The 121,896-nt window shown below is 45.1% G+C and overlaps 1 protein-coding gene and 2 long non-coding RNA genes across 4 annotated transcripts; 1 reads left to right on the forward strand and 2 right to left on the reverse strand.

The window, feature by feature from the left end:
* Positions 1 to 3,166: 3,166 nt before the first annotated feature.
* On the forward strand, positions 3,167 to 121,201 carry RTN1 (reticulon 1). Of its 2 annotated transcripts, XM_032690268.1 has the most exons (9): positions 3,167 to 3,797; positions 67,599 to 68,336; positions 72,894 to 73,676; positions 116,170 to 116,377; positions 117,207 to 117,345; positions 118,226 to 118,295; positions 118,680 to 118,726; positions 118,817 to 118,875; positions 120,369 to 121,201. In XM_032690268.1, the coding sequence occupies exons 1-9, from the start codon at positions 3,608 to 3,610 to the stop codon at positions 120,409 to 120,411; spliced, it is 2,277 nt and encodes a 758-aa protein (XP_032546159.1). In that variant the 5' UTR covers positions 3,167 to 3,607; the 3' UTR covers positions 120,412 to 121,201. The 2 variants fall into 2 exon arrangements, with proteins under 2 accessions (XP_032546159.1, XP_032546160.1); XM_032690269.1 differs by lacking the exons at positions 3,167 to 3,797; positions 67,599 to 68,336; positions 72,894 to 73,676 and adding an exon at positions 103,814 to 104,229.
* Positions 18,591 to 30,563, reverse strand: LOC116788021. Its single transcript, XR_004357523.1, has 3 exons — positions 30,552 to 30,563; positions 21,735 to 21,740; positions 18,591 to 18,729 (listed from the first exon to the last, which is right to left on the reverse strand). It is a non-coding gene; the product is annotated as an uncharacterized LOC116788021 (long non-coding RNA).
* Positions 101,316 to 104,956, reverse strand: LOC116788020. The gene is made up of 3 exons (XR_004357522.1): positions 104,840 to 104,956; positions 104,579 to 104,705; positions 101,316 to 101,445 (listed from the first exon to the last, which is right to left on the reverse strand). It is a non-coding gene; the product is annotated as an uncharacterized LOC116788020 (long non-coding RNA).
* Positions 121,202 to 121,896: the final 695 nt, after the last annotated feature.

Here is a 121,896-nt window from a genome sequence, read left to right on the forward strand (position 1 = left end):
AGCTGATCGTATTGTGTGAGACTGTCCCAGGTCACCTGAGGACTGTACAGGAACCGGTAAAATAAAGTCCTGGGTTGAGATACAATGTAGATCCCTAAAGCAAAAAGTTTTCTTTACTTTCTTTATTTACTTACAACCATAGAATCATTAAGGTTGGAAAAGACCTCCAAGATTTTTAAGCCCAACCTTTGACTGATCACCACCCTGTCAACCAGACCACAGCACTAAGTGCCACGTCCAGTCTTTCCTTAAACACCTCCAGGAGTGCTGACTCCACCCCTCCCTGGGCAGCCCATTCCAACCCTTTCTGTGAAGAAATTCTTCCTGATGTCCAGCCTGAACCTACCCTGACACAGCTTGAGGCCATTTCCTCTTGTCCTGTCCCTTGTTCCCTGGGAGCAGAGCCTGATCCCCACCTGGTTCCATCCTCCTCTCAGGGAGTTGTAAAGTGAGAAGGTCCACCCAAGCCGCCTTTTTTCCAAGCTGGACACCACCAGCTTCTTCAGTTGCTCCTCACATGTCTCACTCTCCAGACCCTTCCCCAGCTCCATTGCTCTTCTCTGGACAAACTCCAGCACCTCCATGTCTCTCCTGTTATGAGGGGCCCAAAACTGAACCAAGGACTTGAGGTGCAGCCTCACCACTGCCAAGTACAGAGGGACAATCGCTTCCCTGGTCCTGCTGGCCACACTATTGTTGATAAAGGGCAGGATGCCACTGGCCTTCTTGGCCACATGGGCACACTGCTGGCTCCTGCTTGTCCACATTTCTATTCAATAAGCAGAGCATACAGTCCACACTCTTTCTTCTTTTACTGTAGTAACACTGTCTGTGTTAGTGCCAGCAGCCCTCAGACAACGATAACCTTTCTGGTCTGCAGAAATGAATCATTCCTAGCTGGTGTGCACACATTCTGATGATGCTGCATTATCAGAAGACCTTTGTGATCACATACTGCTCACACAAGCAAAGCTGTCAGGGGCTCAATGCTCTTACAGGCCTTCTCCTGAGCACTTCAGTCCATTGCCCACTCGCACAAATTGTATCACAGCGAGCCTCAGAGAGGGATGGACACAAAAGAAAACTAGAAAATCTGACCAAGGATGTGTATTCAGATCTATAGGAAGACATATTTTTGAAAAAATACTGTATTGTATATTATTAACATAATTAATAGGAATTTTGAAGTCATCAGAATCTTTCCAGAATCATCATCAGATGCATGACATGGTACGTGTCAAAGGAGGAACCGTGAATTAGGAAAATTAATCTCTTTTGCTCATGAGGTGAGCCCTAGGTATGGGATTTGGCAATACAAACATGATGACTGAAACCATTGCTACTGATCTGCAGCAAATATGTCCTACCTTGAAATAAAGAAAATCCAATGAGCCTGGGCATATTCTTCATTTTGAGGGTGGTGAGGCCCTGGCACACATTGCCCAGAGAAGCTGGGGCTGTCCCACCCCTGGAAGTGTTCAAGGCCAGGTTGGACAGGGCTTGCAGCAACCTGGTCTAGTGGAAGGTGCTCGTGCTCATGGCAGGGGGTTAGAACTAAGTGATCTTTATGGTCCCTTCCAACCCAAACCATTCTATGTTGAGCGTTCACAGTGTTCATTTCACTTCTAATGTGGTTTGGCTAATCTGGAGCATGTTGCTCCACTTGCACCTTTGGCTGCAGACCTCCAGAAGGACATTCCCATCCCTAGTACCCTCTCTGGGTTGAGGAACCCACATTGGAAGGGCCCTGGTGAGTTGGACTGAACAGCATGGACTAAAATGTTGAGAGAATTGGGATTGTTCATCCTGGAGAGGAGAAAGCTTTGGGGTGACCTAATTGTGGCCTTCCAGCACCTGAAGGGAACCCACAGGAAAGATGGACTTTTTACAAGGTCATGGAGTGATAGAACAAGGGGGGATGTTCTTAAACTGAGAGTAGTTTTATTGGATTTTAGGATGAAATTCTTTACTATGAGGGTGGTAAGGCACTGGCACAGGTTGTCCAGAGAAGTCATGGATGCCCCATCCCTGGAAGTGTTCAAGGCCAGGCTGGATAGGGCTTTGAGCAACCTGGTCTAGCAGAAGGTGTCCTTTCCCATGGCAAGGGGGTTGGAACTAAATGGTCTCTTATGTCCCTTCCAATCCAAATCATTCTATGATCCTGTAATTCTATGACTCAGGCAGCAGCAGGACAGCTCCCAAAAATAGATTCTGGACTGGAGTGAGGACAAGGATGACAATTCCCTGCGAAGATAACACAAATGCAAATGCTCAGGGCTTCTTCTGAGGCTTTTCACCTTGCATTGTGGGCTTACTCTGGATTTCCTCCCCTCTTGCCTGGAAGAAGTGGAAACATATTAAGTTTTCAAACCCAGGCACAAGCTTGCTGGAGCTGTAGAGGGTCTGACACCTGCCTATGGACACTGTGACATAAAGATCACAGCTAGAGATCTGCTGCTGCAACGAGCAGCTGGGAACGAAGTCTGGCTGGGGCAATTACTGTCCTCTTTGTAGCTTAACCTGTCACATGGCATGAGAGAGGTCCTTCCACAAGGCAGAGTTAGTTTCTTTGACCTGTCAGTGCCAGAGCTCTGTGCAATGCAGGAATGATCCCACACCATTTACCTGAGTCCGTTTTCCCGTGTGTAAAAGGATGTCAAGGAAACCTGTCTCTAGTTCACCTCAGAAGTGGCACAGATCCTGCCCTGTGCTTTCACCTTCCCTGTATCTCATGCTGCTGCTGCTTTCACTAACAGCCAGGATCCCTGACATTTCCCATTGCCTTGGTGAGCACGCATTTCCTCCGTGAGAGAGTAAGCAAATACAATGGCACAACAGAAAGACAAGGCAAGGGGGGGAAAAAAAGGCACACAGGCACCTGCTGTGAGTTTATTTTGACAAGTGTCATTTAGATGCAATAAGCTGTGATCATGTCTCCGGCGGGGCTGCAAACAGAGAGGAGCCAACAAGGTAAACAAACCCAGGAGCAGAGCGCGGCTTCTCTCGCTGGGGCAGGGGCTGGCCGAGACGGGCAGGAATGGGGTGATTGTAGGGTGCGCTTCGCTGAGGGCTGTGTGCCCTCTCCGCCGAGCCCGGCGGTGCAGGAGGAGCCGGCGGCTCTCCCGGCGGGCGCGTTGCCGTGCCCGGCTGCGGCGCCTGCGGGATGCTCTGGAGCGGAGGGATGCGGAGGAGGGGGATGCGCGCCGAGAGGGGGGCGGCAGGAGAGGAGAGGGAGGCGTGTGCCCGCCTGGAAGGGGAGCATTTCTTCCCTTATCCACACAAGCCGATGCCTACCCTGCCGAAGCAGTTAAACGGGGGAGAGCAGCAGCCCGGCTGGCAGATTCCTGCCCTGTGATATGCCAGCCACAGGGTGACGCAAGGGCTGGAAGGCTCCAACTAACAAGCCATTTTCACCTGCGTAATAAGCGCTAGTGGAGATACAGCAACAGCAACAGCAGCAGCAGCAGCAGCGGCGGCTCCCGGTCCCCGCAGCCGGCCACACTCCAGCGCGGCCGCAGCACCGTCGAGCCCGGCCGCCACCGCAGCTCCTTCGGTGGCTCCCGCTGCATCCCGAGAGCCGGAGATCAGCGGCCGCCTTGCAGGCAGCATGTCAGCCCCGCCGGACCCCCAGGACCTGCTGCTGGCGGGCACTGGCGGGCACTGGGCTGCGGACGGGGCGGACCAGTATGCAACTGGGGCTCCGCTGCGGGATGGCGACGGGGCTCAGCAGCGGGAACAGCTGGTTTTTGGCTCCGCCAGGGAACACCCGCCCGTTACCATGGCGACTGCATCCCCAGGTAAAAGGCGAGGGGTACCCAGAGATGCTCAACAAAGGGGCCCTGGCAACAGCATCTCTTGGTTGTCTCGTTTCTGTCCCTTCCTATGTTCTCCTCCCAGCCTGGCTGCTTGGAAACATTACTAAGGAGTTAGTGAGAGCATGTAGGAAAACAGAAAATAATGAGGAATTGCGGCCTTTGCAAATAGTTATTTTTTGCTGATGTGGGGGAGGGGGGATGCGGGAGCCAGCCAAGTTCCCTAAAGCTCTTTGCAGTTTGTTAGGCACGGGACACCCAGATTTCAGTCAAATGTTGGAGGCCACTTGATTTCACTCGACTTGATGTGGCTCTGTCCTCGTTTGTCGTACACCTGTTCGCACCTGGAGTGACAGATCTCAGCGGAGTTACTTCAGCCATTCCCCATGCACCTGGAATTCCTGCGTGGCCTCTTATGTTATTTCAGCATGCAGTTTTTAATGGAGTGCCCATTCTGAAGTGTTTGTACATTTTCTGCATGCTTTTGAGACTTGTTCATTTAATTGTGGACTTTTTGGTTGCTGTGTTTTCCTCCTTTTGGCTTTTGAGGTGTGTTTGGATTCAGTCGCATTTAGTTGAGGGTCTGCAGGTTCACTGATTTTCAGTTTACTTTTGGGAAGTGTTCGATTTCCCTTGGTTTAGGGTTCCTTTCTTTAGTGGTTGTATTGGTAGCAGGTATACCTCTATTAATGAACCCAAGAGGGCTTCAGCTTCCTGTATCTCCTGGTAGAAATGCTTGGGGGAAAATGACTCTCTTTCCTTCTTGGTGCCACTTTCTTACTTTCTTTTCCATTGCTGCCTGTCAGAGAACCCAAACAGCCAAATAACCCAGCCCTGAGGGAGCTGATGCATCCCATCTAGATTCCTCTTCACTGGGAAGTAGATGTTTCCATTATAAAGCCTGAAGCATTAAACTTGTCTTGAGTAAGTTGAGGGTCAGGGCTTGGGACAGGAATCGATCTCTGTTATGCAATAGCTGCAGGAGCATTAGGAACTGCGTTTTTGGGCTGAGTCCCTTCTAATCCCCTCAGTCAATCAGCACGAAGAGTAGCTGGCCAGAAACAGCACAGCCTGAGTGTCTACATGTGCCATTCTGCTGATGCCCATACGTGTGGCTTTCCAGGGTCTGAGTGTGCATCGGTGCATGTGTGTGCTCTCAACATGGATGTTTCCCTGGTGCTTTTCTGTCTGCTTGATGCGACTGAGTCGAGTAGTAAAATGGGATCTAACGCCCATCAGCTGATGTGGGAAATGTTTTGCTGTTTTGTAGCTTTGGGCAGGCAGCTAATCTGCTGATGTGCTGCTCATTCGCTGAGCTGAGTGTTAGGTTGTGAAACGTGACTTTCTACTGGAGATGGCTGGCAATGTGAGGCTGTTTGAGAGTGTGCAGAGAGAGGCACGACTGGGGGCTCCAGGTAGGGTTGCCTCAACAGCATAATGACACAAAGAAGGGGGAAAAGAATCTTGTGAGATTTTTTTGTTCACCGATGGATGAAAATATGGCCATGCTGAATCTTAGCATACAGAACAAAGAGGGGTGGTCTCTTAAATTGTGTAGATCCCCATTAAATGGAATCACTGTAATGAAGGCTTCTTCAGGCTTAACCTGATCTGTAGATCAACACTTATAAAATGCAGATTGGACAGGCAGAAAGAAAGAGAAGAAAAAGGAAAAGGAAAAAGAAAGAAAGAAGAAAGAAAGAAGAAAGAAAAGAGAAAGAGAAGCAAAGAAAATTTCTAGCTTTTGCAATCCTCTACAAAGGGGGTTTAGACACGTTTGCATGTGTCAAACTGTGTCAAGGTGGAGGTAAAGTGAGCGATACAGACCTTTATTGGTGTTTGCTGGCCGTGGGTTGTCAGAGTGTCAAATTAGCGATATCATAAGAGTAGTAATGTGCTTTAAACATTTCCCATTTTGTTCTCCCTGTTCAATAAAGGACTGTTGTGTGGCTGTGTGCATGTCTAGCCAACCATGGCAGACAGAGCAGCATCCCCACCAGTGCAGTCCTGTGCACGCAGTCTCTGTATCTGTCTGTGGCTGCAGCATCTGTATTTCTGTTCCACACCACCCAGAGACCTACAGCTCCTGCTTCCTTCAACCAGGGAAGTAAATAATTTCTCTGTTCTCTCTGTGTGACTAAGTATTCATAGGTTTCCGGATAAGAAGACTGTAATATTGCTGAACATCTAAAACGGTCAAGTTTTTCAGAAAACTCTCTAATTCTCCTGCTTGGAAAGGGATTCCTGCCTGTTCCTATGCTGTAGGAATGGACCCAGCAGGAGATACCCAGCTCCAGCTTTTTATGACACTGACACAGGCTGCCATAAACTCGAGCACTCCTTGTACAATGGGCCATCTGGGGACACTTGAGACAACGAGCAATCCATCCAAACAAGAGCGAGCTGGACAGAATGTTTTTCAGGTAGCTTCCCAGCACATCCCATATCTTCCTCCATACCTATCAGACCAGTCTTATTTCGTGAAAAATATGGTTATGCTTTCTGAGGCAAGAGCAGGGTTTGGAGCCTTGAGAGATTCTCCCAGCATGAAAATAACTGAAAGTAAATGGTGGGAATTTATCACAGGTTGTACAGAAATTTTCTTATACAACCTAAAAATTTGCAAACTTTCCCTGATCTTGGCTTTTGTTTTAAGCTTGAAAACCAGCCAGGGATTGTTGAAAGGTTCAGGAATATTTTCAAGCTGGCTGTGGGCCCAGCTTTGAGCCAAGCTGGCTTTGTGTCAAAACCTTGTGAGTGGTTTCTGAATGATGAAAAGCAGTGGATTTCACTCCCCATTCTCTGGATCAACCAAAATCGGCAATGATTGAGACTGCAGGAAAAAATTCTCACGAAGAGTGGAAAGCTCAGAGGTTTCTCAAGCAAAGTCAGGGCAATGAGAAGTTGCAGACCCCACACTGGCTTCTCCTCCTGCAGAGATCCAATGAAGATAATTCCAGTAGCTTCTGGGCAGGGACAAAGCTGTTTCTCTTGCCCTTATACTTGGCCCCTGGATTTTGCTGAAAATGTTTCTCTTCCTCAAATGTGGAGTTTTTCTCCTTCCCAAAAATTAATTTGGTTCAGGATTGAGAGGAGATTGCAGGGAGCTCTTGCAAGGACTGGTGAGTGAAGTGGTCCTGAAAGGCTGGTGAGCAGTTGCATGTTGGTGAAGAGAGCCCCATGCCACCCAACACACCATCTGGTCATAGATTCTGTTATTTCATTTTTATACATCAACAGTGATTAAAATCCCTTGACAAGAATTATTTTCAAAAATATTACACAGGCTACCAGGCATTCCCCAGGATAAATACATATGGTTTCCTCTGGAGAAGTGGCAAAATGTAAGAACAGACTGCACCTCCGTGGTGCAAGGTGTGCTTAGGGGAAAAAAGAGTGGGAAAAGGGCAGAAAGTCATAAAAATGATGATTCCTGTGGAAGGATCTGGGAAGCTGTGGGCAACATTGTGCATTGATGGGGTTCTGTAAGGTGATTTAGGCAGTGGTGTTATGCCCCTATGTTCATGCAGGTGAGATTGAGATTGCTGCCAGTGAACCCTGCCTGTTGATACTCACTCCAGGATGCTCTTTGCCATCAGACAGGCCGTAGCAGTCAGGACATCCCTGACAATCCTGGCTCGTTTCCAGCTGCCTCCAAAGAGACCTCATGTGTGGAATCCAGCTGCCCAAAGGAGAGGTGGCCAGTGTCACAGGGGATGGCATTAATAACTGGGACACTTCTACAGGGACACAATGGAATGGCAAATATGGCCCATGGGAACCCTTCTGGAACAGCAGCCAGGTCCTCTGGGGTGTCTCAGTGGCACAAAAGTCCTGTGCTTATGGGACTGAACAGCACCCATGTGGTATGTGCCAGTGAGGAGAGGTGGAAAGGAGGGACTAGAAGCTGCTTGGATGAGGAAGATGAGTTGAGGAACAGCCCCTGCCTGCTGAGGAGCAGTGAGATACCAGATCCCCAGAGTGTTTCATTCCCTGATGGATGTAAATACAGCACCCAAGACCATGTGCAAACTTGGCTCTTGCTGATCCATGTCAAGGACAGACTCTCCAGGCTCAGTGCTTTTAGTAAAGACATCTAAAAAGCATCTTTATAACTCACATTATTTGTAGAAGGTGAGTTTGAAGGCATGTGCTGTGTAGCTGCATGCTCTCACCATGAGCTAACCCACCAACCCCCTGCCCACACGGGACCGCACTGAGGTGCTCCTGGCAAAAGACTGTGTTTGTACTGATAACACAATCACCTGTAAATATCAGTTTATTGTTTCTCTCCTGTTACTGGAGAGGGTGAGTTACTGACACCTTTATACTACAGCATAAAAGAAGTTTTTGATGGTTTTGAGGCAGATGAGAGTTCAATGGTTCATCTGGGTGGAGAGAAGGGGGTATGAACATGCATGTCTGCACTACTTGGGTTTGGCACTGACACTTTTTGGGGTGTCAGATCATGAACAAACAGCAGGTTCCCCAAGGCAACTGGCTCTTTGTGGCCTTCCCATCCCTTTCCCTTTCCAGGTACTGTGCTTTGTCAAGAGCTCCACTCCCTGAGCATCCATGGCAATGTACTGCTCAAGGCCACGTGCACTGTAAAGGCCACAGTCCAAACCCTGATTTTTTCATGTTGCTGTAGAATGTCTAGATCTGGTGGATTCACTAACCTAAGCATGTCAGCAGATGTTTGGAAATATATCCTCAGCTGCTAGGCAATCTTGCTCAGATTTAGCCAACTGAGGCCAGATTCAGTCTCACTTTGGAAGAGTATCTATTCAAGCCAATTCTATTATTGACATTTTAGTCCTTTCTGATTTAGGGAATTGAATTTATTTTTTCTCTGCTCCCTGGATTAGTCACTCAGAACTTCTGATATACTTGTTTTGAGTGAAGGTGGCAGAGATTGTTTGATGGAGGCTCTTTGCATTCCCCAGGGCTTTGTAACTGCAAGCAGATTTTGCAGAGAGGGACAGGAACACAGCGGATTTTTCTTGGAACTTTCTGTTTTTGTAATCCTCATGAAGCTTGACAAGATGGCCAAAGCCCACAGTCAGCCATCAAAAAAAAAAAATTCCTATTGAAATACCATCCTCTATTCCATTAAAAAAAAAAAATTCCTATTGAAATGCCATCTTCTATTCTCAGTTGAGTAAAGTAGGAGCAACAGCTCCTGTTGGGCTCCTTCAGCAAGTGCTCTGCATCTGAGGGTGCACTCAGAGGTGCATAAAAACTCCTGGTTTAAAATCTGCAGCAATGTAGTTTTCAACTCCATACAGATCAAAATGCAGCTGGTTTTGCCCTGTTCCCAACAGGAATGCAGGTAGCTCCATCCCTGCTTTGGCTTTCACACTGATGAGTTCTCTTCAGCCTTCAGGGCTGCAAATAGGTTGAGGATGATGATGAGGCAGATGAAAGAGCAAAGTAGTACCAGGGAGGGTGACTCACCTGCCTTATTTTAATCTTCATCACTCAGTAATGAAATGTTTTATTTATAGGCAAGAAACTGAGGAGGACAGGTTGGGGAGGAGGAGGAGAACGACTTGGAGGGGAGAGGCTTTGGATGTCCCAGTTGCAGCAAGCATTGGGTTTGGCATGTTGCGGTATTTTCTGGGCTGTGAATCTCCCCTGGGCTCAGTGGTTCATTATATCTCACTGGTCTGAGGGTCCTGGGAGGCACATCTGCCTCCTTTTTTCTGCTGCTCTGGAAATGCCGTTCAATGACATGTTTTATGCCTTATTTTTCCCCCCAAAGCTGCAGTGTGCAGTACGTGTACAGTCGGCACGTGCTCTCTATCTGTCTGCAGATGGTGATTCCAGCAAATGTGTGTTGCCTCTGTCTCAGCCCTCCTGGAAAAGTTTGGGCAGATCCCACAGGTCTGTTTATCATGTCCTCAGAGACTGTCCCACAAAACAGTGACGGCCCAGTTGTGTGGCCTGGATTGGCCCGTGATGCTCAGGACTAGTGTTAGGCTCTGCTTTAAGCCCTGAGACCTGATTTGGCCCCAAGACCTAATTATTTTGTTTGCCTGTGTTTTAGCTCAAAATTCCTGAAATACTCAAGGAGTTGTGCCACAGATCCACATCATCAACAGGGAATGGAGACTTTTAAATGGGTGACTTCTTAGGAAATTGCTTCACTTTCCCTCCTGAGTAGTCAGTACCTCTAAAATGGGCCAAGTACATACTAAGCTTTTTCATTTTTAATATAGCAGTTATGTCCTTGTGTCTGTTTTTCATGTTTTATTCTCTTACTGCCGGATCAGGACTGCTTAAAAAATTCTGAGTGTTCTTGTTGTTGGGCTGTTGTTGTCTTTTGCAAAAGAAAAGGCAGCCCTCACATAGCAAACCACGTTTCAAGTACTGAAGCATTATTTGTTATTAGTTTTCTAATTTAGGAAAAGTAAATGTACATGCTTCTCTAGACTTGGCATGATTCAGCACTCAGGAACACACCCCACATTTAGTGTTCTTGTTCTTTTAAGACACTTCTGATTTAGGATTAGTCTATTCCTCCACGAATCCTCGTATCTCCAACAAACAGTGAGAGTAAATTCTTGGCACTCACTTGCAAAACAAGATTCGAAATAGAAGGGACCTTAATCACCTTTTTCAGTCCTCCTTGTTTCAATCAAGTATTTAAGATCCTAATTATATGGAACATAAGCACATTTTTAACCGCTATTAAAAATTAGGATGGTCTTAAGCATATGCATAAAGGTGAGCATGTGTTTTGCTGAATTTAGGGGTAAATGAATTAGAAGATATATCATGGATAAATTGGCTTTATTACCCATTAGACTAAACTGCTTCAGGTCACTTGTGTGTAAAATGAAGGCACCAGCACTTACCTACCTCATTACAGCACCGTAAAAAATAACATTTAAATACATTGAAAACTTAGAGTGAAAGTCTTTTTAATGTTGCTGTTGTTTATTTTGATCCATTGTGTGTGTCCCGGTGAGAATAAAAATTGTTGGGAATGATTACAGCCTTCATAAGCCTGTCTCTTTCAAATATTGAGGTGCTATCTCAATATTTGTCTTTATAATTTAATATTCCTAAAGAGTGGGCTTTTCCATCTTTATTTAAATAACAGCTGATACAAGAGGTATTTGAATCTTTCTTTCACTGCTGTAATGAGTCGCCTGCCCTTGATACAGCCTGTAACAGTCATGAGATCTTGTGTTGGAAAAGGTGGCTGGTTCTTCAGAGATTATTTCAACACAATTGCCACTACCAGCTGCAGCATTCCCAACATGTCCTTTGAACAGGGTGACTCCCATCCTGGATGCAGTGCTGCAGTGGGGTGTTTGCCTGGGTACAGGTGAGGATGGAGCAGGGGAGGACGCTCATCAAAGGATGGTTTCTGCACCGGGGTGACTCTGCAGACCCTCGGAGTTATGTCATCTTGAGGCTTCATTCATTCAGGATGTGAATTATGGCTTACTTTTTCAGCAGTGCTGGATTTATTAACTGCAGCTGATTTATTGTTTATAAAAAGACATAGAAGGGCTTGTTAACTGCAGCCAGTAAAAAGCAAATGTATGGGTCAGCCTTGTCAGGCTGGAAATCTTCCTGCTGCCAGCCCCTGGCGATCTTGTGCTTGTCTCTGAGGTCTTTTTTCTGTGCAAATATCAGTCCATGTCTCGGGTGCACATGTGGGTGCCCCTGGGTGAGCCCCGTGGCTGAGGAGGAGGAAACACAACACAGCACCAGGGCACAGTGTCTGGCCACTGCTTTGTATCCCAAACACAGCCCGGGGTGCAGTCCCTCACCCCATGGAGCACATTCCAAAGCCACAAATGCAGAAGTTACAGATCTGAACGACATCCCCAGCTTCGCCTGCACTGCGCTAGTCACTGGCTGCACGACCAAACAGCCTGAAAATCCTCACCCCTTAAAATCCTCACCCCAGGCAGTCTCTGCAGCACAGCTGTCTGGAGAAGGGCTGCAGACAGCCCGAGCCATCAGAGTTTGTGCTGATGTTCTTCAGCTGAGCCTGATCCCCTCCATACTGCTCCCAAGAGCACTCAGAGGTATCTGTAAAAGCACTGCTGGAGAGACAGGCTGCATTTATGGGTTGTGATCAGCAAGGGAGTTCTGCCATTTACAGGCCTAATCCCATCCCCTAAGTAGGAGGTGGCAAGGCTGGTGCAGGGAGGATGCCCATGCACACCACAAACAGCATTTTGTATGTTAGGGGGGTGGGGAGTCCCTCACCCCGTGTAGGTCCTGATGCACACATAACCAGCAGAGCAGCTTTGCTTGGAAATTATTTATCCTTGGCAGGGCAGAGGGCTGGATCCAGAGCACAGCCTAAAAGTTGCCCTAAATCTGCCACCACTGTGGAAGTGTTCACCCATATTCAGGTCAGATGTATCCTTCTCCCTGTGTGAAGAACATGCACCAAGGCCACGTCCAGAGTGGGAGGTGAAAACCTGCAACCAGCAGACCTGGGGAGCAGGGTCTCATCTCATCTCCTGAGCAGCATTCCATGTGCTTTGTTGGGAGGGGGCAATGAGGTTTCACAGGCACCATATCTCCGCTGACTACTGGAGCATGGAGGGGTCTGAATTCCAATCAGTCTTAATTAGGTCTTTCCCTTGTTGTCCTTAATGTGGAGGCTAAATGGATGCACTTGCTGCTCGTGTGCGTAGGAAATGTTTTGCATTGCAGGATATTTTCATTCCTGTAGACTTCAGCAGTGAAGCACGATGCAACACGCTGGAAATTAAATGTGCACTTCAGCTGAACTGGAAGCTGAACTGCTCCGTGCAGGTGTAGCTGTGTGATAGGAGCAGCAATCATTTGTTATTTGCCTACTGTAGTAAAAAGTGAAATGTCTCCTGCTGCCCCTGAGAAAAGTTATAAAAATGTGTATCACAATTTTTTAATCTTCTGGCTAGCGCTCATCTCTGTCTTAGGATGTACCATGTTTGCTATTTTGATGGGTTGGGGTATTTTTCCCTTTTTATTGCAAAGGTTTATAGCTTTGGTAAACATCATTGACCAAATGCTCTAAACTGCAGTACTGCTGTGCACTAAACTTTAATTGAGGCAGTTGCCTTTGATGTAGGGCTGACCTAAAGCTGAGGCTGATTCCTCTCTTTTGCAGCTTTTGCAGTTCTTTATAAAGAGACATAATGCAGTATTTACATAGTTGCTGATTTCTCTACTGCTCTAGCAAATGATCACTGGGGTTGAACGTAGAATTGATTTCTCAGAACTTCGTGGTTATCCTGAAAGTCTGTATTTATAATCTGCAATTCTCAGACTGTAATTAGTTTGCAGGAAAGGTGTTGGGCCCAAAGGTGAAGCTCCAAGATGATGTGTGAGAGTGAGAAGTCCCAGAGGAGTCATCTCCTCTGAACATATTGTTTATGAAAAAAGAAGGGAGGGTTGGATCCTCTGGGCAGTAACTCTGCTTATGAATTTAATTAAATCCTTATAGCAAAATGGCTGTAAGTGGCATCTTTGTTTCTGGTAAGATAGGATTTCTGGAGATCCTTAGTAGTTAGTATCTAATTCTCTATGTAAAAAGTTTCATGTGTGTTTAATGTGTGTACATTTCACACAGAACTAAAAAGTCAAGCAAACAATTAATTGATCACATGTGGAGTCACTGGGTAAAACCTGGCTTATTTTTTCATAGGAACCCTGCTTTTGAAAATGCATACTTACTTCTGCTCCTGCCAGGAGAAAGGACCAAATTTTCTGAAATTCAAATTTTTTTAGAAACTTGTCATCAGACAAAAAAAATCTTTCTGCAAGAGATACACAGATTAAAACAATATTAATAAAAATATATTTTCAAATTATTCTGAAATCAACTCATATGTTTCACCTCATTTGGCTGGCACCAGCGTTTAGAAATGTATCTTGCCTACATTTGCTTGTATAGCAGGACATTCATTCCAAATACACATAAATTCCATTTTAAAAGCACTAATTCTGGCCTGCGAGGTCCTTTATTCTATTTTAGAATTGCCATGTCATGTACATTTTTTTGGTTGTTGGGTTTTTTTTTTCCTAGCCTAAAAAATACTGCTGGAGATTATGGCGGATTATCTGAGCAGTTATCACAGTAAAAGCCAGTTGCCATTTTGGGAGTCCTTTTTTTCTTGAAAGTCCTTTTGACATTAGCCTTTATAATCCAGTGTCTGTGTAGTAGAAGTTCAGGTCAGAGCTAAGGAGACAGGCCTGGGGATTTATGCTCTGTGAAATATATGCAATCTCCTTCCACTTTGAACGTGCTAAACAGACCATGTATAATCCCTGGAATATTTGGTAGATTTGCCAGGCCTGGAAGATGGCATTTGTAATATTTGTCTAACTACATGTATTTTTACATGGTTGTCCATCCCTATGCCATTCAAACTCTATTCAAAAGTAATGTGAGGAGAAGGGGGCTGAACAAAGAGCGAGAAGAAAATGTATCATTCCCAGCAGGAGATTTTAGAGTTTGGATTTCTTTTTTTTCCCCCTCCTTTCTGCTGTTGCTTTTTAATGAATCGTTCTTCTAACCTACTTTAAAATGAGCTTCTAGCATGCTGGATGTTTTGCAGATGAATCATACTGTGCAATGCACTTATGCATATCTGCTGTGCAAGTACATTGTCAGCTTTTATTTGATAACCTACCAGCAAGCAGGACTTTTTTTTTTTTTTATGGAAGCATGGGATACTAGCATCGTTCTCCAAGTGAGAATAATGCAACCACTGTTAATAAATCAGCCTGGGTCCAAGGATGTCTCACCACTTTTGCTGCATCCTTGATTAGCATTATCCTCAGAGGTATAAATTAAAGAGGAAAATATATAATCTGGGAAGCTTTCCAGCATCATCTTTTGAAAATGAGAGCTCAGTGCTTTGCTGAGATTTCTTTGGTGGAGGAATGCTAATAGCAATGCTGAAGATGTACTCTGATTGCACCCTAAAGAGTAGGAAGACGCACAGAACAGCTTCATTTTTTTTCCTTTGTCATCAAGATAATTTCTGATGTGATCTGCACTGGATGAACTGTTTCTACACTGCTCTGTGAATTGATCCCAGAAGTGCAGCTTCAGTCACTCCTTCTTCTACTACTTGTTCCCTTAGTCTGACATCTGCGTAAAATCTGGTGCCTGTTTTCCCACCTCAGCCTGCAGATAACTGACTGCAGCTGTCAGTAGTGTGGACACAGTCCCTCTGAGATACTGGCCAGAGCCTGAGCTTCAGCAACGAGGATTTTAGGAATTTCTTCTGACTGTTCCTATGAGGTGTCATCCCAGCCGGATGGTAACTCCCGACACCTCCCTCCCCACAAGGGAAGAAAAATGTGCTGCAGATTGTGCTGATTTGCAAAAAATATTTCACAGAGAGGGTTTGATTTTAGCAATGTTCCAGCTGTGCTAAATGAGCAGAAAAGGGATTTTTCAGCACATAAGCAATGTGCTGGAAATGGAAATGCCACATCTTCCAGCACTTTCTTAGTCCTCAGTTTTCCCCTTCCCTGCCCATAACCCACTTGGGTCTTTGGCATTTACTGGAACTAGTAGTTTGTTGTACTTGGAGTCTTGCTTCATAATGTCTGTGTGTTTCTATTTTCTTTTTCTTGGCCAGCTCTCTGCCAACATCTCCCTCTGCTTTCCAAGAGTCAGTGAAAAGCGCAGAATGCAAGACTAAACTCTTGTTCCTCAGGTTGCATTTTGGGGAGGTGTAAGAAACCTTTATTACTGCTTTGTTGATGGGACAACTAGTCCACAGTGCAGTGAAGAGTCTTACAAACAGTCCCCAAAAGCTGCATTTGAACTAGGTCTGGTTCTGCTGAGGCCCAGGCAGTGCCAGGCTGCTCCAAAGGGGTCTCAGCTTCATCATCAGTGACTCAGTTTGTGGGGCCTCTCAGGCTGAGACTCCAACAAGTCATTCCTCTCTCCTGAAAAAATGTAGGGCAGCTATTTTTATTTAGGTTCCTGAAGATAGTTAATTTTTTTCTGCATGTTTTCACTTTTAAATTATTATTAAGAATCCTTAGGTATGTTTTGCAAAGGCATTCACCCTTCCAGCTCAACAACACAGAGGGAATACCACATGTCATTTGCCATCTTTACTGACATTGCTAAATTTGCTGCAGCAACGTGTTTCAGCATTTCCAAATGTTTTTCCTGTGGAGCTTTCTCTTCCATAGAAAGGTTTTCTGTTTCCCCCTGATTTGAGATGAAAAGAAAATTGAAAATAATATGAAATTTTCCCACAGAACAGAATTTTTTTTTGCAATAGCTCCACTTCCAGCTAATGGCAGGAAAAACACAAACCACTGCAATCAGTAGGCTTAATTTCAACCCTACATTTATGACTTATTCTTTGACATTGCTGTCTGAAGAGTAACATAAATACTCCTAGCTTGAAAATGCCCTTTCAAACTGAGAGCTAGTGCACCAACAAGTAGGATTCGTGGGCACCTATTTAATGCAGTCAACAGGAGTGTAACCTTGGTTCTCTGTCACTGGTGAAAATTAAATTGCCCCCTGGTCCAGCCCATCTAATGGCTGCTGAACTATAACACCAACATAATTGTTCTTAAAAATGCTTTTGAATGCATTTTAGTTTTTCAATTATTTTTTTTACTCGGCCAGAAGGGCATGAAATCCCCATTCTTCAAGGCAGAGATAAATCTGTTCAACCTTTCACCATGTGAGTAGTACCTGGAGGAGTTCTGTGCCACAGCAGGACCTGGTGTGCTGGCTTCACTTTCCAGACCCTTGGAGATTGGCTGACCTCTCCCAAGTTTCTGCATCTAGCACTGGGAAACTACAAGGAATACCATGAAAAATCAGAATGATCTTGGCCACCTGTATAAATATTCTGAATAAATAGGAAGAGGTTATGCAGGGACAGGGAATTTCAGCAGAAAGAGCAATTTCAAAATCACATGATGGGAAACCCCAGACGAATCCATCAGAGAAGGACTGGGGTTTTGAGGGACACAAGTCAAATTCAAGCCACCATGGGCTGCAGATTTTGTGCTGTTTTGCTGTTGGTAAACAGCAGGTGCCACACTGAGATATGGTGATGTGTGTTTTGTGTGCATGACGCAGCAAATGGTCTGGGGAGGAGCGTGGTGTCCAGTCTGGAGCACAGTGCCTCAGGAGCAATGCAGAAAGCCCAAAGGAGAGTGACCACAGCGATCAGATGTCTGGGAAATACGATCTAAGGGGGAAGATTGAAAGAACTGGGCTTGTTTAAGCTAAAAGAGAGAATGGCTGAGGCAGAGCAGTCTGTTAAGCCCGTTAAGTACATGAAAGCCCAAGCAAAGAGCCTGAGTTAATGTGATGTCCAGGAACGGGTGTGGCTTCAGTTGCAACATAAGAGATCCAAATTGATCATTTGGAAAAAACTTTGAGAGAATGTGGACGTGTAGGACAGAGAAACACAGGTTGCTGGGGGGTAGGCGGCTGCAGCTCCTTTGCTGGAGTGGCCAGTGCAGAGAGGCATCACTGAGATGCCACAGGAAGTGATGCTGCTGCCTGGGGCCAGCAATGGAACCAGGTGACGTCTTTCAGGCCTTTCTGGCCCTGTTTTTGGTGAGTCTATAAGTTGGGAGGAAGGATGGCAGCAGGAAATACGCTGATACCTTCTTTTCTCGTCTTCGTTTGGTTCAAACCAGCATCTTCATCTGTTACCCTTTGAAAGTGCACATCAACCATGAGTCACAGAAAAGTAGTAATGGCTGATAGTTTTGTGTTTCAGTGTCTTTTGGTGGTAATTTTTTTAAAAGAAAAATAGGTTTTTTGTTTGTTTTGCAGGAAAAGCCCTGCTTTCCTTGGGAGGGATTGAATTGCCTCCTGCAGACAAACATAAACACAGCATTCAGTGGCTAAAGTTGGACAAACAGAGCAATTTTCGGCTCTAAGATAAATGGCTAATAATGAGGATTTTTAAAGAAATGCAGGCTTGGCAGGGAGAAATTATAAAAGATGAAGTGTGCAGTGATACTTGGAGATTAAGAGCATAGTGCCTGTGTCCAAGTAAGGAGGAAAGGGGAAAAGATACAGCAAGTGTAGGCTTATTAAATTGATTTAATTAATATTGTTAAGAACATTAAGGTGAAAGGAAAATGGGAAAAGTGCATCACTGATTTATAAATGTGCACTGTGAAGACAAACATGATACTTTACTTCAGTAAGAACTGAAATGTTAGGTACTAGACATTTGGTTTCGATGTTTTTGATTTGCTTTGAAACAGTTTTTAATTCAATAAAAAGCAAAAAAGAAAAAAAGTCCAGTTTTATCGAAATTACTTTTTCCAGATAATTCTCTTAAGTAAAATTTTCCATGCTCCTCAAAGGGTAAAGAAATAACTAATGAACCTTGTTTTGAGAAATGTAGCACCTCTTCCCAGCTGTGTTAATATCAGTGAGCAAACAGCACTTCCTCAGACTAGCTCATGAGCCAAATTTGGAAATGATTCCCTTTATATTTGGGATCCATGGACTGCTCATGAATATTTGAAATGTGAGCTGTACTGCTTCATTGTAGCTTCTTATATGAGTCACATGGTTATTTAATGAGGATCCTTGATTGGAGGCATGAGCAAACACATCTTTTATACATACTTGACTGTGCCAATTTCAGGGCTTATTTTCTCTTGATGCTGATACATACACGTTTGTCATTGGCCCTGGCAAACCTTTTTTTGCCAAAAAACAATTTCTCAAGTATCGACGAAAAATCATACATGGATTTAACAAATATAAAAAAACATTTAAATGTGTAATAGAGCCATAGAATCACAGAAATGTTTAGGTTGGAAAAGCCCTCTAAGATCATTGAATCCAACCTTTAACCTGGCACTTCCAAGCCCACTGCTAAAGCATGTCCCCAAGTGCCACATCCACATGGTTTTTAAATCCCTGCAGGAATGGTGCCTCGACCACTTCCCTATCATCCCCTCTGTACCAAAATTAAGAACATAACACTGAGATTCACTTGTGAGAAACATTTGGGTGGCAGCAGTGTATGTGTCCACCTGTGGGAACTTTATTAGGTGAAGTCAGAACCCTCTTCAGGAACATCTGATTCATTTGCTTTCTTACCTCTGTAAGTTGGGAGCTTGGGTTTTTTTGCAATTCTTGTGTATTTAGGTTTCTCCTGGGCATTAGGGTGGCTGTAATTCTCTCCTCAGAACAAGAGTGGGTGTTGCAGCTCCAGTATAGCTGCTCCAAGGCCATGTCTCCTGCTGATCTCTGGGTCTCATCCTATGTGCAGCATTAACGGGGAATGAAAAGATCCACAAAAGGTCCCCATAGAATCACAGAAAGGCTTGAGCTGGAAGGGATCTCAAAGGTCATCTAGTTCCAACCCTCCTGTGAGGAGTCAGGTAGCTTTGCCACTTGCAACACACTGCTTGTGCAACAATTTTTCATGGAAGTTTGTTTATTAAGTTTGGGAAAAGAGAAGACTTTATCTTTCCTGAAGATCTCATTACAGCATTCAGCTACAACAGACTCCAGAAGAGCCTTCCCTGAAGTACCTTTTCATGAATATAAAACATGACATATGTGATCTTCCCTCTGCCTAGCAGCAAAGGCTGCTGCTGATGCAAGACAGTCAGTGAACTGCCTGGATTGAAAAATAATCTTCATTTTTTAAACTGTAAAGGTCAGTACAGCTGCACCAGTCCACGATACCTGACCTACTTGATTGCAGAAGTTATAGGGGGTTTTTTTCATATGGTACAAAAAGGAGAGATTATCTGTTTGGAAAGTGAATCCAGAGGTACAATACACTCATTTTTTGTTCCAGCAATGAATCCACCACTCCAAACATTGATGATTACTTCCCAGTTCAAGTGAATGTTGTAAATTCATCTTGGTGGCATGGTTATTTCCAAAATTCCTCGGTCTATGGTCCTTGGTGTTGGGTTAAACTATTAACAAACTGTCCTTTCAAACACAGCTGCCAAGTCAGCCACAATCCCTTGAACCCACAAACATAACAAAAAAGCAAATTCTTTCCAAAAACAGAGTAGTGTTTGTTGAATAGATTCTGCTCATTGACTGAAGGAATGACAGATTAAGTAAGAAGAAAAGCGAAAGAAATAACAGGCTTGGAAATCTGAAGCTGGGCATGGATAAACAAGAGGGGACCATGGCAGTTCTTTGAGTATGCAGAAAACATGCATTTGGGAAGGAAAAATGGAGAATGGTTAGGAAAACATCTGGAAGGAGTGGTGCCAGATGGTTGTTTCCTTTTTGATTGGACTAGTATTTTTCTCATAAAATATGAAGACCCAATTTTCATGTTTTTCAATATTTACAGATCTCAGTCTGTATGTAAGAAGGAAAATAAGGTCACAAATAGAACTCTTTGCATGCTTAAAATAATCTTGATATTCTGTGCTTTGCTGACTCAACCTAAATGGACTGAGATTTTGAAGTGCTGGGAACATCTAAAATCCCTTTCCAGTTCCTGGCATCTGAGAATGCTACACCCCTATTACAGAAAGGATTTTATTTAGAGAGGCAAACTGAGGGCACCCATGATTAGAAAATTTTAGCTTATGTCCCTGCCACAATAAAATCTTGCTGAGCTGGTATCAGGGTGGCATTGACTGGAATCAGCTTGGTGGTGGTGGGGCAGTTGTTACTTGAGAGATTTAGGACCCTCAAAGATGTTTTCAACTGCAAACATACACTTTCCCCCATCAACCACCATGAAAAGCCAAGGACAAAATCCATTTTTTAAATAGATCCCTAGATTTTTGTTATGTGGCTTTGAGGCAACATTGCTTTCCACACTTAGAAGGGAACATATCCATTTTACATAACCTTGGATAGCTACAATAAACAATGATTATCTTTTCTACAGAATGTTTCAGTTTTCTTTCACAAATCAATGGTCTTAAACTTATAAGTCATGCTGTTGAAGTGGCGTAGAACTGTGAGTATTTTTTCATTTCATTGTATGCAAGACTGAGAAGAACATCCACTCAGTTTGAAATTCAAATGCTGGGATTTGAGTGGGGTTAATAGTTAGCATCATTATACCATGGAGAAAAAAATCACGATTTTTGAGGAATTTAGAGAAGTTATTGTGTGATTTTCCACCTGGGACCTTTCACTGGGGATTTCTCAAAGATATCCTGAGGATGCTCCAACTGAGCATCACCATGTTATGTTCCCAGCCAGATGGACATCACCTTTGGAAATCGAGATGCTACCACATCTCAGGGACCCCCAAGTGCAACACCACCTGCTGAGAGCCTCATATTTTGGGGAGCTGAGGAGAGGATGTGGCACAGTTGTGGGTGTGTTACATCTGGGCAGGCTCCAGGTCCTGTTTCAGCCCTGAGTCCCCCTCCTGTCACATACCTTGTCCTGCTCTGTGGCATGTCCCTGGTGCCATGGGGGTCACTGAAAGAAGGCCAAAAATCTGTCTTATGGGCCATTGAAAACAAATAGCACCCTGTTCAAGCAGTGAATAGTATTAAAAACTTTTAAGGTCTTTCTCAGGGTTTTATTGGACTTTATTAATTTAAAATTCATTAGAACTTTGTTAGCATGATCTGAATAAAGCATTTATTCCTGCAGACCCACATGGGTACTTTGCAAACACATGGTGCAATTGATTTGCCAGGTTAATGTGCAAAGGTTCTGGTGATCAGTAAGTTGAACTGGAGTGAGCAGTGTGGACTCAGCAAGAGCCAGGGATCTGAAAGAAGAGATTATTCCCTCTGTTCAGCCAAAGGTGGATAGAAGGAAAAAAATTGGGCAACCTAAGCTAGCTTTGAAAAACCTCTGCTTTGAGCAGAGGTTGGACTGGAGACCTCCAGAGGTCCCCTCCAGACTGATTTTTCCTGTGATTCTGACATTTAAGACTCAGTTATATCATTGTTTTCTCTGCTGTGCTTCTACCTACTTTTCCCAATCACTTCCACCTGTTTTCCCATTATAAATATAAAGGTAATCAGGGCTATTTTAAAAGTTAGCTGCTGGCCCTTGAGGCAAGTGTCTTGAGGCAAGTGTCTTGAGGCAAGTGTCTTGAGGCAATTCTGCACCAACAAAGGGCTTGGGTTGCTTCTCAAACCCAGCTGTGTGTCTTGTTGCTCTGCTAAGTAAGGCTCTTCTCTCTTTCTGGTTCACAGGCTGAATAACGAAATAAAAATATATGTATTTCTGCAGGTCTGCCTGAGACAAGGAATTTTCATTTTCCCCAGAAAAAACAAACAAACAAAAAAAAAAAAAAAACAAAAAAGTTGCTTTTATTAAATCCCAGGTGTTCAATTTTCCCCCTGCCAATTCCTTTCACTTTGCTTTGGAAACTACTTATTATTTCTGTGAGAAGTCAGCTTGGGCAAAAGGCACTGCACATAAATTACAGTGCAGTCTGCCACAACCACTGTGCAGCAAATTCTTTTTCCTTAGCTAAAATTACTGTCTGAATTTGGCAGAAAATTCTAAACATTGGGGTCGATCAAGTGTGAACTTTCCACCAAATGACTTATCAAGCCCTCAGATCCCACCCATCTTCAATTCTGGCAGTGCAGCAGGGAAATCCTGTATCCCTTAGTTGTGCTACAAACTCCATTTTTAACAGGGTAAAGCAGAGATTTGCCCTGGTGAAGCTGCTGCTGGCTTCAAGGAGGAACAAGCTGGTATGGAGTGTTTTTTCTTGTTTTATAGCAGTGAAAGGTTGGACTGAAGCTAAGGAAAAAGGTGAAAGTGCAGTGGTGAGTTTGCTGTGAGGTGATCTGACTGGGCAACTGGAATGGGGACAGGCACCCCTTCTGTGCATGTCTTTTTTCCTGTCCTTCTCCCTCTTTTCCTCATCCTCAGAGGTGAGGAATGGTTTCCTCTTGGAACTGGCACTCTTTGCCAGCAGCATTTTGAGCGGATGGGTGGTGATAACAGAATAAGGGCAAGGTAGTGACAAAAGTGCTGATGTTTGCTCATGTGCTGTGCTATCAGCTCACAGGTGGAAAGCTCCATTAACACCTGAGAAGTCTTGATTCCTCCAGAGGAAAAAGTGTTTGGCCATGAATCTGCCCTCTCTGAATGTTACTCCATTTGCCTTGTTGTGGGATCCAGCTCACACCAGCTGGTTTGGACCAAGGCAAAAGGAGGAGAGCAAGTGTCTGCCACATCTCTCCTGCTGTGGCTTGGCCTGTTTATATTCATGGTTTAATTTCCATGAGCCACTTCTCCTGCTGTTCTGCTCACTGTGAGGTTGTTACAACATTTTAACAAGGGAGGACAGAAAAAAAAAAGGAGCACCATTATCTATTCAGCTAGTAGCTGCTTGCATTGAGGGTAGTTAAGAGGGATGAGAGCGCTGCAGATGATGTGGAGACACAAGCAGGATCTCCAGGTAGAGAAAGAACAGGACAGTGGTAAGAGAGATGCTGTAGGAAGTTGAAACCAGGCAGTAGCAAGCAGTGCCCTATGGATGAGCCATCTCTCCATCCATCCTGGGCAGTGCCATGCTCTGTGGAGGTGCCATCCTGGCCTTGTGAGCTGGGCTTCTGCACAAAATAAGCCTCTCAGCAGGACTGAGCAGCTGAGGCTTAGTGCTGCACTGCTGTGGGGATGCAGGGTGTTCTTGGGCAGAGCAGATGTGCCCAAGGACAAGGCAGACACTTGCCACCATTCAGTTTGCAAAAGGTGAGTGTGTTTGAGGAGGCAGTCACTCTCCAGGTTGTGGTAACTGCTCTACAGAAGGCTTGGGAAACTACAGGAAACTCATCAGGATGTCCTGTTATAGAGGATTGCATGGAAATTGTAGGTCAAGTGGAGGATGGGAATGGCACACAAAGGTTTGTAGGACAGAGGGATTAAGGTATTGACAGAAACCTCTGCTGTGCTTTGCTGTTGGTTTATAGAAACTATGAAGTGTGCAGCCCTGCTGAATAACATTTCATTCTTGAGTGCAGTTTTCCAGAAGTCAAGCTGTGCCCCCGAGCCTTGGTTTCTGAAGTACCCTAATACAGTCTGCCCCAAATATAATCTGCTGTGCCATTTATCTGCACAAAATAGAGTATTTTATAATGGCAGAAACTCCAGCAACCCTTAATTGGATGGAGTGGATGAACACATGTATTTGAATCCTGAACAAAATATGAAGCCTATTGTTAAGCTCTAAATGTGTTTTGAAAGGAGGTTTATATAAAGCAGAAATATTTACCACAGATATTTACTACCTCTTTTTGCACAAATCTGCCTCTCTGTTGTTCCTTTAAAAATCTCTGCTGGAGTTCCTCCAGTAAGACCAATGACATCCATAACATCTCTGCCACCCCCACACGGGCTATGTCTTTCCCTGAGTACCAACAGAGATATGTGGGGTGGAAGACCCAGACCCCTGGTCACTGTAAACCAGCAGAGCTCCACTGTGGTCTCATCTCTGGTTCTTTGAGTTCAGGTGGACCGTGGACTTGCAAAGGCCTATTCCAAAACCCTACCCTTGGGAAGGGCGAATCTGATCCCTCACAGTTTGCACGCTCTTGAATTTTCCCTGCTACGTTCCTATCTTGATTTTTCCAAGAAGATACTGGGCAATTGCTTGGAAGGCTTTTGCCCCCCCCCCCCCTTGTGTTTTCTTTGGATTGCAGGCATGGAAAACTGGGTACACAACATGCCAAATAATTTTATTAATTTCACACTGTTTACAAGTTACTCTGCCTCCTGACCCTCCGCAGCAGCCGATTAAGCTGGGGTTGACCTTTCTCTAATCTTCAAATTGAGAAATTTGTCAGCTATATCCCTTAGTTACGAAACTAGGATTATTCCAGAGAGGATAAAATCTGAAGGCCATCAACTGCTCTGGCTGAGCTCCTCGCTAGCTGGGAGGAGGAGTACATTTCCCCCTACTGTAAAATTAGCTGGATGCACTGGGGGAGAGTGTACACAGTCTATTTTAAATGCTACATTCAAGGCAAGATTTCTTTGTTTACATTCTGAGTGGGAAAACAAAGCCCCTGTCACCACACTCTGTTACTGTAGGAGTTAATATGTGGTTTGCTATCCAGGCCATTTCCAAGGAGATGTGATGTTTGCAGGTCATCCCTCGCATCCAAGCGTGTCCTACTTGCAAGCAACCTTGCAGTTCTGCTTCTGCTGGGGACTGTAACTTCATCAGGCTCATTTTTATCTCCCTTCCTCCCCTGAGCACCAGCTGAAGATCCCTTCATTTGCTCCTGTAGCTCCCCACATACAGTCACAGGGTCCCCATCAGTGCCTTCCTGCTGGAAGAGCCCTGGTGTCAGACAGGACTCTTCTCCACCAGCCCGTCACAGCCGAACCCTCCTGACACCGCGACAGTGTGTCTGAGATGCCTCCCGCTCCCCTCCCTTCCATCTGTCTCCTGGGAAAAAGCACAAAGAGCATCATTATCTTCTGTGACAGGCAGGGTTATGCAGAGGAGAGCTCCTCCTGGAAAGCAGATGGGACCAGCTGAGAGTGGACAGGAAGATGTGCTAAATACATCTGGACTGGGTGGTGCATTGGGCAGGTGATGGGGAGAACATGTGTACCAGGAATGGAAAGGCAACCACCATCCACAGGCTTGATTTTTGGCTGTTATAAACCGGTAAAACTCCTGTGTAAGAGACCTGGGAACTCGGGAACATTGTTGTGTACATCATATTTACTGTCCTCTCTACTGAAGGATAAAAAAACTCCAGATCACCCTCTGGGAGTGGCTCCAGCTGAATACTCGTGCTGCTCAGCAGCATGACAAGATTTACTCTCCAACACTGAATGCTGTTTTTGTGGCCTCTCTGGCCCACCCAGGCAGGCATCTGGGACTCAAGAAATAGTTAAATGTATCTTCAAGATAAGCTAGGAAAAATAAATGGCCCTTGAGGCCTATGAGCAAGTTTCAGAAATATTTCTGCTGCTTTCTTTGGTCTGCTCGAAAGAGGAATTAGCTGCTGTTTCTGTGTTTGGAAATAAACTGTGGAAAGGTGTCTCCTCCAGAAGATATTGAACTATGCAAGAAGACTCAAGCTGGGATACTGAAATTGAGAGCAAAACCCTACTCCAACAGTCAGAGCTGCACTCTCAGAGAAGAGTTGCTTTTCCCAACCTTCTCCCCGTCCCTGCTTCTATGTTAAACCAGGGAGAGTCCCAGGTTGGCACATGGCAGTGCCTTGAAGCATGCACAAGGTCACTGCCCTGGTAATCTTCATGGGCATTAAAAAACATCCCTGTAAATACAATATTTTCCCCATCCATAATGGGGAAAGATCCTAGAGGTGTTTGAAAAACATGGTATATTTGCTATAACTTTGTCTTGCCATTTTCCACAAAATTTTTCATGTTCTTTGCAGCCAGAAGCCCACATCTCCAGGTACCTGTTGCTCAGAAAATTAAAATTCTTTCATCTAGGGCTGTTGAAAGCAACAGAGACACAGTGTAGGACAGGGAGAGGGAAAGAGGTTAGAAATCCCTGTCAGGAAGGGGGACAACCTTCCTGGAACAATTTCCATGTCATTGGACAGCAACTTGTTTTGTGTTTGGAATGAAAACAAAAAGGCTTTGACCCAAGAAAAACTCAAAGTGCACCCTGGATTAGCCCTTAATGCCCTGACCTGCTCTGAAGCCAAATGAAGCAGCCTATAGAAACCCCTCAGCCTTCTGCTTGTGTCTCACTTTATAAATAGCCAGGCATTTTAAGGCAAACAGGGAAACCCTGCTGGGATGCTGCTATTTTCGCAGTCCTTTGGATTTGAAGCAGTTGCTTTGCAGTTCACCTTTAAAAAGACAAAAATTCTCCTGAGCCTGAGGTCAGGCTGGCCCTTGGACACACTCAGGAGCCCTGATTGGTGTTGATCATGAAAATCTTGTAAGAAAGACAAATGTGGTCCAGGGTTGCAGTTCTCTGTGTGAATGGATCTGGTCCCCTCTCAAAGCACAGAGAGGGGCATAGGTTACCTGCCTGTATCGATGAACCTGCAGTGTTGGCCCCTAACATTTATTCCCTATGCACTGCTCCTGTTAAAGCTACTGGGAAGCTCTTAAGAACATTTTAAAATACCTTTTCAAAAGGAGGCTATTTTAAATCAATTGTCTTTCATTGTCTCTTGACGTTCAGCGTAAAGGGATGTAGATAGGAAGGGACTTGTCCCCGTGGGGTTGTAATCCTGCTGACTTTAAAATATGCCCATTGTAAGTTTGCCATGAATGGGGGGAGTTATGTCAAACAAAGACTTCATCAAACACAAAATCAGAACAGCTGATTGTGTAACAGAGGGAGGAGGGTTTTTTTTCAACTCTTTTCAATAGAGAAGGTGTATTTTCCAGGAGCAGTTCTGCCAGTTCCTCTGCAACCTGCAAGGAACCGAACAGATGTAATAAAAAAGAGAACAGTGAAAGCACATTGCACACTTTTGTTGTGGTTTTGCCCTCACGGTGCCCTTTGACCACCACTCTTATCGAGGTGGTGGTTTTGTTGCAGCTCAGGGGACCGTGCAGCAGGGCTGGGCTTCGTGGTCCCTGCACCGCTTCCCTCCTCCACCCTCACCCCACACGGTGTCTGTGCAGGTGGCAGGCCCTGACTGCTGACTCTGTGTGGGCTGGGGTTTTCCAGGGATGTCTGAGATGTCTAACTAGCAGCTTTTTCTAGGCAGCTGAGCATGCCAGGCACTTTATCCACCTTCCCAGTGGCAAACACCCTCAGCTGGTCTCTCTCGGGATGGGAAGGGAAGGTTCAGTGGGTCAAATCTGACCCACCACCACCACCCCAGCCCAGGTCTGAGAGGACAGGAAAATTGCTGGACTGTTTACAGCTGGTGAGTGGGTATGTCAGGCATGAGTACAAAGGCTTTTTGGGCTTTGTGCTCTTGGGAGAGCACCCTCCATGGGCAACGCTGCGGGGAAGTGAAGCCTCCATTTACCCATCAGGAGAGATCAGCCCAGCAGGCTTGCCTGCCTCAGTGATACACAGGGATGACCTCTGTGTCTCCAGCTTGTGCAATATTTATGCAGCTGATCTGGTAAGTGGCATGGGTTTTACTCTTTGTTAGGTGGATGAGTGCCCATCAGCTGTCCCAGCCACCACAGTCCCTCCAGAGAGCTCTGTGGCTGCCTAAAGAGAGATTGTGAAGCATCACTTCAACAGCCCTGTGCATATTAATTAGGTTGCAGAGAGCTCTCACACAAATAAATGCTGGTTTGGGAACACAGAGGTTAGCAATGCTCAGGCTTGATAAAAGCTGTGGGGGCAAAGACACAAGTGTTGGCTGAAACTGTGCAGTGAGTCTGTTTAACCACCAAGGAAGGAGGGATCCATGATGAAAAATGACAGATCTTCCCTAAAGCCTAGAAAATACCTGAGGAAAGAGGGAAATATGGCAAGGAGGACAAAACCTGAGGCCTTTGCCTCCAAGCCATGATCTGCAGCAAGACTGGGGTGTCCCCTGGGAGCCCAGAGCATTGCAGCCCTACCGTCTGCCCTGCAGGGAGGAGGCAGGGGAGGAAGAGGAGAAAAAGAAGAAGGAGGAGGAGGAGAAATCTCCAAGGCCTTCTCTGCAATGTAGTGGGAGGTGTGGGGAGGCCCTTCTCAGAGGGGATGTCCCCAAAAGGTCTCCTTTTGCCAATGCAACGTGCTTCTTGTGCTTCCCTTTTTCTGCGCCGCACTGAAACCCCAGTTCCATGCTAATGCTCCATCACAGGCTGCTTTCTGTGTCGGCATCAGCAGGGATTTAATCTTTGCCCTGTGCCAAATGTGGATGCGTGGGAGAGCCCCTGCCTTCCCTTGCTGGGCAGGCACTGAACTGCTAATTAGGAGCCCAGGCTGAGGCTGTCAGGACCACCCCAAGGAGGGATTTGGAGACATGCCTTGCATTGATTCTGGTGCTGTTAAAAACAGTAAGTACTTCAGCCTAACACAAGGTACCTGTCTGCATCTTAATCTTGGAGCTGGGTGTCTCACTGTTGCCTCTCCCCCTCTTCCAAAATTTCCCTCTTTGCCTTTCCAGCATTTTGCAGGCTGCACCAAGCATGTTTAAATCCAGCTTTCACCTGTGGAGAAACTCTTGAGGTTATTAGTTTATGAGCAAAGTGACACACAGAGACCATGCCCTCTCTGAATGACACATTTTAATGGTGCACTATTAAGGGGAAGGCAAGGAAGCATGCTGGATTTCCACTTTTGTTTGTTACTATTCATCTATGGGAACTACAGGCCATGAACCAGTTAGTGCACAGGCATTTCCCCATTTTTTGCAGCCTGGTTTCACATGACAGCTACAGCACAGATAATGCTGCTACAATAACAATTTTTTAGAATGTATTGGATTCCAAACCTGCTTAGTAGTGACTTCTCTGGCAGAGGGAAGAGCCCCTTTACAGCAGCATATGGACAAATGATGTTGGAGAGTTTCTCTCCAGCAAGCAGAGCCCTCTGAACCAGAACCCTTATGCAATTATGTGTGTTTTTTTGACTCCAGATCCTAAGAATGTCTCTTTTGAATAGCATATTTCTTGCTAGTTCGTTCATCTGTGAATTTCCCTGGCAGGTAGCATATAAATAGCTCAGAGACACAAGTGATCCACGAGTTCTTTTCAAAATACAGCATTGAGTCATGTTAAAGCCTCCTACTGTAGCTCTTTTAAAGATTAACTCGTTATTTTAAGTGTAAGATTTATGCCTGAAAAAGAATGAGAAAATCCTGGCTTAAGTTGTTCCTCCAACAAAGCACCTTGTTTAAAAACCAATAAAGAATAAAATCCCATGGGAGCTGGCCAGTGCAGTGAGCAGGAGACATCTGCCCATCCCTGCAGTGGGTTGGCTGCTCATCACCAAGAGACTACACTGCTTTCTAGAGCCAGGAATAGAAACCAGCGTTCCTTATTCCCAGGAGCCCTTTGCCATGTAGGGCAGAGCAATCCAGCTGGTTCCCCCCAGCCATTCTCTCTGCCTGACCCCAGGCACCGTTCAGCTTTCAGTAATTAGGGTAGAATTAGGGCAAGATCCCCGGGGATGGAGACTGCTGGAGCAGAGCTTGCACAGAGGGCAGACATCATCTATATATTGAGCTGAGCCTCCTTTCCCACCTGGAAACTTTTCCAAAGAGAATTAGGGGATTTGATACACTTCTACAGGCCTGGTGTCCCAGCAGGTTGTAGCAACAGCTCTGCACCTGGATATCTGAAAATACCAGATGTGTCTACAGTTCATGTTCAGATAAACACCTGCTGTCAGTGCACTGGGGAACCAGAGCTTCCACTGCCACAGGCTGAAACACCAAAGTAAGTAGGAAACCAAAAAAGATCATTTCTGTAGTGCCATTGGCCATGGAGCACAGAGGAACAAAACAATGTGGCTGGTGCTGACTGCACACATGTGGTGAATAACATATTCCACTCAAACAGTAGGAGAGCTCCTAAACAGACCAAAACATAGTGTCCTGCTATGGAAACAGCCTAAGAGGCTTCTTCACTTGTGCAAAATACCACTGCACTGCCCATGCAAAAGTAGTTAAGGGCAGTTTCACATGTTAATTTTTTGTATGGGTATACCCCAGCACAGTTTTCGAAGGCTGTGTCAGGATTTACTTTCCCATTAAATTAGACCAACGTTCTTTTTTTCTTTTTTTTTTTTTTTTTTTTTTTTTGAGGTGGGGGGTGCAGGTCTGAGGCTGTCTGTAAATCTGAAGTGGGATAGGTGACCAGATTAAACCTGCGAAGGGAGTTTTAATAGAATACCTGGGTGGAATTTTCCTTTCTTTTATCATCAAAACATGCCTGACTGCCCTGCCCAGAGCTGCTATCTCCTTTGCTAGATGCACTGTGCACATGTATATTGGAATTAGTATTGTGCCTTCAGTCCATCTTCCTGCAATGTGGCGTCAGAATTCTGCCCTTGGCGTGAAGCGCGGCAGTGGCTTGTCCCTCCTGAGGGGTCAAAGGAACTCAGGCAAATCCTGTCAGCCATAAACATCTGCAACATCTCTTAAGGGTTAAGGTGAAAATTAAAAACAGCCATTTGATGCCTGAGACTTTTGATGCATCTTTAGCTTGTGGTTCTGCTGGCAGGAGCCGTGTGAGTCACACAGGTCATCAGCATCCCGCAGTTTCCCAACGCACTTGTAGAGGTACTTCTTGGGACACTCCTGTCATTGCTCTTTCACTGCCACATCTGCTGTAAGGCAGGGACCACAGAGCAGCAAGATGCAAAGGTGATTGGTGCCCACAGGGACAGAGTTTACCTGTGGCTCTTGGGCTGGGACTGACACTGTAAGTGGGAATAATCTGCTGAAGATCAGACGCCCTGTGCTGTGTTACAGATAGACAATGAGATGCTAAAGCCTGTATTCCTAATGGCTGCTGATGTTATGATAAAGTAATGTATCAAAGTAAAAAGTGTTCCTTCTTTAAAACCAAGTGAATAGATTTGCATCCATCTATTATTGAAAAGGCAATAAGCAATATGCTGCGCCAGGGCTCTTACAGAGACATCCTAATGCATTAGTACATTGCTCCTTGGCTCAGGAGGTTACAAAACTTGAAATCATAGTTACCTCTCTGTAGAGTTCAGATATCCGGGGGGGCTGAAAATCCATTGGGAATTCAGTGTGGGCACTCTGGATACAGCAGAGTTGAGATGGAGATTCAGGTAGAGGAGCACGTGGCCTTCTCCATTCACTGCAGCATTTCAACGTGAAGAGAGAAAAAAAAAGAAAGCAGAGCTAAAGATCAGTTGCATTTCATGGATGGAGGATTACTGGTGGAAGGAAATGGTCCTTCATGGATTTAAATGAGAATTAAAAATTACATCATTTCATCTGACATCCTGCAGAACTCACGCTTAAAGATTTCATCTTACAGTGCTATGGCAAGGTCAAACTCACTCTGTGAGTAATTATCTTGGAAGGAAGAGTGTGTTTCTGTGCATGTCCATATTTAAAAGGGATGGGAAGTAGAAGAATCCTTTTCATTTCTTCCTAGATTTTGGTATATTTGAAATAAGAACCCCCCCCTATTTTGCATGGTTCTTCAACATTTCTATATGGATCCTAATTCACATGTGCCGCCTCTTTCCATAGCAGGTGTGGGAGCATCAAGGCCAACTGAATAAACAGATGGAGAAATTAAGTAGGGTGCCCACAGCCACACAGCTCTCCCCAAATGAGACACAGAATGAGAGTTTGCTGCCTTGCTTCACGTGCAGGCTGCCTGACCCCATCCTTCTCTTCTGTACCACACGAGTATGAAAACACACAGAGACTTTATCAAGTCCTCTTCTGCTCTATGGCTCAAAGCAGGAAACGATTTCACAGAGCTTCTTTTAATCTCCTTTGACAACTTTTTTGTTTAAAAACAAAATGGTTATGACAGTGGGATAAAGCAGCACTCACAAGTGTTTGCTTGAGTTCTGATCAAGTGCTAGGTGGGTCATCCAGCCCCCAGTGCACCAGTATGAAAGTGATGCTTTTCTTCTCTTTGTACATGGCTATTCCTTGGTAATGGGGGTATTTGTTATTCATAATATGCTGCTGGTTATTCTCATCATCAGCTGAAGGAGACGACATAATGTGAGTTAATTGTTTAGTTCCACAGCGCCTAATGAGTGGTGTATATATTCCAAACTAACAATTTGCCACAGCTCCACAGGAGAGAGTATTAAGTGTTCGGTGACAACATGCAAATAATGAACATATTTATAGAAAGCAGAACTGAGGGACAATAAAAAGGCCCAGGTTTCTGGATAATTTATTCAGAACTAGCAATACGATAGTAAAGGAGATCCAGATTAAAAACCTAGATATGCCATTTGGGAACTCAAATGGAATTCCTAGCTTTTTAAAAAAAGTTCAAGCCTTTCACAGGTCCTATTGAAAGCAGTGGGAGGACATCTGTGAAAGATGTGGCTGTTCAGTGTTTGCTTAAAAACAATCCAGCCTTTTTGTCTGGCACTGGTGATACAGTTCACTCCAAAGTAAGTTTCTTGCCAACAGGGTTTCAGCAAGGCAGTGCTTGATTCTTACTTCCAGCCCTCAGAAAACCATGGATCTCAGGTGAGCACACTCAGAAAATGTCTGTCTTATTATCAAATCTAGCTTATAACATCAATCAAGGTCAAGGCACTATTGAGACTGATACTCTGTGGATATGTAATAAGAGAAATCCTTCCTCAGAGGTGCACAGATCTAAAATAGCAAATGCTCCCAATTACACTGACATGACTTCTTTGTGTTCCCCATTTTTCCTTTGCTTGCTGCCTCTGTCTTTTCAGACTGTAGTCATTCGGGGCAAGACAATCTTCTTTTCTCAGCTTCCAGCACATAGGAATATAAATCACTATTGGGGCTCCTAGAGTTTATTGAAATTCAAATAATTATTAATAATAATAGTGCACTACAGTTAATGGATTGTGTTCTTGTGTGCAAGGGCATGTGTTTTTACAGACCTAAGGTACCATTGCACCAGATGTGCACCAGAGAGGCAGAAGACATTTTTAAGAGCATTTCTTTTTGGAAGGTATGTTTTGAAAGTCAGACTTGAACCTATTTTGAACCTATTTTGAGCAGCATGAGCTTATGTATTCTAAGAACAGTATTGTGTGCAGACAATGCATAAGACAATAAACCCACCTGCAATCCACAGTGACTGAGCATGAGTGGGGAGCAGTTGTATCTCCCCACGTAGATCAGCACCAGCAGTGTTCCACCTCTGCTTTTAGCGAGCACAACAGAGCCTTTGAAGAGCTCTTGAAATTCCCACGTTGCTTTTTAGGAGACAGGCAAGGCTTTCTAAGCTGACTTTTTCAAAGGGCATCTCATTGTAATTGTCTGTTAAATCTAAGTTATTAGAGGTGAGTATCAGTGACCCCTTGACACAGTGATCAAAGGACGTTAGCCACACTTGATGGCAATGACAGCCACCGACTTCAAGCAGAAGGATAAATGAATTAGTTGGGTGATTGGTTTCTTTCTTTCTCTGAAACAGAATCAATCCTTACAGTGGCAAGGTTTAGCGTGCTAAATTCCCTTGGCATTACTAACTCGCTTTTTCCTTCCCTTCCCTTAAAAAAAAAAAAAAATCCCCAGGCAGATACAGCTAATGCTGTGTCGCATCCCACGCGCTCGTGTTGCTCCTGCAGTCTGTTGCTTTTTCGGATTCACACACACATTTGCATTTGCAAGCGCCACTATTGCTTTGCAGTAAACACTGCTCATGGCTCTCTCCTAGGAGAATCCAGATGTCTTCCTCTCAGGACTGTGCGTTTATTTTTAGGTTTTTCAGCCCATTGCTGCCTACGTTTGACTTTCTTTGCTTTTGCATATAAGTGTTGGTCCTCATCGCAGATATTGCGTTTTGTGGTGAGGACACTGATGGGGAGTGAGACACTGATCTTCAAAAAAAACCCCAAGTTTTAATTTCATTCTTCTGATTCCATTAGGTCTCCATAAACAGATCTGTGCTCTGAGCACTCTTTCCATACAGCTAACCCTGCCTCCATCAGCCATGTGCTCTTTGACTGCACATGGTATGTGCAGGTATTTGCTGGCCTTTGGGAGCTGAATAAGAAAAGGATTTTATTTGTTCCATAGTTGAAATGAAAAAAAAAAAAAAAGAGAGAAAAGACATTCAGCTTATTATTTTTTTTAGCAAAGGAAGGAACAATCTAGATGAAGGAAGGGGTCAAATTGATCTTGTTGGGGAAGAAATGATGAGTGAATCCTGATCACACTGAAGGCTGGTGGAGTTTCTAGCAAGTGCAATGATCAGGAATCATCCTGTGAAATGTTGCTGCAAGTTCACTGACATCTGGAAAAGGGTGTATGGATTGGTTAATGTGTTTACTCTCCCTTACCCTTCAGCCCAATCTTTATGTTATTGTAACAGCTCGAACTTGGCTGTCAGAGCTGTTTGCCAGAGTCAGAACCGTGCAGCAGCCGGGATGGCCTGAGGATACATGAGGCAGAACTGGTAAGGAGAGAGATCAACTTCTAATGGACCAGCTAATATTGGTTGGGAAAACAGACATGCTCCCAGGCACAAGTGCTCCCTCATGTCTCCTCCTGTTTGCCAGAGGCTGTCTTCAGCATCATAGGCATTCAGAACGAAGATTTGCATCTTCAGGGCACAAAGGTCCTGCTGACCAGGATAAAGGATCAGCTCCTCAAGCTCAGCTAAGGCAGAGAGTGATTGTTAAAAGTGAGCAATTCTGTTGCATTCCCGGGGAGAAACCTTTTTTTTTTTTTTTTTTCTCACATGGTTGTCCAAATCAGGACACTAATCAGGTTCAGCTGGCTATTGGGAGCAGACTCACAAGCTGCCCGTCTTTCCCTTGTTCTGCTGCAATAAAGGAAAGGAGAGGTTCTTTTAGCAATCAGTAGGCTTTTGCTAGTCCTTCTATGACAAATGTGTGGGAACTGTATTTTCCTTAACCCCACTAGTGTGCCTTCATGGAGGATTGGAGTTATCACAAAACAGTGGAAGGTCTAGCAAAATAGTAAAAACAACAGCATTATAAAAAAGCCAGCTGAGTGGTGGCATTGTGTGTAGCCTGATGTATAGTTGAAGAGAGTTATAGATACATGTTTATGAATGTATCAGCATAATGACTGCTGAATGAGAGACATGAGCAAGGAGAAGATCAAGCCAAAAGATGGGTGCACAGTGGAGTCACTCAAGGACATGGGTTTCACACATAAGACATTTGCAGAAAGGGGGAGAGAGAGAGAAACATACATTCCTATTACAATATTATTTGCTGTGTTCAAACACAGGCAACCTCCAGTGAAAGCTCTGTAGACCCATTAGGGTCGTATGTGACCTGGTCACTACATAGGAAATGGTTTTCTACCCTGTGAATGAAAACACCCTGTGATACACTCTGCTATGCCCTGTGTACTCACTGATTCCAGCAGTACCAGGGGGACATGCAGAATCATGAGGGTAAACTATAAAGTTTGATTTTTGATGCTCCTTCACCCTTTTGACTATTTTATAACCTTGATCTGCAGGAGAGGAGCTCCTGTAGGAGGAGACCAGGATGACTATGATGTCCAGTACCAGGACTGTATCAAGGGGAGTTAGATTGACCTGTAACGCAGTGAGATTTTGTTTGGAAAATACTTATTGTCACTACCAAAGGCCAGTGTTTTCCACCCTGCACAGGCAGTGACTCAGCTGGTCTCATGCATGTGGAAGATCAGGGGCTAAAAAGGGATTGGATTTAGCATGACCTGCTGTTTCAGCTGTCAGCTGGTACACATGGTTTCCATAAGCTCACAACTCATCAAAACATGTGCCTGCAACTGAGCAGAGGATTCACATCTGATCTGTCACTGGGTTGTTAAGTTTGCAAATGGGGATGCTATTGAGGTAACGTGGTTTTGGATGAAGATTTATTACAGAACAAGAGCTGAAACTACCAAAAATGAGGAGCTGATGTTTTCAATGCATTACTTGTGAATGTGTCTGCTGACAGCCAAATACTTCAGCAGATACACTGATCCACTTCATCACTTGCTGAGACAAAGCAGAGTGGGTTCACCTGCCTTGAGTGGTCCTGTCCTACATACCTCCCTTACAGCACATTGTACCTCAGCAACACACTCAGTATAGACTAACATCTTCATGTCTTAAATTTTGGAAGCTTTTGCCAGTGCATTTGAAATACCAAAGTCAGGGCTCCATCCCAACCCTAAGCTTTCTTATGACCTGGCCTGTGCAGAAGAAATCAGCCCCGTTCCCCTGCACTGGAGCATCAGCACTCCCATTTCTGCTGCACTTGGAGGGTGGACTCCAGGTCCCACAGGAAGGACCTGGGGTGACAAGTAGCAAGGACAGGGCTCTGGGCTGGTCCAAGCCATGCAAAACTGTGCTGCCTTCTGCATTTACCAGGATGAGAAGCTTCTTTAATGCCTGAAATGACTGATTACAAATCTCGCTATTTCCCCCTAACAATTACAGAAGAACAGGAATGTCAAAGCTAAAACTTGGAAACCAAAAAAGCATCTTAGATCCTTTCCCAACATCCTGCCCTCGCCCCCCTTTTCTTAAGAGGTATTGAGGATTATCACATGTGGTTACATATTAATTTCCCCTCAGCCTGAGGTTTTTAGCAATTAATTAGTCAGGGATTTGAGGGAAAAGATGTCTGAAACTGTTGAATATTTGCTTGATGGTCCACAAATGTGCCCTATTTTGTTGCAGGTGGTGTTCTAAAAGCCTAAAAAAAAAGGTCTTTTAACAATTAAAAAAAACCCATAAATCCATGACATAATTTTTGGCTTTAATTTTATATATCTTTATTCAGTGACCATGGGTAGGGAGGATATGGCAAGTTAACACATGGTTAGCAAGAACACCAGTGCTAATGCCAGCAGGTTGTGCAGAGCCTCCTCCACACAGCCAAAGGTGATTCAAGTACTTCTCGTTCTTACTCTGCTTTTCCCTCAACACGTCTCTCAGACAAAGCACTTCTGTAACCCCCAGCATGGCTCCAAAATTGCTCAGAGCCAAAGAGTATGAGATCTGCTTCATTCAGTGCCCAAGATCAAAACCATCCAGGTTGTTAACACCATCCTCTGAGCCACATAACAACCTGCTGGGTCAGCCAGAGCCTTTTAAAGCTGCTGGTTCCTAACAAGCTTTGTAAAACCTTTGACTGCTTTGAGATCTGTAGGTGAATTGTGCAGTACAGAGGCTCGTTTATTTACTAGAGTCTCCCACCAAAACCCTTATCTCAAGGAGAGGAAAAATCACTGGGATTTCTTGACTCAGAGAGGAAACTCATCTGTGAGCCTAAGATGTGCCCTGACATTATAGGTATCTACAGAAAGAGCTTCCAAAGCACAGCTGCAGGTTTTTTTCAGCCCAGTATATGCTTTGCTGAGATATTCCTTATCTTTTTGAAGATACCTTCCCTTCTTTCTCCATCCCTTTCCTTTCTCTGTGCTAAAAATGGCTGTAGAGCATCTTTATCCCCAATAAAGCTCTCGCTGGAGGAGCGTTTCCAACTTTATGGGCTTCCCTTCTTATTTCTGCCTTCAGACACCAGCTCACAGCAGTGGGACGAGTGGGTGCTAATTATGGAGAACTACATTCGACAACAGAGCCTCACTGCTGGTGAATACAGAGAAATTGCTCATTAGAGCAGCATGGTATTTAGTCAGATTGGCTTCCCTAGATATTAACATTCCGGCATTAATGCAGGCTGGCAGTGTAGTACTTGAATAAAAACGATCTCAAGATAATGTGTGCAGAAGGACTTGTAAAACTGTTGCCCGGCCTGTGAGGTTTGCAAGGCATTTCTGCTGGGGGCTCCCACATGCTGCTCCAGGAAAAAAAAAATCTTTAGATTTCAGTAACTTGCATATACAATTTCTTGGGTGTTTTGTGGTTTTTTTCCCCCTCATGGGGCATGGTGCGTCATGCATATGAATTATTTCACGGGAATGAAACGCACTGTGCTTGATTATCTTCCCAGACATCCAACTTTTCACCACATTGTTTGGTGTGACAGTGCTGTGTCCGTGATGCAGGTGACATGTCTCTGTGCTTGATGGCTCTCTGTGCACAGCAAAGGCGTGTGTGACATTGAAGCCACCCTGGAAAATGCACTGGTTTCACCCGTTGCACAGAATAACACGATAAAGGAAGCTCAGCCAAAGCTGTTGCTTGAACAAAAAAACATCCCAAAAACTTTAGGTGCCTTTTTTAGTTCAGGGAGGCTGTGTGTTGGCAGAAAACTTTAGCACCAAGGTTTCCTGTGCAGTTTTATAAGCAGCAAACACCAAGGCTGCATTTTCGGTTCAGAGGTGCCTTTGCTTGGACTGGCTCCCTGATCCTTCTGCTGCAGCATCTGGGAGTCTCCAGCTTGGCCTCCTCCTTGGTTTTGCAGAGCTGTCCACACTTCTAAAGCTGTGTGGGGAGAGCCACCAGCTCTGCTAGGAGTACGGACTGGTGCCCGTGTCTGTGCAGCTGTGGGAGCTGCTGCTGCTGCTGGAGCCATAGCCACGGGGAATTCCTCGATCCATGTCCTGCCCTCTTCCCCCTCTGAGCTTACATCACCAATAGCTGCTCCACTGGGCTAATGTAAGCAAAATAAACATAAGGACATAGCTGTTCAGTGGCCAGAAGTGCTCATCCTGCCACACATATGCCAGAATTTCCTCTCCTACAACCCTCTGGTCTCCCCTTTGATTTGAACACCAGCTTTTGCTAATTAGCTCAGCTTTATCTAATTAGCACCCAAATAGGAGTGCCTCTCTTGGCTGCCTCTGTGCTTGCAAAGAGCTCAGAGCTAAGGATTTCTGTGGAGAAGCAGGGGAGAGTTCTTCCCTGAAGTTTGTGTGGTGTGTCCTCACCTCTGTGCACTGGGAAGATGTGTGAGTTTGTTCTTGTATTGGTGTTACTCTGTTGGCTGATAGAAGCTGGACATCACCTACACTAAATTGTCACTGTCTCAGCCAACCTATTTCTTTTCTGTGAATTTACTGTGTGTGGGCTTTTTTTTCTTTTTTATAATGGTCATGGTATTTTGCCTGTAGTTTGCCTTGGGAAATAGAGTGTGTCCTACATCCACATCTATTTTAAGACTCTGCTCTGTTGCTTGTTACCAGCTGGGGACATGGCTAGAAGGAGCAATGGTTTCATGTTATAAGAGGAAACACTGGATATTTCTAGGAGCCTATAACTCTGAGATGCTAAATAAGTTTATAACCCAGGATATCATGCTCTTACTGATAGTACTCATTTCATCTGTCTTTAGTATTTTAAAAGTTGGCATTTTGGTTTAACTTAATGGAATAAGATCTGTTTACAGACAGTGGAGAATAAGGTACACCCAGAAAGCAAATTATTCTGTCTCTAATATGTGTATTACATTAAGAAGAACATCCTTTTTCCTTTGTATTAGTTCTGCTCAGAATTATTTGTGCTTAGGGAGGCCAGTAGAGATTACATTAACTTAATGATAAGAAAAACTCCATTTGCTTAGTGCAGAACTGGGATTTACCCATTTAGATGGTTCATGTACCCTTGATGAATCTGCCTCTCTGTCTGCATGTTGCTGGATGCTTATGTTTGTGGGTAGAAAATGTTGTTTCAGCCCTAAGTGTATCTGCATAGTTTCCTGTGTGAAGGGGAGACAGGAATGAACCCCCGGTTCTCTGCAGTAGATGATGGATACCTGCAGTACAGACAACTGACCTTTATCATGCTATAAGGGTCTGTGTGGGGCTCATAATTAGTGCTGAAGCTGCTCAAATCCTCCTGATTAATGTAACCAAAGCAAGTTGTTTAATGGTGGTGCTGCATACCCATGTTCATGTATGTGCTCAGTAAAGGTTGCTGTGTGTTAAGAATTCATGCAGAGCAAATCAGTCCTGCTCTTACTGACAAAGTGCTTGGAGGATACAGCACTTTAATAGATGGAATTTCCATCCTTTACTGATGGAAATCTATTAATGTCAGTGTTCTGTCCAGATTAGAGTAGCTAAGGGTTACAGGCATTTTCTCCAAAATTAAAACAGCCAGACAGAAACATTGTTTGTCAGAAAAGCACGAGGATGAATTTCTGCTGGGTGGAAGCAAAAAAGATTTGAGAGCAGGAATGCTTACTCTTTTCTTTCAAAAGCATTGAAAATGCCTTTCTTAATATTTTGCATCCTGTGTTCGTGCCTATGAGAAAAAAAAAATCCAAAAGAACAAAAACCTTAACAAAAACTCTACGGCCAGAGATGGGACAAGAGGAATCCCAGGGCAAGCACTCAGTGGTGTTTCTGAATTGTTTTTATTTTTAGTGCTATAGCACTAAAAAGAGGGTGAAAAGAGGGACATAAAGGCAAGCAGGTACTTGGTAAACCTGGCAAAAGCTGCTTCATGTTTTGTTCCTGGGTGTGGGTTTGTTCACGTTTCTTTCACGGGTGGTTTTCTCTGCAGTGCTTGTTTTTTCTTAAACACCTCTTTGCTTCACAGAGTTTCATGGTTGGTGGGTCAAAGCTGACTGTGGGAAACTGCAGTGTGTGATTGCTGCTCCAGTGCAAGGCCTGAAGGTCAAAAATGGCCCCCTCTTCCCTTGCTCCTAGTTCACCTGAGTATTTGGTAGCCCTGGTAGCCCCAGCTGTTCCTCTGCCTGCACTGGCAGACAGGACAAACCTGTTTTCCTGGATTTAAGCCAGTGCACTGGACACAGTGGGGAAGGATCATACTAGTTTTAGTGAGCTTGTCCTGATGAATTAAGAGGATACAGGCTAGAGAGGAGTTTTATGAGTGGATTTGGACCAGACAGGATGATTTGGAGGGGAGAAAGCCAAATTTTTTTATTGATGTTGTCCTGTGCTGCAGGTTGCAAGTTAAAGTAACATCTCTGTGTTTATCCAGCATTCATGTATTATTACTGGGTGACACTTGGTGCTCTGAATGGTCTTTCACTGTGTTCAGTGATTCTCCTGTTTTTCTTCTTTAGGGTGGCCCAAAACTACTTGTAAACCTGCAGCTCACCTCTGAGGCTGAAGGGGAGGAGAACTCTCTCAGTCAGAGTTTTCCATCCACTTTCATCTAATATTTAAGACACAGCATAAAAGTTACAGTTTATGCAGCAGTACTGGGGAGTGAATTTTGTATTGATTTTAAAATTAGTCATTTTTAGCTTGCTGTTTTATGCATCAGAAAATGGCCTTAGCTTCATTAAGAATGTGTTATATTATTAATATATATCATTAATTTATTCTTGGCACCAGGCTAGTAAAAGCACTTAAAGCATTGCCCTGTCCTTAAAGCTGGACAAGTGAGATATTCATAAATGATGGGGAGCAAAGCCATTTCAGAACAGAGCTGTTGGTCCCACTCATGCTTTCTTCAAACACCTCTTCCTTTGGGGGTCACCTGCATCTCCAACTACACCTGCACAACAGTGGAGGTACTGAACTTACCATCTAAAAAGCTGCAGGTCCAACTTTGGCACCCAGGCCATTGGCACAGAGGTTGCAAAGCCCAAACAGTTGATGAAGCAGCTGATTTGGGTTGAAGAAAAGGGATGGGCTGGGAATCTGCCCTTGCCTAGGACATCAGTGCCTTATCCTCATTTTTGGGAGGTCTGGGTACAACCTGCACCACATAAGGGCAAGTTCAGGAGCCTGCATGCACTCAAATTGGAGATGAAGAGTACTAGTGCTTTAGGCACACCTCCAAGGCAAAGGACCCAATTTCAGTCCCTGTTCATACGCTGGTTTATTTATAAGCTATTAAAGATGTATAAAGTGATTTTTGGAGCAGGCAGTGGAGCCTGTGCCTCATGCTTCCAAGTGCATGGTCTGACCGACTGGTTTCCATGTGCTTTTTTTGTGTGTTAGATTCTCCCATATTGGACACTGTTGTTTCTTGATTGGCATAAAAATTGAACCTTTGTATGGTATGGTTTAGCTAAAGTGATGAGCAACACATCATATAGTTGTGAGTTGGTTGGGTTTTTTTTTTAATCAGCAAGGAAATGCATCCTGGTATTTCACCAGCCTTTCCGTGAGGGGTGACACTTCCCACCAGAGCTGCTGCTAGTTGAATTCTCACTAACTGGACATAGTTCTGTCTCCCCTGCCAGCTTTGTGGACAAGTGGCAATTGCTAATTTAAAGGCACTTTTGGTTCAACTCTTTCTTGCAAAAGAGTAGCAATTTCAGCAGTAGGTGCATATTGATAGAATGGTTTGCTTTGGAAAGGACCTTAAAGACCATCCAGTTCCAGACCCCCTACCATGGGCAGGGACACCTTCCACTAAACCAGGTTGCTCCAAGCCCTGTCCAACACGAACCTGGAACACTCCCAAGGATGGGGCATCCACAACTTCTCTGGGCAACCCGTGCCAGGGCCTCACCACCCTCACGGTCAAGAACTTTTTTCCTAATATGTATTCCTCTGCTCTAAAACTATTTTCCTTCTTACAGCCTGATTGCTTATGGGATCCTGAAATGAAGTTCTTTGTCCTTGGTCTGCAAATGCAATTAAAAGGAAAATGTAGACAGAGGACCTGCTGCATCTGAAGAGTGTACTCATTCTTCTCTGGGAGGAGTGTATTTTACACAAATGTGTGATACTGTAGCAAGACTAGCTTTAAAAAGCAAAACAAACAACCAAAACCTCAAAGCACTTCATGGGCATCATGATTCATCCAAGAGGTCTGTTGTTGTACAGATATTGAGGAGTGACATCTGAGTTGGACTGATGGGGCTTTCAGCTATCCATCCCATCCTTCTTGGTGTCAGTTCAAGAAATACGACATCATGACAGATGGCATTGTTCTAAAGCTCGAATGTGTTGTGCAAAACACTGAGAAGCCCTGAAGCTTAGAAAAGGCATTTTTTAAATTGGTCTTTTAAAGTCTCTTTAGTCTGCTGCAGGATCCTTATCATCTCTTACAGCCGGACATGTGACACACAGAAGCGCCGTGGATGTGCCTTTGGGAGCAGACAATGAGAGTTCATTTTAAGCTCTTGGATATATGAGGGTGTACGAGGCAAAGCGTATTATCATCATGTGGCTTTATTGTTGTAAAAGCAATTGTAGTAAAAGTTACGGTAATCCCTGGTGTTCTGCTTCAAAGCCCCTTGAAGTTTGCATAATGGCTCTGTTGAATGTTGAATTTTAGCAGCCTTTGAGTCGATTTTTCCCATTGTATGACGGTACTGATCAAACCTGCTGCTCCAAAGCTATCTTCAGAAATCCCTCTTGCTGCACTCTCCCTATTCCCCAGGCAGTTACAAACACTGACACAACCAGCATTTAGAAAGTTTTCTTAGATCTACTGATGAAAAGGACTCTCTAAGAGCTAGATATTATTCTGCCATCACATGTCAGGTTAGTGGGTTACAAAGTCTGTGCTACAGTGAGGAGCTTGCTGCCTTGAATGTCTGCATGAACCCATTTATCTCCACTTTTAAGCTATGATGATGGAGCTTTCCTTTGGGGGGGGGAAACTATTATGATCAGACTTTGACCAAGCTCAGTAAACGCCTCTCCATTGCTGCTGCTTTGTCTGAATGCAAAAGTAATGCCCTAGAAGAGGTTTTTAGATTTTAAAACCTTCTTTTTTGAAGACCTTGGGTCTGTTCTAAGTATGGTGCTGTGTGAGTCCCCAGAAGTGTTTGCTGTGGCTGTAAGGAGTCACCTGCTGAGTGCACACCGGTGAAGGGACACATGGTAGACACCCATTTTTTAGGAGGAGCCATGACTTGAGACGTCCATTCACTTCCTTGACACCTCAGTGTGGCTTTGGGCAGGTCATTTTAATCTTCAATCTCATGATTTCTCACCTGTAAGCATGAAGAGGAAGCACTCTCCTGGGCTGGCCCTGTGCAGGGTCACTCTCTCCAGCAAGGATGATCCACCCAGTGGCTGCCGCATCGGAGACTTGCTGGTTGGAGACTCTCCCTGCTCTGCCATTGCTGCAGTGCTCCATGGCTTAGGAAAAGGGGATACAAACCTGCAGCACTGCCTTGTAGAGTTGTGAATTTCCACACTCTGTACTGTGTGGTGCCCGAGTTGTTTGTGTGCATCCTGATGGAGAGCTTTGCTGTTTGTGTTTCCTTCACTGAGCAGCAGGTTGTTAGATTTATTTTTTTTTAACTGTCTGTCTTGCTGGTGTTGCCAGTCACTTGGTGACACCTAAAAATGCATTTTCTAATTTAATTGTTCTGACAAACCCCATTACTGGCTGACTGGGGAGCTTCCACTCTGCAGTTAGAGATGCAGCATCAATTCACTGCAGGTCTTCCCAAGATAGAATTCAAAAAGCAGTGAGCCTCTGCTCACAATGAGCAATGCCTCTTCTTATTTAATAATGTCTATGGGAAAATTCCCAGCACTTGGCACAGTCTTCCTGTCTGCCTGTGTGCTGTTGGGATAATCCCAAAGGGGTTTGTATCTAGAATGTGTCTTTCTACCAGTTCTAGGATAAATTCTGTAGAAACTTGTTAATTCCTCCCCTGGTTTGTTCCTATAGGGGAGGGAGGTGACCTGACTGAAAGCTTTATTTAAGTTCAAACAATTCAAACTGGCTTTGTTGAACTTTCAGTTAAGTCTAAAGTATGTGAATAGCAGGGAAACTGGGATATCATTCCTAAAAAACACTATAGGTGAAAATGCAGTTCGTATCAGACTTGGACTCAGTTTGCTGCAATCAGGCAGCTGGATGTGGAGAGCAGTTTAGGTACATGAGGAATGGTCTGTGGTCAGCTAAATATTGTGCTGAGCCCCTACAGAAACACACAAACCTATGGCATTTGCTTTTCCGTGTTAGAGAGCTACTGTTTAGGTAGCTCTGCATGAAATGTATCTCCAATCTGTCTGCACTGCAAGCAGAGGCTATGGAGACTCATGGGCTGCTTTGGAGGACAGTATAGATTGAGATGATACTGTGAGTAGCTTTTTATTTACAGCTTCTCACAGCACAGCAGGCAGCATGTAATTAGGGCAATTAAGGAAAGAGAGGACACCTTGTCGATCAGCGAGTCAGAAAGGCAAGAAAATACATGTCTGATGGGCTCTAAAAGAGGAGAAGTCGCTCTTGGAGAGGGAAGCAGGATATATTTGCATCTTGCCTTCATTATGGCTGGAGGCGAAAATACTGCACTAATGGGAAGGTATTGAACAGGCACTGACTGAAGATTTTTAAATGGAGCCGGGAAGACAATTGGCCAAAGAGATTTTTGGGAATGGGGAAAGCTGAATTTGAACCCACTCTGGAATACAGAAGTCAGAAAGGACTGGGGAATAAAGCAAATATGGTGGTGGTACTTGTAAATCAGGTAAATGAAGCAGGATTAACCTGAACAGAGTGAGTGCTCTGACAACCCACAGAGAGAGGTTACAAATCTGCTCTGAATTTTTGCAGGTGATTCCTACCTCAGTCTTGTCCATTACCCTGTGAAGAAAGAAGAGCTGTCTCTGTTCTGGAGGCAGCTCTCATGGGTTCACATCCCAGGGGCTGTGTTGCTGTGTTTAGCTGGTCTGAAGCTCCTGCATTGAGCAGGCCAGTATTTGACCAGCTGCTTCTGCAGATTTTTTTGTTTAGGACTTGTCACCTCCTGAGGTGACCTTGAACACAAGGACCCATGGATGCCTTGGAGTGTGAGGTTAGTGAAAAACACATCGATCAGCCTGGGGATCTCTGGAGCAAGAGGGCAGTGAAAATGGCAAAAAAATGTTTTTATTGAGGATTGCTAGGTGAAGAAATAGCCAGAGGGCTGAGAGAACCTAAGAGTAAGAAAATTCTCTGGGTGGGCTTGGAATTGGAGAAGGAAGAGCCTGAGTAGGATTGGTTTATAGGCAGCAAAGACCTTGTTATAGCTTGTGAGTCACAGCTTTTTCTATTTGCTATGGCTTAGCAAACCATGAGCTTGTATTCTGGCTATTTCTGTGTTTGGTGTTAAACATGTAATTAAGAGGTTTGAGTAAGAAGTTGTGGGCTCTGAAAAAGTAAGCAAGTTGGTGCAGATCAAGTCTACAGGGATGGAAACTCCAGCACAAAGGTTGTAAGAAAGAGCAGAGCCAGGGCAGCACAGGCTGAGAACTGCAGCACACATCCACCTCATCTTCCAGACATGGGATGCCATAAAACACTGAAGGCTTCTGGGATCTGAGCATTTAACCTGTCCCCAGTTAAACAATCATGATGGGGAAATGGGCTTCAATTCCATGAAGTGTTGAAATCCAGGGGTGGTTATAAAATAGGCAGCACACAGAAGATGAGGGAACTGGGAGAGGGAGCTTATGGTGACCAGCAGAGCTGAGGAGCCTGGTTTCTAACTGCCTGTGACCTGGATCTTATCAGGCTGCTGAGGTGACTCTCTTGGAGGTGGGTCAGGCTGCTTTAGCACCTCCTGAAGTCTGGGATGTGAAACACATCCCACAGCTTGCTGGTTATGGTACCATGCTGGAGGTGGGAGACACCAGCCAGCTGCAGTTGGTTTGGAGCTGGATATGGACTGGGGCTCTTGTCATGGGTGCTGGTGAAATACTCCCTAATATGACAGTTTATCCTGAGGTGTATTTAACAAAACATGGCTGTGAATGTTACACTGATCCCCTTTGTCCTCTGGAAGTGAGATAGAAGGGAGCAGGGGTGGGGGAATGTGCAGCAGAGGATGGGCTCCCTGGATCCCCTGGCATGCAGTGATGGTGACAGAAGGCAGTGTCCCCTTGGGGTGAATGTCTGCCCCTAAACCCTGGGGTGGTGTGTGGGTGCATGCAGCTCATGCATGTGGGTTTGAGGGGCAGGGGTCAGGCAGGCAGACCCTGCTGCTGCCTCCACGCTGTGTCCTCCTGGCCTGAGAGCCAGCGAAGGCAACTCCTCCTCCGCATGCCTGGAGAGGCGATGCTGGGGTCGCTGGGCCTTTCCCTGCAAATTAGGCTTGTGGCTTTGTCAGAAATGACATCATTTGTTAGGCAGATTTCTTCATTAGGAAGCTTTCTAATCTCAAACATGAGCGACACAGAAACCCTCCCCACCCCCTCGGCACCAGGGAAGCCGAGCTGCCCAGCCAGTCTCTGCAGTACTCTGGGCTTATTTATCATTCATGGCATCGTCTTTGTTTTATGACAAATGAACTTAATCATGATTTTCACAGTGGAATACACGGGAAAATACGCAGGATAGCCATAGCTGCAGGTATAGAAAACCAAACTTAATTTAGAAAGGATATACAGCAGCAGTCTAAGCAGCTGAAGAATTGAATTAATCTAATAAAAAGACTCAGCTATATATAATTCTTCATGCTGAAACAATGGCCCCATGAGACAGGATGGTGCTCAGGTTCTGCATTAAACTTTTTTCTTGTGTGCTTAATGCTCAACCAAATCATTATTTATTGCTGAAAAGTGCATTTGGGTGTTGGGAATATTTTTTTTTTCCTCCCCAGTGTTTCAAAGGGGAGGAGGGTAGGAATTGCTGATCATTTATTAATGCTCTGTTCCATTGTAGTCTTAATCTCCAACAGATGGTCCAGGATGCTCTGGCTAAAATTCAGTGTGAGCATGCTGACTTACACAGGGCTTTCCATTTCAAGTATGGTGAGGCAGAGACTGGACAAAGGCAGTGAGTGTGGTGGTCATCCTCAAATGTGATTCCAGCAATTTTAGAGACTGGGAGTTAATCCCTCTGTTTCAGAGAGAAAGGGATGTGCATGTAGGTTTGTGTGCACACATACACACATGTACATATGGATGTGTTTTGAAGGTTTTGATTCTTTGACATGGTATTTACTGTGTGGCCACACTTGCCGTGGAAACTCCGATAACTGTTTTCTTGACCCTGGCAGTGCTTTATGCTTCCAATTTCAGCATAATTTCTGACTCTTATCAGTATTTTTCTTCCTCTCATGATACCAGAGCAGAAATTATGATGGTTGAATCAGGAAGAACAATGCTTCAGAAACTAACCCACTGCTATCAGTGGATTTTTGTGCTACTCCAGCCAACTGAAATAATGGTGTGAGCTGTCTACACTGCACTAAAATGCATTTCTATGTGTAGAAACATCATTAAAGAGTGGCTTAAAGTACATAGCACTAAAGAAACATTTAGGATAAGAAATAGAAGAAACATTCCAGAGTGTGGTACCAGGCATCCTAGACTCTTCATGAGATTTAGTGTCCGAGAGTGGAGAGCTTTCCTTGGGAGAACAGTGATAGTAATTTCTTCAGTCTAGCAAAATGAGAGCTCTAAGGGAATGATTGCTTCCTATAAATATTTTCAAGGGGCAAGAGCTGATTCTGACAAAATAACTAATGGATGTAGCTTGGTGATGAATAAATTTAGTCTGGAAATTTAGGAGACTCCTAAATATCAGAGAAGTCATGTTGTGTGGAAAAATTTTCTAATCGGTGTAAGGAACCAAAAGTCAAATTGCTTTTTAAGACAGAGGTTGATGTCCTGAAAAGGGCCCTGTGACACTGTTTGTCACTGGGGAAGGGGATGGCTCTACCTAGTGGTCCCAATGTTGCCCACTTATGTCTTCAAACTTTTCTGAAAACTGGTTCTGTTGCCCATGAAATGTCCTTAAAATGAGTTGGAAAGCAGCAGCCTCCAAAAGTCTGACTCCTTGGTTTAAAGGTGTTGTAACTGGAGACAAATAAGATGGCCTTGTCTCATCTGTAGACCCCAAAAAGACCAGCTGAGAAGAAGGTCATGGAGATGCCAGTCGTGGTGGGGCTGGAGAAGGCAGGAGCTTAGCTTAGAGTGTATCACCTTGGGGTGTGTCAGCCCTTGCACATCTGGGAGGCATTTACCCCACTTCCATTAGCCCATTAGAAAGGCTATTTTGCCATCTCCTGCCAAGTACTGATAGGAAATAGGTTTATTTTTGAGGGCTGAAGTGCTGATGAGCAGAAGGGACTTTCAGCCATTTCTAAGGCTGGCAACAAGCTTCAGATCTGAGATATCCATCTCCTTCTTTGGGAGGCTGTGTTTGAAACTCTGCAACCTCTGCCACATCTCAGACCTTCTTAAGGTTTTTGTTCCTGCATTGCCCCTGCTCTGCATGGCTTTGTATGACAGAGGAGTACCACGGGAGAGACTGATTCCCATCTGGGCAGTTGTGCATTCTCCACTTTTTGCATGTGCCTGAGCAGTAGAATTCATTAAGAAAATGTGCTTCCAACCATCAAACTGCACTTCTGCATCATCTCAGCCTCTGCTGCTAAGCCACAGCCCTGTCTGGAAGTTCAGCGCTGCTGCTGCTGCATTTCCACCCAGCTTCACCCTCCTGCCTTCTCCCTGCACCTCTAGTATACTCCTCTGGCCACGGGACACAGCCCAGCCTGCAATCTCATTAGAGCCATCTCTGCTGCAGTCTGGCCCTCTGGGGCTCCAATCCCAGGAACTTTGGGAATGGACCAGAACTGGGAAACCTACCAGTGTTTTTGAGCAAGAATCTGTACCTTCAGATCTCACATCAATTTAATGAGTATGAACTATTCAGGCACTCACACTCTGATGCACATTACTGATATTTTTAGCATCTGGACTCTCAGGAGGATGCATCTCTGTCAGCCTAGCTGCTGTAAGAGGCAGTTGAGTAAAGCTGGATTGCAGATGGACAAGTGTCTTATTTTGTTTTTACTTCTCATGAAAGTGATGTCATCTTATAAAATTCACCAGTGTCCTTCATACACTTCCAGGTGAACAAGGCTGCACAATTTAGATAATCAATAAACTATAACAGCCAAAAAGAAGGATCGTAGAAAAAGGATAGTTGGAAGATTGTTACATGAGTCCTGTCAAACCTTGTTTAGCTCCTGTATCTCAGTTTGTGGCTGTCCCCAGCCACCTGCCAGGGAGGGGGACAGATGTTTTCTAAAGCAGGCTGAATGCACTCTACTCCAATGACATGTGGCTGAGGAAGGGGGTGTGGGGGAAAAGGTGGGCAGAAATGGCTTTGTGCATCTCCACGACTTCATGTGGAGTCACGAGAGTGACTCCAACTGGAGTCAGAGCAGCCCTGAGGCAAGGCTAAGTTATGTCAGACCTCAGCAGCCCTAAGGGGAACAAACTGGAGCTGATGTTTCCTCAGACTCAATCCTTGCCTTCCTTATTTTTCTACCCAAGAAGGAATCAGTGCTTTATACAAACTTCTGGATTCTTGCTCCTGTAACAAGTTAAATCATCCTCAGCTGATGCTTATAGTGAGGGGCAGAGCAGCTGTAATGTGCAGGAACGGGCACAACAGCTCGTTTGACTGATTCAAGCACATAGATGACACTGGGGGAAGGTTCAGTCTTAAATCAGCACAGTTCTGCCTTAAGCTAATCCTCTCCCTGCCCAGTGTTTCCCACTGAAAGCCGTGTTAGCCAGCAATATCCCAGCCCTGCTGATGAGGACAGAGCAAAGCATCCTGCCTCCCTGCTGCCTCCAGCAGTGTGCCTGCTCCATCCAAGGTCTCTACACCTGATGTGGAGAAAAATTAGCATCAGTCTGGTGATGCTGAACTTGTCTCAGGCTGTTATCCAGCAGACTGGCGTGGCTGCTTTGGTCCAGGCAGCAGGACCTACACGTGTTCACTGTGCCTTCATGCACATGTTGTACCTCATGCTCTTTGCTGCTCCAGACTGGAAAAGCTCCTTTCCTGCAGGAAGAGAGGTAAAATGCCTGAGGAGGCAGGTAAAATTCCATGCAGGGAGGCCACCACCTCCTCGTTCACTCCCAAACATCCTCCTCTTCGGGGCTGTGTGCGCATCTGAGAATAGCTCCTTGCCACAGCCTCCTCCGCAGGAACAGACTTATTTATTCATAGGCGTTGGGTTTGCTCTGATAGTCTGTCTGAATTTATTCTAAAAAGAGATTTGCCTTGTGCCTGGGAAGTGCCTGGCCCTTCCTCCAAAATGAAAGTGAGAAAAGCTCCTAGTGTGTTTTTGTACATGGTTAAAAATAGTGTCCTAGAAATGTATGATGGATAAATATGAATGAGAGAAGTGTAGATCAAATGTAGTAACCTTCAGTGTACATATGGACAGGTATGTGTGTCCTAGAGCTTCTAAAATTTCTCCTGTTCTCTTCTCACCCATTTCATACTCCAGTCTCTCCTTTCTTCTCTACCTCTCTTGTCCCTTGTTTCCACGGCTGTGCTTTAATTCTTCTGCATCACTCTTCTTTCATTTAACTCTCACTCTGCTCTGCCTATTTCTCTTCCTCCACATCCCTGTCCTTCTCCCCCTCTGCTTTCCATCCTGCTCCTCCACACCACATCTTTGTCCTCTCTCCCAACACCTCTTCCTGTTCTTAGCCAATGCTCCCTGTTCTTACTTTTGTCTCTGTATCTTTTTCTCTTCATTTCTCAGCTGTTTCCTTCTCATCATCACACCCAAAATCTGTTGGTGTTGCTTTGTCCAGGCAGACCCTGGGGTAGGCAAGTGGAAAAGATCTCTAATACAGTTTGGCCACTTGGTACAGAGATGGGAAAAAACTACATGTGAAGTTAAAAGCTGACTTGAGAACTAGCTGAAAGATGTAGAGACTGGGTAAACTGGGCTGGGGGATGAAACGTAATTAGAATGGAAAAGCCATTTCTGCTTTCCCCCTTGAAGACTAAGCTGACCTTGGTCTGCAGCTTGGGTGAGACCCACCTGGAGACACCCTGAGGCAGGTCTGGGCAGGAGATAGGGACTCTTGATCCCCAAAGACAGAGGCCTGGCCTGGGTTACCAGCACAGCCTTTGGCTTGGGAGCAGGAATGGCAGCCAAGGGAGGCGTTTCATTGCATCCTGGATGCACAGTCAGAAACATCTCACTGGAATGGCTGTTTACACCTGTCAACTTGGTCAAAAGCTGGCATAAAATCCTGAAGCCTGTATCTGATGTATTTAACTGGATGAAAACTTTAGAGCTGAAGAGTCGTCCCATATGTTGTGAGTACCTTACAGTGACAGACCTGAATGTTTATCCACATAAATACCCTTTCACACTACAAAACAGTGTTAAATGGCTCCAGGGTAAGTGGATTCAAGCCAGTGATGGTATAAATAGCCTGCTGGAAATGCTCTTCATGCACTCTCCCATCCTCAACTTCCCTCATATCTCCCATTTCCAGTTTTTAAGGGAGAAAAGTCATAGAATGGTTTGGGTTGGAAAGGGGCCCTGAAGAACATCTAGTCCCAACCCCAATGTTGGTTATTATCTTTGGGATATTTCGGGTCAGTCAGGGAGCTGTGTGGATCTCTGAAGCTGGTTTTGTGTTACAACCCTATGGCTGATGTGAGCATCTGCTGGGCAGTAAGAAAAACAGCACCTGAGCCATGTGGCATTTGGATAAGACATGATATTTTAAACTTCTTGAAATTCCTAATTTATTGTGGAAAGCCATTGCCTAATAGTTGTATTTAACTACTGAAAGCCAGTTTTCCTCTTGAAAAAATTAGTGGAAGAATGTAGTGGCTTGTGTTTTGGAGCAGAGTGCAGCATGGTTCTTCCTCCACCTCTGTCCATCCTCAACCCTGTACAGACTTAATTTCATGTTTGCTAAGGAATGTGCACTGTTCTAGCATTCAACATCAAGAAAAAAAGTTGATTGTTCTTTTTAGTGAAAGGGAAGTGTTCAGAAAGGTTCACTGAAAAATTTAATGTCTGCAGGGTCATACTCTAAATTCTTGTGAACAAAGGAGGGGAAAGGGGGTCAGTTTTTCCTTGTTTGCTTGGGCTAATAAAAATGCCCATTGCCTCCTTTTAAATTAAAACATATTTTGTTCATTCACTTCTGGAAAATGCGTAAGCAAGTTGCTGTGAAGAGGCAGCTTTAAACAGCAGCTGCTTTGGACAAGCTGGGCCTATTGGAAGTGGGGTTCTCTCTGCTTTTTGCCCTCCACAGCTCAGTGCCACAACTGATAATGCTGAGGAAAGACAGGACACTGCCTGAATCACCTGCTATTGGGAGCAAGGAGAATGGAAATCTGTGCAGGCAAAGATGGCTTTTACATCTCCTGCACAACTCCTTCCAATAGATGGGATTTTGGGACAGTGATTTATATTAATACTCAATAGGATGTTACCATAGCAACTATACAATGTGGTGAATAATTTCATGGGCTTAAATCCAAAACGCTGGGAGCTAAGATGGGTCTGAGCATCATTTAGGGCTTTGGTCATGTGGGTTCTATGCTGGCCTGGTTGGTCTTGGGGAGAAGTTAGGGTAGAAGATAAAAGGTGCTCCTCTGGCTCTGAAGGGAGCTGCAGCCTGTTGGGTGCAGCTGAGGTGGGGTAGGGAAAATTAAGGACACCCTCCTTATGCACCATGTTGCACATGCTGCCATGAGGGACACTGATGCACAGCATTTCCCTTTTACATTAGGAGTTTGCTGTAAACCAGATCTGACATTTAGCTTCAGGTCAAATTAAATTGATTTGACCTAGAATGATTTTTATTGGTTTGTTTTTGTTTCACGTAAAAAAAAAAATCGTTAAAAAAAAAAAATCTGTTACAGCTCAGTTCCAAGCAGAATTACTTCCCTTTAATTTTCTCTCTTGTCAGACTGAAGAGTCTCTTATTTGCCCAGTTTTCATTTATAGTGCTAATTTACAAGAAGCAAAATGGGGCTGTCTGCAGTGGTGCCAGAAAAAGGCATCTGGAACCACCTCAGAGGGCAGAACTGGAGTTCATTCCCTGCTAAGGCCCATCCAGATGTAACAGGCAGATGGTATATGGGCACCCCTGTGCTCCCTGTTCCACTCCTCTGCCCTTTTCCATCAAAAAATACACCTTGACATGCAGCCTAATTCTATATCTTAATTCAAGCCATTTTTTCTCCCATCCTCTAAGACTGTGACTAATTCCTTCCTTTTTCTTTTACCAGTACCTTGAGAGTATTTATAGACTGTGATCCTGTTCTCCCCTTCCCTTCCCCCTTCCATACAATATAAATTTATCTCTGTTGTTCCCTCCTCCAGGCTGGTCCCAGGTGTCCTGTCCTCCAGTACTTGTGCCATCAGCATCTTCTGTAGCTTCTCTGCATTTTTCTGTGCTTTTCTTAACTGAGTGAAATAAACCACACAAATACCTGGCTCCTGGTTTTCCTGTGCCAGAGGACAAGGAACAGATAAATAGCAGGAGTTTCTTCTCCCTGCCCTGTCTGTCCCTGTGTGGGACCTTCTTTGTTTTCTATTGCAGGGTTAGTTCATGAGCTCTTACTTATTTCTGTCTGTGGGATGCCTGTTGCCTCCTTTAGTGTCCTGATGGGTGTTCAGTCATGCCCAGTCTGCAGCACTTCACATACACTTGCACTCTGAGCCTCTGCCAAAGGGAATATTGTGCATTCCTGAGGAAAGACTTATCCACTGATGCATTTACACTACCCTGGCTGAGATTTTTAATGCAATGGACAATTAGCCAATACGTAATACTGCATGTGAAGGCCTCACCCCAGGACATCTTAGTGTCTTAATTCTCTTGTTATCACTTTATCCATTTGACTGATTTACTGCATGTATGTTATGAGCTGGTTACCAGAGAGAACTGAATGCCAAAATTAGAAGAGAAAGTGAAGTTTCCCACACTCACTATTTTTCCTTTGCTTCCTAATGCCAAGATTATAGCCATGAAGGCTATTAGATTTAATTAATTTTTTTTTTTTTAAGCACAAGACAGAGAGGCTGGACATGACCAGGCCATGTGCACTGGCAGCCCAGAAAGCCACCTGGGCTGCATCAGAAGCAGTGTGGGCAGCAGGCCAAAAGAGGGGATTCTGCCCTTCTATTCCACTCTTGTGAGACCCCACCTGGAGTGCTGCATTAAGCACAGGAAGGACATGGACCTGTTGGAGCAAGTCCAGAGTCGGACCACAAAGCTGCTCAGAGGGCTGGAGCACCTGTGCTATGGAGACAGGCTGAGAAGGTTGGGATTGTTCAGCCTGGGGATTGTTCAGGGTGACCTAATTGCAGCTTTTCAGTACCTAAGGGGGCTACAGGAGAACTGGAGAGGGACTACTTACAAGGGAATGGGAGTGACAGGACAAGAGGGAATGGCTTCAAACTGACAGAGAGCAGGGTTAGATTAGATGTTAGAGAGAAATTCTTTACTGTGAGGGTGGTAAGGCCCTGGCACAGGTGGCCCAGAGAAGCTGTGGCTGTCCCATCTCTGGGAGTGTTCCAGGCCAAGCTGGAAGGGACTTGGAACAACCTGGTCTAGTGGAAGGTGTCCCTACCCATGACAGGGTGCTGGAAGTAGATGGTCCCTTTCCACCCAAAACATTCTCTGATTCTAATGCTTAATCTTACCTAGTAGCAGTGCACTTCTGAATACCCTCTGGCTCACAGTGGTAGACTCTAAAAATGAGCTTTTCCCAGAAGAAACATTGCTTCTCTTGCCCTGAAGTTTTCTGGATGTCCTCTTCCATCTCTTTGAAAGCGCCGCAGAAAAACTGCTCATCATATTTTTGTATTCTCTTTGGACATTTTTATTATTGTGGCACAAACCTATGGGTGAATCAGCAATATCTGCAGAGATGTCCTGTCCAGAACTTGTTCTATAAGCTGTTCTCTTCTCAGCTGAAGTGCAATACCTGCTGTATCTGCTGGGATGGAAGGGTTTATTGTTAGTCATCACAGCTGCAAATCTGACTGTAGCTGTCTCCCAAAAGTAGCTCCTGCTAAAGTCTGAAGCAGGAGAGTTGCTGTGGAGGTCATGTACTTACCCTGTCTCCTCAAGCAGGAGCACCTTTACTGATAACATTTGAGATTTACTTCTGTAACTGCTCTTAAAAACCTTCAGTCGTTTAGGATCTGAAACCTCCCTGGGCTGAATAGGAAACTATATCAGTGCTTTCTGCCTCTTCTCAGGTCAGGGTGGCAGCAGGTTTGGAGTCTTGGGTGTTTCTTCGGGGGAAGGGACATTCTTTGGCAGAAAACAGACCTCCCTGTGATCGAAAATCTAAGTTTTCATCGCAGCGTTTCCTAGAAATCTTCCAGCAGATGTGGGTGAGGCAGCTGTGTGCAACAACCTCTTCACAGGTACTTCAGCAGCACTGTCGGCACACTGATGGGGAAGAACAAGGGGAGAAATCTCTGCTCCTGCCTTTCCCTGCAGCTTCCACAGTTGCTGGCACCTGACCCTTCTTGTGCAGCAGAGGCTCAGGGAAAGCTGCACGAGGCGTCAGGATCTGTGTAATTATTCCCAGCTTTTCCAACACCAGACTGTGCTGCTGAATGCGGAGAGAGGCTCCTGAGGGAGAGGTTGGTCCTGGCGCTGCTGTCAAGCTGCTGCCCCCCTCCTGCTTTAATTGCACACAGTAATTCCAGCAAATAGGTGGTTTGGCTCAAGGTTGCTCTGCCACAACCTCAGAAGCTTTCAGGAGTGCAGCCTCTGCTGTCTTTAAACCTGCAGAACACTGTGATTTAGCCACCAACTCTGACTGCAGGGAGCTGGGTCAGCCTGCAAACAGCAGTGGCAGGACTTTGCTGTGGCTCTCCTCCGCTCTTCCAGAGAACTGATCAGCAGCTGCCTGCCCTAGAGCAAAGCAAAGCCCCTATCCCTGCCCTGCTGGCTGCAGGAGAGGGCCAGAGCCAAAGATACCCATATGTTAGGTTTCCTTATCCCAGGAAGCAGTGGGTGAGTCTGCAGTATCCTCAGGTTATCCAGGAGTGAAGAGCCTGTGGATGACATCCAAGGTGTCTGTGAAAGGTCCCCAAGGACAAGCCAGCCTGTTGACCAGGCCCAAACTCAGGTCCCACAGCACCCTTGGAAACCTTCAAGCTTTGCAAATGAAAAGAAATGGAGTGCTGCCAAGTAAGAAAGAAGCAGGAGCATCTCCTGTGCTTTCAGAGAGAGTGACAGTCAAACTAACCTATGTCAAAACATCTTTAATAACTTAATTATGCCTTCACCTGGAGCACAGACTTAAAAATTTTTGGCTGCTTTCCTGGGTGGGTGAATAGTTTTGGTGTCATGTATTCACAGTCTGGAAATGGAAGGGTTTGTAGTTGTATTGGTTCTTCACTAAGCTAGAGTGAGGGGTGGGATAAATCTCAAAAAATGTCCTTCAGGGAAATTAGATGTCTGGGGAGGATTTTTTCTGTCTGGCTTGGAGTAAACTCATATTTTATAGGAGAAGAGAGATAGTGGCAGGTAAAGAAAGGAGACACCTTGAAGGCAAGGACATTTAAAGCATTAGTTATAGCACATATGGCCCAATCCTCCTTAAGCAGAAGATGGAGACAGCAGGTTGATGCTGATTTATGACTGCAGTGGCTCTGCCCCACATTCTGCACTACTTTGAGAGGTTTAACATACTTTTGTAAACTCTTTGATTGACTTTCTTATGCATCCTTGGTGCCACCACCTTCTAGAAATAGAGGGAAATCACTTAACGTGCAAGGAAACCACCTTAGTGCTTGGATCAGAGTTTGCTTCCTCACCTGCCTCAGCAGAACCTCCCCATTTCTTTTTTTTCCATTATACCTTTTCTGATGTTATGTATTCTGGATCCTACTTGATGCCTTACTGGGTCTTCTCTCCTGATGTTTCTGTTGCTGCCAGTAGACACCAGGAGCCAGTATACCTGTTCCTCTGGTCTTTCTGAAGCAGGTCATGTTGTGGTGGGGAAACCTTGGGTGAAAAGAGAATTGGTTAGACGGTGATTTTTTGAGCTCTGTCTGTGCCTGCGTCAGCCTCGCTCCAACGTGTGCTCTCTGACCTAGATATCCCTGCTGTCCCTTGGGCATTAGATTTGATCCTGATTTATGGCCAGCAGTGCCTTGCCCTCAGACTGTATTTGTTGGCTCCCGGGGCCTCGTACTTCCTTCCCTGGCGACAGTTTTATGCAGGTGTAACTCTTGCTCCTTTGGTGGAGTCACTCCTGATTTACCCCAGCCTGCAGTGCCTGACAGCTGGTTTTCTCCCTGAATTACTGTGCCTGACACATTACTGTAGGTGTTATGCATTGTCACAAAATTAATTTTCCTCTCGAGAGCCCTCAGTGATTTCAGCTGAACTTCATTGCAGTTGTTGCTCTGTCTCTCTGGAAGATTCATGTCGCTGGAGTGGCTTCAACCCTGGGGGATTGGGAGCCAAGATCAAGTGCAAGACAACCCTTTCTGCCTTTTCCCTCAGTTTTTAAGAGCTGGATTTCCATGAGATGCTGTGGTCAGTTATAAGTAGCATAGAGAAAACTCAGCAGTCCCTCCAGATTGTATCAGATTCTTACTAAAATACTTGTATTTCAACAAAAGTCTTTCTCCAACACTGGATTTTACCTCCCTGTGAAAGAGCCTGAAGCTGTAGGGCAATGATTTCTGTCCTGGGTTTATCACAGCATCAAAAGCAGCTGGCGTTGGCATTTCTCCCTTTTCCAGGCCGATTTGGAATCTGCAGCCACATGGCTGGAGATTGACCTACAGCAACTGTGAGAAGCTGAATTTATAAGTGACTGGGACCTAGCAAAGGTAGGGCTGGATGGGCCAAAGGTGCCTGTGACAGGGCTCTGGGATGGACCTTGGCCAGGAGAGAGGGTGTTTCTGCAGGTGAGACTGGAGGACAACCTGGTCTGAGTTCACACTGCTTTGGAGCAGTCTGGGGTTAAAAACAGTGAGCAACTGAAGTTCCTGAATCATTCTGGAAAGGGGATTTAGATGTTTTAGAACTTAAAGATGAATGAGACTTAGTCAAACACATATAGATTTTGTGAGATTGGTGTCTAGTGCTCTTAAGGGGAGCTGGGCCCCGTTTCAAGTCATTGAAAAGCATGATTTAGATGCTAATTCACTTAGTGCTTGGAGGAGTTTTTTGGGACTTGGAGTTTTATCATTCCAGGGACAATGTCCCTACAGTGAAATAAGAATGAATTAATCTTATAAGTGAACTTTAATTATCCTTAGGAAATTGCATTTGCTGATGTTTTAGGTAGTATCTTAGTGTCACTGAACCCTACTAACTAGTCATTTTACTATCACCAGAGTAGAAACCTTTTTTTTCCTGAACCAGATTTTTGTTAAAGCTCACTAAATGATATTTGTCTCCTTTCTTTTGATAATGTCACACATCTAGCAGGAGCACTTGCAACTTTGTGCATCTTTCAAACTGTTCTTGTGCTCCCCTCAAGGCTCCTTTTAAAATGTTCCGGATTTTTCATGCTGTCCAGGGTACTGTGGAGGGCTGTCACGGACCTTATACCAGGGTTTTACTGCCAGAGCAAATTGGAGCTCTCGGAGACCATTTATTGAAGCAGAAAGCCTGGAGGGCATGTGGGGGTGGGAACTGTTGAATCATTTACTATGGGTTCACTTTGCACACTGGCTGGTTGGCTTTGGGGCACCTGCTGAGCATCCCCTGCCAGATACCGTGAGCTCTGCTGGATGTCCATGGGAGCTGAGGATATTCAGCATCACCAAACCAAGCCCTGCTCCTCTGTTTGACTTGGCCTGGTCTGAGGTGCACCACGACACCACAGCAGCAGCAAAAAGGTGGACCCTGGTATCTTTTTGGAGAGGCACTGACAAGGAGATAACAGCTGATGTGGTGCAGAATCCCTGACAAAAGAGAAGATGCCAGGATGGCAGTGCCAGCAGCACAATGTGTCCTGCGCTCCCCAGAGTGGATCTGTCTTAATCTTATTAAAAGCTCAACAGTGTATCCTGCACATCTCTCCCACAGACAGGGCCGTAACACTCCTCAGCAGAGCCAGGACCTGATCCATGCCTGCTCAGTTGCTGGAAGAAACCAGAAGCTGGCTGGTGCAACAGGACAAACCTTGGGAAGCCACAGGGAAGAACTGAGCTTGGATGTAACATGATGGTGACCTGCCACCTGCTGATGGGGTGTCAACCAGGCAAACTGAAACTCCCAAAAGTGTTAGGGCCTCCAGGAACTCGATCCTGAAAAGAATTCATCCCCTGCTCCAGCCTCTGCACTTACAAGGAATTGGGGACTTGATAAAGGATAGTCATCCCCAGCAGGCAAGCTTTTTGGGGCTGGGATCTCAGTTGATCCCCATTCCCCCATACATTTAGCCCACAGAGGACTGAAACTGGTTACCCCTGGAACTAGAAGCTGCAATGCCTGTTTACAATAGACAGCTAAAGCTGTGGAAAAGTGATAGAACTTCAGCTGGGGCTGGAGGCTGTAGTAACTCATATCCTCTGCAAAATGACCTGGGGGAGGGGTTTTACATGCATCAAAGCTTATAATTAACTTGTTTGAGTTTAGGACTTGCTTCCATCTCGGGGAGGGGGGGATAAATCAGAAGCCGGTCCAATGAAGTTCAGGTTTTCAATACAGTTAAGCCTGGTTTTTTCCACCCTGTCCTTTTGCCTTCCTACCTGTGCAGGAGACAGAACCTGCCTTTCTGCATGGCAGTGTTTCCTCTGATTGCTGCAGGATCTCGAAGGGAAGAGTGAATAACTTGCACAGCTGATGCACTGACTCACTCCTGTCCCCAGGAGCTAAGCTCAGACTGTCAGCTGCTCGGAGACAGCGGGACGCAACCTTCCTGCTGCTCTGAGTTTCCCCAACACATCCAGGACCCATGCAGAGAACCAGGGGGAAGTAATAATAGAATAGGAGCATGTATCCTTCTGATACATCCGTTTTTCTCACAGCATCTATTGTGCAAATGAATCCCAAAACGACTCTCGGGGTATGGCCATTCACGTTTGCCAGTACGAGATTTGTAGACTTATACCTTTTCTGCAGTCAGGATTATGAGGATTCTGGAGGAAAAGAAGTTGCTATCCTGTAAAGTGGGTTTGGAAATCCTGAGCTAAAACAAAAGAGCACCATCTCCTGGCAGCTGGGAATAGCTGGCACTGCTTCCAGGGATACCTGGAACTGCCTGGTGCTGTTCTCCCGCAGGCAGCTTGCTGCTCTCTGCGTCTAAACCTTGAGCATCTGGAGGTGGGGTAGCTCAGGGCTGACAGCTGGCTCTGGACATTGAGAAAGGCTAATCCAAGGGACACTGGGAGCTGATCTAGTGGTGTTATATACACAGCACAGTGATGCCAAACAGTGAAACTGTTTGGGTTTCAAGTTCTACTTTAGTTAATGTACAAGTGCTCAAGTACTATTGAGTTTTGCATGGATATTGAAGTGTTTTGGGTTAGGAAAATCATGAAGAAGGGTCTTTGCAGAATTGAGAGCATGGCTCCTGAGTGGTTATCAATGGGGATAACCAGCCTATTACGAAGTATTGTGTGATTTGGGCTGGGGCTGAGAGATGTCTCTGCCCCTTATGCAAGATGCCCTTGCTGCTGCCAGGAAGGTACAAGCAAAAGACACTTGGAAATCTGTGGAGCATTCATTAGGTTTGAGTTGGACTTGAAATCAAGTAGAGAGGAAAAAACAGCTTGGTCTGGTTCCAAGAAAACAGAGTGTGCTTTGAATTTGGAGACAGGCTTGGGACTGCTGGTCCCCCTGTGTACCATGAAGAGATGTGTAAAAGTGATAAAACACTGAACATCTGTATAAAGATGTATATGGACAGAGATGAGAACACAGTAAGGCAATATAATATAAGTTTTGAAGAGGAAGGTGGCTGAGGTGGGATAGTAAAAAGAAACAATGAGACATCACGTAACAGGGTCAAAAGAACAGGAAAAAAGTCTTTCCTAAGACTAAGTTAGGAATAAAAAGAGACAAGCTTTTCACAAAGAGCATAGGATTTTAACTAGTGGCTGATGACAAAATTATAAATTTGGTACAAAAAAGGCAGGACTGTCTAATAGCTACTTTTGTTGTGTATTTGGAAGAAAGCAGGAAGATGCATTTACATGATGGTCATGGGTGAATGACAAAAATGAAGGAGAGGCTGGAATGTAAAACTGCTGGTGTGGGGCTGAGAAACATATCTCTGCTGGTCATCAGAGAGGGCTCCCACCTGTGGTTTGGTCTCCAGATACAGATGTTTAGGTGGTGGTAAGGTCTGGGCAGTGATGCACCTGCATCACTGTCAGGTGCAATGGGATGCCCTGATGGCTTCCACAGCCTTGCTGTGAAATCAGCCTGTCTAGGCAATTAGAAAATAAAAAGCTTGCCAAAATGCCCCACCACCTCCTTGAGCCTTTAAGGGAATATAGGATATATTTTTAAGAGTCAGGTTTTAGTCTCAGTGCTGAAAGTAAGTTACTGCATATCCCTGAGCTCTGGGAGTCTTAGATCAGAGCAAAGTTGCTGTGCTGGAAAATTCTCGTCACTCAGCTTTGGCTTCTTTGTTATCTAAGATCTCTGGATGACATCTAAAGGGCTGAGGTACTGGAGGTGACACGTGGCATGAGAGACCCTCTAGCATCATTTAGGGTCAGGCAAACAACAGTGCTCCCCTTTTTTATGGGATTTTGTTTTTTACTATCTCTAGCATGAATTAACACAGGTCAGGGACTGTCCAAATAGGTCAATGCAGACCTTGCTGCCAGGAGACTGTGATGTGTACGGACAGAGGAGAGACCTGGGGAGACCCTGCTTCTGGGAGCTGGCAGCCCTGCTGCCCTGGGGTAGCTGGTGATGGCTCCTGAGGCTCAATATCCACAGCAAAAGCCAGAGCCAACTGTTTAAAAGACTTACAGGAATTTGCTGGAAGCAGCTTGCTCCCGCTATTCTGCTTTTGTCTGAAAAGGTCGCTGAAACCTTGATTCCTCCAGTTGCAACCAAAGAGCTTTTCTCTTCTCAGCACAGCTCCAGGCTGTAAAAATGGCATCGTCTAATTAAAGACTATTTCCCTCTCTCCTCTTCTGAAAAATTAATGATTTTGACCAAATCACTGACACGCAATAAATATTGAACCTCGCATTTGCAGGGCTGCCAGCTGTTCTGGGGAACTGAAATTTCATGTCATAGGATCACAGAAATATTTCATGTCATAGAATCATGGAATGGTTTGGGTTGGAAGGGACCTTAAATATCATCTCCTTCCAACCCTCCTGCCATTGTCAGGGACAACTTCCACTAGACCAGGTTGCTCAAATGTCCTTCTGTGTCAGTCTGTCTGTGCCATTGAAGTTCGACAGGTTAACATGAAAACAGGTTATTTTATTGAAAGTTGAACACAATATTCTGAAGTGATCAATTTTAATAAGACTAACACAGTTGGGAAAAAAAAAATTAAATTAGCTCTTTTTCCTGTCTGTGATCCTCAGCTAACTTTTTGTTTCTTCTTCCAGTGCTGCAGCAGTTCACCTTGCCTTAATCCAAACTGGTTTTCAGCTGGATTTCTTAAATTAAGAGTTACTCTGCTTGAAACCAATGATTTCTAAATTATTTCCTTTGTCAATTGCTGAATAGCTCTAAACCCAATGCTGTAGCAGAGGATTGCTGGAGCAAACAAAATAGTAATTTTCCAATATTTTTTTTCTTTACAGTTGATGAAAACACATGTAACTTGCTGGGCATCTCAGCTGTGCTCGAGTGATTGAATCAGAGCCATTACTTCTTAACTGGTCGCAGGAAGTGAAATTATTTCCCCAGGGCTCGTGTTACGAGAAAGCAGGACTGCTGCTCTCAGGAGCTGAATAGCTTTCCTTTACCTGAATTGGCAGGCAGTTTTTTGGGCAGTTCTGAGTGAAATCCAGTTTAAAAAAGCCCAACCCCTTGTAACAAGGGTAAATTCAGACCTGATACTGTCATCCGTTACCAGTGCTATTCAGGGCTTCTCCTTCCTACGGATATTGAACCAAATAAACTAAAAGTCAGAGAGGGCATTGCTTAATCACCAGGCTCTGAATACACTATTCTTCAGCAAAAACCTGCTCAGCTATTACAGGTTTCCACGTCTTTAACAGGCAGCCTAATAGCTGATAGATTCACGCTTCCCAAATGAGGCAGTTTTACCGATGGCTTTAAATCATTCCCAGTGGAAACAGAGAGTTGCATTAAATCCTATTAATTAGGCAATTTCAGCTGTCTGCAGTGCTTTTGACTCTGCTGTTGCCTTGAGACCAGGAATCCCCATATGTCCTGCTAATGTGAGCCTTCTCTCTGCTCAAACGTGCTCACACCCCTATAAGTTTGTCTCCTCCTGAATCCCGGTAGGAAATGCATTTTCTGGATTCATCAGTATTTGCAAAACCACTGCAGGAAAAAAAAAAGATTCACGATTGACAGTGATTCCATTTTAAATCAGCTCTTGTGTTAACATTTGCTACAACACAGGGTTTGTACTATTTAAAAGTGTAATGTTTTTGTTGTCTATTTCAGGGTTATTTTTTTTCCTGCTGATGAATAGCCCAAAGAATGGGATGATATTTTCCCAGCCTCTGTTTATCACCGAGGCTCTTCTGCGAGCTCTTCTGACTAGCTGTAATTCCTGCTATGAAGCACCTGACACAAATGCATCAGAAACCTTTTCACTGCTCTATTGATCAGCATCGCTAAGAGCTGCAAATGCTCGTGCATCTGGCTCACATATACTGTGGACAAAGCGCAAATATAAACTGCAAAGAGCATCTATGAATATTGGTTTGACAGCAGCTTCAATCTCCTTTGACTCTGTTTGTGCTCCCTCTTTGCTAGCAAGAGTGGGATGGTTGTAAAACTGGGTTTTTGCTCACTGATGGTGTTGTGGCAGTGTGTTTCTCATGAGCAGGGAAGTATTCCACAGCCATCTTGAGCTGGTCCATAGCCACTCAGGGTCTGTGGGACTTTTCTAGTGAATTCAGTGGGCTTTGGATCAGGTCCAGCAGGCACTGAGGAAGCATCTAATGAAAGAGCAACCCTGAAACCCCGTGATTTAGACAGCCACTCACCCAGCACAAATAGTAAATTACAAACAGCAGATACTGGCAGCAACAGGCACGAATAGTCTGTAGTCAGCAATTCACAGCCTGAAATATGTTGGCGTAAACAATGCATCAGATAATTCCAGCTAACCAACACATTTGTGAAAATCCAAGCCTGTTTATGGATAATTTTCAAAAGGGCAAGTTCAGCAAGAAAAGCATTTGTGAGGAAAAGAACCTCTCCCTTTTTGCTTGCTGATAATTTAGAAATGTGTCTTAGGTATCAGTTGTCCTTGAGAGGCACAGGATGACCTCACATAAGACCTGGGTGTTGGGCAGCCCAGTTTATTCCTTATTCTGCTTTGGTTTCACTGTGGTTTTCCTCTTAGGCTTCATTCTCAAGTAGCTTTGCTGTTGGGACTGAGTCATTTGAAGCAGTGAGGATGAGAGCTGCCTGCAGCAAGTTACAGAAGGATCTTGCAGCCCTGAGTGAGCTGGCAGGATAACAGAAGGTGAAATTTAGAGCAGGTAAAGTTATATAGATAGAGAGGGGAGAATAAGTCCCAAATTCACATGTATAGGAAAAATCTCTGCAGTGACCCTCTCCACTCTGAGGCAAGATCTTGCAGTGGTGCTAAATGTTTCTATGAAAAGTTCTCTGCAGTGCTACACAGTAGTGAGAACACACAGATGAAGGCTGGGAAGGACTGGGAACGGTGATGATGATTTTTCACTTGCTAGCTGCAGCTCCCCTCATTCTGTGATCTCCCGTGGCAAAGGAAGCTGCCACGAATCCCTGGGCTCTCAGGATGTGGGGATGGAGCTGCTGTCAGCATCCTGTGTGCAGGAGCAGATGAGCAGTGAGGGCTGGTGGGGGAGAAGCAGCACCCAGAGCCAGTGAGGGTGGGGACACAGGATCAGGGAGCACAGGTAGGCTGAAAAGCAAGGTGTGGCACTTCTGGGTTGCTTTGCCCTTATGCTACCAGGTTTCCCCATGTAAAAGGGGGAACATGCTGTTCCCACCTCAAAGGAGGCCCAGGGAAGAGAAGTTGCTTGCACATCATCACAACAACGCAAAAATGATGAGGGAAATGGTCACTCTGCCTTTGTGCAGGGCTTGGGATGTGCATGTGAAATCCAGTGAGGCTGTGCAGTAAAACAAAGCCTGCAGCTACAGCCTAAACAGTGTTATGGGAGAATAAACTGCTTCAGGGCTCACTAAATGAGCTGCATGTGCCTAATGCATGCAGAACTGTGGGAAAAGGCAGTGTGGTGGTGTCTAGAGACAGTATCATCCTGTGTGTGCAAAAGAGAAGGCAAGTACCCAAATGCAAGTAGCTCAGAAGCTTTCACACTGACATTTCTCAGCTTCTGGCTTTGCAACTGCAGCAATGTCCCCTCTAATATATACTGTGAAGTTTGCACTGGGGGGACAGTTTGCCACTGTGAAATTTGCACTGTGCATGGCAGCCCAGGACATGGCACATGTGGAGCACGTCAGGAGCACCCCATCCCTTGCAGGGGATGAGGAGAGGTGAGATAAAGCCAGCCAGCCCCTGTGGTGCAGGGTGCATCAGCACACAAGGGGTTAACAGGCTACGCCCTCCCGCAGGCACCAACTCCTGTGGACACCGGCTTTGTTCCTTCTCATCCCATTCCCTCAGCCCCTATAAAAATCTGTCTTCCCGACTCCCTCATGGGGAATCTTGCTGTTCCTGTTGTTGAGCTGTGCTTTGTATGAATGCTGCAAAGTGAGAGTGGCCATTGCTTCTAATTTAATTAGAAGCGTGACAGAGGGAATTAGAGGCAGTGTATGAAAATGATGCATGGGTGTGGGTTGAGGTTTAACCACCTTCATGCCAGCATGATTTGTAGATGATGCACACAGGGTGCAGCTTTCTGAACACGTGGAAATCACTAAATTAGGTTGTTTAGTCTCTGCCTTGGTGTGTTACAAATTTAGGTCGGCTACTCCTAAAAGAGAAAATGAAATCTAAATCTGCCTACCAACTTTCCCTCTCGATTTCTGTCCAGCAGAATTTTTTTCTTAATGAGAAGTTTCCTTAGGATGAAACTCCTCCAATGCTTTGTATTTAAAATATTTTTTAAAAAATAGTTTTTGTATTAGATATTACATTTCTTTCAAGGGTTAGCTCAGTTGGTAAGAACATGGTTCTAATAACACCGAGTAGCGGGATTGACTCTTGTATGGGTCATTCACTTCATAATTGGGCTCAATGATCGTTGTGGGTCCCTTCCAGCTCAGAATATTCTGTGAGAATAGAATAGAATAGAATAGAATAGAATAGAATAGAATATTGGATGCTGAGCCCCTGAGCTGGATTGTGGGGGAGGCTGTGAGATTGCCATCACTGGAAGTTTTTATTCACAGGCTGGGAAAACATTGGCCGGGAATGTTAGTAACTATCAGGATCATTTATGGCTATTTTAAGATAGACCAGCAGCTGGAAGCCTTGTCTGACAGATTGTACTACTATGTTGCCCAAAGGTATAAAAAGAGACAGTCCCAACGAGCTTGCAAGCGAAGCCAAGTCTGGCGCACAAACCAAATATAAAATCAGCAGGGGGTAAGTGCAGCTTTGCAGAAAACTTGATGCATGCAGGCACTTGTCTCTTACTGTGCCTCGTTTCTGTGTCTTTGCTTTAGGTGTCACAGCCTCATCTCACCTCTTTGACTATGGCTCCACTGCCAACGGGGGCGACAACTCCTTCTACACCTCTTTGATCTCCGATGTCCACTACACCACCCCGCGGGACTCCACCTATTACATGGGCATTTATCAGCAGGAAAACACTCCCATTCCCTGCTCAGGCAGCACAGAGGGGTTTAACACTCTGGGGCATCCTGTTCAAGATGTGACTGGGTTTGAGTCCCGTGGCTTGTTTAGCTCAGATTCGGGAATAGAGATGACTCCTGCAGAGTCTACTGAAGTCGATAAAACCTTAGCAGATCCCATGAAAGTAGAAGGTTATAAATACATGGACATGAGTAGATCAGAAGAAATAAAATACCAAGACAAGCATGACTCTGACTCAGAAGATGAGAGCCCAGGCCTTATCGAGAAGTACCGGGGGGTACCTGCTGGGTCCACCTACACTGCTGAACCTCAGCGGACGGCACCGGAGGGCACGAAGGCAGCCAAAGAGCAAGACCCTCTGGAAGACAGAAAGTCTGGAGATCAGCACGGTGCCTCCGTGGTTACAGCCCCCGTCAAGATCACACTCACCGAGACAGAAAGCGCCAGGGAAGCTGCCAGCAAAGAGTCCAGCCCCACTCATCCAGAGACTGGTCTGAAGCCGAGCCGTGAGGTGGTACCAACAGTGACGGTGTCAGAACCAGAAGATGAGAGCCCAGGGTCTGTCACACCACCATCCTCTGGCACAGGTAATGCTGGTGCTGGGAGAGGGCACTGTTTTTTTGCTATTCAGAAAGTGGTTGCAGTTGTAGCCCTGCACGCTGGAGAATTACTATGAGTTTGTGGTGGGTGTAAGGGGGACATTAATGAGGGACATTAATGGAAGGACATTAATGAGACTCCACGGCTCAGGTGTTTCTGCTCTGCTCGGGCACCACTTTGTGTTGCTGAACTGAAAGGGAATGTAAACAGTGTTACCCATCAGCAACACACTGCTCAGGATGAGCTGCCCTTGCTGTGTGGAAAGAAATCCAAGATTGCTAATCCCAGTCTCCCCAGAGATCTCTCCTCAAAGGGAAGTTGTGTACTGGTGTGTACCTCTGGGAGTGTCTTCATCTAGGCAACATTTTGAGCTAGATCCTGATGATTTGGGAGTCTCTTGGTCACCCTGGCTGTCTAGGCTCCCCAAGGGAAATGAGGTGTGTGGGATCAGGGCAGTGCAAGTGTCTGGGCTCATTTTCTAAAAATTTTAATGGCTGACTTGACACCTCTTTGCTCTTGCAAAGAGTAAGGTTACATTGTTAAATGTAAGTGCTGTTTTCATGTGAAAGTGCTGCTTTTAGGAAGTGCTGAGGAGGGAAATGCTGTCACCTCATTTACAAAGGGGACTGAAGGGAAAAAGGGCCAGTCTCTTTTAAAGGCTCATAATTTCTGTTGGAGGGGCACCAAAATCCCATGTTTATACCTTCTCTTATTGTCTGATTACCGCAGTAGTACATAACATCTATTACTCATTTTCCCTTTTATACACTGCTAAAATATGTAAGTAGTATAATATTTTAAAACATAATAAAGTTCTGTGACAGGATGCAGAGTTTTCAAACTGGAAATTAAATTTCAGCATCTTGGATCAAAATCCTTTGACAGTGAGCACTTGACATTTGACAATGGACATTCTCGAGCTGAAATTTTCATTGTTTTGATGACATCTAGGATCATTTAAAAAACTCAATTAGAATTTAGTTAAATTAGCGGTCTGGGATTTCCACCCAGAGAGGAAATCCCTACCTTCAGAGAATTATTTAGTTCCTTAGTGTGCATTTGTACACTTTCACACACGAAAAGGAGATAGAAGGACCCACCACAGCTGTGAGTTTATCCTGCCTGTATCAGCAAGCAACTTTAGATAATGAATAGATTTCAGAGTCCCATTTTTCTTTCATTTGACTGGGTGACATCACACGCTGCTCCTGAGACATGCCATTTTTTATCAATTATTTATTTTGCACTTCAAGGTAATTAAGGACTTCAGGCACTGACTGTTATTTATTCAGTTTTTTGGCAACCCTTCAAGGCTGCCTTTGGGACACCTGATAAATGTATCCCAGCAAAATAGCTGAACAGTCTGTTGCAGAGCCTCAGGGCTGCTGCCTTTCTGGGAGGCACTGGTGAGGCCGGCATAATTGACAGCACGGAAATGTTCCTCTCCATGGGCAAAGATCCCCAGCACTGCCCAAACAGCCCTGGGAGGTCCCACTGCCTTGTACTGGAATGCTGGAAAGCCAGAAGCACTGTTTACCCATCGCATTAAGGAAAGAAGCAGGCATCTTCTTCTAAGGGCTGGCTCCCGAAGGGTGTTTCCTCTGGAAATCCCCCCTTTCCCACAGGCTGGGATGTGCTGCGCCCAGGCTCCGCACTCAAAAGCGAGGGAGAAATTAAAAACCTGCCCTCACTATTCCCACCCAGTGACCCAGCAAAGTCACCGCTCCTAGGTGCCCCTCAAGCATTCTGGCAAAGCCCCCGGCTACCCCCTGCTGGGATCAAGACTTTTGAAGACATTTTGCTTCTAATTACTGGCCGTCATCTTTCTGGGGAAGGAAGACAGCGCTCTGTTCCTGCGCTGCGCTGGCGCTGAAAGGCCGCGGGTATTTATGCGCTTGCCCGTGCCAGCAGTAAATGTGACACCCTGCTGCTGGCCACAAAGGGCTGTTTTATTCAGAAGGTAAAATGCCATGGCTGAGAGTTACAGACTGCCAGCACAGGCAGGAGCGGGGTGAAGCCCAGGGACGGTGCGTTGCTGCGCTACAAGAGCTGGAAGTCACATGTCTGTTTGGACCTGTGCCGGATTAAGTCATTGCTCAGGGAGAAAATGCTCCTGTGCTGGGATGCGAGAGAGCAGCATGGCTCATGCGGCTTCCTGCAGCCAGAGGAGAAGGATGCACAAGCTCCCAGTGCAACAGAAACTTCCCAGCATTCAGACAGGAGTGCGTTGTTACAGCCCTGACACCTTAATCCCGTCCACGGCCATGCTCTGGGGTGCAGAAGGACTTTTTCGTGCAAGAGAGATGTGCTCCAAGAGGGCTGTTTTGTTGGAGGAGCTGCAGATATACCAACAATATGTGCTTGAAATTATTGATGACGTGTATTGCTAGATACATAAACTAAAATTGCTTGGAGGGGTTGTGGGGAGCTTGTTTTTCTTGCCCAGCTCCCAACAAGACGTGATGACACGGGTGTGCCATCATCAAAACCTCCCCCTTTACCTGAATCACCTTGAGGAAGGCATAGGATTAGGAAGAAATCAATTATACTACTGCCATGAGAAATTAAGTCAGGAAGTATCCAGAAATAATGGTTTTCATAGAATCATAAGAGTATTCTGAATTGGAAGGGAACCACAGGGATCGAGTCCAACTCTTAGCCCTGCGCAGGACAGTCCCAAGAATCACACCACGTGATCTTCTTGAAAAATCTTCTTGAACTCTGTCAGTCTTGGTGCTGTTTTATCCCAGGTCAGATCTCATCAAGTCTCTTTCCCACCCTTTGTTTTAAAGGAGCTTCCAGATGTGGCCAGGGCAGCTGGATGGGCTTAGGAGGCCAGTGCCAGTGGCTGCAAAGCAGGGCTGGGCTGAAGGCAAATATCCACTAGGAGCCAGGGGCAGGTCAGCTCAGGGATCCCCATATGCAAACAAGGGACTGGAAACCTTCCTCTACTCTGCTGGAGTACCCAGCTGTGTGGATGCAGGCAGTGTCCTGCCATGGGCCTCTTCACCAGCATCTGCAGGAGGAAACTGGGGGGTCTATTCTCCTGATGGCTTTCTTGACACACCACAATCTGCAATGCCACTTAGTGAGTGCTGTCACATTAATAATGACTTAAAATCAGAGAATGAGCGCCCAGGAATCCAGGGGGCAAATTTCCACATGTCCGTGACTGGGGAAATTCAGCCTTTTTTTCTCCCACAAAGAGAGGGTTTTGTGTGTGGATAGCAGGGATCTCTGGCTCAGGAAAGTGCAAGATGGAAATGGGTGATCAGGAGGTGGCAGTGGCCAGGTGACAGCGGGGAATGGGTGTCAAACTATTGCCATGGTCCCCTCTGGGCACAGACAGACTCAGGTGGCCTGTCTGGCCTTACAATCAATGCACCAGGTGCAGTCTGGGTTCTGGGGCTGGCTGATGCTTTGTGAATGACCAAGGGAAACCTGTTCCCAATGGAGTAACTCAAGACAGCTGCTGATGCACCTCATGCTGCCTCTGTCACTGCTTACTGTGAACACTTTATGGGCAAATTCAGTTCCTTTCTTATTTGATTACAGAATCTCACATGGTAAAGGGATATACAGGGAGATAGAACAGCTGAGAAGTCTGGTGCTCAGCTCCCTTCCAGGACAGGATGTGGACTCCTTGCTAATCCCGGGTGACCACCCAGACCTTTCACTTGCTCATTTTCACTCTCTGATTATATCTTCTTCCAGAGTGAGCCAGAAAATGCAGACTACATTGTTGGTTTTCTTTGTTTTGAATTTTGGGTGACAAGTTAGTAATTATCTTGGTTAATGTAGTTCACAATTATATTAAGAATTATGGTAAAAAAAATTAGTTTCATTCTTGGACCCAACCAAGCTAAAAATTCACCACCCACACCCTGGGAAAAAACCCACACAAAATAAACCCCACAAACCCCAAACCCAAACAACAACAACAAAACAAACAAAAAACCCACAAACAAACAAAAAAGCCACCAAGACCAAAACCAAACCACAACTGAGAAAAGTTTTTGACCTGGAACTTTCCACACCTGAAAGCTAAAGTTTGACAAAGCTATTACTAACTACACATGGTTTGTTAGGATCAGCAGTGTCAGGAACCCACGAGCCCTGTGTGTGTGTGTTTGTCCCCAGAGCAGATCTGTATCAGCATCCCCAGAACAGAAAATGCGATGCTTTCATATGTGCCATGAGCCCATGTTCCTCATGACTGGTGATTTTCCTGGTGAAAACCATGTTGCTGAGCCACTGGTCAAGTAGTGACCAGCACTGCCAGGTACCTCAACTTTTTCCTCAGTAAATGATGTTAATGATACTTCTTTTATAAAGAGTACATGCATGGGAAAAGCTCTGTAAGGACAAGCTGTTATTACTGTTAGTCATCCCAGATGGGTAGATTTTGTGCCTGTGTTACAGCCCTGCTAGAGGGAAATATGCTGGTATGAAATCTATAGTGTTTGTTCCCTAAGCAGGCAGAAAATATAATTCCTAATTTTTCTTCTTTCCCCCCCCCCCCTACTTTTTTTTCCTGGTGGCAGAACCGTCCGGCTCAGAGTCGCAGGGCAAAGGCAGCCTGTCGGAGGATGAGCTCATCAGTGCCATCAAGGAAGCAAAGAGCTTTTCCTTTGAGACCTCAGAGGCACAGCGGTCTCCAGCCCTCCCCACCGAGAAGAGAGACCAGCGGGCCAAACCCGGCCGCCCCGCGGGCTCCTCACACGGGGATAACGAGGCCAGCAGCGCCGAGTCGGGGGACTCGGAGATCGAGCTGGTCTCAGAGGACCCCCTGGCTGCCGAGGAGGTGCTGCACTCCAACTACATGACCTTCAGCCACATTGGAGGGCCCCCTCCATCGCCCGCCTCCCCCTCCATCCAGTACAGCATCCTGCGGGAGGAGCGGGAGGCTGAGCTCGACAGCGAGCTCATCATCGAGTCCTGCGACGCCTCCTCGGCATCCGAAGAGAGCCCAAAGAGGGAGCAGGACTCCCCTCTGATGAAGCCCAAGGTCATGGACATTATCAAGGAAGAGAACAGCTCGCGCACCGACGCCTCAGACTATGAAGCCAGTAAAATGACAGAGAGCAGAATGAACAGGGAAAACCTGGCAGAGTCCTCGTCCTACCTGAAAAGCTCCTTTGTTGCACCAAAAATAGGTGCTGAGCCCCCGACCTCTGCCGTCAGCACCGAGGAGCTGAAGGAAAGAGTAATCCTGAAGAAACCCATCGAAGAAACTGTTGTTAACCAAAGTAAAGTGTCTTCCAAGGACTTTGGCAAAAGAAGTCCCTTGGCTTCCTTCCTACTGCCGTTTTTAAATAAGCAGAAAGGTAAATGCAGATGTTTATGTTGGTTTTTGCAGTGCTGATTAGAAGGGAGAGGAGGGAGAAGTGCCTGTTCCTTGAAGGGGAGATGTTAGTAGTGCTGAGCAGGGGGAGTTGCTGGCATTGGACATCCTCTGCTGGAAGCTGGGTATGCCTGCAACAAATATATCATCCCTGACCTGCCTATTCTCTTAGGGAAAGAAAAAGGTACCAGCAACAATAATTTTTAGGCTTAATTAAAAATAGATACAGGATCGTGCAGGAATCACAGTAGGATAAGGTTGATTCATGTATCAGACATCTGGAGGACAAAGAGGAACAAATCCTGTCTTGTCCCAGGGAAGGAGTGCAGTCAGGGAGGTGGTGCTGCACCTCTCAGAAGTGTGAGGTTAATGATTTTCAGGATACATTTAGGAAAAGAGAAAGATTTGGAGGAGGAGAGGAGTTGAGTTTGATGGGTCTGGGTTTTTATGGAAGTGTTCAAGGCCAGGTTGGATGGGACTTTTAGCAACCTGGTATAGTGGAAGGTGTCCGTGCCCATGGAAGGGGATTTGGAACTAGATATTTAAGGTCCCTTCTGACCCAAACCATTCTGTGATTCTATCACTCTCAAGCTGGTGCAGCTTAAATGAATCTCTCTCATGGTGGCTGACACCCTCCGTCCTTAATATAACAAGGGTTTTTGCATATGCTTCCAGTGCAGGGGGATGGGAGGCTCCTCCCAGGTCTGCATTCATTAGGGGGCATCCTGTGCACCCCTCTGAGGTCCCTGTGCCCCTTCCCTAATCCAGCACTGGGCAGGACACTTTCCTGGTACTCAAATGAGCTTGAGGGCACTTGTCTACCCACGGGATCCCTTCAAAACCAGTGCAGAGCCAGCCAGGCCCAGGCTTGCTGTGCCAGGCACTGTGGTCTAACAGGAACCACCAAACCTCTAGACACACCACCACCAGGTTTTAGTCTGAGCTGAACCCTGAGGACTAAGGGGCAGCACACGGTCACTGCACAGTGACACTGCCGGGGGTCCCTGCAGCCTGTAACGGGCTTAGTTCACAAAGCACACAAAAGAAAAAGGTTCTTTATTCTTTGCAAGATGTCAGCTTTAAGTTGCCAGAACCTTTGCGTGCCTCTGGCTGTCTAGGCTGGTGTGGAAGGGAGGGACACTGGGCTGCCCCACACCTGCCCCTCTGTTTTCTCCCCAGCTGGGCTGGAGGGCAGTGACTGTCCATGGCTCTTGTCGGGTGTTGTTTTTGCAACTCAGAGAGCTGCTGCTTCCTTGCAAACAGCTGGATAGGGATTGGAGGAGGAGGGTAATCCCATACCCACTGCTTAAAGAGCATCTTTTTTGTCTGTCTGCGTTTGTGCAGAGGTTGCCCACACAATGGCCTGGAGATGTGGCAGGAATGTGAAAGTGGCACACTTAAAACCAATTCATCTATTGCTGTGAACTCAAGCGTGCAAGTCTAGTGAGAAAACAGCCCAAACTTGTATGATGTGCTGAGAGCTGCAAGATTTGCAACCACAAAAAAATATGTTAATACTGATTCTTAGCAGTAATGAACTAATGACATTAATAGGCTGAACAAGAAACATATGATTATTGCTCCTAAGTGTGTTTTCCTGCCAGATTCTCAGAGCTTGCAATGTCATGCTCTGCATCTCATCTCCCTCATAAATAGGATGAGCTCTGACCATTTCTTTCCCCCTTCCCAAATTCCCTTTTTTGTAGGACTAGATGAGGCCCTGCCCAAACCACAGCAGCTGTAGGGCTGATTAAATTTACCTTAAACACTGCTCCTGCAGTGTCTAGCATCGGGTCTCTGCAACCACCATGTGTTGTATGTTGTTCTGGGCAGACAACTACCAATTTGGTCTTGGACTGGGGAAAGTAGTTGGGGACTATCACAGGGGCAGCTAGTGGCCTGTCCCTCAATTTTGAGATTTCAGGCTCTGTTACAATTTTCAGTCCGCCTTAATTGTATTCAGATTTTTTTGTGGCCTAACTTTCATGTCTCTTCTAATTTCTGTTATTGCCCATACTGATGATAACAGAGACTTGTTCTCATATGGTGGTCAGGGAAAATCCACGGGCATGAGCAGCGTTTCTCCTTGTGTCACAGTGTGTCCGTGTTTCCTATCTTTATTCCCATAGGACAGTCAGTAGTGGCAGGAACTTTTCCTCACAGGACAGCTAATTGCTACTTGGCGGTGCAAAGAAGACTATTTCAGTATGTGCTTTTCTCCCTTGAGACACTGTGGTGCCTAAGGCAAGGAAAACAAAAGTATAAAGCCTCTCAAGGGCATTGCTGCTAAAACCTGTGTATCTTTTTTTAAAGCTGATTTCAAGGTATGGGGAGGTGTGGTCAAGATAAGAAAGTGTGGATGATAGGGGAGTCTGGTTTACGCTGTCTTCCAGTCACAGGTACTTGCTGAGAACGTTACTGTGTCTGGGGGGTAGTTAATTTTTTATGTTGAGGGTAGAGTATGGGTTTCTTCTTCTGGGAGGACTTGTTTTATGGCACTCGCTCAGAGAATTTACATGAAATCTTTCAGCAGTTTATCAGTTATCAGAGGTAAACAGCAGTGTGTGTTAAGTGGCTTGGTGGAACCAAGGAAATGGCAGGGAAATGACGTGGCAGAGCACATTCAAGAGGAGAGGGACAGCTTTCATAACATCAGCTTGAGGTCCTGCCAGAGCTTTACATCATGGCATCACATATGTATCATACATCAACTCAGATGCCCCTGGCAGGCATTTGGCACTGGCCACACTTGGCCCAAGTGATGAGAACAGAGGGAGATGTGGCAGTGGCACCCAGCAGAGGTGCAGCAGAGTGATGTCATCATGCAGGAACAGTGTCGCCATTCATTCAGAGAATTAATTTAATTATAGTTATCTGTCATTAAAAGAATACTAACAAAATGTGACTTTGTACTTCTTAAAAATAGAAAACAGAAAAAGCTTCATTGTTTCCTGTTACCTCCTTGTTATACATCACATTGGAAGTGTTATGCTATCACTGCACATCCTTCTCAAGGTAAGGTTTTAGAGATGTTCAGGGAGTCCAGGTGGGGACTGATCCCCTATGGCCACAGCAAGCAGTGCTAGCCCAGCACTTCTGGAGATTCATTAGGAAACTGATGATCAAATGAAGCTGTTCAACATGCCTGGCTGTGTTTTTGACACCATGCTATAGATCCTTCTGTGGCCTCTGGCCAGGTATATGTAGTTTAAAAACATTCAGCCAACAGTTTTACACGGAAACGTTAACTATTTCACTGTTGGTACTGTAATCCCACCAAGTGTTTTTTCACTCCTATCCATGGTATTAAATATACTTTTCATGGCTCATCAGAAGTGCTTGCCCTGGGCTGGCAAGACAAAAATTGATTTTGAGTGTGGGAAATACGTGGAGAAACTGTGCAAAGGGAAAGCCCAGCGTACAGCCTGGAACAGTCTTGCTGATTTTGTTGCTCTCAGTCTGTGGCTTCCTGCCTCAGAGATCTTTCTGCTGTATCTGCCAGACATGCTGAAACCACGGCCATCCCCCTAAATAACAAGGTGGAGCACAGCAAGTGCATGTGTGGTTTGCGCAGTGATAACTCAATGTCTCTGCTTAACGTCTATTGCCATCCAGTGGCAATAACAAAAATGGGCAGTGACTTCCTACCTCCATTTTACCGGGGCTGACTGTCATGATTTCATAGAGTGGAGCTCTTCCCATGTCATGAATTGCCAAGCAGCCTCTCCCACTTTTCCACGTGGTCAGAACAATTGCTTGATGCAACACAGGCTTGGCTTCGGCCAGAGTTGTGCAGTTGCTACCTGTGTTAGTGCTGCCAACTCCTTTTCCTCCTGCAGAGCACAGAGGGGAAGGCAGAGCTGTGGCCAAACATCTGCTGCTTGGCTGTTGCTGCCCTCACATCACTCCTGGCATCTCCTCCCAGAGGTGGACAAAGCCCTTATGCAACAGGGCTTAGAGCACATCTGGCTGTGGCTCTGCAGGAAGGGAGGGTGCCAGCTCAGTTTCTTTTTTATTTTTGTTTTATTATCTTCTGGGCTTCCACACGGCTTGGGCATACAGGAAATTTCAGGAAAAGACCTGCTGTGCTGGAAATATGCATCCTTTGGCCTGGAGAAGTCTGCAAGAAGCCCAAAAGAAGCCTGGACCAAGGCAAGCTGGGAAGGAGCTTCTTGGCTGAATCCTTTCCTATCTTCTCTTGTAGTGCCTGCCAGTTCCTCTCTGACAGGGGGTCCTGGTTGGTGTCCCACAGCCTGTGGACCTGGTCCTGGGCAGAATTCCCTTATGCTGGAGGAATTTGTCTCTCCCCAACCTCTCCTTCAGTGACAGTATTAGATTTCTTCTTCTTGATCCATTGCATGAAATGCAGCTTGCTACCTTTCAGATCAGATGTCTGAGCCCAGGTTATAAAAAAAAGAAAGAGATGTGGACATTCATAGTAATGGTTACTTTGTTTTTATTTTATGGCAAAATTTAGGAAAAGGAAACTGCAGGCCTGAGGCTGTTGAGTTGGCTGTCACTCACATGTTAGATGACACAACTGTCAGGACCCAGTCTCCAGGCAGGATCCTGATGAAAACACAATCAAATAAAATTAATAATTTCAAGTGCAGTATTCTGCAGCACAGTCCTATGCCACCCTGCTATGAGGCATTCTGATTTTGATGCCTTATGCTTTCACAGCATTACTCTGGTTAGTCTCCTACAAGGGCATGTCCTTAAAACACACCCTTGGTGGCAGCTGTGGCTCTGAGCTCGCATGAGGGACACCAGGGTTCAGGTGGTCTCTCAGGTGGTGTCACAAGCTGCAGTCAGGATCACTTCTGATTTTGGAGTGACACTGGTGAATTCCCTGGGTTGAAAAATGTGTTTTCCCTTCTCCCTGGTGCCTCTTGTGCTGTCCCATCACACAGTGGACAAACACTAAGCAGTGTGGGTGTTTTCCCTTTGATTTCTCACTGTGTTCCCCCATTTGGTGCCACAGACAAACTGATTTTGCACGGTTTCTCAAGGAGGTGGTTTTCCAGCGGAGATCCAGGAAAGATCTGAAGTTATTGGGAATGATTTTTGTTCAGCTAAACATTGTCTGCATTGCGATAGCACATCCCTACTGCTGGTGGAGTTCCTAGTGAGGCATTTTTCCACGGGGAGGGGGTGTTTGGTTGGGTGATTTAGCAATCTGAGGCTCATTTCTCATCTGCATGCTCTCACCAGGCTGGCTCTGCAATCAGCAGCAAGCCAGGCCAAGGCTTAAGCATACGGCAATGTTAGTTTAATATTTTAGTGCCATCTGCTGTAAGTGCCTCCACACCCTGGCCCATCTGTTTTGCGTGCTTCAGTTTGCTTTTTATGGGGCTCCGGTAGCTTTGCATCCTTTGGAAAGTCCCTGCTTGGAAAAGGTGTACGGGAGAGGGATGTCCTGCCTGTGGGTGGAGCATCTGCACCTTGTGATGCTGTAGGAGGAGTGGGATAAAATCTGTCCAGAGAAGTAAACATGTGAATCTAGTTCTGGCCTTCCCATGAAATCTTGGAGTAGATTGGTGAACCTCTGTGCACTTGCTTCACACATGCAACAAATCAGGTGGGAAGGGACCCGTGGAAGTCTCTGGCCCAACCCCTTGCTCTCAAAGCAATTTGGTCAGGTTGCTCAGGGTCTTGTTGGCCTGTCCATGTTCTCAGCAAAGGCAGAGGTTTTGGGATAGCTGAGAGCTGGAGCCTGAAAATCTGGGTCAGTCGCGTGATGATGCCTCAGCGCCGGTAGCTGCAGGCACAGCACAGAGCAGGGTAAAGAACAGATACCACTCAGTGTATCTTCAGACAGAGTGGGCTGGCAGGAACTTCAAAAGGTCCTGAGAGCCCATCTTCTGGTCCCCAGCCAGGATTCCTGGTAGAACACTCTTGACAGATGCTTGTGACTCATTTGGAAAGGCCTCGGTTGGAAGATCCTCTACCAGCTCCCAGGTTTCTATCAAGAAGGCTGTTCTTCCATCCTTCTTTGCTTTAGGCTAAGCAATTCTAGTTTCTTAATTTTTTTCCCTATGTGGTCACGTTTTGGAGCTTTCTGAACTGTCTTGTTGTTCCCTCTGGTTTTTTTCCACCAGTGGTTGAATCCTTGGAGGTTACTTTCATGGAGATCATCCATGCTGATGATGGATTACTGCCTGCCCTACAGGCTGGGACTGGGTTTCTAGAGCCCACTGCAGCAGCACAACATTATTCCAGAGAAAAGGAGGCTCAGGGGGTACTCTGTAATTCTCTATAACTCCCTGACAGGAGGTTGTAACAAGGTGGGGGTCAGTCTCTTCTCCCAAGTAACAAGTGACAGGACAAGAGGAAATGGCCTCAAGTTGTGTCAGGGGAGGTTTAAATTGGTTATCAGGGAAAATCTATTCACAGTAAGGGTGCTCAGATATTGGAATAGGCTGCCCAGGGAAGTGATAGATTCACCATCCTTAGAAGTGTTCCAAAGTTGTGTGGAGGCACTTGGGCACCCGATTTAGTGGTGAATGTAGTGATTCTGCATTAATGTTTGGACTCAGAGATCTTTCCCAACCTTAATGATTTTATGGTTCTATGATATTGAGTTCCATTGCTGCAAGAGGAATCTCTTCCATACAACTTGGAAATGTCTATTCAGACTTATGCAACAGGCTGTGCTGACCAAAGTTTCCCTACTTGAAGTCATTTGACTCTTAATTTTCAGCATGAGAATAGCAATGGAGGAAATTTTGAAGAGTTGGAGAAGCCTAATGGAAAAATGAAGTTAACTATGATAATTTTGTCTATTTTTGAGAAATTGAGAACTTGAATGTATTAGATATTAGCTGTTTTCCAAGAATCAGGAACTAGTAATTACAACCTGAAATTATGGCAAAAATGGTCAATTAGCTATTTATTGGCTAGATTGATCAAAATGGCCAATAAAGAGTAAGAAAAGAGTTTTAAATGAAAGCATCTGAGGCATGAAGAGCTGCAGCAGAGTGAGGGGTGATTGTCTTGCAGACAACAGTTTTGTACCAGGGATTCACCTTTCCATGGTACATTTTGGGAGGTTTAGCAGTAGATGGCAGACTGAGAGGTCTTGGTTTCCATCTGCTTTGCCATTCAGCTTTCACTCCATTCAAGGAAGCTAAAAAATAACTGAACACGTGATAGGACATAAACAGGGAGCTGTGATGACATGGGCTCTGCAGACACACTCACAAGGTCTCACTGCAGAGACTTTTGGACAACTGAGGCAATGGGGAGACGTCATCTCCAGCCACTAGGACTGGAGGAGTTTCCTCATCCCAGCAGCAACTCATGGGCATGTTCCTCTGCCCATGGAGGAGGAGGGGGAACTTCACAGCTACATATTTCTGCCTTTGAACCAGGCTGTGGCTCACCTCCCCACATTTCTGGCCAGCTCGTACAATTCAGCTGCCACCTTACAGCTTGTTATACCCATCAAGCTGTGATAACTCCACCAGAGCTGAGCAGGAGAAACCTGGAGACGTGCAGGTTGTGGTGGTGGAAATGAATAGTGTACACACCAGCAGGTTTGTGTTGCACATGATTTCTCTTCACTCCTCTCAGAGTCCTTTTTTTCAGGAAGGAAGGAGTGAGTTTGGCCCTTTCTGGCCTCAGGAGTGGTTGCAGAGGGGACAAGAAGAGCTGATGGATAGTCAGATGCTGACTGTGGAGTTCTTCCTGGAGTCCTGGTTTGGTGGGAGCATAGCAGGGTCTCCTAAGTGAGGAGTGGTCACTTAGAGGAGATGCATGAACCCTGGAAAGGATCAGAACAAAGTAAAGAACAGGGGATTTTCTCCCCAGATAATGGTTTGCCTGGGCAGTGGCTGGGATTACTGCAGTGGTGATTACTGCAATAATCCCTCTAGCAGTTAGAACCATGTACATTTACCAGAGCATGACCTTGATATGACCTTCAGAAATGCCTCAGTAAATCCCATGCCTTCAGTTCACAACCTGTGTTATCCATAGCCTGAGTATTTGGCCCAGTTCACCTCTAGCATCTGTTTACTCCCCTGATTTTTGTCTCTTTTCATGGAAATTACTCCCCATCTATTGGGTAAGGTCAAACTTCTAATGCATATGTGTCAAACTGTCTTAACCACAGTGACTGGATGCTCAGAGGTGCTTTTAAAATTGGGCATAGCTTAATGTAGGAGGATCATATGTCTTCTCTTGGGACTGCTCTCTACTCCACTGCCTGTATGTGTTAAGTACTGAGCTATAAAAAATTACAGGCTTTATACTTCTGTTTTCATATATCTTCCCTTTCAGAGCAAGGCGCTGCCTCTGATGAGCTGTCATCAGTTGTAGCACTCAAACAAAAGTGTACAAACCATTCTGATAAATATGACACAAGATGGTGTTTACAAAACCTTTCTGCCAAGTCAAGATTACATAGTGACCAGTAAAAAACAAACAAACACCCCCCCCCCGAATCCACTTGTTTAACTCTGTACAGGCGCCCAATGGTTACATCAAATGTTTAAATATCAAAGCCATGAATGGCAAAGTCTAAGCCAAGCACAGCAAGTTGGTGGGTATCTTACAAACAGGTACCTGCTGACAAGAGGTATGGAGAAGCAAGATGTGTTATGGGCACAGACCTGATTTTGGAGCCCACTGCTTGCTCTGCCCATATCCATATCCATGTCTATATCCATATCCATAACCATATCCATATCCATGTCCATGTCCTGCCAAGACAAGCACCAAGGCTGGCTTAGTTCTCTTCCTGGGGAAAGCTCTCTTCAGGAGTGATTTTTCTGTTTATTCAGACACACCTCGACTGCAAAATCACATTTCAAAAGCCAAGATCTTGACACTGTGTCCCTTTCAATGTCTCTGGTTGTCAGCGATCTGTGACTCAGCTTTCAGAGAAGGCTGTGACACTGACAGGCTGATGGTGGCCAGATTTTGCAGAGGCCTTGATGTAGCAATGCTTTGCCTGCATACTCCAGCAGACCTCAGAGATTTGTTATTGACAGAGAAATCTAACATCTCTAAGCCAGCAATGATGGTTTTTCTGTGGCTGACACAATATATGGTAAGGATGGATGTTTATTCTGGATATACAGAAACATGAAAGGAAAAAAAAAAACAAGCTGTATATAATGAAGTAGAAAAGTTATATGACCTGCAAGGCTTTTTTGTAAATTATATTAAAGATCTTTCATAGAATCACTGAATAGTTTGTGTTGGAAGGGACCTTAAAGATCATCTAGTTCCAATCCTCTCCTATGAGCAGGGACACCTTCCATTAGATTAGGTTGCTCCAAGCCCCATCCAACTTGGCCTTGAACACTTCCAGAGACAAGACATCCACACCAATTCAGGTTTTTAGCTCAGAAGGTACTTAGGGAAGTTTATATACTAAACTACAGATCAGGTGAAGAAAAAAATCAAAACATTTTGCTTTTATTAACACAGAATGTTTTGCTTGTCAATGCAGTCCTCTCCTAAATTTAGTACTTTGCAGGGAACTTCTGGAACGTTTTGGTTTTTGATCAAGAAATGCTGTTTCTGAATCTCTGCAACGTTTTGTAAGCTGGGAATCATGTGTTTTCACCAGTTTCATTGATTAATTCAAATGAAAAGTTTGACTTTCAGGACTGATTTAGATTTATGATTAAGCTCTGGGGATAGATCTCTAAGTCTCAAGACAAGGTGGAATACAAATTTCTGAGTGTGTCTACCTGTTTCAGGATGGCTCTAATTTTTCAGATGTTAAGCAGAGTAAGGACTTCCCTAAGTATTGCTATTTGTGTCTTATAGATAGCATGAGGTTAGGATGAATGTATTTGACTGTAGAGAAGGGTGGGCGTGCATGTGATAGGTTTCCTTTGGGAATAAAACCTGGAGGTGGGTATTGATTTTACTGGTGTTTTTCCTTAGCTTGTGAGTGCACTGCTGATTGGGACATAATAGCAATATTGACTGAAAAGGGGATTTAGTTTTTTCTTTTTCTTGGGAGGCTGCTGAGCTCATGTCAGTTCACAACAATGTAGAAAATAAGAGATATATAATGGTCTAACAATCCAAAGGTCTTGAATCCTCCCATGAAGAAAGTGTCTCATGTTCTTGTCACTTTTAATCTTACCTTGGTTACCACTTTTCTTTGTTTTATTCTTCTGCAGTATATTTTTTTCTAACTCTCTTGACCTTTACCCAACCTGTGTAATTTAGTCTTCTATTTTTTCCAGAGAGGTATCACAGATACCCTCCCTTTCCCCTCTGGCTCTGACCAGCAGCTCGGTGGTTACATGGGAGCTGCAGCAGTGAGAGGTCATTCTGATGTTCTGCATTTGCAGCATTTTATTTGTGTGTGAGGAATACAAACAAGTATGGAAAAAAACTAATGCTACAAGAAGACAGGTTGGTTTGGATGCCAATAATCTTCTGCCTCCATCACAGGTCTACCAGACACAATCCTGCCTGTGGCGGGGATGTCTGGGGATCTCAAGGTTGCTTAAATCAGCCCTGCTAGTTGGGTTGCTTCTCTTAACCCTAAACCTCATTTTAGGGTTTATCTTCCTTGCAGCTTCAGCTTAACTCACAGGTCTATGCACTGAAAGCCCTTTGGTGTCACTTTCTCAGAGAAACCCTTTCCCAGCTGGTGCCGTAAGGTTTTATTTGGAATTGGTGATCTCTTCCAAAGGTTTCAGCAGGTGGAGTTTGCTCCATGTGCAGCTGTAAGGAGTCCTCTGTATCAGGAAAACTGATTAGGTCCATCTGGGTGCTGCCAGTCCTCCAGTGCTTTCCTGCAATTATCCAACATCACTGGAAAAGATGTACAAGCTTTCTCACAGCTCATATGAAAATAATCCCACAATTCAGTTCATGAGAGTGCAAGCTACAGCAAGAGATGACCTCAGGAGTCCTCTGAGCTGGGGTAACTTGAGAGGCACTAAAAGGACACAGATAATCAGTATTACCTTTGCAAAAAGCCATGTATTAGAGAGAGAGAGAGATAAGGCTTCCAATACAGCAAACTGAGCTTGCATTAAGGATTTGGCATTAGACTATTCAGATTGCCAGGTAAAGCAGAAATCTCAGTAAAGACTGTCCCCTTTCAAAATGGATCCTAAAGAATAATTTGCAGGGAAACAGCTTTTGATGTTTGCTTCTTATCTTTTGAATAGAGGGTGCAATGAGATTGTAAAATCCAAGGGATAAAGCAAATTCAGATTTCCAAGGTCTGGTACCATCACAGGCTGGCTGGTATAAACACTCTGCCTTGCTTGGTGCTACTTGGGATCCACAGTGGTGTGAGATCTAAACCCAGCCTCTGACAATCCCAGAGACACTTTTCACACCAACTCACTTCAAAGCAGCCCAGGAGCTCTGCTCACTCACTGGGTGATGCTGGCAGAGGCAGGGGTTGCACAGACAGGTTTTTCTGCTCTCCTTTGGAAATATAGATAATTCCTTACAGAGGCAGGAGGGAGTCCTTGCATACACCCTGATGAAATGCTGATAGCATCAACAAAACAAGGGCTGTATCTGGGCAACCAGCAAGGTAGGAGAGCTCGCAGAAAAGCCAGAGGAGATCAATAGTCAGGATTTCTGAAGGTTACTTTGTCAGCTAATGTACCATTGAAACAAGCAGCTATGCTTACTTGCTCAGGTTAAGTGCAGTTGTTCTAAAGAATGGGAGTTACTTCCCAAAGGGAGAGAATGGGCTGCCTTCCCTGTTTGTCTGGGATGCCTGCACTGGAGCTTTGCTGCTGCTGCTGCTGGAACAGCAGGACTTCGTATACCCTTAGCTGAAAGTCAAAGGTTTATTGCTCCGACCAGGGAGTCATAAAATGAGTGGGATTTAATAAAAGCCATAGTAGCAATTGTTGCCTTCTGAAACAAGCACTGACCTCTACACTTCATGTGCACAGACAGTCATTGCAGCTGTGTTTTAACACACTGATTCTGCTGCCTGGTGCTCTCAGACATGGTGATCATGCAAACTGGCCCAGAACTGTGTGTGCAGTTATGTCTGATGTTCCAGAGAAACAGCCCTCAGTTCTTGCAGGGAAAGGGCCTGTCCATACTCAGTAGTGCCATTTTGGGGGTTTGGAGTAAAGATGATTCAGTCACAGTGACAGGACTGCTGGAAGCAGTGAACCCACAGGTTTTGCCCATGCTGAGAGCTCCAGTTTTCCCAGCACTGCATGTTGGCAGCAAGGGACAGTGGCACTATCCAAACCTCCAGGCAAAGCAAGGAAGGAGATGAGTGTTATCTTTCAGATGGGATGCTGAAACACATGCACACCCTTTTGTCTACAAAAGCTGCTGAAAAAGGGCTGAGATTGGCTAATTCATTGTATGATTAATTGATTTGTTGTGTGTGATGAATTGATTTCACTGCAATAACACCAGGAATGTACAACAAAACCGGGAAATGACCTCAGGTTTTTCTGAATTCTGGTTTGTGAAATCATCTTTATTGCCTGGTTATTGAACATTACATCCAATAGATGTCTGTGAAAAAAAAAAAAAAAAGGCAGCTTTTTCCATCATTCAAAGCAGCAGTTAGCAGGAGCAGCAAGGCACCCTGCATCCATCAGAATGGTTAGCAGCACACCAGTCCTATCAAAGGGGTGATTTCCATATATATAGTTATATTTCTATATAGCTAGGCCAATGTGCTTTTTACTTGTAGATCTTGCTCCTCCAGCAGCAATGAAAGGGAGATTATGTTGGAATGAAGTTTAAATGGAGAAAAGGACCAAAGAGCTGATCCTACTAAGTGCTGAAAGAGCTCTGGCACGTGCTTAATGGTGCTGAATTATTCATCGAGCTGGCTGGGCAAACTGACATTGCAAAAGGAAATAAATGAGGGTGCTGGAGGAAAAATGCTAAAAGATGTGTTAGACAAATGTCTCAGTGGCACAGAGTTCACAGAGGATCAGGCCTGGGATCCCACCCCTTAAGTACCATTTGCTGCCCGGTGCAAGCCTTTTGTAGAGGAGAGGGTGGATGTTTTGGCCGTGCACACAGGGGTGACTTTGGTGATGTCTGTGGGACAGACATCCTTTTGGGATGTGAGACCTTTGAGGAGGCACTGTAAAAAACAGGGAATGGCCAGCAAGCAGCTGTTTAGGGTCGGAGGCATTGATGGGGCAACTCATATAGCAGGCAGAGCCATGAAAACTGAAAGGTTAGCCTTTATCTGATACATCTGATTGGAGAACATGCCATCTTTTACCCTTCTTAAAGAAGTCTTGCTTTCTTCTGTTCCTGCACCCCTTGGTAAATCAGTCACAAGTTTTGCAGTGCCTTCTCTCAGTGCTTCTTCTCCAGGTGAGAGCCCCTTTCCCTGATCAATCTGGGCAGCTGTCTGGAAGTATTCCCCCTCTTCCCTGCACTTCCAATCCCATGGAAACAGGGCAACACTGGCTCGTCAAACTGTTCTGCATTACATCACTACATTTGAAGGAAGGGGGGGAACTGAAGGCTATTCTTTAGTGTGGTTGGGGTCTGACCCTGTTCTCAGGGACAGTCTGGGCAGGGACATTGCCTTTGTAGTATTCACTGCACTACAATCTACAGCAGTAGCTAAGAGGAGTATCTTGGATGAGAGTCCTCACTTAACTCTTGCTTGATGCTACATGGAGTGGGGCTGAAAAGATCAGTGTGATAATCGTGGCCTCACAGCCCTGGCTATGCTGTGGTTTGAGTCCTGCCTGGGGAGTAGAATCATTTCCTGGCACCTCTCTGTCTGCTAAGACTAGAAATGTTGCCTCAAACACTGTGTAAATGTCTCTGTTGCATATAGCTGTGCTCTCCTGGGTATTTTGGAAGAAAATATTCAGAGCACTTGGCTTCAGCTCCTGTTGTTGCTCTGATTTGGAGATGGTAGCAGCTGAGATTTTCAGGAATTATTCAGATGCGAGCTATGCTTTTGCCCTGTGGGCAAGGGTGGAGCTCAGAGCAGCAGTTTCTATTCATGGATTTGAGTCAGGCATAGATCTGTACCATACTTGCATGTATAGTCCTATACCTGAGTTATCTCCTCCTGCCTGCTCTGTGCTTGCTCAGTGGAGTTCCCAGTGCTGCTAAACAGAGGTTTGGCAGAGAATCATGCAGCAGAAACACATACAGCAGGAACTGTCTGGGCTTTTGCAAACCCACCATCAGCATGTCCAGCTGTGCTCAGCTGCATCCAAGTACCATGTTTATTGCTTCTTTGGGCTCCTGCAGAGTCCAATGCTCCTTCCTGTTTCCAGAGCCAAAAGCAGAGCAAGCCCCTGTGCCATCCTCAGCAAACCCAGGGGTAAGTCCATCCCATCCACTTCCAGCAAATGTGGTAAAACAGTTGTGGCAGCTGGGGTTCATACCTGACCCATCTCTAAAGACATCCCTGCTGGAGTGTGCTGTGGTGAGTCCTGAGTTCCTGGTCCCCATCACCTCAGGGACTTGTCAGCAGGACCCACAGTCCCCACCCAACCTGTGATCAGGTTTCCCCGGGATCTCATATCCAAGTCCAGCCAGGTGTGACCAGGCCTGTGGGCCAAGTCATCACCTCATCCCTATAGCACTGGCTCAGGAAAATGAGGTACCAACAAGGAAGTGTGCACAGCCATGTGCATCCTAAACCACCAAGGTTTTTTTCCCAAGATTGGTTCTCCCTTCTGAAAGGATAGACCCTAAGAAATAGGGAGTTCCATCTCTATTAGCTTATCTTGGTAATCCACACCAAAGGGAAAAGAGATGTGAAAAATCAAAACACTGAAGAAGGTTCTGCCCCACACTTTAGTTTTCTGCATTTTTTAAAAAAAATCAGAGTTAACTGTGGGGGTTTGAATCTTTCCAGAAGGATGAGACTGCAACACACTTTTGGCTGTCACTCCAGCAGGATTTCGCTTTTGCTGACCAAAGAGAAGAGTCTGTAAGATGCTGAGGCACCCCCTGTGCATCCTTTTTAGCATATTTCAACCCAAAATAGGAAGAGAGGGATTGTAAATATTTACTGGAGTTGTGTATCAGAGAGCACTCAGGGATCCGCATTTGGATAATCTGCATTGCAAGGCAAGGGAATAGCAGATGACTTTGAAAGGCTGTAGTGCTACATGTGTTTCTTAGCATGCACAAATTGCTCCCTGATTTCTTAGGAGAAAGAAAGCTCTGTGCTGATTATTGTTTCTAGATCTTATTTTAGTTGTAGTGCCTGGAGATGCAGTCAAGATCAGGATCTTTTGTTAGCCAAGATAAGAGCAAGCAGTAAGGTCCTTTCCTTGGAGAGTTTGCAGGATGAATTTCAGTATAAGGAGGATTATGAAACGCAGGGAACACCACCATTTTGTGCTGGCTGAGGCACAGCTCTGCTTTCCTTGGTGCCTGCTCTTTTTTTCAGTCCCCCAGTCCCCTCACCATGGTTGTTACCCCTTGGGTGAAGAGGTGGGTGGAAGGGTGAGGGAGAGGGGAGAAAAACGAGGGATCTGTGGTCTGCTCTCTTGGGTTCCCAAACCTTTTCCCTAATTAGATCCATTTGATCTAATTCCAGAGAATTGGTAAATTCTTGTGTTAGTGAGTCACTACATGCCTGACCCATGTACCCCAACTGTACCTGTCCCATCACAAAGAGGAAAGATGAGGAAACATGCCTAATATTTTCTTCATAAAAATGACATACAGAAGTCTACCCACTGCTGTTGAAAAAAGAAATGTGTCTCTCCTCTTTTTCAGGAACTGTTTTGGCCCTTTACTTGTAGGTAACATGGACATGGGACGTTATCTCCAACCCCTACACCCCAGATCTCTTATCTGTTTGATTTGAAGATGCTCTCACTCCTATTATATTTGGAATCAGCTTTAAATACAGCTCATGCAGAAGGGTGCAGTGGGTTTGCTAGGAGATGAAGCACAGCCAGCCCCTGGTAGCACAAGATTCCTCCTGTCACGTACTATAAATGATGCTTCTGCTGTACATTAGAGGAACGGAACTGCATAAGGGCCAGAGGACCAAGTGGTCTGCTTTAATTATTCATCATTAGCAATAGCTATTATTATTTAAGAGCTGCCTTTCTTAGGCTGACATATCAACTGCTAGCCTCTTTCTTCCCTTGTTTGCTACCATCCAATCTCCTGCTGCATTTGCTCTTCTCTATCAAGCCGGCTCCAAGCCATTGCCGTACCCCAGCCATCCAGGCCTCCCGGACTGCTTCTCAGGGCTCTTGTTTGCAGCTATTTATACCAAGCCAGGCAGTGCTTTGCTCCTCCTGTTAGTCCCAAGTGTGTGTTGGGTTTCCCTTGCTGTGCTCCATCACTATCCCCCCTGAGTCTGACTCAGATGCTGCGCACAATACGTTCACGGGAAGAGTTCCCACCGGCGGTGCCAGCACGCCTTACTATCATCTCCATTTCTCCCTGAGAGGCACAGGCCTTGTTTACTCTTCTTTTAATAACACAGATGGTTTTAATAGTTCTTTGCCTTCGCCCCCAGTTCTTTCTCCTTGTCTGTAGTCTGTCTAATGCCTCCTTCTAAGTGATGGCTTTGTCACTTAATCTCATTAAAACTTCTCTTCATTGAACTCCGTGAGCTGCTTATCAGACCGTAAGCCTAATCTCCTATTTGTAATTAATTTGTTCTGTGCCTCCTACAATTTGGCATCATTAGATAATGGCATCACTCTCAAGGTCACTGATACACAGCATGAGGTAAACACTCGTGGCTCCAGTGCAGGCTGCCCTGATATCCTCCTCCTTCCTCCTCTCTTTGACACACCACTTGATTTTATTGACATCTTTCTCCCCTTCCCTCAGCCAATTTCTGATGATGCTTCCTGTCCAGCGTGTGCTGCTGTGTGACTGCAGATCAATATCCCACACTGTCTGGAGGCAAATGCTTTTCTGACATCCTCCTAGTGCAGACTCATCTGCACTACTTTTCTGCTTGCCTTTCGGCTCCTTCCTACTTGGTCCCAGAATTCAGGTGCACTGTTCTTCCTTTGCTGAGTTACATGTTTTCTAAACTTGCAGAGCCTTGTCACAGAATCACAGCATTGTTTGGGTTGAAAGGAATCTTAAATATCTTCTAGTTCCACCCCCTTGTCATGGGCAGGGACACCTTCCAGTAGATCAAATTGCTCAAAGCCCCATCCAACCTGGCCTTGAACATTCCCAAGGATGTCCTTGTGGGCTCGAGGTGGGAATGGGATAGAAGAGCCTTCCGCCTTCAGGCCTTTGGGCCCAGTGGACACTCAGTGGTTCACTTACCCATGGCATAGGTAGAAACAAGCCACAAATCACTCTTATGGTTTGATCAAATCATAAAAATGCACAGATCATTATTATGATTTGGCATCCATATTTTTAAAAAAAAAAATTAAAAATCCTGGGTTATCACAAGTATCAGCCAGTACCATCAGGCAATTCACATTGGTATGATGAAGAAGAATACTAAGCACCAACCCAAGATGAAAACCAACCCAGAGCTTCCCTACTTGCTGCCCTTACACCATGGCCTCCATGGCAACTTTGCCTCCAGCCTGTGCATAAAGGTGTTTGCAGGGCCCTGCCCTGTCTGGGTCTGCTGGCTCAAACCCCCTTTTAGCAATGTGCTTCACAGGCTACAAAAGGCAAGAAGGACACCTTTGGTAATATTGCCATTTGCTCAATTGGATTTGATGGTATAGAAATGTCTAGGACCTTTGGAGGCTCTGGAAATAGAGTCAGCCTGATCCAAGCTAAATCTCTTCATTTTCCCCAATAGATTCATTTTCATCTCTCATATTTCCCTGTTGGGATGTAGTTTCTAACAAACTCAAGTTGATTTGACCCATTCTTTCAACTTTTGCTGTTCTCCCCCTGAAAACAATCTACTAAACTTAAGTATTAGATGCACACAGAGCTGTCATTAGATAATAGGTATCGTTATTCAATACAGTATTGATCACAGTATTCAGAAATTCAGCATTCAGGCAGCTATAGACAACAGCTTCAAATCCATTACACAGAGCTATGGGGAGGAAATCTTACAAGCACTAAAAACTCGGGACTTTTAACTCACTAGAGCCTGCAACCTCGTTTTCTAATTGGCAGTTTTTGTAACTGTGCCTAATTTTTCTTGCCTGGTAGTCAAGAAATAAAACAGTACCTCCTGGTGAGAAATCCTGCTGCCTTTTGGGACAAGGCAGGTTGCTGTAAAACAGATATGTATTTTTTTTCTGAGGTAGGCAAATGCAGGAAGGACATTTTGCATTTGCTCACATGATGGCTACACACACATATCAGCCCTGATACTTTGCTGGGAGCCCTCATGAGGCCACTGGGAAGATCCAGTTTGGTCCCTCAAGAGTAGCTACATTCAAGTCACCGAGTGCCACATTTTGGGTAAGAGGCAGCTCTTACCTGAGGATATGTGGTAATTACTCCCAGTGAAATGTCCCTGGCTCAGCAGCAAGATGTATTTGCAACTGGCTTGCAAGCTGTTAGGAACTGCATGTTTTCTTTGGATGTGATAATGCTTCAAGATGCTTGTTTGAGGCCAGAAAAATTTCATGGTTATAGTCAAAAACAAGTTTCTGCTCAAAGGACATATTGATAAGAGCAACTGACAGACATTGAGACTGACTTCAGGAGACTCACTCCTGAGATCAGAAAACCAGGTTTGGATCAGCAGATAAACCTTTAGCTTTCCTAAACAATCCATATTTTCTAAACCATCCTTGTTTTGGTCTCTCTCTGCAACACACTCCTCCAAACCGTGCTGAAAACATCTTTTTAATCCATTTACGTAACTGTCTTCTTATGTCACGCTGCCATTCTCTGTGCTCACACAATCACTACACCAGTGCAATCAACACAAGAACAAAAATCATTTTATTCAGCGCATACTCGTTTCCTCTGAGGTTGGGCCCGAGTTTGGTTTCGTTCAGCTGTGATATGCACTTGGGCCCCAGCCCATTGAACAAACTGCAGCACTAAATATCCAGCTATCTACTGTCAAAAGGGATGTTTTAAATTTCAGTTTTGTTTTATTTTTAATGATCCATTTGTCTCTTCAGACTCGGGAGCAGGCGGCTAGATAGCTGTGATTCGCAGCCACAGGCTGCCCGCTCCCTCCTCTGCTTCCATGGAAACACATGTTGGATGAGGCAAAACCAGGCATAGACTTGAAGTACACGATTTCCAAACTATTTGCTTTTTCTTGCAAGGAGTCCTTTACCCCTTGTTTATACAAAACTCTGTGTGAGGGGTAAAGCCCTTTAGGGAGAGGCAGCTTTTCGAGGTGCCTGGCTGGTGTTGAGGTTTGTGTATCATCCCTGAGCATGTGAACGTGCTGCTCAGAAGGTGAAATGCATGAGGGAGGTTTGGAGCTGGAGTCATTATGGCTGTGGCATCTGGGATCAGGAGGGTTCAGCTTTTATGTAAACCCTTTGCTATACTTTTATCTCCTCCCTGCAGAGGTGAAGATTGCACTTCAGGACCCCAAAGACACCCAATTTGCACATGTAATAGCTCAGTGTGTTCTCTAGGCAGCCTCTCTCCTCCCTGGGTCATGGCAGAAAGCAGATTATTTGCAGTTTGATGGCAAAATGTGGGAGGGCTGGGAAAAGGGCAGCAGCTCACACAGATCTGCACGGCACAGGCAGGGCTCAGTACAGCTATTTGGGTGGCCGGCGTTGTTTTGCGTGGCCAAATTCAGAAAGATTCAGAAAGAAAGAAATTGTAGGAGAAAATGGACCCCAAGTGGCAACCACCAGCTCCCCCTGCACCACTCATGTAGCAATCTCTTACCAGAAGCTCTCTGACCCCACAGGGGCACCAGTTCACTCTGTCACCAGAGGTTAGGCTGGAAACCCGCTGGCACAGGCATGACTCCACGGGGCCGGATCCTGCTGTAGTGCTCTGGTTTGCAGAATCTGAACCTCACCTTGGCAGCTGCACTCCCAGGATCTTCTACTTGACCCCTGTTTGTTGGTAAGAGGGGTAAAACAGCCCTCTTCGATGTAGTGCCTCTAATGAGGCACTGAGGGAAACAAGTTTCTGGGTGATACACATATCGGAGATCTTTCCTATATGGAAAAGAAATGTATTTTATCCTCCATCACTTGCAAAGAGTTTAAATTTTGAGGGCTGCTTCTCTTTGTGGCAGCCTAAGCACAAAGCAGGGCAGAAACCTTTTATTCTAGAATAAACCCCAAACCAAGCCCTTTCAGCTGCAGGAAAGTATGGAAGCCCCATCCATTCTTGGCCTCTTAACAAAGCCTTGTCTCAGGCATCAAGAGGTAAAAATAAATGTCACTCCAAGCTGCCTGATGATTCCACAGGATTCACACTAATCAGAGCACTTCATTAATTATTTAGCTTCAGGGAAATGTGCCAAACGGTTCTGACACAAAGTAATTGCCACGTTTACTTCCCAGCTAATGGGAAGGCCAAAATAAATTGTTCTGGGCTGAGTGGGTGTGTGTGGGTGGGTAAGGGAGTGGGAGGAGTGGAGCAGGGGCAGGTTCTTCCTGCCCTTGTATGTGGTTTAACCAGTGCTCCAGAACCCACAGAGCTTCACCACGTCTCAAAGGGCTCAGAGTTGTCCCCCCCTGTGTGTCAGCGTGGGCTGGGTATGTCACAGCGCTCGGCCACGGCCATCTCCATCCTCCCCTCCGTGCAGTCTGCCTCCGAGCATCACGCCTCCGTTTGCTTCCTGCCCGCTCCAGGGCTCCTCTGGCTCCTCAAGCCAACACGGGGGCTGCTGGTTTGTTTGCTCCGGGCTGCCAGAGCAGGATTAGACCCTGTGCTGGGAGAAGTGCAGAGCTGCATCCTGCGCGGAGGGCTCTGCTCCCCCCTCCCAGCTGCCGAAGCACGTGGTGACAGGCACCAAGCAGCTCTCTCTGCTCCAAAATAAGTAGGTCTCGACTGCAGGTTTGCGACCTGAGAAAAACAAACAAATGCAGAGCAGGGTGGCTATATTTATCTGGAATTTAGAAGCTGTGGTTCACAGGAAACTTTGATCACTTTAAATGTCAGGCGATCTGGGAAAAGAACGAGGGGGGAAAAAAAAGCACAGTTGAAAAGCAAGTGTTTTGGAAAAGGGAAGAGCTGCTGCTTCCGAAATGAAGTAAATCCTTCTCTTCTGGCCCTCATCCTAATCTAGGGGGCTGATGTCTCTCAGCTTCAAGCTGGGGGTACGCAGAGGCTGAGGTTTCCAAAGCCTGGACCTGCAGGTGCTGAGCACCAGCAGCACTCAGAGCCCTGCCCAGCATTCAGGAAGAGCTGATCATATGTACTGCACCTGTGACAGAGGAGGTTCATCCGAAACAAAATATCGCAGTTGAGTTTGGGGCTTGGGTTTGTTTGGTTTGCAAACAAAAAAGATTGTGGTTTTCTTGAATCTATCATAATTTAAAATTAATGTCATGCCATTATGTTTTATCTCTGATTAATTTTCAAGGCATTATTTTAAGTACCTGGCATATGAAATGCGAAGACTTCAGATGGGACACAGGCATATCATGCTTTTGGTCTCTGGATGCATTTATTAAGAATGAAGTAACTGTTACAGTACAAAGGGATATTTGGTGGTACCTGTCTCAGTCAGGGAGTTTCATCAAAGCCCCAAGTACTTCAGTGTTTTCAATAAGTGAAACACTTTGGGAAAGCAGTTCTGAAATCCCAGCAGGCCTTCTGCAGTGCTTGCCCAGACCTATTTTACTGTTCTCTTTGGAATTCCCCCATTTCTGTAAAAGCCAAACCTGTTGCAAGGGAATTCACTATTCATGCAGAAAACGTAGTATGTTATCCTTTCACCTCGTATTGTTCATGTGCAGTGCTCTGGGATAACAGTTATTTCTGGATCTCTGCAAATCTACACAGTTACTCTGAAATTCCTGTTAATTTACCATCTTGAAGAGCTATTATTGCAGCAGAGTGGTTAAATGTACTGTCAACAAGAAGAACATTTTTCCTTATTCAGTTTTGTCCAGTGGACTTCCATGATACTTATTAATTGATAAAGATAGCAAAATAACTCTATTTTGCATATATATATATATATTCAAATTCACCCTATATCTCCTTATATATGCATGCTCATCTCAGAGTAGAGATCTACCATTTCTTTTGCAGAAGCATTCAGGAAAATGTGGCTTATGGTGTTTAATGATGTCATCAGGGAAATCTGAATTCCTTAGTTTTTTTTCCTTTGGTTTTCTAAATGTGAAATAGTTTTGCTGACCTATCTTTAATCCTTTGGCCTTGAGAATGGGAAATTAAATTGTCTTTTCTCAGATACTTGGTGTCAGCATCCAAATCAAGACTTTCTCATTGTGTGCAGGGAGGGGGAGCAAGGATATATGATGTTCAAGTACTCAGAGATAGGATCTGTTCTTCAGAGAAAAACCCATTTCCACAAATTCAGTGTGTTTAACTCAGTTCTGCATTTTTTTCTTCTCTTTTTTCCTTATTTTGCATCTGCTTGCATGAGATAACTAGTTTTAGGGATGACTGATCTTAAGTTTCTAATTTGCTGGCTCCAGGGTGTGGATTTTCGTTGCATATTCTGCTGATTGGATGCTGGAAGCTTGCTTGACCTTGCTTATGGTATCTTCTATAAGATAAATACGTATTACATATGATCCATCCTTTCCTCTTCCCTCTGCCCCTTGTGAGGGGATGTGCCAGGGCAGGGAGAGCCCCTCAGTACTCAAACCACCTCTGCTTTTCTGTGTAGCTCTTCTTCCAACTGATGTCCTAAAATGCCCCACAAAACCATTTTCCCTGTTCGTCTCCCCAGCAAACACAATTCTGACCACTTTTCAGCCAATGCTTCTGGCACATCATTTCCTGATCTAATTCTTCTAAATTACCCTAGAGGCCCATAATAACATTTAAAACTCAAGAGTGCTGCTTCAGTGTCCAAAGCGCTTCTGTAGCCAGTGCTCATACCAACTCTCACCAGAGCCCTGCTCACATTCTTTCTTTGCTTTCTCCCTCCCACAGCCTTGTACTGACACTCCTGTCTTACACACCAGTATTTTATGTCCTTCATTTCTCCTTTTGGCTTTTTTCCCCCCTTAGACAGGACTAATGCACTCCTTATCCATCATCCCTTCGTGCCACGCAGCACCGCTGGCATTGCTGCAATAAGCAGCCACGCTCTCTGCCTCCTCCCTCGCCTTTGCAAGTGCTGCAGGGCTGCTTTTGCTCAGGACAGAAACAGCTGCTTCTTAATCTGCCCCTGCCCAATGTGCCCCCCCTCCCTCTGCAACCTCAGCCAAGATTTTTGCGTGTTAACAGCCGGCTTCCCAGCCTGAGTACGATTTGGGCTGCGGCATCTTGGTACCCAGGTGTCTCACATCCATGGAGCAGGCGGTGTGGCTATTGGATCCAGCAGTGTATTAGTGATCTGTTGCTGTTTTCCAGGGAAAGCTGGGGTTGCCATGACAATTGTGTGCTGGCCGAGCCTGTGTGTGCATGGCCACAGCATCTGCACACCTCCTTCACTAATGCATTTATTCTCCCAGCCTCCCTGTTCAGTGGGGTGGGGGATGCAAAGATGCCCGTGGTGGGATGTTTGAAGCAGCTCTCTAGCATGGTGAGCAGCTCAGAACCTGCTGGATTACACTCTTCCCTGAAATAAATTATTTGGGGGGAAGAACTGGGGCTGGAGAAAGGGGTTTGCTCTATGTTAAGTCATTCTGCACCTTCCCCCCCCCCCCCCCCCCGCGAGGTTTGGGCTGGCAGGAGGAGCACCAGGTACAAGAGCGGAGGAGCCAACAGAACACTGCAAACCACAGCTCATTTGCGAGCACCCCTGGCTGCTTATGAGAATCTCAACCTGAATTAAGGGCTTGTGGCACTGCTGCAAGTGAAACCTCAGTCTCCTGAACCTCTGCCTGCAGGCTGTTAGTTTAGTTTGCAGTCGCACAGTTTGTAGTTGTATTTTGCACTTGGACAGAGCATCCCAGCCCCTGAATCGGCACCTGGAGCTTCACAACTTGGGCCTGATCCCAGCAGGGCAGGAGCACGGGGTGGCCCATGTAAGCTGGAAGCAAAGCTTCAGGCATTTCTGTGGGAACATCTTTCCTGGGGGTGCACCAGAGCTGCCTGAGCTCATGACCTGGATGTGTGGAGGAGCAAAGGGCAGGATCTGTCTAGTGCAGCTCTGTGGCAGAGCTGTGTTGGCTCAGCACGTTGTCTGGATTGCAGCAGGGCTGCCTGCCTGGGGCATGGCTCTCTCCGGGCACCATGTGCCATGTGCTTGTAGTGGCGTGGTCCCTGCTCACATTCTTATTTCTCCCTCTCCCAGCAAAGCATCTCAGAGGGGCTGTGCCTGCCCTCCAGAGTGCCAGCAGCAGAAGGAGAGAGCTGGCAAGATAAGCTGCTCTAGAGCCCTGGTGGTTTGTGGCACTGCCACGTGGAAAAGCCCAGGCCTCATTTCCCCAGCTCAGCCACTGCCCACCAGTCCTTGCTTTGAGATTCTGCTAAAAATGCATCATTGTCATCTCTTTTGGGCATAGTTGGCCAGAGAGGAGGCTCCTCTGTCCCCCAGGATCTTTACACAGCACTGGGCAGGATTTCACCATTTCCAAGAGCAATGCAATCCCAATTCATCTTTACAATCTTGATCCCCCCTGCTCCAAGAACGACAGCCTACCACCCTGCAAGTTGTATTGCAGAAATGAGTCAGGCTCCTCTGTTAGAGCCACAGATGTTGTGCTGGGTGCTGCAAAAACAAAACTTAAAAAGCAGACAATGCCCCAAATTTAAATAGACCAAGCAGACCCGGAGACCTAAGGGAGGTGATTCCCAAGGTCACGTAGGAAGCCTGTGGCGGACGCAAGGACTGAACACAGATCTCCTGAGGCTCAACCACACTGTGGTCTCAAGACTGTCTTTTCTTTTGTCTTCCAGTCCATTAGGAAGATCAGTTAATGAAATGGAATTAATAATGCCAACTGCAGCACCAGCAATGCTGTAGGAGAGAGAAAAATTTCACAGCACAGACTTAAAAGCAGAAGGCTTGAAAATGGGAATAGGCTGTGAATGCCATGAGAGCCCTCTGTAATGGGGGAGTGCAGGAGGTCAGCCAGAGTTTTAGGGTCTCTTCAGCTTTACTGATCGGATATTAAAGGAGGAATGAAGATGTAGCCACTGCCTCCCCCACAGGAGAGAAACACACAATTTTAAGGTTCCCAGCAACTGGAAAAAAAAGTAGTCCCACTGGAAAGAATCAAAAGACTTTTCTAGGTCAATGGCAGGAATAGAGCCTTTATTTCTATGAACCTCGCAGTCAAAAAAAATAACATTAAACAACCAAGAGAAGTTATCCCACTGAAGAACCAGGAGTAAATAAAAACTGATTCTTATGTGTAAGTCGTGCTGTTACCTGTAGTAATCAAGGAGCTCAAACTGCACCACAGGAGTCCCGGCCATCTCTGGGATGGCCTGTGAAGAGGGTCTGTGCCCTCTCCACTGAGACACATCAGACGTTCAAAACTCAAAACTGTTTAATAACAATAGCGTCAAATCTAAGGACTTGCCCCCACATGGCTCATTTACTAGGATTCAAGGAAGGGCCACCTTGTTGCCAGGAAGGGAAGCAAGTGCAAAGTTTGTCTCACCTGATTCTTTCACACACTTATTTGACTCATGTCACGTGGTTACTGCTGAATACCTTATGATAATCTCAGACTTTGAGCAAAAATGGCTACGAAGAATAGTTCTGCTGAGCAGAAAGTGAAAGAGGCAGCAGAGCAGAAGCTTAGCAACAAATCTCAAAATCACACTTCTTGTCCTCATGAACCATCCAAATATTCTGATTGATGATTTAAAAAAACCCTTATAAACCCAGGCATTTCAAGACTTATAAAAGAAATTGCAAGGAGACTGGAACATTGTGTGACAGGCTGGGACATGGGGCTTCTTTTGTTACGAGTATTCAGCTCCAGACTTTAATTGCGCCAGTTTAATACCATATTGTCTTTTTTACCAGTTTATTGACTCCTTTTGTGGTCTGAAGACCTGAGAAAAAAGGTAATTCATCACTGCATTACATCTCCTAAGAGAAGATACCAAAGACCTGGGGCAAAAGACAACAAGGACAGAGCTGTCTATGTTCTACCTGCAGTAGATTGTAGTGATGGACCTGAAAAAGCCACTGGCTTCTCCCGGCTCACGGCCTTGCCACTTGAACTGCCTCTGAGTGATTCTGCAGACCACAAAATGTGCAAGAATGAGCACCAGACAGTGAAAAGGATGAAAGCAAAGCCAGGATCTGGCCCATCCCTCTGCTATTGACAGCGTCCTTACAAAAATGTAATTGCTGGCTGCCCTTGGCTTGGAGTACTCAGGCAAAAATTCCCCGTTGCTCTTCAGAGCTTCGAGACATATTAATGCAACTTTTAAAATAGCATCCTCTCTATTTTTGTTGCTAATGCTAAGAACAAATTAGCTTAGAAGAAAAACCCAATGATCTCCCTTAATGCTATTGTTCTCCTGAAGTGCTAAGTGTCAGGATCTTACAGCACCACGCTGCAGATCTGGCGCTGCCCTCAATGTGTCCCACGGAGCGCTGACGCCGAGTGATGCAGAGCGCTGCTCCGAAAAATGTAATCGGTCCAAAGTGCCTTCAAAGTCACTGCTCTTTGAGCAGAACTAGCAGTGGTTTCAGCTCTGCCTTTGGATTTTTAGTCATTAAATAGCCTTTGAAACCCATGCTCATTTCCACCGCCGCCCTCTGGCGGGATTGTTAAGGGACAGCCCTGAAGTTTATGTAGTTCCATGTGTGATCCTTCCTGTGTTGGAACAGTGGGTACTTCTGACCTCGTATGGACTGTTATGCCAATTCAAGTGTATTTACCTAAAAAGCCTTAAATGTTGCTAACTCTGACCTCATCAGAGCTCATCAGTGGTGTACAGGCAGACCAGGTCACTGTGGAAGTGGGAGGAACTTTGGAGGGAAGCAAGGCAGGGCTCTGGAGTCCTGATGCAGGACTTCTGGTGCCCCTGTAAAAAGAATAACCCTGGTGGCCCACACACCATGGCAGGGTGCTCGTGTCTTTTGCTGAGCTACAGTCTGCACCTCATCCAACCATCCCTGCTGTGGCTGCCCCATCCCTGGAAGTGTTCAAGGCCAGGTCGGATGGGGCTTTGAGAAACCTGGTCTAGTGGGTGGCAACCCCCTCCATGGACAAGGAGTTTGGAACTAGATGATTTTAAGGTCCCTTCTAGCCCACACCACTCTGTGATTTTATGATTCTATGATCCCTGCTGAGGTTGGAGGGATGGAAGGAAACAATCCAGCCATCAATACCCTACACATGTGTTAACTTGGCCAGAGGTTTCCAGCAATAGGAAGTTAGGAAGGGCTGAAAACAACCAAGTAACTCTATTTTACTGATTCCTTACCCTACACATCCTACATACACTGGTCATTATCTCTGGCTGAGCTAATTAACATGCAAATACTGATGAGCCTACTTGGCTTGTGGCTGTGCCATCAACACTGCGCTTCATGTGACCTCACTAACACATCTTAAGATCTGCAATAATTTCAGTAACATCCACAGGAGAAGGCAGCTTCCAATGCACAGTGCTCTGAAGGGAAGCGAAGCAAATTCCATTTACTGATTTTCATCCTGTTTCTATCCATGATCACAGGAAATTTCTCCTCCAACACTGCAGTGTCCTGTAGTTGATGCCAAGATCTCTGTGCATGTCTCACCTTTCAGATCCAGGCAGTGCCATACTTATTCATGCCTTCCAGTCTGCTCAGTAAAGCTTAAATTGGTGGTCCTGGTTTAGTTCTAGTGAAAAGAGGCAGTTCTTACCCTCAGACTACTGAAAACCAGCTGCTTAGTCCTAATTTTGGCTCACTACTTACTTAATGCATAATTTAAATTCTTGTTGTAGAAATAATTTTTTTATCAATAGCCATTTTAATCCTGGATCCACCAAAGCTGATTGGCACTTTTTGTGCACATCTGTGTAGTCACACACACAGTGTTATGTGTGGGACACTGCCTTTGTCCCTCACCTGCCTCAGCTCCTGGGATAAATGAGTGCAAATGCAATGTTCTTGTTACTGTGGTAAAGTGATGGGTTCTGGTTGAACTAAAATAGTTCTGGAAGTAGTGTGGGACAGTCCAGTCACGTGGGCCAGGTCTGAAGTGATGTTTTTCCAAAGGGAAATAAGAATTTAAGCAGGAAACCTGATGATATGGTTCATTTTAGCAGCCTGGAAGAGGAAATGGAGACATGAAGTCTGGGGCAAGACAAATTCCTGCAAACAGTGGAGGCAAGGAGAAATCATCAGTGGGATGTTAAATGTACATGGACCACTCTTCTGTCCAAAGGGAATTTTTCCTTTATACCTGACTGAGAAATGTGGTTTACAGTTAGACTAAGCAGATATCTTTTGCCTTCTCTCTCCTGTGTTGCTGGTGGTACATATCAAATAGCCATGAATTTCACCTGTGCAGTATGTTTGGGGTCTCTCTGGCTTTTTTCCAAGTACTCAAGGATTTAGGAGTTTCGTGTGAGTGATGGCTCTGTTTTACATACACTGCTCGTAAATACCTTGTATGATGGATTGGTGCTGGGAACCCCATCACAACAGTGTGCAGGGCAAAATGTATCAACAGGGATATTTTCTGCTCCTGCAAAGGGTCTAAACCAATCAGTCCATGCTCAGTCATCCCTTGCCAACCTGTTTCTTCCCTTTTTTAAAAAAGCCAGGAAGAACACAAAATCCAGATTTGTGACATTTGTTTGTCAGTGGTTTAATCTTACTATACACAATGATAGTTGAAGCCAGTTCTGCACCAGTTAGTTAATTATTTCACTGTTAAGGGAATTCAAGCCTAAGCAAGTGTTTTGGGGGATATCAAAGACGGTTTAGAAACATGAACAAAAGCTGTTGGCCTCTGTAATCCCAGCAGAGTTTCCTAGGTAAAGGGAAAGATCACAGTATGGTGAATCTCTCAAGTTTTGGCTTTCTTCTAGGAGATGGGTTACCTGAGGGAAGGATAAGTGACCTACTACTGCCAGTTGGAGGACGTATCTGTTAACTCAGGCATTAAAGACCGTTTGGTTTTGGAGCCAAAAGAGCAGAGGTTCAAACTCTATTCCCCGTTCTGATGGGTACCTGACCCACTGTGTCTGCGATGGTGTCTGTTTCTATACAAAAAAAGCTAAATTAAGTATAACATGGCTAAAGTAAAATTATTTCACAAACTGTCATGGTCTAAAACATTAAATACAAACTCAGAGATGAGAGGTCCCCAGCTGGGATTGTTCTGCCAATGATGACTGGACCAAGTCAGATGTGATGTATTTCAGGTGACTCTTCAGTAAAGTGGGGTGACTTTTGGGGGAGTTTCTCAGTAATTAATAATGACCCCAAAATCTGAAAATGCAAACAGGTTGGGTGGCAAAGCAATTTTTTTTCCCCCAGTATTTGCCAAGTATGCTCCAGTGCTTAGTTATGATGTCTCTGTAAGGCTACTTACAGTAGTTTTTTTGGTGGGGAAACTGAGGCAGAGACCATGTCAGTGTCAGGGAGGAGTGTCGGGGAGGGTGTTAAAATTCAGCTATTAGTGGGCTCACAGAAAGCACACATTTTCACAAATTGTCCTGTATACCTGCACACCTACACCTCAAATCCTGGTTTGTGCAGCATTTTGAGCAGTGAGTGAAGGCAACACTCATACGTTGAACACCCAAATGTGGGTGCAGCTGGCAGTCCTCAGCATCCTGGTGTAGCAGGGCTTGGCATGAGGGGCCACAAGGGTCACCCTGTGCCTACAGGGGGAAAAGAGTGATCCCCAGTGCTGTGGGTACTCTGCTGTTTTCTACTGTTTTTAAAAAAATAGCAATATGGGGCTTGCTCTGTTGGGGTCAGATCCTGATCTTGTTTTTTTCCTGCCTGCTCCCTGACCTCGCCCAGCTGGGCAGAGATTGGGGGGGGGGGGGGGGAGGCAGGGGGCATCAAATCCTAAAGGGGTTAGGTGAAATTTGGCCCTCTCCAAAAAAGAAAAAAAAAAAAAAAAAGAAAAGAAAGAAAAAAAAGTGAAGAAAACACCAGATTCCATCACTGACAAGAAATTTCTGGAACACGAATAGTCACAACCGTAGAGACACATAGCAAACACTGCTCACCCTCCGCCGCCCCCCCTTCCACCCACACCCAATTTGTTTTTATTTCTTTGCCATCAGGTTGCCTTAACCATTTCCATGGCTTAGGGAGGCTAAGCCGCCGAGCGCAAGCTTTTGATTTGAAAAGGGACTGCATCCCCTTTTCAAAGGAGCCTGCTCCCTAGGGCAACCACATCACACTGCTGATTTGCTGCAGTGGAGACCGCAGCGCGTACAATATGCCCTCCCCCTCCGCCTGTGCTGCTTACAGCATCAGTCCGGAGCCGAGCGGGGAGACGGGAGCGATACCCACTAACCCACCCATGCTCGGGAATGCCTGACTGGTAACGCAGTGCCTCCGACGAAAGGACCGGCAGCTCCTCAGCTCTCCGAGATGCAAGCCAGTGCCGATTCCACCAAGATGGACTGTCTTTGGAGCAACTGGAAATGTCAGGGTATTATATCTATTCGAGTGTTGCATGCTAGAAGGACTGCATGGCAGAGGAGGCAAAGGCAGGATCCATCCATTTTTGCATTGTTCACCTGTGGGCCTTTGCATGCTGTTTTCTCTCCCTCCCCGTGAAGCTTTTCTTTTGGGGTAATTTAAGAAAGAAAGATAAAAAGCCCTTATTTCTTTGAATGCGTTTCTCCCATCTCCAGCTGTCTCACCCTGAAAGCATCCAGGATACAGGTCCTCCCTTCCCACCTTACAGCTCATTCCCAAAGCATCCGCCCTTGCCGTTAGCGGCGTCATTTCTCATCCTTGACTCTCTCCGTCGGGATATCGCTGGCTTGATTTCCTACCTTTCGGGCTTTAGGAAAGCCGGGTGACGGTGAATTGGTGCCCGCTGGGGCTGGCGAGGGTTGGAGGTGGTGGCGTTGGGCGCCTGGGTGCCTCCTGCCCACGGACACACCCAGAGCCAGGCTTAGCCTAGTGTCGACACAAAGAAAACGCAGCTTTACCAAGGAGGGCGACAGCTCCAGGGCGGCGTGGGATTGCCCCCTGCTTCCTACTTTGCCCTACGATTGCTTTTAAAAAAAAAAAAAAAACAACAACCAACAAACCATTAATCCTCTCATTATGCTGCCGAGCACTCCGCTGAGCTGTTCGGGGGTGAAATGTTGCGATGATGTTGTCTCTCGCTGCCGCGTAGGCGAGGGGAACAATAGCATCTCCCTTTTGGGCTGATTTTCAGCGTATTTTCAGCGGGTCGGTGTCTGCGCTGGGTGGGGCTGGCCACCTTCCCGGGTGCCTTGGACAGCTTTTCAGCCATTTTTAGTCGGGCTTCACACTTCGCAGGCAGCATCCAGCCTTTGTTTTGATAAAAGACAGTCTCTGTGACGCTGCTCGGTGGGCAGATTAGAGGGAGAAAAGCTAGCGGCTGATCCTGCCGGGCAGGCTGCTCCGGGCAGGCTTTGTTTGGATGTATTTTTTTTAATTTTAAGGTGCGTGTTTATGCTGAATAGTCAGTTCATGATGTTGATGCTGACAACAGGGTCCCTGGGAGAGAGATTACTCCATAGCATCATCTCATTAAAGGGTCCAGGGTGCTTGCACACATAGTTTCATAAACGGAGCTCGATGCAACAGAAGCTGGAAAAGCTTCCTCAGGTGTTTTTTTGGGTAGGGGGAGATCTCCTCAGACAGGCAGTTGTCTCTGGGGAGCTTGATATTTTTGCAATCTTAATTCAGCATCTAATTGTATTTACGGACTGAGGGTTTTTTAAAGAAGATGAGTAGCTGGAAAGTAAACAGATGCACCTGTTAAATGCCAGTCTCCAGCAGCTCCAGCTTTCCATGCCGTTATCAAGGGCGAGGGTTTTCCATAGGTCTGCCTGATTCATTAAGCTTACACGGGAGAGCCACTACCAAACTTCAGGGTCTTTTCGTCTGAGCTTTGCAGATAAACTTCCTCGTAGGGTGGGGCTTGGGGTTTTTGTTTGGTTTATTTTTCCCAAAAATGCTCAATATTTTGCTGGTTTTTATAAGAACATTGATTTGCTGAGTCAGATTGTTGAACCACCTGTATTTAGAGGCAAACTAAGTATTTTCTTTATTTATCAGAAAAAAATATTTTTTTCATAAAATAAATAAGGGGAATAATGAAGGGCATGCTGCTAGTGTATGATTAATAATAACAGTGTGGTTTCTCTCCTTCAGCATTTTCCTTTTTAAAACTGTGGTAGGTTTGCTGAAAATGAAATGACAAAATATGTCCCATGCTGGTTTGAAAAAAAAGCCCCAGGTCTGAAAAAATCAACGCAGCTAAAATAAATCACTTGCCTCACTTCCACTGAATTTGCATATTTTTTTCTTATTCTTGGGTGGTGCTTTATGATTCAAAAATGATCCTGCAGAAAACATGAACTAGTCACAGCATATGATTTCTGTCAGCAAAATTCTTTGATCAGTCCAGATAAAATAGAAGAAATTTAAAATTCAGAAGAATGGAGACTCAATTCATTGATTCTTTTAGTATCTATTATTCATGTAGTCTCTGTCTCAACCCAGAATATCAGTTTCGTGCAAACCTGGAGTTGTCTAATTTTGCCAGCTTCACTGTCAATTGAATTATGATTCCTCCCTGAAAACTCTGGAATGTCTGTGAGCATAACAGGTGCAGACAGAAACCTCAGTAAATGCAGAGTGTATTTCTACTGAGATTAAGGAGATACAACACTGAGGTTTACCTAAGTTTTAATTACTAAACTGTCAAGCCTACAACTAGCTGTATCATTGGGTTGACCTTATGGCACTTATAACTGGTTGGGGATCTTGAGGAGCTGCAGAGACACTTGGTGAAGCTTTGGCTTTGCTCTACTAGACCAATGTGCTGTTATTTTCCTTGCTGTGAAGCAACTGCTGCTGTTGCATGTGTTTAGGAATATTGCAGAGTGCTTTACCTGTCTGTCCTGCAGGTTCAGCAGGATTATAGCAATGGCAGATCACGATCCAGCCCTTGGGTGAGCAGGACTGTAATTTGGCCCCGCTGGGGGTCTGCTTAATTCAAAATATTAACATGGGTAGCTTTGGGGAGTCGCAGCCGACTTCCACGCCCCAGTCATCTCCCTGCACTGGAAGGTGATGCATTTGAAGCAGGCTGGGATGGGGCCATGCATAATGCATGAGCGTGTGTAGAAACGTCTCCGACTGGGCATTCTGGTGGCTGCGGGCCCTCGTGTGACAACCTACAGCCAGTGTCAGCCGTGCGAGTGTGCAGCTTCCAGAGGGGCCCTGCTGGGTGAGGTGTGCCTCCAGCTTCTGGTGTAGCACCTCTGTGCCTTTCCCAGGCACTCGGCCCTGCTTGGCAGGAGACAGCTTCATGCCCTGCTAGAGAGGTTTCTCTGGGTTAGGAAGGACATAGAATCATAGAATATCCTGAGTTGGAAAGGACCCACTAGGATCAACTCCTGGCCCTTCACAGGACAGTCCAACAATCCTACCGTGTGCCTGAGAGTGCTGTCCAAAAGTTTCTTGAACTCTGTCAGGCTTGGTGCTGTGACCAGTTCCCTGAGGAGCCTGTTCCAGTGCCCAGCCACCTTTGGGTGAAGAACTTTTTCCTAATATCCAAACTAAAACCTCCCCTGACCAAGCTTCATGCCATTCCCTCAGATCCTATCACTGATCACCAGAGAGAAGTGGTCAGAGCCCAAGTTTGCCCCGAATTGGTGGAGGGAGCTATTTGATGTCAGTTCACTGGTCCCCATGAGTATTCCCTTTTCCACTCTTTTCTTCTGCATACGAGCTCTTGTGTAGTAGTAACTGACATACCTGTTCCTTCACTTTCAACCTCCTTCAAGACTTAGTGTAAAAGAAGCATGGAAAGATCCAGAGAAACAGGCCTGTGAACAGTTCATAGAAATGATCCTAAGTATTATCCACATTATAATTATAACTTAATGTGGAAAAGGACTGCAGACTTCATCAAATCCATCTAGCTGACATAACTCTGCTGGGACTGGAGTTATTGATTAGCATTTTCTTGACAGCTGTTTTCGGAGAACGAGCTTTCTTGATTGATCTATCATTGGTTTCGAAAGGGTGATGAGAAGCTGCACCAGCTGTTCCTGGTGATGTTCCCCACTTTAAGGCTGAAAGAGGAGTTCAGTGGCAATAATGTGGATGCATGCAGTTAATCTGTAATCTTATTGACAGTTGTGAAGCCTGTTTAATTACAGCTTTATAATGAAAACTTAACTTGGTACCTTCAGTGCTTTCCTGAAAATAGTGTGGGCTGATCTCTCAGCTGGGATGCACGCAATAAAAATATGTCCCAGTATTTGGTTCTTGGTAGGGCTAAAATCTTGTAACCAAGTCATCATCTGGTATAACCGAATTAACTAATAGTTTCACAAAACTACAGTAACTCAGGAGGAATTTATTTCCTAATTTCACAGAAGATTTCCTGTGAAATTTGATTGAAATTTGTCAAGATTTTTTTTCCACTTTCAGGTTTACTTTCATTTTAATTCATGTCAATTCTTCTTCCAGCACATTCCTGTTGATGGCAATACAACTGTAAGATCAAGAGCTTAAGGTTAGGGAACAAATTCTCTTAGATGTGCTTCACGCTGTTTGTCTGCCAACCATCCCAAAGACCACCTTGACCTAGGAGGTCAAAAAATCCATGAGACAGTGTGCTCTGCATACCTGCTGTGCATCATAGAATCATAGAATGGTTTGGATTGGAAGGAACTTTAAATACTATCTAGTTCCAACCACCCTGCCATGGCCAGGGACATCTTCCCCTGGACCAGGTTGCTCAGAGCCATGTCTTTTAAGAACAGATGGACAATACTCTTTTATTGCTACAACAAGGTGAAGATTCTGCAAAAATAAGATTATTCCCCTTGGAGTAATTTAAATTCCAGCAAGAGGCCGATGGGGCAATAGCTGAAGGCAACACTGGAGGACTGCTTTTGTTTTCATTAGGACTCTGGGACATGAGTTCCAGTGAGGTTTTTTGGTATCAGAAGGGATACTCTCCACATCCCACTTAATTATCAGAAATAATATAGGCTTGAACCTTGATTCATTTTGAAAATCTGCAGATTCTCAAATGTTTGGATAGAATTAGAGAGGGTCCAGGTCTGTTATTTTAGTCCAGGGGCATCTTGGGAAAATCTTAGCATTTCCATAGCATTATGTGCATTCAGGAACTGCATTCAGGGACTCTGCTTGGTCTCTGCTCACTTAAGGTGAGAGCAGTATCATCCTTCACAGAAACTGTCTAAGGCAGGTAATGATATGGTTTGATGAGCAGGAGGTGTGTGTTTCTCTGGCCTCTGTGTTTAATCCAGGTCTTCAAGCATCTCTCGTGTGAACATGAAAATAACAGCAGCATAATCATTAATAACAGCAAAAATAACATTACTAAATAGTAATTAATATAAATAATAAATAGTGCTACAATGGGCTTGTGTGAGGTGTGGTTGTAGGGCTGATATTTTTATTGCCAATCCTCCTCTGTCTACTCAAGCCCACTCTGGTGCCTCATGTAAGAAAATCAATCAATACTTTTTTGCTCACATTCTGATCTTGCAGATGGAGTAGGATATAATGTGGAAGGTATACTGTTTCAAGACTTTCCATTTCCCTGATCCTGTTCATGCTCCAGGTGTCTTCTTGGTCTGAACTTTCAAGTTAAGTCTTGGGACAGGTAAAGATGTAAAGCTGACCTGAGAACAGGAAGTTAATGGGCAGAGCATGTACGAGAGGTAGACGTAGGGAGAGATTCCTCAAGGCTGGAGATAAAGGATAAGGAGATATGCCTATTAAAACAGCACATATATTCGTTCTTGGCTCTGCTGTTCATCACAGCAGTCTCCTGAAGGCACCAAACTGTTCATTCAACTGTGTATCCATCTGTATTACATTAGAATCAGATCTGTTGTGGTGAGAGGAGCAATGTCCACATTGGATCCTTCACTGGAGAGAAGAGGGAAGGCCTGGTCCTGCAGCCCGTGGTTAAAGCTGCAAACTGGACTTGCTTTGAGTGTGAGCAATATTTATTTCTACTCAGAAACCTACAGAATTGTTGCATTTGTTGTCAAATATTTTTGTGACAATGCTGTAAACAAGATTGTTCTTAAATTATGTTTCCTGATCTTTTCACTCACAGTAGGTCTGAGAAATGCTTTATGAAGTCATTTATATTTATGAAGTCGTGATATTACACTATGTACAGAATTAAAGGCTGTGTGTAGACAGGTTTTTCTCACTTCTCTTTAAAACTAGCATTAGATAGGTAGTGAAGCTGTACAATGTATTGATCACATCCAAGGATGCTATTAGTATGCTGAAGAGCATACAACCTTTTAGGCAGTCATCAACACCTGTGAGCTTCATTTTAAGGCTGGATACCAGGGGTTTGCCACACTTCTTGTACTGACTTTCGTGTAAATGCTGCTTGATGCATGCTCATTTTTTACACAGTTGTTACAGTAGAGGATAAACTTGCAGAATCAGAAGGAGAGAGCAGACATTTTCAGAGGAAGGGAGGGAGAAGCTGTGAAAGAAGTGAATTGTCCGTCCTGTGCTCAGTTGATCTTCATTAATTTTTATCTTAAAATCTTTCATCTTTCTTTGAGATGTGGAATGGAGAGATCCCCATTTCTCTTACAAAAGTGTATTTTGAAAATGTAACCAGTCTGGGAGTCTGAAGATGTGAGGACATTTTAGCTGCAGGTTGGTTGAATACTCTATTTTCCCTGTGGGATCTTCCCTCAGGACCTTGGGCCTGCAGCTGCCCCACACCACGATGCTTCTGGGGACCACGTAAGCCACCAGATCCTGGGGAGAACGGACTCAGAGCATCACTGATTAGTTCACCTCAGCTGTCTCAAATTGTTCACCCCTTGCTCCAGCACTACCCTTTCCAGCCCCCAGGTCTGTCTTTTGGCTTTTTTGATGCCAAATATTGAGGAACAGAAACATTTTTCTGCTGAAAGCCACAATGAAAGCTGTGAGAGCTTTCAGGCACTGTACTTAGGAGCCATTCCTTGCTGGCACAAGCACTGTCTGCTGCTACTGTTTCTTATATTTGTGGGGTTAATTTTAGCTTGCCTCACAAAAGTGGATATTTACCAGCTGCTCATATTATCAGGTGGTTGCTTGTATAATAGAGTTCACCTTTCTGCATCGCTGTTCTGGGGTTTGGCCCCAAATGGAGGATCACATTAATTTAGTTAAGAGAGGTTATGCCATAATGTATAGCTGAGACACCGATTTGGTACCCTTGAAAACTTTTTCAACTAGAAGAACTACTTGAGTAACACTTTACAAGTTTTCCTGTGAGCTAAAAACGCAAGCAGGTAATAGTTGCAGATAAGTAGCTCATCAGATGGACTTCTCCGGAAAAATTCTGCAAAGGCCGTGGCAGTGACCTGCAGCCCTGTCTTGCAGATGGCTGGCAAGTCCTCTGTAATAAACACAACTAGTTTTGAGTCTGAGGCAGCTCTGGCAAAACCCAGAGTCCTTTTATACCTCCGCGAAAGAGTCAGAGCTCTGGTGAGTTGTACTGGAAAGAGTGCAGAGTGACCGACGCTGCTTCCCTCCTTCCAAGAGGCCAAAGGGAGATCATGGAAAGCTACAGCTGAACAGCTTCTGCATGTTAATGGGCATGGCCAGGATTTTACAGTAGTGATTTCCAAAACAGCAGGAACCCAACCCTCAGTGAAGCCAAAGCTGGTTTCAGTGCCCAAACCCTTTTTGCAAATCCGAGCTGCAAACTTTGGGTGGTTGGAAGTTGGCGTTTTGGCTCTCGGAAGTGGATCTTGCTGAGCCAAACGGACTGAGCCCCTGTCCAATTGCATGCAAATCACACATCGACAGCCTCACGTGGCACCAGCCTCCTGCTTCATGCATATTCAGTGTGCATTGCTCAGAATTGTGCCATTGTGGTGGGGTCTGGGCAGTGCCGTGCACACACTCACACACCACCAGCAACACACCCAGTGCTTGCAGGACCTTGCACCACACTAGGACCTTTCATTCTTTCCCTACAGATTGACCAAAGCACTTAATTATTATGTCATTAACCCACGCTGTGAGGGATCCCCTGTCCTTTAATTTATCTGGGGAATGCTGTGCCCACCTTAGAGCTGGGCTCAAAGCCTGTCTCAGCCTGGGGCCAGCGTGTGCTGGTGAATGTCTGCAGAGGAGTATGTGTGTGAAAGCTGCAGCTCCAGCTCAGCTCCTAGCCCTGTCATCCTCATACTCACTGTGTCCCCATGTGGTAGGGAGGCTGGTCTGAGCCTGGGTGGTTGTGTCTTCAGGGTGCCAAGGAAGGGGTGCAGGCTGCAACCATATTTAGTGACTTGTTGAAGGGCAGTAAGCTCCTAGAGTCAACAAATGTTTGAAGGAGTTGTTTGATATCTTAATCAGTTTTATGTGAATATAGGATGAGGTAAAATTCAAAGGTGATGTATTAATGTGGTGGACAACCTCATCTTTTATTTTCATTCCCAAATCCGGGTTCACCTGCTGGTGAAGGAGCACTCTTTTGACACTTAGGCTCTATTTACACCACCAGTCACTGATGTGACAGGTACTTTGGTTCTGGTGTAAATGGTTACAGGGGAAAAATGGCACTCAGAGGAAGCCAGGCAAAGGATCCCAGCTGCTGCATTCTGCACCTAGTGCACCTCTGCCTGCTTATAAGAGAGATTTGTTTATGTAAGGAAATATAGGACAAAAATTGTTTGACTACTGACTCAGCAAGGAAGCAATTTTTTACCAAGAGGGTGGTCAAACCCAGGAACAATATTCCTAGAGAGATGGTCAATGCCCCAAGCCTGTCAGTATTTCAGAGTCATTTGGAAAAAGCCCTCAACAATGTGCTTTAGCTTTTGGTCAGCTCTGGAGTGGTCAGGCAGTTGGACTAGATGATCTTTGTAAGTCCCTTCCAACTGAAATAGTCTACTCTGTTGTATTTTAGTCTAGTCTAGTCTGTTCTGTTTGATTCCATTCCATTCCAATAATGTAAAAGGCCTTTAGAGTGACTGTAGCTGCAGCTGAAGGAGAAAACATGGCTCTGACACAGCGCAGGTGTTTTTAGCAGCATCTGAATTCCCAGGGAACTGATACAGCTCAAATCCCTGAGGCCTGTCAGCAAAAAAAAAAAAAAAAGTGTTTCCTTCAGGGAAGCTCACTGACCGTGGCTGGATTCCACAAGTTTCCATGGGTTTCTAGCTCTGTACTCTTCTTCTCCCCCTTCCCTGCCCAAGGAGCTGTGAGGATCACCTCCCTCCTGCATCACGTTTTGCCAAGTGGTTTGGCTCACTCCCTTCTCCTTAAGGAAGAGGATGAGGAATGGCTGCAGGAGCAGCAAATCCTCCCCAAACAGCTGGACATGGCAGCATTGCTGCAGCTCCCCAGCCTTTCAAGGGACATGAGGAGAAGCAGATGTGCCTTTCTGCCCTTGAAAATTCTGACAGACCTCTCAGGCTGTGGGTAGGGGGAATGTGTTCCCAGGCTGGACCTGGGCTCTGGGACAGCCACATAAAAATCAGTCAACTCATGTCTCCCTTCTCTATGCTGAGATTTTCCACCTAGCAGTTGGCACACATTCTTTCCATGCACTAGGGAATATTTGCCTCAGGTCTAAAAGGTGCAGGATCCCTCTCTCCCAGATCTCATTTGGCTGGTGAAGGAGGCCAGCTGCCCTTTCATCTGCTCTCTCCCTCATGCACATGTCCCCAGAACTGTGTCATTTGGCCTGTGTCCATCTCGCTCTGACCCTTTCCTTGCCTGATACAGCTTAATAAATACCCCAGTCCTTCCATGGCAGGAACTAAACAACTTTCAGGATATATACACACCTGGTCAAGTCTGTCTTGAGTAACTCAGGATCTTTCTTTTTGAGGGGAACGAGAAAATGCAGTTTGGCATCTCTCTGCATGAGAATACAGCCCACTGCCTGTTTGCAGGAGGATGAGTTGGAAGATCAGAGGTTTAGTTGCTCATTTTGAGTCTTATCATTAATTGGGATTGACTCAGGGAACTCTACTGGAGTGAGTTTTGTAATCTTTTGGCTCAGCTCTCATTTGTTTGCCTCTCTGCTGCCTGTGACCCAGGGAGTGTTTTCCACTTGTAGGTGGCCTTTTTCTGTCATCAGCAGATGATGTGTCATGTACAGCATCCTGAGCTAGCTCACCTGTGCTTATTTAATTTAATGTGGAGGGTTTGTGTGATAGAAAGTTTAAGTATCCATGCCCCAAGGCTTCTGCAAGAAGGAGACCTGGGCATATATCTGGAAAGACTCCAGCCTAGTCCCTGATCCGTGAAGTCGGCACACAGGATCCCAAAACATGCACCAAGGTCCCTTGTCCCATGGCTTTTGTGCAGCCCATAGATCTGGTCATGTGTGCTCATGATCACGGATCTGGTGCTGAATGTTGGCGCTCAAAAATAGTAAAAGGTTATTATGTAGTGTATGTTGATGGAGAATATAGCAGGATGGGAATGTTACATGAAGAGAAAAGAGCTCGGTAACACAGCAGCAATTTTTGCATTTGAGCCCATCACTTTGAAAAGCAACATTTATACATGTAACATTAATGAGTAATATACCTCATTGACTCAAGGCAAACAAGGCATGGTGACTCACAGTTTTTGGAGATTAGATGATAAGAACTACTAGGCTGGATTAATTTTGTTTCTTTTTGTATCTGTGACTTTTTTTTTTTATTTATTTTGTACAGATTGCAGTTTTCCTGAATTTACTCTTTGTTCGTAATGATTTGACAAGAGGCATCTCTGAAATCTGTTTGGCTGGTGGTGTGTTCAAGCTGTTCATGAGGACTTGTGCAGTGTGTGAAATTAAAGCTGTTTTGTTTAGATCGTCATGAGCATGTTCTTTGGCTGGATAAAAAGTCCTCTCAGGAAAAAAGCTGTCGGTAGAATATAAATTCAGTTCACCTTTCTGGACTAGATATTCCACAGTCCTTTCATAAAACTTTGCTTTTATAGTATCTGTTCCTGATGGTAAGATTGTTTGCTGGAGAGGTTGAAGTAAACTATACAAAATGTGTGAAAAACCCTGTAAAAATTAACTGCTTTACAAATGTAAAATTACATTAGTTGAAAATGGTTTTATGCACTTGTTTTGTTCTAAACAATAGCCCCCATGGAACAACTTTCCCCCATGGAAAGTTACATAACAAGCAGAAAGCGTTTCTGTTTTTAATGTTTCTGAGATGGTTGCAGTAGAGTAGCAAGAGAGGTTTATTCTGTATTTTAAGGCCTCATCTGAAAAATGCTTTCTTACACATGTGACTGTTAAGCAGTGGTTAAAACCAGGAGTCTTTTCCTTTCTCAAAACTTAGGAAATAACAAAATTATATTATCAGAACTTTGAATGGGATAGTGGTTTATTGTAGCTAGTCCCAAACTTTCTCATTCATTTATCAACAACCAAAACTGGAAGATGTTTTGATCAAGCATTTGGCATTCGGACTTGTGGCAAAAAAACAATCCGGAGTTCCCAGACTAAGTAAGGTAGGTTGAAGTCTTCCATACAGCCCTAGCAACAACACAAACCCCAGCTTGCTCTTGCCTTGCTGCTGCAAGAGACCCACCCACCCACCGTGCTGCGGTTGTAGATACTCATCCATCTTATCTAACCCAGGCACAGGCGCAAGGAAAACAAGGAATTTCAAGTAGGTCATTACGGCGGATTAGTTGGAGGGGGAACCTTCAGGCCCTGGGTGCCAGCCCATTACTTGGAGGGTGAATCCTCTTCCCCCCTGTCCCCACCACGTGTCCCAGCGACCCCATAAGGAGCTCACACAGACCACCAGGGAGGGACAGACGAAAGAGAAAGTTTATTGTGGGGGTAGGGGTTTATAAGGCTTTTAGGAGGGTCAAAAGGGGACCAATTACAGGTTCAGGGTCATACAGAAAAACCAATCAGGTAAAGAGTTAACAGACAATAGGAAGGGGTTAACAAAGGCCAATGAGAAACACCTCAGGACATCTTCCCAGGACGCTCTTGTGTGGGATACAATAGTCCTTCACAAGGGGTGTCGGGAAGAAGGAGCAATGACTTTGCAGAAAAGCAAAAGCCATTTTAAAACCTGTTTAAACCACCTTAAAAACTTCTGTTTCTATAACATTTGAGCGGTTTTCTTCTTTTTCCTCACTAGTCCATCTCTGACAGGACTTCTTCCATCCTACATACGGCAAATCCATTGCCACAGGTCATTGGTCGTAATTTCCTCAGCGCGTCGCACAGGTCACTTTTCTGCTTCTGTTGGGGAGTTCCCGTTTGTGCTGAAGCGAGCAGGAGCATCTCCCCTCCCTTCACCCCCCTGCAAGGACTCCAAGCGTCGCGGTGGCCGCCCTCGATGCCCTTCCAGCTCCCGCCTTTAACGTGTTGGTCTTCTCTCCGCAGCTATCGACCTGTTGTACTGGCGCGACATCAAGCAGACAGGGATCGTGTTCGGCAGCCTCCTGTTGCTGCTCTTCTCCCTGACCCAGTTCAGCGTCGTCAGTGTCGTGGCCTACCTGGCCCTGGCCGGCCTGTCGGCCACCATTAGCTTCAGAATCTACAAATCGGTCCTACAGGCTGTGCAGAAGACGGACGAGGGTCACCCCTTCAAGTGAGTGCTCTACTGTCGTGGCCCAGGGGCTCTTTGTCTTACAAACAATCCATTCCCAGTGGCAAATTGCATTTCCGTAGCTGCTGCTTTTCTGCTGGATAAAATTCTCTTCTTGCTCACGAAACGCGAAATAATAAAATATTTTCTGTAGTTCGGTGTCTCGAGAGATGTGAGGCTGTGTTGGCTCAGATCTTGGAGAGAAAAAGGAAAAAAAGACAACGCAAAAATCGTTGTCCTCTAAGACGTGGGATTTTTTTTCTCTGAAATAAAAAAGTTTCAGAAAATTTTTAAGCAAACAGAGAAAAAGAGTTTTATTAGAGCTAATGGTAATGCAGTATCTCTGCAAGCAGGAGGAGTATTGTTTCTGGGCAGAATCTGTGGGGCATAGAGGGGAAACTACTGGTATCTTTTCTGCAGCAACCCCTTACCTAGGTGATGGTGCCAGTGCCAGTGCCAGTGCTGCTGCACTCTCCACACTCCACAGGGCCTGGGGGTTTGCTCCAAGAGAACAAGTGATCCATTCTCCTCTGCTGTGCCAACTACTTGGTAAACCAGGTCAGGGAACTGGTGTGGTTTTAAAAAACACACACTGAAAAGAAAGTCTGGTTGGGGTGCTGCCTCTTTCTGCTTCACTTGGGTCAGTTCTGAGCTGCGACTCATGAGCGTAGCTCAAAGAGCACAGAAATTTGTGAGGAAAGCCCCATACAGTATTTGTATTTGTATCCCCCTTTGAGTGGGCTAAAGAGACAAATCCCATCAAGACCAGGCTCTGCTTGGAGGGAGGGGGTGAACCTGCCTGGGTTTGTAACCGGACCTGTGTTTCTGGCAGAGCCTACTTGGAGATGGAGATGAATCTTTCACAGGACCAGATCCAGAAATACACAGATTGTCTCCAGCTATACGTCAACAGCACAGTCAAAGAGCTGAGGAGACTCTTTCTTGTTCAGGACCTCGTGGACTCTTTAAAAGTAGGATTGCTTTAAATATTTTTAACCCCTCTCTAGAGGATCAATCTCCATTTCAAAGAGCTGCTTCCCATGTTGACAGGGTTGTCATGAAACCTAGTTTTGTGTAGCTCCAGATATAAAAGTTGCTCTCCTTCTTGATTTAAAAACTGCTTGTTTCCAGCACTTTAGAGGTTTGGGTCTCTGCATTTGAATGTATTGATGCGTAATACAGGACTTATAAATGTGTAGAACCAGCTTAGCTCCACCACAGCTCTAGAAGCTTCTCTGCATCATGCTTTCTGTTACTTTGCCACAAAATGGTGTTCCCCTCTGTTAATCTCTATTTCCTCTGCCTGTGACATTTTCTACTATGAAGGAAGGTCTTTTTTCACTCCCTGCTGAAATAATTATTGATTTTCAGCCTTACACCCAGGCAGGTGTTCGTCAGAGCAAGAGGAAGATCATTAAGAGAGCAGACGTGGGTTAGGCTCCTAAATTAGTAAAAACTTTTAGGAAAATATACCCATCTCTCAGCATCAAGGGTTTTCAGTCCCTGGAATTATCACATTTGGGGCTGTGGTTAACCTGTGTGGGATGACTCCTGCCATCATAAAAATTGGATGCAGAAATGTACCTGTGCCATTCTCAATGCGGAGTCCTACATGCATGCAATTAAACCCTAAACATACGTGAAAATCAGCTAAAAGGGTAAGAAGCAGTGATCAGAATGGAGAATGGGGTTTATACACCCGGAAAAACTGCCTAGTTCCTAATGTGCCTTATTTAACAACTCCCTTCCACATTAAAAAAGGCTAATGTACTGTTATATTAGCTAGTTAAGCAATCTAATTCCTTCTTATGCCGACACTGGAGGTGATGTAATGATCCATCTTCAATTTAGTTTGCAGTACTAATGTGGCTGCTGACTTACGTGGGAGCCCTCTTCAATGGCCTGACTCTTCTGATAATGGGTAAAAATCAACATTTCTTTTAAAATCTGTTTTTAACTCAAACTCCCTCGTGATTTTGGCTTAGACAAAACAGCCTATCTTCGGCGTGCCTCCCCCACAGTTAAACCATCAACATTTATTTGCCTTCCCAGTAAATATTCGTTATCCCGTTACACTGTCCCTCCTGCCAGAGCTATTTTGCAGTTTATGGCTTTGCAGCTACTAGTCCCAGAGCAATGGGAAATTCCATATTTGGGAGGTTTCAGCAAAGTGCATTTTTGATGCAGAGATCCCTGGTGGATCAGCTGACCAAGTGGCACAATACGTGTTTGTCACTGAAGTAGGTCTCTTCTCTGGAGGAATCTGGTCTGCAGGAATATAACTCTGTGCTCTTTTTCTCCTCAGCTGTGGTGTCTATGTTTACTCTCCCCGTTGTATATGACAAGTACCAGGTAGGTCTGTCCTCTCGCTGCAGTTCGGGTGTCTGGGTGGTTCTGCCTTGATGTTGCCTGCTTGACCTGGTGTCCTTTTGCTCCTTGCAGGCACAGATTGATCAATACTTGGGACTCGTGCGGACCCACATGAACACTGTCGTGGCAAAGTGAGTCCAGCAGCAGACTTGGCCAGAACTCTTGCTGTGAGGTCGTGGTGCACTGGGTGGTCCTGGGGACACCGTATCCTATCAGTGATGTCCTCCCCGGATCCTGGAATGCAAGAGGCTGTGGGAGGGCATACCCCTGTAGGAACACAGCCCTCCTCAGCTGAGTGCAGACTAAGGCAGAGCTGTGACCCTACATCCTTCTCTCCCTTCTCCTGCCATTTGGGAGAACTGTGGGCAGAGGAGCCCAACCAAGGACTGATGTTCATGTATGAAGTCCATACATATGTACATATGTGGCCAGGACAAACAGGAAGGAATGAGTTAATTCCCTTCCCCACTGACCAGTCTAAGCCTGGGTTTTTGCATTCGGGGAGTTAATAATACCATGAGTGAACGAAGTGGGAATTAGAGCACCACGCTTTTACAGCAAGAAAATTCCTGGAAGCACCATCATCTTTAGTGTTTCAAACCCCTGTGGAATGGATGGAGCACCTGGATGAAATTTTTTATGCCGTCTGCTCTAGTTCCCAATGCATTGCCTTTACCAAAAGCTTTTGTGGTATCCCCAAGGGCACAGGGAGGGTCTAAGCATTGCTCTCAAAACTTGAGAATTACTGAAGCAGGATGGCTGGTCTGGAAGGTAGATCCATACATCTCAGCAGTTTTTATCCATGGCTTTGCAAAAGCTGGATGCATAACAGGTGCCCAGTGGAAGGTTACAAAATGGTGAGGTACAGAGAGCAAGTGACTCACGAGGAGCTGCTGAGGAAAATGGGGTTATTTAGCCTGGCAAGGAGGGAGATAGGGAACAATTTCATAGCAGCCTATAAGTACTTGATGGGAAGTTACAAGATGATGCAGCCAAACTCTTCTCAGCAGTGACAGATGTTGCTTATAACAAGGAGCAACAACATAAATCCAGTTTAGGAGGTTGATGTTGGCCATTAGGAGAAATTTTTTCACTAGGAGATTAGGACTGGAGCAGACCACACAGGGAGGAGCCAAAACCTCCTGCCTTTGAGGTTTTCAAGATGCAGCAAGACAAAGACATGGCCAACATGATTTAGCATTGGCAATAGTTCTGCCCCATGTAGGAAGCCGAGTCAAAGATTTTCAAGGTCTCTTTGTAGCAAACATTTCTATTGTTCTGCAAAATCCCTGGCCTTGGGCAGGACTAAAAGTTTGTTCTGAAAATTTTCTTTTTAGACTTCATTCCTGACTTCCAATAGACAATAGACCATGGAGGAATAATGAAGGGGGGGGGAGAAGATCACTGAGAAAATCCCATGGTTACGTGGACCACCAAAAACCAGGCCTGTAAGAACACCTAGATGGGCATCATTTCTTTTTCTTATTACACTTTAGTCCACCTGTTGAGACAACACACTGAAAGTGAGCTAGAGGTTAACCCTGAATGAGAATCCAAGTGGGGGTCCACTGGGATGGAATAACTGCCTCACCATATAATCCTTCTTTTTCTACTTTATTTCTAGGATTCAAGCTAAAATCCCAGGTGCTAAGAGAAAGGCAGAGTAAAGCAGACATCAAGAATTCGTCGACCACAGTAGTGAAAAATGGGGAAATCTGGAGTGAAACAGCTCTGTTCTTACACTTTACTGCAAATTTATCATTCTTTTTTTTTTCTCAACACCATAATCTTAGAAACATAAAACTCAGAAGCAGTGCTTTTCCCCTGCTGCTTCTGCACTTAGAATATTTGCAATCACTTGTGTCAAGCACTAAAAGTATAGTAAAGAGAAAAGTGTACTAGATGTGGTTTTTTGTGTTGCTTATAAAGTGCATGATGGTGAGAGCCTAAATAATATTGACCTTTTTATTTTTTTTTTTTTTAGTGTTTTTCCTTCTTCTATTGGCATTGCTTCTATAACTTTTAATGTTACATGTGGCTAGGGGCTTTCCTGCTTAGCGCACTTGATGCAATAGTTAAAATTGCTTCTACGTCACTGGGTTGCTGGTTGGATTCATCTTTATTAACTATATAGAATTGTAGACTGATGTTTTAGTGTTTTCCAGCACAAATAAAATAAACAGTAATCGGTACTTATGGTAATCAGTTTTGTATAACTCAAAAAAAAAAAGGAAAAAAAAAAAAAAGAAAAGAAAACAAGACCCAGTACTTTTGTCGTAAAGGATTGACAGGCTGATTTACATGTATGGTAACTGGAAAGTTCCAGCATGTTCAATTTATTACGATTTGTATTACATTCTCTGTAGTTCCTAATGGACTTAATTATGGACTCTGAATATTTGCACTTATGTACTTGATACCGAATGCAGAAATAAATGTTACTAAATGTAAAAAGTTCTCCCTCTTGTTGCCACTGGGTTTGTCTTGATGTTTGCAAACTGGACACATACTGTACAAAAAGGAGCATTTTCTCTCTCTCTCTCCCCTGGACATCTGCACACACTCCCTGATCACAATGGTGCAGTCCAACAAGTAGTACATGCATAGTAGTATGTAGCTCATCTAATATTTTCACATCTTGATGAGTGCAGCAATAAAAGAAGGATCTTACCACATAGTTTGGGCTTTTCTGGTGTAGAAAATATCAGAATAAATGTCTCATGCTCCGTTTGCAGGTCGTGCAAATCATGAGCAGCACACTATGGAGGCATCAGCACAACACAAAGGACTTTTCAGTTTCCTTGTCACCAAGTTACTCTCTTATCCAAAGCTGTTTTTTGAAATCTGCTTTAAACTGTGGAATCGATACCAAATCCAGAGACTGGGAACTGAAATAAACATTTACTCTTGTTCAAAGGTGAAGGTTTTTAAAAACTGGCATTTGGTGTTTGAGAACCATCAGATGAGAGAAATAGCTGTTGAACATTATCCAAAGTGCTTCAAAACAAACAGTTAGTTAAGTGTTTGGTTTGTCCATTTGTGGAACACACCTGTGGATTGTTGGGGGTTTTTTTTTGCATAATAATGCAAACATCAAAATATTTTCAGCCTAATCACTGTTTATCTCTTTTTTCTATCACAAAAGTTTTTAA

Source organism: Chiroxiphia lanceolata, chromosome 6, assembly GCF_009829145.1.
Source record: "Chiroxiphia lanceolata isolate bChiLan1 chromosome 6, bChiLan1.pri, whole genome shotgun sequence".
Classification (NCBI taxonomy): domain Eukaryota; kingdom Metazoa; phylum Chordata; class Aves; order Passeriformes; family Pipridae; genus Chiroxiphia; species Chiroxiphia lanceolata.

Coding starts and splice junctions, on each gene's coding strand:
- RTN1 (XM_032690268.1), top strand. CDS start 3,608: ATGTCAGCCCCGCCGGACCCCCAGGACCTGCTGCTGGCGGGCACTGGC. Junction 3,798..67,598: donor CATGGCGACTGCATCCCCAG/GTAAAAGGCGAG, acceptor TCTTTGCTTTAG/GTGTCACAGCCTCATCTCAC. Junction 73,677..116,169: donor GTTTTTAAATAAGCAGAAAG/GTAAATGCAGAT, acceptor TTCTCTCCGCAG/CTATCGACCTGTTGTACTGG.